Here is a 132,697-nt window from a genome sequence, read left to right as displayed (position 1 = left end):
AAGAAAAAAATTTTCCCCCATAATTTAAAAAAGATTTAAAAATAGGGCCCATAGAAAAAAAAATCAAACTCATTCTAATGAAAAAGACTTTTTGTCAATATTAAGTGAATTGACCCGCGGAGCATGCAGGCGGCAACTGAATATACTTAAATGACCGGTGCAGACCAGAATAAACCGGTGTATCTGTGCTGTCTGGTCATGGTCCAGATGGTTATGCTTAATTCAATCAATATATCTTTAAATTTTCCATAAAATGATGTATGTTTTTGTCCTACTGAAAAATGGACATGTGTATATGTACAATATCATTAATGTCAGGTAAAGGTTTGGAAATTTTAACTTCAAAATACTTTAATAAAGAATTAAAAACAAAACAGTTATATTTATTCCAGAAAAAACTCAGTGAAAACCAGTATTAACTGTATTCACAAGTATGAAAAATCAGAAAATTGGCGGCTTTTAATAGAGATTTATTGAGTGATGTCATTCTGAGTGATGTAAATATTTCTTCATCTTGCAATTTTTTTGACAGTACCAGGTAAACGTCGTATGATGAGTGGTTAGGTTAAACAATTAAAGACTTTCCATCATGTATTACATTGATCAGTGTTTATAGAATTGTGATTAATGAATATTTATTTCTGAAAAAAAAATTTCATGTTAAAAATAAGTAACTTCACCATCACAATATGTAACCCCTTAAGAGAATAAAAATTTCAGGTAAGTTATAAAATTTATGCCCATTGATAATACAGTAATTATAATTTCGAAAAGATCTTAAAGCTGCCTAATTAATTTGCCACTATTGTTTTTGTTATATATTTCAACAAAGATAATACTATAGTGTTCACAGGAAATGACCAGATCAGACCACTTCAATTCTATCTTTCTTTTGTTTTGTTAATGGTCATATGGTGTATATTTCTAGTGGACATTAAAGGCCCATTATGCATCAGAAATGCTTCTTTTTTCATTTCTTAAAATTGAGCTTTGTTAAATTAATGTGTTTCATTTGTTGCTTTTTTGCAATATTTTAGTAGAGTTAATACTGAATAAGTATTTTGTATTAAGGTCAAAATACTACTTTGTTTACATTTTGCTACCTTTATGACACATTTTAACTGCATGTTCAGCGCTAAACTTTCTTCAGTAATGTTAAACATCTAACATGTTCTGAATCCATTATTCAAACACAATTAAACACATGTTTGACATCTCTAAAGAATTAAAAATATTGATTTCTGAGGCATTATGTGCCTTTAAGTTGCTGTGATCAACTTACAGTCCAGATACTTTAAGTACATGTGCTGGAAAGTAGGCTTTAATTATCCCATGGTTATATGAGACTGGCTTTAATTATTCTATTGTTTATATTGGCCTGTGTTAAACGTAAACAAGGAACTGGGAAGTGGTCTAAGGAAACTCAAGTTTTGCCTACTTTATTTTTATACCTACTTTATTCGCCTACTTATTTCTGATAGTGTTTTTGACCTCTTCCTTCAAGAGCAGTAACTCCATGGCATTACTGTCTGTTAGCTGCATTTTCTTGATTTACTTATCATAACAAATTGACAAATTTATTATGAGGAAATGCTTTGCTTCAATCACTTGCTTCCTTAATTGTTAGTGTTTGCCAAGTAGGGATAGCTAATTTTGAAGGTCATGTTAATTTAAATCTTGATGAATGAGATTCTCTTTAATTTTTTTTCTGCTTGAGATATTTATATTGAAAGCTTGTGAAGACTAAAGCTTCATGGTTCATATCAGTAGTCATTTTGAGACAATTTAAAGATACTCAGTTTATAATTTGGCATTTTTAACAGTATAAATATGCCAGCAGTGACCTTAAATAAATGACTGAATTGTTAAGGTTGTTGACTCGTCCCTCACTTATAATACTGTGGGTTTGAATCCAATACTATTAGAGTATGAAATTTTTACATACATGTAAAATTTAAGTTATAATTTACTAATCTTTATATTAATTGGATGTCGGATTATACTTTAATGTTGAAATTATTGCACGCTCTGGATCTTCTACCATAATAATTCAAGCTTTAAAATGAAATAAAAAGAGGGGAAAGTTGCAACATGCAATAAATAGGTATGACTTTGCACCCAACCAGAAAAAGAAAAGAAACATAACTTAAAGAAATAATTAAATTTAAACTAAAATGTTCATTTTTATTAATTTCATCATATAAAACAATATGTGGTGTCTGATTATTAATGTTTGATCCACAGGGATGTCATTTAGGGAGGCTAAAATAACTGTCTTAAAATCATAAATTATAAATGTGTTTTGGGCAGTCTTAATATAAATATTGAAAACACTCTTTGTAGTATTTGATAAAACCAAAAATGACTACCTCAAATTCAAAACAGATTTCTTTCTGCGCGTCACTGTCTCAGAAATTTTCTATCGACAAATCTGGACTAAATATATATCAAACCTTTAAATCTGAATCAACAATTGTCACTCACCTCTGATTTTGAAAGTTAAGTGCATAAGATACAAATAGCCTTCACCAAGTTGGTGTCAATTTATATCAATAGAATTAATGTGAAACTTATTAAATACTCTTACGTCATACGAAACTTTCTATCAATGTACCAGTCTGCCTTGAATGACAAGTTTTCCTTTTATCTTTTTACCATTAAGATCATTATCTTGTGTAACTTGTTGTATCAGTTGCAACACTGCCTTAAATATTCTTTATACTTGATTAGAGTTACAGTACTTTGGTGTCGATTTAGATGTCACTAATATCTTGAATAAACCGCAAAACTAATTTAGTTGTATTGAAAATAAACTTTTTTAGTTTTTGTGGTTGTGTTTTGTCGTTTTTGGTAAAACATAATTTGTTTTACTTGTGGTTGACAAAAGATTGGATTATGTCATAAATTTTAAGGTAGTTGCTGTTATTTGATCTGTTTTTTGCACTTTTACCTCATAATGTAAAATGGAGCAGAAAGTTGTTGAATTTTACAAAGAATGAATTTTGTTGTCATCTGCTACTAATTACTTTGTTAACAAGTCAAACTTCCTGAAATCAAGATGGCTGCGCCCATAGTACATTCTGAATGCTTTGCTCTTCTTGTTGAAGTTTAATAACATCATGTCTCAACGAACATATAATTGAGCCGCGTCATGACAAAACCAACGTAATGCAAATGCGACCAGCATGGATCCAGACCAGCCTGCGCATCTGTGCAGTCTGATCAGGATCCCTGCTGTTCGCTTACAATTCCTTTTACATTAGTAGAGAAACTGATAGCGAACAGCATGGATCCTGATCAGACTGTGGGGATGAGCAGGCTGGTCTGGATCCATGCAGGTTGCAAACCCACTATGTTGGTTTTGTAGTGACGCGGCTCAATTATGTAGTTTTTCCTTCTCATCAGAAGGAATAATCATCTTTATACAACAATACATAATCCTGTAGATTACCTAGATTCTTGTGTTTTTGGTCAGATGGTTAAAGATTTATGCCATTAATAATGCTACAATTAAACCATCAACACCCTGTCTCTAATGAGTCCCATGACATTTTTAATCAGACAATGTTAAATGACTGATCCCAAAATTTATTGCAGGTAAATTTGTCATTTAGTTTTGACAATTTACAGTGCTCATCTAAGTTAAAGGAACTCCACTGTCAGTTCCAAAAGCCTAAAAACAAAATTTAAATTTCTTATATGAATCGGTTGGGGCACATGAAACAGAAAGATATGCAGAAGATAATTAAGATATACTCAGAAATAAATTGAAAATCGTATTTAGACCAGAGCTGCATCAGTACTAAGGGTGTAGTACTTAAGTACCAGTACCAGTACTTGGCAAATTATGCAGTACCATTACCAGTACCAGTACTAGATTTTAGCTCGGTACTGCAGTACCAGTACTTTTTTTGGTGAAGTAATTAAGTATCAGTACCATTACTTTTATATATTCATCAAAGTTTGAATAAATACAATGTCAAAACAAATAATTGCAAATATTATTCTGACAGCAAAGAAATAAAATCATAATTTACTTTAAAGTTAACATAACATATTTACAACTTTATAGTTTTAACATACTTTTTACAAACAATATTTACAACATATATTCATGTCATATCTAATTGTTTAGTAACCAGTCAACTGTATAAATACAATGCAATCATCTTTCATTTAAAACACAACAGTCTTTTGTTGCCTTTCACACCTTCACACCTCTGTTCAATTTAACAACTTTTTATAGTGCTAACAATATCACTTTTTTCACTTGAAATGGGATTATTTAGAACAGAAGAAATTAATAAGTGTTTATTTTGCTCTTTTACTAGTAAATACAAGGTAATAAAAGATTTTAATAAAGCTTTTTTAGGGTAAAGAGTTATTGAGTCTGTTTATCTTAATTTAATTTTTACTTACAGTCTTTGGTGCTTTTTATGATGAATACTATGTTAACATTTGAAGGAATATTGCAGCAAATTATCTTTAGATTTGATAACTTACTTTTTCACAAAAATAAAATATAGTTAATGTAATTTACAGCTTTTTTTATTAGAAAAGTTGATGTTATTTTTATAAGTTTTTATATTTTAAAAGTACTGGGTAATGCAGTAGCAGTACCACTTTTTAAGACAGTAATGCAGTACCAGTACCAGTAGTAGCAAAATTTTGTAAGAGTAATTCAGTATCAGTACCAGTACTTGCAAAATCACTGCAGTACGTACTGCAGTACCAGTACCAGTACCAGTAATGCAGCTCTGATTTAGACTGTGCTATTTTGTTAGCCGGATTTGACTGAAAAGCGTAATGCAAAGCTTTTCAATTTTAGGTAATATTTATTCACAATTAGAATAAAGGAATGAGCAAAAAAACTCAAAATTTGTATACAAGTTATTTACAAGTCTAGACCTTCGTCAAATGGATTAATATATCTCGAAAAATTATTTCTAGCCCCATTATGCCAAAAAAACCTCAGTGGTGTCTGTTTAAAGCCATAACAGCGATTTGGGCATAAATGTCACATTTCCCTGCTGACAAGCTACATGCAGTCAATTCCCAAAGCTTGTCTCTTCATAAAAATCAAAGAAAAGGAAACTGGGTTAAACACAAAGCAATGAAGACTGTAGATCTGTATGTATTTCACTTATTGAATTAGTTACAATAAATGTCAGACTGTTTCTTATACATTTAATCTTCAAGTAAAAATGGAAGTTCTTTGTATGCATTACAAATAGATTAAACAGAACTTAGAACTAAATGAAGTGTAAAACACAAAAAAGAAGAATGATGTTTTTTGAAGAAATTGGTTATCTTAAATATTCAAGGAAGGATTGTATGGTGGCTGATTTGTGCCATTCCTGTTTTTCGCCCCATAAAAAGTCGAGAATTAACAAGTTAAAATGGCAGGGCGCAGAGCAAAAACATGCTAATAAGCCGGTGCGTGGGGAAAGTTTCATAAATAAAATGTTACCTTGCGGGGTCACAGACTTGGCATGGAGCAAAAACATGCTTATAAGCAGGGCGGCAGGGCAAGTTTAAATACACAAAATAAGACTTTTCGCTTGATGCCAGGGTAGCGTGGGGCGAAAACACGATTGGCACAAATCAGCCACCATAGGATTGTCTTGTTTTTTTTGTTTGTTTTTTCCCCCCAACAAATTATTAATCAAAAGAATCCATGGTGTGTTACTTTAGATAGTTTAGAACGCTACTTTATTTAAGCCAGATACATTATTTATCCATGAAATAATCCCAAATGAATCAAATGATGAGAATAAATTTCTAGGATACACATAAATGAACACTTTGGAATTAGTTTGATGTTGTTGTCTTCAAAAATAAATTTTTGAATGTTTTTATGATGATCACTTTTTATATCCATTTTTATTCAAATTTGACACAGACATTATTTTCATTCATCTTAGGTATTTTTGAAAACATTTTAGTTTCATTAAAACAGAATTAATTGTTAAAGATATTTAATGACATCATCAAATCAAAGGACAGATAACTAATACCAGTGCACTGACCTGAGTTAACGCGTAAGATCTCCAAACTGATTATAAATACAATGGTGATATATAATATTTATTTTTGTATTTTTTGTCAAGAGTACATTAATACTTGGGATCAGTGGCACAGACTTTTACTAATCAGACTTAATTATGATGTTATCTTGAATATTCAAAAACCTCCTCTAATTTACACAGAAGTTTGTAAAGGCAGCTCTTATAATTACATTAAAGAAGGAAACCTGGGAAAATGATGTTAATATACAAAATTGTTTATAACAGCTCATGCAGGTGATTTTCATACAAAATCCTGAGGCTTTCAGGTTTATGTCAAGTTAAATAACACATTCTGAGGTGTGTTATACCTCTGTTTATAATTAAAACATCCTGGCTATTATAAGATGATGTTTTGTTCTGAATTTAAACATCAATAACAATTACGTCCTGTGAAATTTGATGCCATCAACTTAACTGAGTAGTATTTTTTACTTATAAGGAAGCAATTATTCTGCAAAAGCAATAAACTACAAAATGTATTAGCGTAAACAATTATGAAAGTAACAATTTAGAATATTTTAAGTTTTAAAATAATGCCACCAATATATTAGTTTTAAGAGCTATTTAAGTCCCCAGATATTCCACACAAAATTAAGCTATCCAACCACAACAGGCAAAATCATAATTAGGGGGCAGGGGACCTAAAAATGAAAAATTTTGTATTTCAGTGTGACCAGAAACACAATTCCAAATATTTCAAAATCTGTTTCACAGGCAGATAACCAGTTGCACAGCATTATTCAATGATATATGACATACATTGAAGAAAATAATAGTTTGCATGCATTGCTCCTTCAAAAAAATGACTGACAGCAATTTATATTTTACCCCCACCCAGCCAAAATCACACCTAAAATGTACCAATATAGGCAATCTTCATGAAGGTGCAGCATACTCCAGAATCCGCCCGATTCCTTTAAAAAATATCAGTAACACGCAGTGGCAAGCTATGGCATTTTCAGAAATGACAAAATAAAGTGTCTGTCATAAATCGTTTAGATTTTTCACAAAATTTATCTGAAATTTCTTACTTGTTTGGCGCCAACTGTCAAAAGCTTGATTTTTAACTTTTTTCACCTCCATTCGGACAGTCAGAAATACATACAAAGCTACCAAAAATGCTTAGTTTCGGGTAAAAAACCCAAAAAATATATCTCATTTCCTACACACAAACAAGAAAGAATTACAATGACAGAGAAATATCAGAAGTTATCAGTACCTTCAAAACACTATGTCTGAGTTATTAAAAAATTTGACCGGGGCCATCATTCGAATATGTCCCCTGCCCCTTAAAGATTTTTTATGTGATTCGCATTAAAGCGTTTCCTTTTATTTTCTTAAAATATGGAGTATTTTCGCATTAAACGTTAACTTCGAAAAGTGAATACTGCGGTTACTTTGTATTTAATCAAATATTTAAAAAAAGACCGTATTTCAGGGGGAAGTAACTAGTACAATGACCATGCCTGTTATATGATTTACTTAATATCAAGTGCCTGGAACCTGTGAGATGGTTATTTTTCTGTATTCCACCTTTATTTAAAATACCATAAAGTATTTTCAGAGTATTTAAAGTCTTTTGGAAGGAGATTATAGCAAGAAAAACAATATTACAGCCACAATTAATGTCCCAAAATGAATTTCACAGGAAACCAGACCCCATTCATTTCTTGCATACACCTAAAAGTGCAGTAAAGATACCACTGTTGACTTATATGACATTATGTACATTTTGTAACAATTAAAAAGTGCTCAATTAGGCATTATTATGTCAATTTGCACAATAAAAAACTGTTAAATCTGGATAAATGTGCACATTCTGTGAAGTATACAGTTTTTTGCCAAAATTCCAAATTTTTTATTTACCTCCCTTGACTTGACAGTCTACTTATCTACATAACTTGATAAATCCTACCAGTCACTTCAAATTTTGACTAACAAAAATGTAGAAGGAATGTTTATGGGCACATTTGGGTCAATTCCAACACATTTTTATAAATTTGGAAAATTTCCTTAAGGGGGCAGGGGACCTAAAAATGAAAAATTTTGTATTTCAGTGTGACCAGGAACACAATTCCAAAATATTTCAAAATCTGTTTCACAGGCAGATAACCAGTTGCACAGCATTATTCAATTTGATATATGACATACATTGAAGAAAATAAATAGTTTGCATGCATTGCTCCTTCAAAAAAATGACTGACAGGCAATTTATATTTACCCCCACCCAGCCAAAATCACACCTAAAATGTACCAATATAGGCAATCTTCATGAAGGTGCAGCATACTCCAGAATCCGCCCGATTCCTTTAAAAATATCAGTAACACGCAGTGCAAGCTATGGCATTTTCAGAAATGACAAATAAAGTGTCTGTCATACGTTTAGATTTTTCACAAAATTTATCTGAAATTTCTTACTTGTTTGGTGCCAACTGTCAAAGCTTGATTTTTAACTTTTTCACCTCCATTCAGACAGTCAGAAATACATACAAAGCTACCAAAATGCTTAGTTTCGGGTAAAAACCCAAAAATATATCTCATTTCCTACACACAAACAAGAAAGAATTACAATGACAGAGAAATATCAGAAGTTATCAGTACCTTCAAAACACCATGTCTGAGTTATTAAAAAATTTGACCGGGGCCATCATTCGAATATGTCCCCTGCCCCCTTATTACTAGTAGTTAGAATTATAATAATTTATAGTATAAATGCAATATTATGATATAAAGCAGAGAGAACAAGGTTATGAATAAAGGTTCAGATAAAGCTGTATGTGGCAACAGAATAAAAATAAGTTAGTATAAAGCACTGGCTACTAGATACAAGATAAGTATAAACAGATGCAAACAGAAAACTAAAAAAGTAAATGCAACAAAACTTTAATAAAAATGTGGAGCATAAGGCAACATTATCAGAGGTCAAAGAAAACTAAAAAAGTAAATGCAACAAGACTTTAATAAAAATGTGGAGCATAAGGGTCAAAGAAAACTAAAAAAGTAAATGCAACAAGACTTTAATAAATATGTGGAGCATAAGGCAACATTATCAGAGGTCAAAGAAGTGGCAACAAGATTTGAATTAGGCTATGACAACAAGATTAGGGTAAGACAATGACTATTTAAATAATGCTGTACGTGGCAACAAGGTGAAGAAACCGGCTGTGGCAGCAACCTTTAGGGGGCGTGAGGGATGTTGCACTTATTCATTATCCCTCATGTACATGAGACTCAATCAAACCGAGTTTCCAATCTTATATAATTTTGTTGTGATTAATGCTTCCGAGGGATCACTTTGTTTCCAGATTTTTATACTTCACAACAGCAGGTGTCAAGTGCCGTGTGGCAGCTGTAATAAGTTGCCCTGTACTTCACTTCAGTGTTGTTATATTTTTCTGGTCCTTCGGGATCATTGATGCCAGCACTATTAAGTGTTGAGAATTGAGTACCGCTCAAGCCGGTGCTAGGGGGCTTGAGGGATGTTGCACTTATTCATTATCCCACATGTACAGACTCAATTAAACCGAGTCTGCAATTCTTATATAATTTTGTTGTGATTTATGCTTCCGAGGGATCACTTTGTTTCCAGATTTTTATATAAAGTACACAGGCCAAAAGATTGGAAAGCTGTTGCAACAAGATAAGTATAAATTATGATAAAGTGGTTATCATGCAACAAGATTGGTAAAAAAATTGGCAATACAATTTAAAGATAAAACATTAATTAGCATGCCAACTATAAAATGTATTTAGCATAAGATGCTGATTTTATGTTTAACCTAACACAAAATGGTATTTGTACTGATTTAAAACAGTGTTAAAATTCCCTGCCTGGCAAGACTGTGTAAAGAGAAAATGACTATCTTCTAAAGTATCTTAAATGGGATTTTAATTGGTTCATAATGTCTAACACATGTTTGTATCTTGTAAAGAATAGTTTTGTTGTTGAATAGCCTGGGTCAAATTGTATGTTTTTAGTTGTCCATGTGTTATCATGATTTACAAGATAAACTTTTTTTTGTTCAGTTACAATGTCAGCTCTTGTCTTATATATTTTACAGGCTTCTATAAAGTGTTTGTAAATTGTAAAGTTGGTCTGTGACAAGATATTTGTGTATGCTGTTCTATTTTCTGTTATATCATTTTATGTCTAGACTTCTTATTAATAAACTCATTTGAAAAATCTGTTGAAAAGTTTAAATTGGTTCATATAGGGTATATATTAATGTCAATACTGTTTAATTTTTTGTACGTAATATAAGAAAGAAAAAAATGTGTTTTGAGCTTAGGGTCTGGCAGTACTTGATATGATATAGGTTATTTATACTTGGGAACCATACGCCACTTTTCATGGAATGGCACAAGAGTGTCACATTGACGGTTCCACTATAGTAACCCACCAAGTAAATACGTAACCACAGTTCTGCGAATCTTTTTAAATTCAAATTCTTGGCATTTTAGTGTTTAAATGTTGAATTCTGCTTAAGCTGGTGCTAAGGTGCGTGGATGGTAACTCATACTTTCCTGAAGTGAGTACCATCCATGATGTCATTTAAAGCACTGATTGGGTACCCTAAATTAGGGATTCTGTTTTTCTCTATAATTTTATGATTACATTAGGTTGATGCTCCTTCAGGACTATTTTTTATTAAAGACCATTCTTAAGAATGTAATTTTGTCTTCAAGTGTTAGAAATGCCTTTAATACAGGCATCCAGGGTCAGGTAGGTGTGTTGGCATTCAGGGGGGGACAGGGGGAGAGATTATTGATGATATTGGGGGTCTGATACCCTAGGCTTTAAAGCTCAATGATGTGTTGTATAATTAATACTTAATAAAGATAAATATTATTGTTATTCATTGAGTGTCTTGTCTCGAGATTTCTATCAAGATGTTAGACAAGATGAACGTTTGACCAGATTAATAGTCTAGATAATATTTTTACCAGAAGTGTTGTCAAATTTCCAAATATTGGACCACCTCTTGATAATAAACAAAAACCTTTATCATACACTTACTTAGATTTATTCCATTCCCCTTTGATGTAAAGCATTGATTGTCAATAAAAGCAAATGCTACAGTCTCAAAGAGACTGTGTTATCTTTAAATTACATATTCTAATATGTTGGTCTTGGAATAAAATGTTGGTCTTGGATATGTAAATTTATACTCTGTCTTTCATATAGATGAAAGTTTTGATGCAAAAAAAGCTTTTTATATGTATACAAGATGATGATGCATATTTGTTCAAATTTAGAAAATAGCCTTGCACATTAGTTGGTTAAAACTAATTTATCATTTTATGAAGGTTTGCTGGAAATATATCAAGGACACAGTAAAATTATATTTGTTGGAAATGTCAAGGACACAGTTAATTAGCATTCATTGAAATGTTGACACAGTAAATTTTCAGTTGTTGGAAATGTCAAGTACACAGTTAATTTATATGTGTTGGAAATGTCAAGGACACAGTAAATTTTCAGTTGTTGGAAATGTCAAGGACACAGTAAATTTGTATTTGTTGGAAATGTCAAGGACACAGTAAATTTGTATTTGTTGGAAATGTCAAGGACACAGTAAATTTATATTTGTTGGAAATGTCAAGGACACAGTAAATTTGTATTTGTTGGAAATGTCAAGGTGCAGTAAATTTGTATTTGTTGGAAATGTCAAGGACACAGTAAATTTATATTTGTTGGAAATGTCAAGGACACAGTAAATTTGTATTTGTTGGAAATGTCAAGGGCACAGTATTTTTTTATTTGTTGGAAATGTCAAGGGCACAGTAAATTTGCATTTATTGGAAATGTCAAGGTGCAGTAAAATTATTTTTGTTGGAAATGTCAAGGACACAATTAATTTGCATTGATTGGAAATGTCAAGGACACAGTTAATATGTATTTGTTGGAAATATCAATGGCATAGTAAATTTGTATTTCAGAAAATTTAAAGTTATTGAAAATGTCATGAACATTTTGTATTATATTTGTTTATTGAATACATACAAAAATTAGTAAATTTTAATTTGTTCAACAGTTTGAAACATCAAGGACACTTGTCATTTATATGTCATAAAATTGATTGGAAATGTTGTGGACTTTTTGAATTGACTTAAAATATACTAATGAGGCAGTTAAATGTTCTTGGAAATGTGGCTACAGACTGAATGCTTGATTGTTTAATAAACACTAATGATGCAGTAAAACTGTTATTAGAAATGCTATGTTTCTGTAATTGATGTTACTAAAAATAGCTGCTTTGACAGGACAAATTTATAACTTTAAACTTAAAAAAAATAGAGAGATTAATTAAGCTATTGGAGTCATGCATACTTTTTCAGACTCATACTTAATAGACCTAATTGAAAGTCAAAGATTTACTTTTCATAAAAATATTTGCATGCACTTGCCTTGATATCAGATAAATAAAGTTTACACAGTCAAAAAACCTACTAATCTGTTGATGTTGCCCAATCTTTATTTGATTTGACAAAAATTCCAAATGTTCCTGATAGTGGTGTCTAGCCATCAATAACCGAGTCTCGCCTTCATTAAGTCAGTGTTGACTTCTTATTGTACCCTCGCCACCCAGTGGGAACCCCATACCTTTGTTTCCAAATGTTTTCATAATTTATTTCCATTTGAACATGCTACAGTGTTGAAAGACAGTTGATAACATTTGGCACTGGTTTAAGGTAGTTGGATATCCCTTGATAGAAAATTTTAACAGTCACCCACTCAAGGACTTAATATAGGAATAAGACAAAAATGTCATGCATGTTTGCCAACCTGTATAAAACAATTTTGGTGAGGTTTTATGTTAAAATGCACCAACACAGTGTAGGTCATATAGGGACTTTCCAGTTTCACTGACCGTCAGGAAGTCACCTCGGATGGCCCTCTTTGCATTATTTCAGACTCAAACTTTATTAAATAGAACCACTGTATAATGTAAATCCATAAGCTGAAACCTACATCGGTGAAAGGCAATTGGTTAAAAGTCAACGGCATTAACCACTCTGCCTGGGACGACCCTTCACTTCTTCAAAATATTGTGAGCAGGTATTGCATACTTACCTTTTTGTTGGTGAGCATTGACAGAACAACAGTTGGTTAACTTGTGTTGTGTTTAACTACATACCCATCTATTACCAAAAGTTGCTAAGAATATGGATAGAAATAGCTATAGCAAAGAAAAAAAAAGAATGAAGCAAAGACTTTTCTTCATATATACCCATCTTCAGCTTTCTGAATACAGTCGACATTGTATTAAGAGACCACTCAAGGGACTGCCAAAAAGCGGTCTCTTAATAAAGTGGTCTCTCAATAGAATTCTGGAAAATCGAGACTTTTTTATAGTCATAGATATAATAACATCTTTTTTATAAAAACAGAAACTATATGTATTACAGTTTTATAATTACGCTCATAATACTGTCAACAGGCCATTTTGACCATGAAACAAAGCATATTGTCTTATATTTTTAATATGTTCATACACATCTCCTGCTGAACATACTTTAGAATCATCAGCTACAGCTCCAGATATTTTTTTATGCAATGAGTTTTAAACTTCTTGATTTTTTCAAAAATTAGTTTTTCACACACTACCCGATTTCAAGTTCAATAAGATTTTTAGAGATCTAGGATTTTTTTTGTCTTTTTTTGTCGAAGGGTCATATTTAATGAGGTACTACATGTATTTTATTAAAGCATCAGATGAGTACCTACACCATCAGCAATGAAAGGCTCGGTTCTGTAATGTTTAATCCACTACGTTTCACGATTTTATTTCGACTACAATCGATGACATTTGCTATTTACTCAGACTCAATTCCATGCACGATTTCCTCATACAATTTATCCGGTCTTATTAGTTGTCTGTCTTTTTTTCGCTCGATCCGACGTCATTTTCGATAAGGGAAGTCACTCTGATTACATGACAAAACTATGCAAATGCGGTGCTGTGATACGTTATTGCTCTGACAAAAATATGTCACATAAATAATACGATCGGAAAATCCGATTTTGAAACGATTGCAATTGTTATTCATTTCGTTTTTAAACGACAATTATTTGTGACCATTGACCATGAAAAATATTTGTTTGTTTGCTTGTACACATCTAACCTACTCGCTAATTACACAGGTCAGAATGCCCGCAGGGACGATTGTTTGTCACGGCCGTTTAATAGATACTTTAACACTTAATTTTGTACATTTGGGCCGACATTCAGTGGCCGTTGGCCGCGATATAGAATAGTCGTTTAATGGAATTAAATTAAATAGTAAAAATCATCGGGAGGGATTTTATGCGGCCGCTTAATAAAAAAGTCGCTTAATAAAGGTGGACGCAAGTACGATGCCGACTGTATATATTTTAACTTGAAACATCACACATTATAGTCTTTGGGAACAAAATTGTAGGTCATAACTGACCAAGATCTGTAGTTCTTAAGCTGCAATTTGTATATTCATTCCAAACTCTTAATAATTAAGTGTTTGACTTAAGAAATAAGCGACAAAATTTGCCTGTCTATATGATTATAAAAAAGTGCATACATTTTTGAAAATTGGAGTGATTTCATTGGTCAGCAAATGATGTTGAACACTATAATGTCATCATAATTCATGCGTATCTCTTATAACTGTGCTGTGGGTATATATTATATTTACATACAGGGTGTCCGGTAACCTTAAAAAACTTGAAATTTTCAGGCATAACTGCACAAATATGTTTCTCTTCAAAATATTATAAGAGCTTATTTTCACATGAGGAAATCTCATTACAATTTAGAATACCATGCATAATGCTTAAAATAAGAGAATTTGTGAAATTTAGGATTTTGTCATTAGAAAAGTGAATAAAAACACTTTAAGGATTAACTGATGATACTTGAAGATTAAGACTTTGTAAGTACAACTTAAATCAAAATCTCATTGGAAGAGTTAAGTTTTTTATATTTATAACTAAATTTAGAGTTATCTGCTCCTGTTTTAAGGGCTATACAGCAGCTGTTGATGTATGTCAGGTTTTAAGTTGTTTCCCCTCTCTGTATATAAACTGCCAACCGGTTTCTTCAGTTGATCACAAGCCTGTGTTATTACTGGATATAATTGTCTGAGAGCTTTAAACACTGCAATAAAACAAGTATTTTTTTGTATAATGGAATCATTATGTTGTTGTGAGAAATTTTGCGGAGTAATACAGGCTAAGGTAATACATCCATTATAACTTGAGATTTTCAAAGATCACTGACAAATTAGGGAGCTAAATTCACTGACATAAGGGAGCTAAATTCACTGACGTTGGGGAGCTAAATTCACTGACGTAAAGGAGCTAAATTCACTGACATAAAGGAGCTAAATTCACTGACATAAGAGAGCTAAATTCACTGACATAAAGGAGCTAAATTCATTGACATAAGGGAGCTAAATTAACTGAAATAAGAAAGCTAAATTCACTGACGTAAGGGAGCTAAATTCACTGACATAAGGGAGCTAAATTCACTGACATAAGGGAGCTAAATTCACTGACATAAGGGAGCTAAATTCACTGACATAAGGGAGCTAAATTCACTGACATAAAGGAGCTAAATTCACTGACATAAGGGAGCTAAATTCACTGACATAAAGGAGCTAAATTCACTGAAGTAAAGGAGCTAAATTCACTGACATAAGGGAGCTAAATTCACTGACATAAGGGAGCTAAATTCACTGACATAAAGGAGCTAATTCACTGACATAAAGGAGCTAAATTCACTGAAGTAAGGGACATAAATTCACTGACGTAAAGGAGCTAAATTCACTGACGTAAGGGAGCTAAATTCACTGACGTAAAGGAGCTAAATTCACTGACATAAAGGAGCTAAATTCACTGACATAAAGGAGCTAAATTCACTGAAGTAAAGGAGCTATATTCACTGACATAAAGGAGCTAAATTCACTGACATAAAGGAGCTAAATTCACTGACATAAGGGAGCTAAATTCACTGACGTAAGGGAGCTAAATTCACTGACGTAAAGGAGCTAAATTCACTGACATAAAGGAGCTAAATTCACTGACATAAAGGAGCTAAATTCACTGACATAAAGGAGCTAAATTCACTGACATAAAGGAGCTAAATTCACTGACATAACGGAGCTAAATTCACTGACGTAAGGGAGCTAAATTCACTGACATAAGGGAGCTAAATTCACTGACATAAAGGAGCTAAATTCACTGACATAAGGGAGCTAAATTCACTGACATAAAGGAGCTAAATTCACTGACATAAAGGAGCTAAATTCACTGACATAAAGGAGCTAAATTCACTGACATAAGGGAGCTAAATTCACTGACATAAGGGAGCTAAATTCACTGACGTAAGGGAGCTAAATTCACTGACGTTGGGGAGCTAAATTCACTGACGTAAAGGAGCTAAATTCATGACATAAGGGAGCTAAATTCACTGACGTAAAGGAGCTAAATTCACTGACATAAAGGAGCTAAATTCACTGCCATAAAGGAGCTAAATTCACTGACATAAAGGAGCTAAATTCACTGACGTAAAGGAGTTAAATTCACTGACATAAAGGAGCTAAATTCACTGAAGTAAGGGACATAAATTCACTGACATAAAGGAGCTAAATTCACTGACGTAAGGGAGCTAAATTCACTGACGTAAAGGAGCTAAATTCACTGACATAAAGGAGCTAAATTCACTGACATAAGGGAGCTAAATTCACTGACATAAAGGAGCTAAATTCACTGACATAAAGGAACTAAATTCACTGACCTAAGGGAGCTAAATTCACTGACATAAGGAGCTAAATTCACTGACATAAGGGAGCTAAATTCACTGACGTAAAGGAGCTAAATTCACTGACATAAGGGAGCAAAATTCACTGACATAAAGGAGCTAAATTCACTGACATAAGGGAGCTAAATTCACTGACATATTGAAGGAGCTAAATTCACTGACGTGAGGGCGCTAAATTCACTGACATAAGGGAGCTAAATTCACCAACATAAAGGAGCTAAATTCACTGACGTAAGGGAGCTAAATTCACTGACATAAGGGAGCTAAATTCACTGACATAAGGGAGCTAAATTCACTGACATAAAGGAGCTAAATTCACTGACATAAAGGAGCTAAATTCACTGAAGTAAGGGACATAAATTCACTGACGTAAAGGAGCTAAATTCACTGACAGAAAGGAGCTAAATCCACTGACGTAAAGGAGCTAAATTAACTGAAATAAGAAAGCTAAATTCACTGACGTAAGGGAGCTAAATTCACTGACATAAGGGACATAAATTCACTGACATAAGGGAACTAAATTCATTGATGTAAAGGAGCTAAATTCACTGACGTAAAGGAGCTAAATTCACTGACATATGGGAGCTAAATTTACAGACGTAATGGACCTAAATTCACCGACATAAGGGAGTTAAATTCACTGATGTAAGGGAGCTAAATTCACTGACATAAGGAACATAAATTTAGTGTTTTAAGGGACATAATGAACTGACGTTAGGGACATAAATTCACTGAAGTAAAGGAGCTAAATTCACCGACGTAAGGGAGCTAAATTCACTGACGGAAGGGACATAAATTCACTAACATAAGGGAGCTTAATTCACTGACATAATGGACATAAATTCATTGACGTAAGGGGAACAAATTTTTCTACCATCACTGACGTTGGAGAGCTAATTTGACTGACAAATCTCTGTTGTAAGGGAGCTTAATTGACTGACAAATCACTGACATAAAGGAGCTAAATTCACTGACAAATCACTGATGTCAGGGAGCTTAATTCACTGACGAAGAAGTTTAGATCATTGACAATAATTTAAGAACACTGACAAGGTTGTTTAAATCACTGACAATGTAGCTTAGATCACTGACAAGGTAGCTTAGATCACTGACAAGGTAGTAGATCACTGACAAGGTAGCTTAGATCACTGACAAGGTAGCTTAGATCACTGACAAGGAAGCAAAGACCATTGACATGGTAGCTTAGATCACTGACAAGGTAGCTTAGATCACTGACAAGGTAGCTTAGATCACTGACAATTAAGCTTAGATCACTGACAAAGACACATAGATCACTGACAAGGAAGCTTAGATCACTGACGAGGTAGCTTAGATCACTGAAGAGGTAGCTTAGATCACTGACAAGGTAGCTTAGATCACTGACAAGGTAGCTTAGATCACTGACAAGATAGCATACTAATCACTGACAAGGAAGCATACTGATCACTGACAAGGTAGCATACTGATCACTGACAAGGTAGCTTAGATCACTGACAAGGTAGCTTAGATCACTGACAAGGTAGCATACTGATCACTGACAAGGTAGCTTAGATCACTGACAAGGTAGCTTAAATCACTGACATGGTAGCTAAGCAGGGAAAGGGCAAGTGACCTTGATCAGTTGTCCACATTATAAGCCCCCCTATGATTTGAAGTATGACACTGCATGCTTGATGACTGGAGCACCTTAAACTTGATGGTTAACAATTTCATTTAATAGGAATGGCAAATTCTCTTGAAATGTTTTTTCCGGAAAAAGTAATTATTTGAGATAAAAGAGGGGTTATTAAACGTAACTTGTGTTTTCATATGGATTAATTGTGTTTGAGAAAGGCAGAGATTATTAATTTGTACGATTTAATCAAGCATATTAATTACGTTTTGAAAATTTGTTCCCAGTTACGATGTAATGATTCTCGGATGTTATTATGATATTTGTAACATTGTATTGTTGGCATTGAAGGTAGAAATTTCAATCAATACATAGAAAAGGTAATGTGAAGGGATATGAAGTAACAAATTCATTTAAATTAAAATACATGTACATGTAATATAGAAATTAAAATAGATACCAGTAAAAAAAATTGTACGGTACTTAAAAATGTACTAGAATTTTTAATATTAAAAATATCTCATATTTTTGCTTTAACTGTATGCATGGTAACTGAATGTGAAATGCTTTGTGATATTTTTATCCAAACATTTATCATAAAATTTCATGTATAATTGGGTGTCTGTAGCCAGGAGATCTACTCGGGGGTTTGTGTCACTTACGATGGTATTTGCCTCTCTGACCTACAGTCTCAGTCCCTTTAATTTAATTATTAAGTTCTTTGAAACCATGATATATGAGCCGTGTCATGACAAAACCAACATAGTGCGCTTGCGACCAGCATGGATCCAGACCAGCCTGCGCAATTGCGCGCAGTCTGATCAGGATCCATGCTGTTCGCTATCAGTTTCTCCACTTGTTATAGGGTTTGTAAGCGAACAGCATGGATCCTGATCAGACTGCGCGGATGCGCAGGCGTTTGGATCCATGCTGGTAGCAAACGCACTATGTTGGTTTTGTCATGACGCGGCTCATATGTTATGAAGCTTGTAGAAGGCACTTCCCCTTAAATTGTGCTTGCTTGTTTCTCATAATATAATGGCATTCTGAGAGAGACGGACCCCAAGTATTTCACATTGTCTCCTGGGAAAGCCTGAAAGGCACTGTGTGTCATGAATGTTGGAAATGTGTATTTAAAACTCTAAGAATCATGCAAATGTCACAGAATAGTTGTGTGCCTTATGGACTTAAAAACTGCTGAGTATTTTGACAAAAATTTATTAAAGCCATAAGAGTTATGGCCCCTCATTAAATTCAAATAAACATTTTTAGACCTTAGACTGTGTTGTATGCTATACACTACAAAAGTATAACACTTTGATAAGGGTCATGTTATTTAATAAGAATGTCTGTCATCATATGACTTTATGCTGTCTTGCTAAATTGTATCACAAATTTATTGGAGACTTGCAGAGTTATGCCCCTTATTTAAAAATATTTAGCATATTTTGAATCTGTCATTTGTAACTTTAAAGTAAAACTGCTATATTTATAGGCACCTCAAATTGTGTATGTGCTCTGTAAAACCAAACAAAACCTTGTAATTCTGACAAAACAGTGGAATGTTTGATATGCTATGGAAGCATTTCAAGTTTTGAACTATTATTTTAAGCATATTATTAAGTATAAACGCACAAAAAAGATCATTGATATCTGTATAACAATTTGTGTTAGGATTAAATGTAGTACATGCAGTTTCTCTGAGTTGCAACCATTGCAATATTGATGAGATATCACTGGTAATAAGTTGATTAGAAATTCAAAATTCATAGGATTTAACGCCAATTTAACAAGCATAGCAGCTGAATATTCCAGACTGACCCACTTCATTATTTATTGGTTTTGCGTTTTTGAGTTTTAACTGAAATTATTGCTTAAAATGAAAATATTATTTGAAATTATCTAATATTAATAATCTACTCGGGTGCCCATTTGTGTCTGAAATAAGACAGGGAAGGGCGTCAACATGATAAGTTGTCATATGACCTATACTGGTGTGACATAAACCCCCCCCCCACCCCCCAAAAAAAAAATTAAATAAAAAACAGGAACAACTGGAATGCTAATTTTCAACACAACAAAACCTTGATATTCTGATGTTTTATCAAGATAATTGCTCTGGAACCCAAAATAATGATCCTTTGCCACCAGTGAGTACAGAGCCAGGAGCCAGATCCGCACATTAACTTTTGGCTGGCAAACTTAAATTTTACCTCTTGATAGCCCAAATTAAGATCACCAGTAAATTGTGTTAACATAGAAGGGTGGAAGAAAATTTGGCCATTTTTGTAGCTTATAGATTTTTTTATATCAAATTTTGAACTACATGCATATATGAATATATAATGATTGAGATTTTTTAACATAAATGTAATATGATGTAGGTTACGAGTCAGATGATATTGTTACTGTTTAGAGGTCATCATAATTAATTATGTAGAAGTAATTTGTCTGACATTTTGCAGAAATCAAGTACGCTCAGTTTTGTCTGAAATGCCATATTAGCTGGTTAGAGTTGCCTGCCTTGGTTATTCTTTCACCGTTTTGTAATGAATATTGAATAATTTATGCCAAGTGCTGGAATTTTATTACTTTACATGTATACGGAATGGAGATTTAGTTATCATAATTAATATGTTTGTGAACCATTATTATCTGATGTCTTTTAAAAGTAAATGAATTTATATACAGTTCTACTATATATGGATTTTTCCAACTCTTTGGGGCTTTGCTTAATTGCCTTAAGTGACTACAGATCATGTGTGTCTGACATTTGGAATATGTCAGTCTTGACCCTTAATTGCTATATGAACTCTTATCCCTTGTGATTGAGCCTGCCTGCCTTTAAGGGTTGAGGCATCAGAATTGCAGCCACTGTTGTTATCCCTGTGTGATTATAAGAGGCGACTAGATGAGTCTGAATGACTGGTGTATTATGCATCTTTTAGCTCTAGCAGATGAGCTCGTTTTCACTGCTAGTGTTGCTTAAAGTTTGCAACACCTGAGGTAAACCAAAATCATCTTTCATGTTTCAGCGCCTTATGACCTTATTATAAATTGTGCTGGTGGGCCATAAAACTAAAGAAACAAGCTATGACTTATAATTCTATATTACTTTGGTCAGTTTACATTCTTTCATTAATTTTGAGGAAGCTGTGAGCTAGCTGGCACAACCCTCTAAGGTGGAATTATGTTAAATTATGACACCTTTAGTCTGAAATAATGCACTGTAGAGACCAGAGGATCACTTCTTCCACTTGTAGATCTTATAGTCTTCATGATTATAATGATCTGTTCATATCCAGCTAGCTTATGCAGGTGGCTTTAACTAAGGTGGCCGTTTGTGCCTGAAATATGATGCATATGAGGTCTTCATCCACCAGTAAAGCTTCAAAAACACCATATGACTTATACTGTGATGGTACAATGTAAACCCAATCAAAATATCAAACTTTGAAGTAATGAAATAAAAGAAAATCTATCCCCTTATTTCAAGGTCTTCTAACCAAAAAGAAAAATGTCTAAAACTTCGTCCAAATGATGAAAATTAATTATTAGACAGACTGGTTCTTTGATTAATCATTAATTATTGTCTGGTTATGGAGTAAGATTTGGTCATTAAATGGCTATAAATGAATGTCTTGTATTTATGTACACGCTACATTGTGTGCTGTTAAGGTATAACTAATTGAACATATATTTGTTCATAGTGATATGCACTGGTTGGTTGCCATAAAATAGATTAATGCCATTGAAATTTATTCTAAATTGTTGTGTTTTTTGTCTATTTCCAGCCATATCAAAAGAAGACACAATACATGAAAGTGACCAAGAGGTAAGTAATGAAATTAATAAAACAAAACACAAGCTAAATTTAAAGTGTATAAATTTTATATACTATATATTTGCTGCAAAAATTGTTCAATTTTAAAAAATGAACCATTCAAAATGCTTGTATGAAAGAAATAAGGTGGTATATTGCCTTAAAAGAGAACTATACATGCAGGAAATCATTGTTGAACGGTAACATTTCATTCTGCAATGTTTAATTCTGTTTATATACAATATTCATGTGTTTTAAATAAACAGAGACATTTCATGTTACAATTAAGTCTTTTGAGAATCGACCATAGAATTATGGAAACAATATTATTTTACTGTTTACAATTTTTAGCTCGACTATTCGAAGAATATGAGAGCTATTGTAGTCGCCCCGGCGTCGGCGTCCGCGTCAGCGTCCGCGTCGGCGTCTGCGTTGGTTAAAGTTTTTTGTAAAGTCAAATATCTCATTTATTACTTGAGATATTCAATTGAAACTTACAATACTTATTTATAGTAACAAGGTACATCAGATTGACAAGTTGGATAACTCTGCCTACAATATTGACAGAATTATGCCCCTTTTTAACTTAGAAATTTTTGGTTAAAGTTTTTTGTAAAGTCAAATATCTCAATTATTGCTTGAGATATTCAATTGAAACTTACAATACTTATTTATAGTAACAATGTACATCAGATTGACAAGTTGGATAACTCTGCCTACAATATTGACAGAATTATGCCCCTTTTTAACTTAGAAATTTTGGTTAAAGTTTTTTGTAAAGTCAAATATCTCAATTATTGCTTGAGATATTCAATTGAAACTTACAATACTTATTTACAGTAACAAGGTACATCAGATTGACAAGTTGGATAACTCTGCCTACAATATTGACAGAATTATGCCTCTTTGGAACTTAGAAATTTTGGTTAAAGTTTTTTTTGTAAAGTCAAATATCTCAATTATTGCTTGAGATATTCAATTGAAATTTAAAATGCTTTTTGATAGTAACAATGTACATCAGTTTGCAAAATTGCATAACTTTGCCTGCAATATTTGCAGAATTATTTTGCCCCTTTGAAACTTAGAAATTGTGGTTAAAGGTTAAAGGTATTCAAAGATATTTACTTGAAACTTTACACATGCACTTAGGGTCATAATTGGAGGGTCATAATTGTATGTCACTGACCAAGTTCCATAACTCTATCTTGCATTAAGGCTGATTCATATCCCCTTTTCTACTTAGTCTCTTGGTTAATGTTTACATACACGTTTTACATATCTCAATAACTATTAAAGATATTTATTTAAAACTTCACATATGCATTTAGGGTCATAATTGTAGGTCACTGACAAAGCTCCATAATTCTATCTTGCATTTAGGCTGATTTTTCTCCCCTTTTTCAACTTAGAAATTCATGGTAAAGTTTTGCTTGTAAGCTGTTATCTCAATAACTACTGAAGGGTTTGTGCCTTTTTTGGGACAATTTAATGCATTCATAATAATAAAGCAGTAATTTACTTGATAAAACATATTAATAACAAGCGTAAATTGTACCTTTTCTGTCAAATTTATGTATTCATAGGTAATTAGTATTATTATACTCAATAAAACACCCTTGTGACATTACCTTCCGAAAATTTAAGCCAATACTGTATAATTAAACTCTCTCTAAGGCCTATAACATGAATTTATAAAAAAAATTTAGCCCTTTTGTGAACTTAAAAAATTTAACATTATCAAAGCTCTTTTACTATCAAGCACTTAGAATAGTCGAGCGTGCTGTCCTACCGACAGCTCTTGTTATAAGAATATTTAATTAGATATTAAGTGAGTGAGATTGGAGCACAACACTAAATACCGTATTCAGGTATATACTGCACAAGGTGCTTGAATGATTAAATGCTAAAATCTTGCCTTTTTACTCAACAAAATGAACTTTAAAATGTCGATATTATTCGTCTTTAATCACAGCAATTTATATATGATAATGAATGAAAATGTAATAATTGGCAAAAAAAACAAAACGGTATGTTGTCTATTTTGTGATCATGATTTCTGCAAGCATCTAGAGGTTACTGCTCCATGCAGTCCAGGTGTAATGAGTTTAAAATCGAGTAGTAAAAGAGTAAAAAGTAGTTAAAGTGTAGGAAAATCTAAACAGTATAAGTAACAGTATTCTTGGTTATTCACTGGCTATTTTATATAGTAGCTGGTTTAATATGTTCATGCCACATTACAAATTATGTTGAAAGGAATTGTTTGTGGATTATCTACATCAATATACCAGTAATCACAGTTGTCCAGATGTATCTGCCAAAAAAATCTTAATATGAATCACACTACTTGACTCTAAAAATATTGTTTACCAAATTCCAACTAGCAGGCCTGTTTGTTAATATCAGCACCCCAGCGCTACCTTAAGAGCTATGGAATGTGAAAAATTAATTGTTAATGATTATAGGATGGAAGAGGAAATTATAATTGCCGCTGAAACAGCCATTATTGAAATTTTAAGTAAAGAGGCTACTGGAATAATAATTTACACAAATTGTTTCGCAGTTTTTAAAGCAGCCTTCAGCTTTTATTTTCTGTGTTAGAAAAAAAATTCTGTGTTGTTTCTAACTAAGTATTTCAGTTAATTTTATTTGGAAAAGTGTATCGTATCACTGCTATTAAGCTTCATTAAAACAAAGTCGAGAGAGCTATAATATAATGTGTCAGTAAAGTTTGTATCTAAAAATAGAAAATCAGGAAACAAATTGTTTGCTTTAGTAATTTAGATATAGAATGTGGACTGGTAGATTGGAGATATTGAAGAGTTTTCTGATTGTTTATGTATTTCATTATCGCCAAATTTCAGTTTTTCACCTTAATCTTTTTGATTCGAAAATTATTATTATGAAACGATTTATCTTAAAATAACATTATTCAACCTTTAGAAAAGCTGGAGGCTGCTTTAAAGTAGAAAGACAGGAGTCCTGTTGGTAGCCTTATAATAATTTGAGCCGCATCACAACAAAACCAACATAATGGGTTTGCGACCAGCATGGATCCAGAACAGCCTGCACATCCGCGCAGTCTGATCAGGATCCATGCTGTTCGCTAACAAACTCTCTTACAAATAGAGAAACTAATAGCAAACAGCATGGATCCTGATCAGACTGCGCGGATGCAAACGCATTACGTTGGTTTTGTCGTGACGCGGCTCAATTTTGTAGGTTTTTGAGAAAGCCTGTTGGTAGCTAATGATAATTACTACAAGGATATAAAGATGTTGCATGTAGTCTGTATTATAATAGAGCTTTCTTATAGACTGTGTAAAATTGCTACAACTATCATAACCTTTTAAGCACTAACCTAGGCATAATTTAATATATAAATGGTCATGAAGGACTGTGTAACAACTTTTAGAGGGTTAATGTACTGTTGTTTTTTATTTTGTCCATTAACATCATTCTGCAGGAAGCCATTTAAAGCTTGAGCCAGAGGGCAGGGCAATTCTAATAATTAGCCTGAAAGCTTTCACAGATGTTTATGCATAAAAAAAAGGTGCATTTATTACCTTATTTTTGTCTGTTTGATAATTTCAGGTTTCATAAACCCCTTCGTGTTGTTCCCACATTTTGTCATTGATACTGCCACACACCTCCCCAAATGTAGCACTACTTTTATTGTGTCTTTTATATTCAGAATTAAACATACATAATGGAACTAAATATTTAAAAAAATTGATCTTCATCTTATTCAAATAAAGGCAAGGTTTATAAACTTTTCTTTTTCCATTTTTCTCAAGAGTACAGATGAGCTTCTAACGAATGGCGAGTCAACGAAGACGGGATCTCTATCTCCGCCTGACCTTGCCCTACAAAGATGTTCACATAACGGTGACGATATTACCACAAATCACTCTTATAACAAACATATAGGTGGCTACCATACGCTAGGAAGACAGGGTACATATAGTGGAATTCCAGAGACTTTCTTGTCAAGTTTCAAAGGTTTGTACATTTTTATTTTTTTTAAAGCAGCACGCCTCCAGATTTTCATGAAAATTTTGAAAATGTTTTGAAAAGTAAAAAAATTGTAATGTGAACAAAGAAAATTAAATGTTAAAATTGCAAACAGTTTAATTTTCTTGAAATATTTTGATTCATCTTTGGGCATGCAGCTTTAATTACCATTAAGTCAGAGAAAAATATGCTGAATTTTTGTAATGCAATTTTTCAAGCTGTGACTTTAGAATAATCCATTTGAAGTATAAGGGATTTCAATATCAAAATACAAAAAGTGAGCTTCAGTCAATATAGATCCGGGACAGACAGCATGGACATGCTTGCTGGCCAGTGGCTCTATTTTGGCGTCAAAGGCTTTCAAACGTCGTAGCCTTTCAAAAGGGACACTTAAATGTCACTAGACACAACTAAATTGAAAATGTTAAGGACTTTGTGCGATAGAGCCTCTTATTTCTAGATGTCTCAAATTTACATCAGGAAGGAAGACTCCCATCCAGAAGTTCTCGCTGATTACCAAATGATCATTTTAGAAAAATATGGACTTAAAATAGTTACAACATGTTTCTATGAAAGTAAGCAAAGACAGAGGACGTATAATATTTGCATAAGAATATAATAACTTAACACAGGCTGTCAACCAATTCCTATATTCCTATAAAACTCCTATATTTTGGGTCGGAATCCTATATTTTAAAAAACCTCCTATTTTTCCTATATTCTCCTATATTTTGATTATTTTTCCTATATTTTTTGTGTGGCCTTGCGGCGGCGTCTGTGTCGTTGTCGGCGTCGTCGTCGGCGTCCCCTAAAGCTTGTCCGGAGCATAACTCAGTCACTATAACGTCTGATTGACTTCAAACTTGGTATGCATGCTTCTTTCAGTAACCCGAAGTGCAGTGCACAAGGACCGGTACTCTGTAGTTCTTATTTTTTGAGTTATTGCCCTTTGTTAGCTCGACTATTCGATAAGAATAAGTAGAGCTATTGTAGTCACCCGAGCGTCGGCGTCGGCGTTGGTGTCCGCGTCGGCGTAACCACTTATGTTAAAGTTTTTGTAATAGTTCAAATATTTTCAAAGTCCATTGACATATGGCTTTGAAACTTTGCACACTTGTTCACCATCATGACCCCAACCTGTAAACAGGAGGAGGTAACTGTATCAAGCATTTTGACAGAATTATGCCCCTTTTTCGACTTAGAATTTACGTTAAAGTTTTTGTAATAGTTCAAATATTTTCAAAGTCCATTGACATATGGCTTTGAAACTTTGCACACTTGTTCACCATCATGACCCCAATCTGTAAACAGGAGGAGGTAACTGTATCAAGCATTTTGACAGAATTATGCCCCTTTTTCGACTTAGAATTTACGTTAAAGTTTTTGTAATAGTTCAAATATTTTCAAAGTCCATTGACATATGGCTTTGAAACTTTGCACACTTGTTCACCATCATTACCCCAACCTGTAAACAGCAGGAGGTAATTGTATCAAGCATTTTTTTTTACTATCAAGCACTAAGAATAGTCGAGCGTTGCTGTCCTACCAACAGCTCTTGTTAATTTTCATACTTTAATTTTGTCCGGGCCATTTCTCTTCAACTTAAAAAGCTATGGACTTGAAACTTCATAGGATGATAGATCTCATTAAGAAGAAGTGCAGTGCACAAGAACCAGTACTCTGCACTTCCTAATTTTTGAGTTATTGCCCTTTGTTAATTTTCATACTTTATTTTTGTCCGGGCCATTTCTCCTAATGTATAAAAGCCATGGACTTGAAACTTCATAGGATGATTGGTCTCATTAAGAAGAAGTGCAGTGCACAAGAACTGGTACTGTGCATTTCTTATTAGCTCGACTATTCGATAAGAATAAGTAGAGCTATTGCAGTCACCCGAGCGTCGGCGTCAGCGTCGGCGTAACCACTTATGTTAAAGTTTTTGTAATAGTTCAAATATTTTCAAAGTCCATTGACATATGGCTTTGAAACTTTGCACACTTGTTCACCATCATGACCCCAACCTGTAGACAGGAGGAGGTAACTCTATCAAGCATTTTGACAGAATTATGCCCCTTTTTCGACTTAGAATTTACGTTAAAGTTTTTGTAATAGTTCAAATATTTTCAAAGTCCATTGACATATGGCTTTGAAACTTTGCACACTTGTTCAACATCATGACCCCAACCTGTAAACAGGAGGAGGTAACTCTATCAAGCATTTTGACAGAATTATGCCCCTTTTTCAACTTAGAATTTACGTTAAAGTTTTTGTAATAGTTCAAATATTTTCAAAGTCCATTGACATATGGCTTTGAAACTTTGCACACTTGTTCATCATCATGACCCCAACCTGTAGACAGGAGGAGGTAACTCTATCAAGCATTTTGACAGAATTATGCCCCTTTTTCGACTTAGAATTTACGTTAAAGTTTTTGTAATAGTTCAAATATTTTCAAAGTCCATTGACATATGGCTTTGAAACTTTGCACACTTGTTCAACATCATGACCCCAACCTGTAAACAGGAGGAGGTAACTCTATCAAGCATTTTGACAGAATTATGCCCCTTTTTCAACTTAGAATTTACGTTAAAGTTTTTGTAATAGTTCAAATATTTTCAAAGTCCATTGACATATGGCTTTGAAACTTTGCACACTTGTTCACCATCATGACCCCAACCTGTAAACAGGAGGAGGTAACTGTATCAGGCATTTTTTTTACTATCAAGCACTAAGAATAGTCGAGCGTTGCTGTCCTACCGACAGCTCTTGTTTTTTAATTATTGCCCTTTGTTTATTTTCATACTTTAATTTTGTCCGGGCCATTTCTCCTCAAGTATAAAAGCTATGGACTTGAAACTTCATAGGATGATAGATCTTATTAAGAAGAAGTGCAGTGCACAAGAATCGGTACTCTGCATTTCTAATTTTTTGAGTTATGGCCCTTTGTTAATTTTCATACTTATTTTTTGTCCAGGCCATTTCTCCTCAAGTATAAAAGCTATGGACTTGAAATTTCATAGGATGATAGATCTCATTAAGAAGAAGTGCAGTGCACAAGAATCGGTACTCTGCATTTCTAAATTTTTGAGTTATTGCCCTTTGTTGATTTTCTTACTTTATTTTTGTCCTGGTTATTTCTCCTCAAGTATGAAAGCTATGGACTTGAAACATCATAGAATGATAGATCTTATTGATAAGAAGTGCATTGTACAGAAACTGCCGCTCTGCACTTATTATTTTTTTAGTTATTGCCCTTTGTTATTTTTCATATTTCATTTTTGTCCTGGCCATTTCTCCTAAACTACATTGTTCACAAGGCAACACATCCGACTCGCAGAGTTCTAGTTTTAAAAATATATTGCCAAGGAATTCAAAGAGATTTAAATTTTGGTACTGCTTTTGGCATTTTGTATTTTACAGGTAAGAGAATGTGTATGCCTGCATCAGCATCACATTACTATGCTCAAGGCTGCTGTGCTCCACATAGCCATTTGCATGGTCACCATGAAAAGCAGTGCATCAGTATGTCAACTTTATTTCAGGTGACCATTCAGATGATGGTCATGCATTGCTGTAACTTTCTGCCGGGATGCTGATGCTGTGGTTCACTTATGCAGGCTGTCCGCTGCGTCCCTAAAATTCCTAAAAAAATCCTAATTTTTTTCAGTTGGCTAAAATTCCTAAAAAAGTGAAAAATTCAAAGGGAATTCCTAAAGATGCCCTATCTTTTCACTGATATTCCTAATTTTTTTTATCTTTTGTTATAAACATACTTATAACTTGTAACCCTGTCAAAATAATCATGGACATAACTAAGTCAACCATGTTTTGAACATGGTCAAAAATGATTTGGCCATGATATACCAACTCAAAATTGATGACATTGAAATGGTTTCGTTTTAACTAAAAGTTACTTTGACTATGTCAGTAACATTGCTATTTCATAATCAAAGCAGTTGTTGATAATCATATTGACAGCAAAAATACTACCATATCATGGTCCTGAAACTCAAATCATAACCATAAGAGTCCACTTATTCTGGAATATTTTGACACTGTTTTGCCAACTCCAGATATCTTGAATTTTATGTTTGTTCATTTTATCCAAATTTCTGAAGTGGTCCATTTATATCATATCATATTTAAAAATGATCATTATGAAGCTGTTGTAACACAATCTTAATTAAAAACATGTATAAATAGTTGTCAAAAATTAATGTACAATTTGTTTACTCACAACTCTTTTATTTAAATCTGCATAATTTCAAAACAACATTGTAAAGTACTGAATGGGTTAACGTAGACTTTGAAAAATTATTCTTTCCCACATACTTATTTATCCTTTTCGATGTCTTTGTAGGAGAGTTTGCTTATTTTGCCACAAAGTTATCAATTTCATTCAATTCTTGTTCTTTCATTCATCTGGTACAATTTAGGAAAAGGCAGACTCATGTAATTAATCACACTCAAAAATAATTTGGCAGTTCAGTAATATAAAGCTGACATTTCCAATTTCCATGTACAAATATTTTGCAATTATATGATCTAGATAAACTGCAATTGAATGGTCTGTGTGATGAACTTTTTTGATGTGCAATTCTTTGTGTTGATTATAGATGCTTCCCATTTATTCAAATGACTGTACTAATAATTAAGGCAAATGCCTTTTTACTTCCTACTTGTACAAAAAATTTCATTTGTCCATATTCAAAAGCTGCATTGTGCAAGAATTTCACTGTATAAGAATTCCTTTTAGACACTTGTGGTTATAACATTCCCAAAACATAGGTAGTCCACAGTCATGTTCTTTTTGACATGTTCAGCCAGTTTAAAAAATATGGTTTGAACATGATTTGACTATGACCATTTCCGCAGGGGAGGCAGTTGACCAGTGAGTCCACACTGGTAGCATTTTTGCTCCAACTAAACTAGAGCATTATTTGTGAGTTACTTTTGTGTCAAATATGCAAAGATTAGCCCTCATCATGGTCCTTTGGGACCTTAGTTTATTTAGTTATAAAATTGCAAATTTTAGCCCTAAAATTTCTATTATGTACCCTAACATTCCTAATTTTAGCCCTAAAATTTCTGAAATATTACCCTAAAATTCGCCCTAATTTTATGTCAGAAGGTGCTGGACAGCCTGCGAATGGTGTCCTTCACTTATACGGTAGACGTTTTATTGTAGAAACAGCATGTGTAAAAGTAAGAATAATTTACATTTATATAAGCATTGGTAAGTTAAACAATTTAAGTTGAAAACTCCTATTTTTTGCCTCAAAATTGTCCAAAAACTCCTATATTTCCTGCTAAAATATTCCTATATTCCTCCTTTATTTTGGATAAGACCTGGTTGACAGCCTGCTTAACAATAAAGTGACTTAATGATTAAGTCTACGTTTAAGCAATCTAATGAAATTAACTCAACAAATCCCAGCATTTTCTTACTACTTGCTTTGGTAAAAATAGCATTATTGATGATTGGTCGCAAAAAAAACAACTTTTAAACTTAAATTTAGAATACCACGGTTGTTCTTTAACAGGGTATGACTTAAAACTTATTTTGATTAAAGGACAGTATGTAAAACTATATACATGTATCTTAAATCATATTGACGAGCCAAGTAAAGATTCCATCCATGTTACATCCTGTCTATCAGATATTTCATTCTGTGCTAAATTTTTCTATATATGTCATACAATTACCATTTGAAGGATGGGTGATTAAGAAGTCATTAGCTTCTGACAATAGGGTGAGAGTATGATTAATAAGGAAAAGAAATGTGATTAATTTTATATTGGTCAGTTTATGCAAGTACTGGCTTCCTGACATCGTTGGTATGGCAATTAGTATTGTTGCTCTTAGTTGTATTTAGACCACTTTGGGTTTATATAGGATTCTTTGAGTTAGAAAAAAGAGTTTTTGATTAAAATGTTTTTAAAATTATGTTTAACCAGCCCACGTATGAGCTCAATGGGTTAGCCCGGGAGACTTGTAATTTCCACATTGTGGGTTTGACTCCTGGGCTGGCAAACTAAAATTACCAATCAGTCTTTTAGATGAGACTTTAAATTAAGGTTCAGTATTAGTCCAACTTATTAGACTTGTCAAAGAGACACCGAGATAATTTTGGACGGGCGCTGTCTTTTTCCAAGTCCAACCACGAACTGCATTTTTATGCACGGACGCTTCCCAATTAGAAGTTGTTGGGAGCGAAAACTAGAAAAGTTTCAAAGAAACGGTCTACATTACCTGAAAGAGAATCGTTTTTTTATGCAAGGTTCCAAATTATCATACTTCAAAGTCGAACAGAAGTCTAAATATTCCACTTTAATTTTTTTAATCGTTGAAAATTATTGAAAGCGGCCATATTGGAAAGCGGTGTCATGGTAAATTTGTAAACACTGGTAAAATCCATGGTGTAACACAGGTATCGGTGGCAATCGATTGTATTTGCCAAGCTTTATTATACAATTTGTTTATGTTATTTATATGAATTATTGCAGGAATAACTCTTTTATTCACACACAAATATTTCAGCATTAAAAAGAGAATGTGTAAAGGAAATTATGATAACCTTACTTAGAAATTAAATAGTTTATGATGTCCGATGTCAGATCATACTGCATTTAAGTCCGTTTAAATTGTCAAATTAGATATTATTAAGTTGGATTTTTTAACATCTGTGATCATTAGGTGAAATTTCTGAACTACCTTTTTATTTTATAACCCTGCCATGATTTCCCACATACGAAAATACAATGTAATTGTAGGTACATCTTAATGAATTATAATTATACTATACATGATGAAGCAAAGAAGAATTTCAATTTATATTACACTCCATATCAATTTCTAGTTTATTATCTTTAAAAGAAATTGAGGACGGTTGTGTATGGGAAGAAGTTCAAAACAACCAAAAATAACTTTAAAACTCTGAAAAAAAATCTTAAAATTTCTAACTATAAAATGGAATTTCAGACAGTCCTCAGTAAAATACCATTGTCGCACAGATTTGACGGGGTTTATGATAAAAACACAGCAAGCGGAAATTTAGTGACCGTTATTAAGATGTTGAATAGCATAACAATGTAAGACAGATGGGAGAAATGTTGGAACGACTGTCGCAAAAGGCACCAAAACCTCTGATACCCATTAAAAATTCCATGTTATCTAGTTCCCGTTGAACGGCACCTCGAATGTGTCACATTGAAAGATCCATGATTACCGCCGTATTATGTACACATCTGTGGATGTTGATTAAAAACTTCAACATTATTATGTTTAAGTGATCAATTCTGTTTAAACCGGCGAAAGGGAGCACTTGAACCTACCAGAGCCGTCTTTGGCACTCCTGTGTATTTATGTTTCTATTTTGCAGTTTCAGGCGTTTTTGGTGGGGTTTTTTAGAGGGTGGATACATGAATGTGGATAAGTTTTTTCTGTTTCTTTACATTTTTTCTGCTTGCTTGCCGAACCTTGTATTGATAATCATTATCTGTTTGTTACGGTTCGGTATACATGTATACAATATGATAAACAAGGTGAACAAGGAAAGGCGGCGTTCAATGAACGCAAACCCCACACGACCCAGGAACATGAACCATTGGCAAGGAGCCCAGGAGGATCCTAAATTAAAACGGGAGAGGGCGCAAGAGAGAGCAGGGGCAGGCTTATCACTAAAATGTACTTGAGAAGGAAATCAAAGAAAATTAATAAATGAATGATTAATAGGACCACTAAGTTAACGAGCACAGGGGAAGGGGATAGGAAATTCGGGGAGGGGGCGAAATAAAACTAGGGGCAAAGGGAAGAAACTTACCATAGACGAGAAAACAACAAGGGACACAAACAAAAGTGTCACCAAAACAGTATGAAACAACAAGACATACACCTTATACATTTATAAGTCTCTTAATCTGTTCATTTGAAAATTCTGATCTTCTCAATGACTTTTTTTTTAATATCCTCTACTTAAAATTTATTTCAATTAAAATATGTGACCCTTCCTTAATAGTTAGTTACACAGCATATGGCTGGATCACAATAAAATTCCTTTTTAGTAAATTAATAAAGTACGTCAAGAAGACATTTAACTTTATCAATAGGTTTAATTTGGTATTATATATCGGCAATCGGTGAAAAAGAGCTCTTGAAATATTATTTGTACAAATACTGAATAATTTGAAGTGTATTTCAAATAGTTTCCTTCAATATTTCTTTTACGTTCTTAATTATCATATAAATATGCATGTAAAAATGAAGTCATTATTTTATCCGAGAGTGACATTTGGCAGTCATTAGCAGTAAACAAGAAGGCAAAACCACCAATTGATAAATGTTGAGTATATGGATTAAAATATTTAAAAAATATTAAACGACAGTACTTGTACAGAGCCTATTTGCGACCATTGCATTTTAGGTTAAATACAATGATACTTTTCAATAGTATTTGATAATGCACATATTTATTAAAAAATTATGAATAGATTTATTTCCCCCGATATTTCGTTTAATTTAATCTTCATGCCTAACCCACACTTACCTGCTAGACACACTGGTAGCTACTACCAGCTTTCACGGAATCGATTTTTTACGATGACGTCATAACATGTCCGCCTAAGATATAGTAGACAGTACAAATTTGAAATAAATCGCATGTATGCGTTAAGACAGGTACAATCTACTATTTTTTCTAGGAGAAGTTTGTACTAAAATTTATATTCTATTGATCTTTAGAGGTAATTGAAGTTACTTTCAGGTTTAACCCATTACTTCATGAGCATTTTGTGAAAAATGGCTGTTTTCATTGAAAAGTCTCCCGTTACAAGTTCAAATTGCTATAATACTATAAAAACTGCTTCAACACTAATCAAACTTGGCACAAATGTTGACTGGACCATTGCCCTTGCAACAACATGCTCAGGCTTAAATTTCCTGTTACCATGGCAACGAGGGGACATCTCAAAATTGCCAAAAATCACTATTTTGCATTGATTTTTTCCATCATAATTGATTTCAAAGTGCTGCAACTTCTCAATGGATTGAGATAGAGTCAAATGCATTTCAGCGTTGGTTAGACGTTACCTTATGATCAATCTGGGTTCATTTATAGCCTCTCACAAGTCCAAAATTTTCTTGGCGATGAGGGGGACTCCGCCCCCCTTCAAACCCCCCAAACAGAAGGGGGCACATCCCCCTTCTGGCAACCCCCTGATGTATCTTTTGGTTGGGGGGCCGCGCCGAAAAAGTGGTCACTTTTTTTAACAACATTTCTCAAACAAAAACAAGTGTTAAGGGCCAAAATAATGCATTTTTTCACCATTTGAGACAACAAAAAGGGGGGGGTGAAAAAGGCGTTAAAAGGCGTGTATATGAAGTAATGGGTTAACAGAAAATGATGAAAATACTTGAAATTACTCTAAATTGCGTTTTTCCATGTTTAAAATGGCCTGTCATATAAATTTGAAGAAAAAATTGTTGTTTTGTAGATTTTTTTTTTTTTTTTCATTAACCCATTACTTCATGAGCATTTTGTGAAAAATGGCTGTTTTCATTGAAAAGTCTCCCGTTACAAGTTCAAATTGCTATAATACTATAAAAACTGCTTCAACACTAATCAAACTTGGCACAAATGTTGACTGGACCATTGCCCTTGCAACAACATGCTCAGGCTTAAATTTCCTGTTACCATGGCAACGAGGGGACATCTCAAAATTGCCAAAAATCACTATTTTGTGTTGATTTTTTCCATCATAATTGATTTCAAAGTGCTGCAACTTCTCAATGGATTGAGATAGAGTCAAATGCATTTCAGCGTTGGTTAGACGTTACCTTATGATCAATCTGGGGTCATTTATAGCCTCTCACAAGTCCAAAATTTTCTTGGAGATGAGGGGGACTCCGCCCCCCTTCAAACCCCCCAAACAGAAGGGGGCACATCCCCCTTCTGGCAACCCCCTGATGTATCTTTTGGTTGGGGGGCCGCGCCGAAAAAGTGGTCACTTTTTTTAACAACATTTCTCAAACAAAAACAAGTGTTAAGGGCCAAAATAATGCATTTTTTCACCATTTGAGACAACAAAAAGGGGGGGGGGGTGAAAAAGGCGTTAAAAGGCGTGTATATGAAGTAATGGGTTAAGCAGTAAAAATCAGTCCAAACTATCGATAGTGTTACCGGTAGATTTTCCGTGCGTAAAAATGACAGTTAAAATTAGGCGTAACGGTTTGACAGTAAGAAAAAAAAGTCTGTAAAATGGGTCAAACCGTTCACGCCAAATTAATTAGGCTAGGTTCAGTATATGAGTGCTGTAACACTTGGCATGCTAAAGAACCAAGAGAAATTTCTGAAATTGGGTCATCTTTCTGTATTTGTATCTTGCAGAAAGAGGTTGCATGGCAACATTAACAAAACATGAAAGGTAATTCAGGTTGAAATGTAACATAGACTATAAGAGGATATTTGCTTCATAAGATAGCTAAATTGAAACCTTGGTTTTATACTTATTGTAGAAAATAAATTAGCTTTATTGAAACATTTGATAACCTTTGATAAAATTGAACCATCTTACCTTAATGTGAGTACAGTTCTAAACTAAGCCTATCTATTACAAAATTGATTTCTGTATATTTAATGATTTGCAAACAGATATTATTGTTGTTGTTGTTTCTACAGTAGTGGACAAAGATATAGTAGCCTCTGACCTTTAACATGATAGGGGTGTTGACATGTTGAGCCCTTTGGGAAATAGCCAAAAAGCATTCACAGTTATAGAAACAGGACAGCCAGAGTTGAATGACCTTTTTTCCTGAATGGCATATTGTGCATTTGTGTTGTTGTATTTGGTTACATTGTAATTACTGAATTAGAAAAATGCCCAAACCTATTCCCTATGGAAACATAGAGAAAATAATAATGGTATTAATGACATTGTTTACTGGTTTACTATGTCAGAATTATTACAGATATACCACTGGGTCGATGTCTTTCATATTTGTCTGTTGTCCGACATAGAGTAGAAAAATCTTCAGCTGAGGTCATAGAGGTTTAATAATTGGTTTTGTGGTTATGAAAGAGAAAAATTGGCAATTTTCAGGAATTTATTGAAGCAATATAGCAATTTTCAGAAGGGTATTTTTTATTGCCACAGATTTTGATTTCGTAATATTTCTCATAATGGTAATCAATACATAATTTTTGTATTATGACATGAAATGATGCCGTTTCTTCTGCTGCAGTATTGAATATTGCTGAGAATTACATGTTTATATATAGGGAAGGTACATAAAAAAGATCTTAAGACAGAATTAAAGACTTTTATTGGCTAATTAAGCAGATTATTTACATAAACATTTATATCGAAGTTATTATTGGAAAATTGTACATAAATAGCAACATAAATTCCTTTACTTCAAGAGTAATAAATTATGTACTTTTCTTTGCTTGTTAGCATTTTTTCTTCAATAAATCCTTATTTTTATTTCTGAAACTTAATAATAGTTACCGTATCTAATGCAAAGCACATAATATATCTTATTATGTACAATAATATATTAATGTATCTTTATATAATTTTGATGAATAATTTAACACCCATTAATTTTGTGAAAGGACATTTCTAAGGTTGTAACAAACATACATTGAGGTTCAGGTCTTTAACTCAAGTGATATCATCTGACAAAATAATTTTTAAAAGGTTAATTTAAATCAAAAGCATGTGAAGATTACTTAAAGGCCTTTGAAATAACATCAAATACTTGTGGAACCTGGTCTTTAAGATATCATTAGATACATTATTTCCTTCTATAATACAGAAGCTGCAATTGCTTTTCATAATTGTTTTTTCAAAAAACCTATGAGTTTGTAACAATTCAAAGACATGTTGTTCATATGATGTGACATTTAATTAAAAAACAGAAATTCTAGATGAATTCCTCAGAGTATTGTAAATTAATGGTCCATAGGAGGTTACATGCTATCTTTGAAAGTGTGGTGTAGAAAATGACATGCAATTTTCTGAACAATTTTAGTCAAGCTGTGATAGCAATCTAGTTTTTGAAATGACATTTTTAAATTTAACCGTTACCATGCTATATATCATCTTACACTATAGACAAAACCATTCATCATTTTTTTGGGGGAAAAAATTTGAAATATAATCATATAACTACAGTGCAGATAGCATGCAATTATCAAAATCTGTGCTGGCTTAAATCTTGGTCTGCACTGGTCGCAGAGTTTATAGGATAGATCAGTTGTTTCAGTTTATGAGATATTAAAATAATGTTTATATGTATTAAAAGTATGTATTGACTTTTTAAAAATCTTTGTTAAAATCTTTTTAACACTAGAGGCTACAGTTTCAGTCCAAATATGATTGAAATTGGCCAGAAAGGTTATTTAGATAATTTCTAGCTCGAGTTTGTATATGTGACACCTAGGGTCAATAACTAGATCACAAAGCCCAAACAGAAAAAAACCTTTTTAGTACTCTACATCCAAAGGTCCTGGAAATTGGTCAGAAAGGGTTGTTTTGGTGATTTCTAGCTCAAGTTCAAACATAACATAATTTTTTATGCATACAACAGCATAATTATAAATAAACTTTCCATGTAAATTATTTGATAAGAAATCTGCATTATTTTTAAGACAGATTATCAACAAATTAAGATTACATTACTGTTTTCTATGTAAATTACTCAGCACATCATGGGTTCCCAAAAGATTGTTAAAGCAACTTGTATGCATAAACTTTGCCTTGTAGTTGCAGACATTGAATTGATTATGATCCTACTGGGAAATACTATACCAATATTTTTTTTAATTCCGAAGATGTGACAATATCAGTTGTATCAAAAACAAATGCTGATCCTCCTGAGCACAAGAAAGCTTTTATCTTGACTGGTTAGCTGTTTGTTAAAGGGACTCCACTGAGGTTTTTTTTTTTACCTAACATGACTTGAAAATATTTTTTTAGGGATTTATGTTCAGTTTGAAGTACTGGTCTAAACCAATAACTTGTGTGCAAAATTTCTGATCATTCGCTCATTTTGTTTTTCCAAAATTTATTATTCTAATTGTGAAGAAAGAGCCAGAATCAGGCTAAGAAAATAGCGACAAAATACAATTTTCAATTTATTTTTCAGTATATGTTTAAATATCTTTTGCATATATTACCCTGGTATTCTGTATTTAGTACCCCAATTGATCAATATTAGAAATTCAAATTTAATGTTTTTAGGCTAGGATTCAGAAAACGGGGATTTTTATCAAAAAGTGAGAATTTATTACAATTGTTGATCTTTTTCGTCTTTCTCTATATAAAATTTTCCCCCGAATAAATAGGGGGGGGGGGGAATTCTCAAAAATATGAGTGAATACCCCCATCCCCACTCCTAGAATTAACACTTGGCTTTTGGATGGTTTTGAATTTTTATCTCATCATAGTAGACAACAAGAAAAGCATTGATGCAAAGCATCAAAGGGCGTCCATGCAAGTAATGCAGCAAGTGAAGATGAACTTAGGTAGACATCTGATGACCAGATATTCTTATAAGCTTTTCAATGGTTATTGGTTTTTACCAGAATTGTTTAATATTTATGAATGGGCGGACGAAAGACATTGTTCATCATGAACTTTGGTAGGCATGCTAGAGATAAGAATATTATTTTTTTTCCACAGGAACTTGAAATTCTATCAATATTAACGATAATATCCAAAATATACCAAAGTGCAAATATGTTTCATTTTTCATATTTCATTTCCTGCAAAATTCTCCAGTTTGTTGTTTATAACTAAAGCGCTACACGAATGACCGTTTCGTTAAACTAAAACTACTTCTTTAAATAGATTTTTGGACTTTCACAATGTTAAGGTCATCATTCTATTTATAGGTAAAGCATTATACACAATAACCCACTGTGTGTACTACAAAGATGATTAATAAAAAACACCGAAGAGCGCGATTAATTGACAGATAAGATAATTTCATTTATATAATTATGTTTGTATTGCGAAATTCTCCAGTTCGCTAATCATTGTTCGCGACACTTCATTTTTGATAATCAAACACCCTCATACTAATCGGAATGAAAGGCTATTATGACCGACGAAAAGGCCCAAGAAGTTGCTGCTGCCCTGTCACAAAATCTGATTTCATTCCATAAGGGGCGTCGCGCTGACGGCGAGGACGCCAATTATTGGTTTTACAGTTCTTATTTTCCTTTCTCAATAATTCAGTGACCACAATATACATTTGTAATTTCTGTTCTCTAAATATGTTTTCTATGCAAATGTATTGTATTTTTTCCAAGAGAATGTCAAGCTGGAATATTTTAGTCTGTAGATATTAAGAAGTGTCAACGCACAGGAATTATAATAGAGTTGGAATATTTTTTAACTGGTTTCAATTACTATATAATATTATAGTGTGTAAACTTGAAGGCAAGAATTATGACAGATTCTCGGTAGATTACATGTACTAATTAATTTTGTCACCATTAAATACAACTGAATTTGATGGTATTATTAAATGCAAAGTAAAGGATTTTGAACATTTGAAGACAGATATTATAAAGGTTAGATTGGAAAAAAAAACTTTTTGTTTCAAACTTGGATTTTACTTAATGTTACAATTTTATAAATTTCTAACGAAAGGAGATATATTGATGTATTAAATCTGTTATTGCGTGAAATTCATTGAGAACTGTTCGAAAAGTTTGTGTGAACCATAATTATGGACCAGTTGCATTAAAAAAACGATTTCATAGGAAATACATATTGTGCATATAATTATATAATAATGTAGTAATATTGATACTTAGTTTATTTCATGGAAAATTTGATGCCTAAATTATTATACCTGTTTTGGGATTTTCAAAATTTAATGACAGACTTACTCACTATAAATAACATTATTGGTACAGTAATGCGAATTAAGAATTTTCCGGTTTTTTTATTTTATTTATTTTTTTAAAATTAAAAAAAAAAGAATTATGAGAATTTTTTATCTTATATGTTGATCCCTATTCTATGAATATTATATTGTATGAATATATACCATACTCATGTTATATTAATGTATACAAATGTTTTTATTGGAATATTCTGTTTTTATTTGACAAAGCTTTTTTTTCAGCCTTTACATCACATTCTGTTTAGCGTATAGTTAAACGGACATTGCACAATCTTTTGTTATTTTATAAACGTCATTTTTTTTCTGAAGAAGAGTAATTGTCAAAAGCTGAGAAAGTTTGTTTTTTTATTGAACTGATTATTTGTTAATAATTTTATGTAAGTCAGTTTGCTTTATTGCTTGATTATGATTTGAACATTTAATTTCAGTTACAGCAATTTTGTAACGTCAATTTTCATTGGATAATTGTGACGTTTATAAAATCCATATACATGGCTGCTGTCAATTGATAATATAATTTCTTTTTTTTTCTGAAAAAAAGGAATTGTGCCTATTGTGTAATAGTTATTTATTATAAAGATTTTTTGAGATTTATTATAATTATGGTACACTCGGGCCTAAAGAAAAAAGCCAAATTGATCTCTCGTCCATTGGTCAGTTTTATTAATCAGATCCTAATAGTCTGATTTCATAGAATTTAGGACAAGTGGCTCCAAGATTTATAACTTGGGGCACAGATGTGGTTGAAGCAAAACTACATTTTTTCTGGAGAATTACTGTGTTACTTCCTGTGTGAAAATAAAGCTAATTGAGCTACCTGATTTAGAGCTCTAATTAAATAACCAAATAAGAGAATGTTCTAAATGTGACGACTGGCATTTTTTGCAACTTGTTCGGATTTCTTTAAAGCAAATAACTCCTACGTACAAAACTTGATTTCCCTGTAGACTTGAACTGATTTTACCATTGTCTCTGTTTAAATGTTAATAAAATATTGGCATTTAGGGCTGCATCGCTCTATCTGTTCATGATTGTACTCTTATACTGTCTTCAATGTTTTTAAAGTAAATAATTTACCCGGGTGTAGATATTCCAAGGTTTTTGGCTCAAAATCCTTGGAAAAAAACCTCGGAGTATTGGAACGAGAAAATGCAAAACTTTGCTATTAAGAAAACCTTGGAAAAATAGGGAGAGGGTATAAAACCTTGTAAAAAATTTCCGAGTTTTTTTTTAAAAAAAAACCTCGTAAAAAGTAAGACCTCGGAGTATTGGAACGATTTCCAAGGATTTCAGAATAAAAACCTCGTAAAATAATTTCCGAGGATTTTTTTAGAAAACCTTGTAAAATGAGTGACCTCGGAGTATTGGAACAATTTCCAAGGATTTTTAAAGTCAGTTTCCGTGGTTTGTTTTCCAAGGTTTTCAAATGAAAACCTCGGAAAGTTTCTCAAAACTGGGAATACTGTAATATTTCCCTGAGGATTCTTACTAAAGCATCAAGATCATTTTCCAAGGTTTACTTGAGCAAAAACCTTGGAAATTTCTAGAATATCCATGGAAAATCAAAAATATTACAACCAATGAAATATTCTGAAAAGAGCAATTATATTGTCCTTTTAAAGAATTAATAAATTTCTTTATAACAATACTACAGAGCAAAAAATGATCACATGACTCACTGAAACATTTAATGTCAGAGTGAAGTAAATAGTTATGCACTACAAATGAAAATTTAAGTTAGTAGTCTTTAATGCTAAATATTACACTCAATGTTCAGTTATAATTTTTTTGGTACCCGGCAAATTTTTATGTATTCAAATATTAATCTATTGAAGTCCTGTTCAGTCTTCATGATTTTAAAGTGTCCCCAAGTTTTTCCCTCACCGTCACAGGGGTCACATGTGGAAAATGCTTGGATACAATTCCTGAAATAAATAAAGTTAATATTTAATTAAGTACAGCCATTGAAAGAAGTTAAAAAAAATACAATTATATAAAATCACTACTGTGCACTTCCCTCTCCATGTGGTCAGGCTCAACAACTTCAAACTTGCCTTTCAACATTGTATTTTTGACTCTTGAAGCCAGGATGGGCTTCTTCCCTCTGAGGGAGCTATCAAGCCCAGGATTATGGATTACCTGTGGTTATACTCGGGACAGTACAGTATATGTAGGCAATCAGAATTACATCATTTAATTTCTTTTTTATTTCATCAATAAAAAAAAAACTAATACGTTCCTTACGTTTCCATAGACAAAAATATAAGTTGATATATTGTTTTAAAAAAGATCAGCACTTGTGTATTAAAGGAAATATATCTTTTGAGTGATCCAAAACTACTTTAATGACAAGTTGTTTAGATAGCTATTGTTTAAAATGAAGGCTTTAATATTTTCAAAATGAACTTTTTCTGTAGTAACTTTAAATGTTTGTCTAATTTGTTTTGAAATAATGAATTTAATTTTTTTCATGTTGATTTTTTTTTTTATTCATCAGTATTTAGTGTCAAGATTTCAAGAAAAAACTTTTTTAGCAGTGTGACAATTCTGCAATGTTTAGAAAAAATAAGCAACAACTGTTACTATTATTTTAGATTATGTCATATGGATGTTTCCAACCTAAAGCACTCTAAAAATATTGCAAAAAATAACGCTTTTCATAAGGTGATTCTGATTGCCTACACTGACTGTATCTGTCTGCTCAAAGGGGCATGAAATGTGTTCCTGCAGCAATAAAGCTGAAGAGTCATTGATATTACATTTACAGCATTTCAAGTATCAATAAAAAAAATCAGTTCCAGAAACCATCATTCATTTAAATTTCAAATTGAAACTTTTCATATGGACCTAGTTTTAAAACAAAAGCATACTGTAATATATTCCTTGAAACCTTTTCTGGTCTACAGTTGGCTTCCTTTCACCTGATTTTGCAGGTGCCCATATCAATGACTTTCCAGTATATTTCCTCTGCTTTATAATATGATAAGAGACTGGATTGGCCATCTTCTTGTAGTTTGGAACACCTGCAAAACTTGCTTTCAAGCTGACTCTGTAACTAAAAATTTGTAGATTCAAATAATAGATGAAAGATGAAAAGTTTATGAATATTGCCATCATAGTTTTATGCATTCATCTTGTTAATACAATCATAGACAAACATAACAATTCATACTCATAAAATATCCTCTAAACAATTGTATTTAAACTAGCTTACAAAGGTTAAAAATATAGATCTAAAATATTTTGTATTTAATACTTATATTTGAAGGAAAAAACACAGTTTTTTTCTGCATAAATGTATCTAAAAGTCATTTACCTGAACCTTTTTACTATTAGTGTTTATCTTCCTGTCTCAGGTTCATTGATCTTTAGGTTCAATTACAACAACCAAACATTTCCTGAATTTCTTGTCACACTTAGATAAATGTTTTCTTTGAAAAATTCCATAATTGCTCCCTAACATTTAAAACAAGATATCTCTCCAAAATTGCTTAAATAAATCCATGTTTTGCACTATTTCCAACTATACCACTTGACCCATTAATGTCTGAGATTCAAATTTTTCAACAGTATGTCGGATAGGTTTATAATGTGAAAACAGGGGTGATTCCAAAATATCAAAGCCACCATCATTTTAATTTTACATTTTATTGAGGGTACAAATATATCAAATGATAAATAAATGTAAAAGTTTGAAAATTTTAATAAGTTTTTGAAAGAGAATCACTGTTGCAATGTCATTTTAGACTTATTGTTTTTTGGAATGTATAAAAAACCCAGACTCCCCCTGAATAATCACATGGAAACAATCTGGTCTTCCCAGAATGCCCAATGAGAAGATTGATCATGCTTAGATAGAGGAAACCACCTGGGGTGCCATTAGTTTTATCTGATCAGTGTGTTATATTCTGTGTGTGAAATCTTAGTGGATGCAGTATTTATTTATCCTAATTATAAGAAATTATCAAGCATACTGGTTATTATATTTCAGACATTTAATTGTACATAATTATAATTAAAGGACAATTAATAACTATGTATGTTTATTGTACACATAAATTAATGGCAGAGTAAATTGTAATCTGAATGTATGTCACAGATTTTTTTGTAGAATATACTATTTTATATGGCATAAAACATAGATTAAAGATTATATAGCATTCTTATTTCAGTGTTGCTTAAACCCTAAGTTAAGTCTATATATAGAAAGAAACTTTAGGAAAAATACTGATGCATTTGGAAACTAATAGACATAAATACTGATTGTTTCTTTCTGTATTATAGTTTTGCTCTTACACTATTCTTAAAAATGGAGAAGATATCTAGTAACAATAATTATAAATAATAAAAAAAAATGACAATTTTTTTTTTTTAAGTCTTTCTGATCATCAGTTATTTGAATAGTATTTCTTTTATTATCATTAGATGCAATACATTTATAGCCATTAATAAATGTATTTTATGTCAACAAGGAATTGATTTAACCCATTACTTCATATACACGCCTTTTAACGCCTTTTTCACCCCCCCCCCCCTTTTTGTTGTCTCAAATGATGAAAAAAATGCCTTATTTAGGCCCCCAACACTTGTTTTTGTTTGAGAAATGTTGTTAAAAAAAGTGACCTCTTTTTCGGCGCGGCCCCCCAACCAAAAGATACATCAGGGGGTTGCCAGAAGGGGGATGTGCCCCCTTCTGTTTGGGGGGTTTGAAGGGGGGCGGAGTCCCCCTCATCGCCAAGAAAATTTTGGACTTGTGAGAGGCTGTAAATGACCCCAGATTGATCATAAGGTAACGTGTAACCAACGCTGAAAAGCATTTGACTCTATCTCAATCCATTGAGAAGTTGCAGCACTTTGAAATCAATTTTGATTGAAAAAATCAACGCAAAATAGTGATTTTTGGCAATTTTGAGATGTCCCCTCGTTGCCATGGTAACAGAAAATTTAAGCCTGAGTATGTTGTTGCAAGGGCAATGGTCCAGTCAACATTTGTGCCAAGTTTGATTAGTGTTGAAGCAGTTTTTATAGTATTTATAGCAATTTGAACTTGTAACGGGAGACTTTTCAATGAAAACAGCCATTTTTCACAAAATGCTCATGAAGTAATGGGTTAATGAAAAAAATTAAAAAATCTACAAAACAACAATTTTCTTCAATTTATTTGACAGGCCATGTTTAAACATGAAAAAACGCGATTTAGGGTAATTTCAAGTATTTTCATCATTTTCTGTTAACCCATTACTTCATATACACGCCTTTTAAACGCCTTTTTCACCCCCCCCCTTTTTGTTGTCTCAAATGATGAAAAAATGCCTTATTTAGGCCCCAAACACTTGTTTTTGTTTGAGAAATGTTGTTAAAAAAAGTGACCTCTTTTTCGGCGCGGCCCCCCAACCAAAAGATACATCAGGGGGTTGCCAGAAGGGGGATGTGCCCCCTTCTGTTTGGGGGGGTTTGAAGGGGGGCGGAGTCCCCCTCATCGCCAAGAAAATTTTGAACTTGTGAGAGGCTGTAAATAACCCCAGATTGATCATAAGGTAACGTGTAACCAACGCTGAAAAGCATTTGACTCTATCTCAATCCATTGAGAAGTTGCAGCACTTTGAAATCAATTTTGATGGAAAAAATCAACGCAAAATAGTGATTTTTGGCAATTTTGAGATGTCCCCTCGTTGCCATGGTAACAGAAAATTTAAGCCTGAGTATGTTGTTGCAAGGGCAATGGTCCAGTCAACATTTGTGCCAAGTTTGATTAGTGTTGAAGCAGTTTTTATAGTATTATAGCAATTTGAACTTGTAACGGGAGACTTTTCAATGAAAACAGCCATTTTTCACAAAATGCTCATGAAGTAATGGGTTAATGAAAAAAATAAAAAAATCTACAAAACAACAATTTTTCTTCAAATTTATATGACAGGCCATGTTTAAACATGAAAAAACGCGATTTAGGGTAATTTCAAGTATTTTCATCATTTTCTGTTAACCCATTACTTCATATACACGCCTTTTAACGCCTTTTTCACCCCCCCCCCCTTTTTGTTGTCTCAAATGATGAAAAAAAATGCCTTATTTAGGCCCCAACACTTGTTTTTGTTTGAGAAATGTTGTTAAAAAAGTGACCTCTTTTTTCGGCGCGGCCCCCCAACCAAAAGATACATCAGGGGGTTGCCAGAAGGGGATGTGCCCCCTTCTGTTTGGGGGGGTTTGAAGGGGGGCGGAGTCCCCCTCATCGCCAAGAAAATTTTGGACTTGTTAGAGGCTGTAAATGACCCCAGATTGATCATAAGGTAACGTGTAACCAACGCTGAAAAGCATTTGACTCTATCTCAATCCATTGAGAAGTTGCAGCACTTTGAAATCAATTTTGATTGAAAAAATCAACGCAAAATAGTGATTTTTGGCAATTTTGAGATGTCCCCTCGTTGCCATGGTAACAGAAAATTTAAGCCTGAGTATGTTGTTGCAAGGGCAATGGTCCAGTCAACATTTGTGCCAAGTTTGATTAGTGTTGAAGCAGTTTTTTATAGTATTATAGCAATTTGAACTTGTAACGGGAGACTTTTCAATGAAAACAGCCATTTTTCACAAAATGCTCATGAAGTAATGGTTAATGAAAAAATAAAAAAATCTACAAAACAACAATTTTTCTTCAAATTTATATGACAAGCCATGTTTAAACATGAAAAAACGCGATTTAGGGTAATTTCAAGTATTTTCATCATTTTCTGTTAACCCATTACTTCATATACACGCCTTTTAACGCCTTTTTCACCCCCCCCCCCCCTTTTTGTTGTCTCAAATGATGAAAAAAATGCCTTATTTAGGCCCCCAACACTTGTTTTTGTTTGAGAAATGTTGTTAAAAAAAGTGACCTCTTTTTCGGCGCGGCCCCCCAACCAAAAGATACATCAGGGGGTTGCCAGAAGGGGGATGTGCCCCCTTCTGTTTGGGGGGGTTTGAAGGGGGGCGGAGTCCCCCTCATCGCCAAGAAAATTTTGGACTTGTTAGAGGCTGTAAATGACCCCAGATTGATCATAAGGTAACGTGTAACCAACGCTGAAAAGCATTTGACTCTATCTCAATCCATTGAGAAGTTGCAGCACTTTGAAATCAATTTTGATTGAAAAAATCAACGCAAAATAGTGATTTTTGGCAATTTTGAGATGTCCCCTCGTTGCCATGGTAACAGAAAATTTAAGCCTGAGTATGTTGTTGCAAGGGCAATGGTCCAGTCAACATTTGTGCCAAGTTTGATTAGTGTTGAAGCAGTTTTTATAGTATTATAGCAATTTGAACTTGTAACGGGAGACTTTTCAATGAAAACAGCCATTTTTCACAAAATGCTCATGAAGTAATGGGTTAAATATTCCATGTTTTCACACTTTAATTTTTTAATTGATTTTTCCCAAATAAATTGCTTCAGAAATTATTTAAAGAAAAAAATTATTGAGAAGGTAGTTGGCCATTGACAATGTCCATACTGAAAATTGATTTCCCTGGACCATGCTGTCTTGCATGGACTAACCATGGACAACTGTTTGCTCTGACCATGGATTAAATAAATATCCATGGGCAATCTACAGCCGGGTTGGTAGCTTGGTTTGAGTAAATCTGCCAGCTTTAACTGTTGATCATTGCTTTTGATGCCCTTGTTAAGTTAAATCATGATTACCATTATGGCTTAACATTTTCCGAGATGAAATTTAGTAAAGTACAAATTTCCGAGGTCATTTCCAAGCTAAATATTGGCAAAGTGTTTCCAACAAATTTACGTAAATTTTCTAAGTTCTTTTCCGAGCAAAAAAATGACAAAGTTCTTCATTTCCAAGCTTTTTCCAAGCTGATTTTTGGCAGAGTGTTTAAATTCCGAGATAGTTTCCAAGGTTTTCTTTATTTCCAAGGATTTTATACCAAAAACCTTGGATAAAGTTTCCAAGGTTTTAAGAAAAACCTCGGAATTAAAAAAAAAACTTGTAAAACTGGTTTATTTCCAAGGTTTTTGAAGCAGTTTCCATGGTTTTTTTCACAAACCTCGGAAAATCTACACCCGGGCTACTCGAAAGAAAGACATAATTAAGGTCTGACTTGTGCACTTTAAAAATGTATTTATTGTTATGTTAAGTTCATTGCTTAAGAAAACAATAGCTTTGCCCATGATGCAGTTTGAACCGTCATGTTTAGCAGTCGTACATTATTTGTGTGATATATTTGCCACCCGGCCTCACTGCCGCATTAATATTTTATATGTCTATTGAGCTTAGACAAAATGTATTTAGATAACCAATAATATGAAGGTAAAAAAATTATTCCAGTTTCTAGCATATACTTGTACATGGGCATTCAGAATGCAAGTAGAACTTTTTTGTAACTGATTTGTACTTGAATATCTGACAGTGGCCGCAGGTTTACAGTGTCCATAGTCTTATGTCAGTGAATGATTGTTTGTCGTTGTGACATTTGACAAATCATTTAAAAAAAAAATTACTATGGTTAATATAATTGGTGGCACTTTTTTTTTATTGGATCATGTGACTGTTTGTTAATGGGGCAATGCTAGATTTTATGGAATATTTGCAGATTTTGTAAGAGTTAATTACAATTAATACAGTAAAATCTTATAGAGCCGTCACACCTGCACTGCAGCCAATTTGTACAATTTGTAGCCGTCAGCTGAAGTTAGCTTGTGTATTTTCCTTCTTTAGATGCATTGTGTATAACAGTAATCTGTGATATGCAGCCAACATATGTGTATATCGGTCATAAGATATTAATATATCTATTTTCAGCTAATAGCCACGCTACTGTAAAGCGGCATCATTCGGCCGGTGATATGTTAGATGACGCCCAGTTTAATGGGACAGATGATCAAAGATCGGGCCGACCTAGATCCGAGGGCCACGCATATCATCAAACATTTGCTCAGAAGCGGGCTTCCAGTTACGGGGTACCATTAACTTTTGTTTTCAATTGTATATTGTATGAAAACATTAAAGGTACATTTTAATACCTCAAAACAAATAAATTTTAACTTCTTTAGAAAGGGCAAGCATGATTTTATAACGTTTATAATAATGGTTTTGAGGCATTGTTAGAATGATGCTTGTTACCTGAAGACCGTTAGTAATTTGACTCTTAGTCTACATGAATATAATATTTCATTTATCATGTATCTAAAATAAGAACAGTTTACAGCTAAAAAGAGTCATTTTTCATTGACATGCGACACACGCCTATAGTGTAACGCTAACAGACTTAAGAGTGTTTCAATGCTATGTTTGTATTTAACACTTTGATGTGATATGATTTTATTGAATGAGTTTATCAAAAAAACCTGTGCCAATTTTGCATGGCCGTGCATATATTTTGACATGACGTCATTAGTGTTATACAAACATAGTGTAAAGTCACACTAAATGATGGTGTTTTAATATAGGCATGTCAATAAAAAAAAAAATTCCCTTTAAACTGTCTTTATTATGGGTATGTGATAAATAGAATATTAAATTTGTGTAAGCTCAGAGGCTCACGTAATATAATTTTATTCAACTAGTTTAATAAATTCAGTATTGAACTAACACTAATTCAATTTCCTCTATTTATCACACTTTTGATGTGCCTAGGTTATGTGATGAATACATATGATACAGAAATTCTGTCAATATTCAGGGTAATGGTTCATATGTGTAATTAAATTTAAGGGATAAACTTATTTTATGTTGTTGAAATTTCAGGGTAATGGTCCATTTGGTAGGGCAGAATCATATCAAAAGCTGGAGCAGCTTGGAGAAGGTTCATATGCAACTGTATATAAGGGCATCAGCAGGTCAGTATTGCTTGCCAAGGGGAACGGTGGCCTAGTGGTTAAGGTGTCTGCCTCTCAACCCAGAGATCATGGGTTCGAGCCCTAATCAGGTCATGACCATGTTTCTTCATATGACACCAGTACTGGTTGGTAAAAAGTAAAACAAACATACAAAGTTGACATTCTGATTCAATCAAATATCTAGAAAATTTGAGATAATGCTGACATGAATCATGATAAATTGACAATAATTTCATCAAATAGTTGTGCTTGCCTATAGTAAGGCTTCTTGTATAATGAGCTAAAATTAACATTTGAGTACTGTGATATAAAGATGAACCATGTAAAACAGTGTTTGAAAATAATGCACATGGAGGGACCTGAGCTCTTGTTTATCACTAGTAAAGCTGAATGGTTGTCAACATAAAACTTAAAACAGCCAATAAAACAAAAACCAAATCTGTAGACATAAAGTGTTTTTAGACATAAAATCCAAATGTTCCAGACATGATTTAAAACTTGCAAGTTCTTGAAGGAGAAATATTAACATAAGAAAGACAAGAATACTCTGGAGAGATGATACAGTTTTATTATGGCTCTTGCATTTTAGCCATGCAAATTCCTTCCACAAATTGTCTCCCCTGCAAATTGTCTCCCCTGATATGGTCTCAAAGTTTCAATCTAATTTTCATTTTATTAGCTTGTGTAGTTAAACAAATTAAGCCTAACACCACTGCCAAATTTGTGAAATGGACAGGCCTGGCTTTAAATTTAGAACGTTTTACGCTGCACATGCTAGAATGGAAAAAAATATTCAATTTTTTGGGGTGGTGGGGGAAGATATTTGTTTGAAATTATATTCACATTTGAAAAGGGGGTTTAGGGTTTATAAATTCAAAATTATTTTTGCAAAAAAGAAAAGAAAATATTTTTTTTAGTTTTAAGCTCGATTGTGCAACAAGTTCTTTCAACTTATATTAATCACTTTTTGGTCTGCTAACCAGAATGGTGTCATATGAAGAAACATGGTCGTGACCTATGTAGGGCTAAGTTGGGCTTGAATCCATGATCCCAGGGTTGAGGCAGACACCTTTATCACTAGGCCACAACTCCCCTCTTTTTTCTCTCCATCGATGCCATATGTTATCCCCCCACCCACCCATGGTAGCATAGGCCTGTCCGTTTTTCTGCTAAATATTTCTTGTTTTACACTATGGTTTAAAAGTATAAGTGACTAGGAAATAACACAATCAGAAAACAAAACCTTGTAGAAGGAGTATATTACATGCATTATTGATTAGCGTTTTGTCTGTTGTGATAAATAAAATCCCCCAAGAAAAAACGGAAATGTTTGCCAACCAGACAATTTTGTATGAAATCTGTCCCCGCAATGAATACAATAAAATATATGAAAACATAAAATATGATTAAGTCAGCAGATTTCTGATAATTAAGAGATGAAAAGTCAAGCTAAGGATTTGTCTAAATTAAGAAATCAATAACTCAGAAGCTTGTTCTGTGTATATACTTACAATAATAAATTAACATGTTTGTTAATTTCACAATATTTTACTTTTAAATACATTAAATATATTTTCAAATTTTCATGAAAAAAAGCATGAATCTGGAGGCATGCTGCTTTAAATCATTATGGCATAATATAGTGACTAACCTACGCTCTTTACTTATTGCCTATAGTACAACATCAATACTTGCAGAGATTCTATGGTTGAGGGGTTAGAGTCGATGACTTCAAATCCAGTTACCTCTCTGGCGTGGGTTCGATCCCCGGGAGATGCTTTGGTAGTTTAGCGCGGAGGAAGGTAGTCTAGTACTGATGTAACTCTCCAGGAATGATGGTTAGGAAACTACCCGCCTATATGACTGAAATACTGTTGGGAAAAGGCGTAAAATGAAACAAACAACAAAACTTGCAGAGATATTTAGATATTTGATATTTTATGTAACAATTTTTTTCCCTAAGAAAAAAAGCGTGAATTAAGAATAATGATTATAATTTTATTATTTTACAGTTTAACAGACCAGGTTGTAGCGTTGAAAGAAATCCGAATTCAACCCGAAGAGGGTGTTCCATTTACTGCAATCAGGGAAGGTAACTCATGATTTACTTATTTCAAAATTGTTTCCTGGTGAAAATTGCTATCAGACTAGGGTAAATATACAAATGTTTCATTTAGCTTAGTTGTAGATTGCTCTATTTCACAAGTGACCACACCACTGGTTAAGAAATCATGTGGTATTTAAGTTATTCGGTCACTTGCGGAGAATTTGGTATTTACTGTTTAAATATCCAGGAAAGCATGTGTAAGATGTACTAAGTACTCAGATGTGACCAAATATATGTAGTAATCAGCATCACTAAAACATAACATAACAAAAACAAATATATATTCAAATGAGATGTATATTTTATGGATATTCAGAAAATATTCAGTGCAAATAATTCAAATTTGTATAACACTGTTTTATATAAGAAGCTGTTTCATATGTTTCATCATCCTTGGTAACCCAGGATATTTACTGTATACATGTAGTATATACGGAATGTTTACGGTGGGTCCCAACGTTGATATTTCATGATATAAAAAAAAATTTCAAAAATGCCAATGAAAGCATTTTCATTCATGACATGATTATGTTTCAGATTCAGGATCAGTTTTGTCATGTTAGTGCAGTAATGGGTTAACTCTCCTATTAAATTATATAATTAGTTAACCTGTTACTGCACTAAGGTGATGAGTTGTTCATTTTACCATGAAAGAGATTTTTGTACATACTGAATAGTCAGGTTACCAAGAGTTACCTTTAAGACTATTGGATCATATTAATTAATGCTTAGCTATAAACCTGTCTGAACTTGAATTTTTGTAAAAGATTGCCCCACTTTGAATATGGAACAGTACATTTAAAAAATTAAGGGATTTCAGGATAAGCTGGCATACTGTATAAGCGGATATTTCCACGAGTCGAAAAGTTTTCGAATTTAGAATTCCAGACATTTCACATGAGGAAATATTAGCGAATTATGCAAAGGTAGAATTTAATGATGGGTTGTTTGATATCTAGGCTAGAGAAAATTTTTAGCGATTTTCGTCAATTTGCGAAATTCACTTACACTTCCACGTCGTTAACGTTATTAACCACTTATACAGTATCCATGCTTCCTGATCATGATCAGCACTTTTCAGGATCCAGTCAATACTTAATTTGAAATCTTTCCCTAAAAATGATAAATGGTTTTACCCAGATTGAAAGATGGATGAGTCCATGTAGGATTATATAGGGTTGTAACGTTTCAGTTTCAAAACAAGCGTTGATGATACGATGGTATTTTGTTTGGAGGATTTATGCATTAAAACTTGGCTTTTAGTTTAAGTCGTAAATCCGTCTTAGGTGTCCGACTGCTGGAAATATTCCTCAGAAAACTGTAATGATTTATTAAATTTTCTCTGCCTTAGAAATTTCATAAATCATAATGAAATATTACAGAATTATGATTCTAAATATAGAACACATAGACTGTATTATGTCTGAGCCAGAACTTAAACTTAAAACTACACGTTCAGGCCGCCCTCAGTTTTTGTGACTATTTCTGAAAAGCTTCCAGATTTATGAAAATATGTTCAAGTTTAGTTTCAAGCAGTTTACCACCCAGTTGATACTTAACTTTATAAATTGTAATTTTAATTATGGTGCACATTTTAAACTCATTATGTTTTGTTTTTTGTGCTGCTAGAAAGTGTATAAATAGCAGTAACTTTTGTTAGAAAACTTGGTATCTTAGGATATTGATAGTATTTTTTTGTCTTATATAAAATGATCTTGAAAAATGTTAAAAATATTTCAATGTTGTTATATAAATAACACATAGGTTTGTGAGTAACAGTAGAAATATCATTCCTAGGAAAATATTGTTTGGTAACTTTGCAGTTTACTCACAAACCTATGTGTTATTAATTTTATTACTGCGGACAAATACTTTATTGGGACACAGTTTATATAGGTTATTTTTCAGATTTTTACTGCAAAACAGTAAATTGTTACCTATGTAACAGTACAGATTTTTAGTCTTATTTACAGTAAGAATAACTTCCATTGGCCTATTGGAAATTAAAATTGCAAAACTAGCGAGGGGTATAATATATAAATAACACATGGGTTTGAGGGTAACAGTAAAAATATCATTCCTCGTAAAATACTGTTACCCGAGGCGTAGCCGAGGGTAACAGTATTTTACGAGGGATGATATTTTTACTGTTACTTACAAACCCATGTGTTATTTATTTTATTACTCCGAACAAAAATACTGTGATGATCTGAAATTGTCAACTAAATCTAACTGTAACAAAAATAAACCAAGAGTAACAATAACTAAACTGTCCTTACCTTTTAAGCTTTAAGTGTACTTAAGGCCTACTTGAGAAGTTTTCTTTCTCTTTTATTCTTTAAGCAAGTGATGATATCTACAAATCATAAACATACAATAAGCTAGGTTTTATTTAGAAAACAAATCACTAACCCATTTACACGGTTATGATCTGTGAAATCTGATCCTTCTGTTTCCAGAATATTCTTAGCATCGTTTTTGACAAAATAACGATGATATCCTATGTCTGTCCACCATATCTGTAATGTTTCACGGATTAAAATTGTTAAATAATCCTTTGTTGCATGCTTAAATCGTCTGCATGTTCCAGGATGACACATAATTATTTACATTGCAATTACTTCGGTTGAAAACGGATGTTCACTTTTTGACTATTCAACAAAAAGATATTTTATACACGAAAAGCACACCAGGTTGCGAACAACTAAATTTTATGGGTGTCATAGTTACTCGAGAGAAGAAATTGATGTCCTATCGGGGTTTAACGTCGAAAATAAGAATGAATCGAGAGAAAAATGGCGGCCATTTTATTTCATTTTATTTAGAAAATAGACCACATGACCAGATTTTATACTGTTAAAAAATACTGTTACCTATGTAACAGTACAAAATTCTTAGTCACGTGGTACACTTGCATTAACAGTAAAAATAACTCCCAGGGGCCTATGGGAAATTAGCATTACGAAAAAAGTGAGGGGTAATAATATGGTTTATTATGATTGTGAAATATTTATAGAATAATAGAATTGCTTAGATATATACAAGTATTGTAATAAATCTTTTAACAAGATAGTATTTGATATTAAGCATTTTAAACATAAATTAATTATAGCAATACAATGCATGATAATTTAAAATGCAAGACCCATATTCATCTACTTTGGAGGTCTTGTGTGAAGGTCTATTATTTCTTAACACGATAATTGTTTTCCAAGTGACCTGCCTGTTGCCACCTATACTGATTCAGGTCCTTAAGTTAATATCTGCAATTTTATACAGAAAAATGGACTGTATAACCAAAGGAAAATTACAAATTCAAAGAAGTACATTAGTTTGTAATACACATCAAGTCAAAGCTTAATTAACTTGCTGAAAAATAAGTGATAAGCCTTTGGCCAGGCCAGCCTGCACATCCATGCAGTCTGACCAGACTCTATTATTACTGGTAGTCGATCAACTTAAAAGTTTTCATCTTGATATCCCCTTATTCATAATGGTCAGTTCCAAAAATGATTGCTGGTCAAGTCCATTTAAGAAAAATCAGCATAGGGTAGGGGTTTGTTTAAACATATTTATTCAATATATTTACATTATCATGATTATGTATGGTGAACAATACTTACACAATACATTTTGGGATTGGTCAGAAAGCTATGAAAGCTTGATATGAGTGTCCTCTCCCAGGGGTTAATGTTGTTTGATTTGATGATGAATATTGGCCCCATGCAAAGACAAGTTAGTACTGCATCTTTTTGGATTAGCATGATTTGTAAATGCCTATTTTAAAAGTTTGTGCACATGTTAGAATAAAACGTTTTTTTTTGTATTTCAGCCTCTCTACTGAAAGGTCTTAAACATGCGAACATTGTTACATTACATGATATCATCCACACGAAAGAAACCCTCACATTTGTCTTTGAATTTGTAGTAAGTAGACAATTCTAGTATAACAAGTATACATATGTACTCTATTAGAGTTTTCAAAGAAGCAGGGAAGTAGAAGTTACGATAATAGCATGAACATGTACAGGGTGCTTTTTAATATAATACAATAAGCTTGTACTGATTAGGAATTTTATATTAATTGGATGTGAGCAGAATAATTTCAAACCAATATGCATGAATATGAAAGAAAATTATTACATCAGTTTTCCCAAGGACAATCCTTTGTTACTAGACAGGAATAATTATATGTTAATACTGTTTTTGTTTGTTGTTTTATTTCAGAATACAGATTTAAGCCAGTATTTGGAGAAGCATCCAGGAGGCTTAAATACATTTAATGTAAAAGTAAGTTCTATTATTTCTCAGTTATTGTCGGTGGAATCTCTTTAAGTTATTGTCATGAGAATGTCTCTCAGATATTGTCAGGAGAATGTCTCTTAGATATTGTCAGGAGAATGCCTCTCAGATATTGTTAGGAGAATGTTTCTAAGATATTGTCAGGAGAATGTCTCTAAGATATTGTTAGGAGAATGTCTCTAAGATATTGTCAGGAGAATGTCTCTCAGATATTGTCAGGAGAATGTCTCTCAGATATTGTCAGGAGAATGTCTCTAAGATATTGTCAGGAGAATGTCTCTAAGATATTGTCATGAGAATGTCTCTCAGATATTGTCACGAGAATGTCTCTCAGATATTGTCAGGAGAATGTCTCTCAGATATTGTCAGGAGAATGTCTCTAAGATATTGTCAGGAGAATGTCTCTAAGATATTGTCAGGAGAATGTCTCTCAGATATTGTCAGGAGAATGTCTCTCAGATATTGTCAGGAGAATGTCTCTCAGATATTGTCAGGAGAATGTCTCTCAGATATTGTCAGGAGAATGTCTCTCAGATATTGTCAGGAGAATGTCTCTAAGATATTGTCAGGAGAATGTCTCTAAGATATTGTCACGAGAATGTCTCTAAGATATTGTCAGGAGAATGTCTCTCAGATATTGTCAGGAGAATGTCTCTCAGATATTGTCAGGAGAATGTCTCTCAGATATTGTTAGGAGAATGTTTCTAAGATATTGTTAGGAGAATGTCTCTAAGATATTGTCAGGAGAATGTCTCTAAGATATTGTCAGGAGAATGTCTGTAAGATATTGTCATGAGAATGTCTCTAAGATATTGTCAGGAGAATGTCTCTAAGATATTGTCAGGAGAATGTCTCTAAGATATTGTCAGGAGAATGTCTCTAAGATATTGTCAGGAGAATGTCTCTCAGATATTGTCAGGAGAATGTCTCTCAGATATTGTTAGGAGAATGTTTCTAAGATATTGTCAGGAGAATGTCTCTCAGATATTGTCAGGAGAATGTCTCTCAGATATTGTCAGGAGAATGTCTCTCAGATATTGTCAGGAGAATGTCTCTCAGATATTGTTAGGAGAATGTTTCTAAGATATTGTTAGGAGAATGTCTCTAAGATATTGTCAGGAGAATGTCTCTAAGATATTGTCAGGAGAATGTCTGTAAGATATTGTCATGAGAATGTCTCTAAGATATTGTTAGGAGAATGTCTCTAAGATATTGTCAGGAGAATGTCTCTAAGATATTGTCAGGAGAATGTCTCTAAGATATTGTCAGGAGAATGTCTCTCAGATATTGTCAGGAGAATGTCTCTCAGATATTGTTAGGAGAATGTTTCTAAGATATTGTTTGGAGAATGTCTCTAGATATTGTCAGGAGAATGTCTCTCAGATATTGTCAGGAGAATGTCTCTCAGATATTGTCAGGAGAATGTCTCTCAGATATTGTTAGGAGAATGTTTCTAAGATATTGTCAGGAGAATATCTCTCAGATATTGTAAGGAGAATGTCTTTAAGTTATTGTCATGAGAATGTCTCTCAGATATTGTCAGGAGAATGTCTGTAAGATATTGTTAGGAGTATGTCTCTAAGATATTGTAAGGAGAATGTCTCTAAGATATTGTTAGGAGAAAGTTTCTAAGATATTGTTTGGAGAATGTCTCTAGATATTGTCAGGAGAATGTCTCTCAGATATTGTCAGGAGAATGTCTCTCAGATATTGTCAGGAGAATGTTTCTAAGATATTGTCAGGAGAATATCTCTAAGATATTGTTAGGAGAATGTCTCTCAGATATTGTAAGGAGAATGTCTTTAAGTTATTGTCATGAGAATGTCTCTCAGATATTGTCAGGAGAATGTCTGTAAGAAATTGTTAGGAGAATATCTCTAAGATATTGTCAGGATAATGTCTCTCAGATATTGTCAGGAGAATGTCTCTCAGATATTGTTAGGAGAATGTTTCTAAGATTTTGTCAGGAGAATGTAAGATATTGTTAGGAGAATGTCTCTAAGATATTGTCAGGAGAATGTCTCTCAGATATTGTCAGGAGAATGTCTCTCAGATATTGTCAGGAGAATTTCTCTCAGATATTGTTAGGAGAATGTCTCTAAGATATTGTCAGGAGAATGTCTCTAAGATATTGTCAGGAGAATGTTTCTAAGATATTGTCAGGAGAATATCTCTAAGATATTGTTAGGAGAATGTCTCTCAGATATTGTAAGGAGAATGTCTTTAAGTTATTGTCATGAGAATGTCTCTCAGATATTGTCAGGAGAATGTCTGTAAGAAATTGTTAGGAGAATATCTCTAAGATATTGTCAGGATAATGTCTCTCAGATATTGTCAGGAGAATGTCTCTCAGATATTGTTAGGAGAATGTTTCTAAGATATTGTCAGGAGAATGTAAGATATTGTTAGGAGAATGTCTCTAAGATATTGTCAGGAGAATGTCTCTCAGATATTGTCAGGAGAATGTCTCTCAGATATTGTCAGGAGAATTTCTCTCAGATATTGTTAGGAGAATGTCTCTAAGATATTGTCAGGAGAATGTCTCTAAGATATTGTCAGGAGAATGTTTCTAAGATATTGTCAGGAGAATGTCTCTAAGGTATTGTTAGGAGAATGTCTCTAAGGTATTGTTAGGAGAATGTCTCTCAGATATTGTCAGGAGAATGTCTCTCAGATATTGTCAGGAGAATATCTCTCACATATTGTTAGGAGAATGTCTCTAAGATATTGTCAGGAGAATGTCTCTCAGACATTGTTAGGAGAATGTTTCTAAGATATTGTTAGGAGAATGTCTCTCAGATATTGTCAGGAAAATGTTTCTAAGATATTGTCGGGTGATTTCTCTCAGGTATTGTCAGGTGAATATCTCTCGGATATTATCAGCAGAATGTCTCTCATATATATTGTCAGGAAAATGTCTCTAAGATATTGTCAGGAAAATGTGTCTAAGATATTGTCAGGAGAATGTCTCACATATTATCAGGAGAATGTCTCTAACATATTGTAAGGAGAATGTCTCTAAGATATTGTCAGGAGAATGTCTCTCATATATTGTCAGGAAAATGTCTCTAAGATATTGTCAGGAAAATGTCTCTAAGATATTGTCAGGAGAATGTCTCAGATATTGTCAGGAGAATGTCTCTAAGATATTGTAAGGAGAATGTCTCTTAGATATTGTCAGGAGAATGTCTGTTAGATTCTGTCAGGAGAATGTGTAAGATATTGTCAGGAGAATGTCTCACATATTGTCAGGAGAATGTCTCTAAGATATTGTAAGTAAAATGTCTCTAAGATATTGTCAGGAGAATGTCTAAGATATTGTCAGGTGAATGTCTTAGATATTGTCAGGAGAATTTCTCTAAGATTTGTCAGGAGAATGTCTCTAAGATATTTTCAGGAGAATATCTCTAAGATGTTGTCAGAAGAGTTACTTTCCCATATTATCACAAGAATGTCTCTAAGACATTGCCAGGAGAATGTATTTAAGAGATTTAAGAGATTGTCAGGAAAATGTATAATATAATTATTATATTGTCAGAAATACATCTCAACTTTTGTCAGGGGAATGTGTCTTAGATGTTTTCAGAAGAAATGCAATGTCTAATTTATTGACAGATGTGGCACTTGCATAAAGATTTTTTTGGAGTGGAGGGGGGTGTATTTTAGACATTTACATTGTTTCTTCAGCATATACAGCTTCCCAATTTAATCATAACGCTATCTGCTAGTGTGAAAGCAATCTTAATACTTTACAGTTTATCAGCTTTTCAAACACTGTTTCAGTCCCCTAAGGTACTTTTTTGAAAGAATATTGTTTAAACTGTCTGACACAGTGAATATGAACTTGTAGCCTAGGTACATTTTCATGTATTGATGTTCTACATTAAGTATTGATGTTCTACATTAAAATCAATTTTACTCAATTGCAGCTAGTGGCATGTTCGTTTAAACTTTTCATCCCTAAGTTTTAATTATGAACTTGCTCTTCTTTGAATTTGGAGGAGTCCATTATAATTTGAAGGGGTTTCAGTGTCAAATATCTGAAATTGAGCAGACGACAGGACAAAATTTGATCACTCCTCATGGTTTTGCAGGGTAGTGTGACTGATACTGATTTATACTGGTCAAGGCCTAGGCAAATGGCTATCACTGATAGAATTTGTGTGTGTGTATTTGAGTTAATTTATACTCGCCACCGTTTTCCCATATGGGCTAGTCCTCCAGAAGAGTATTAGTCATTTTAGATTTTGGAGGATAGTGCCAAGATATATTTACAGAAAGATGCCCCGATTCTAGAAGCTTCTCCTAGTTCCTTTCCAAGTGTTTGATTACTCATACGGGACCTTGATTTAAAGTCTCATCTGAAAGACTGTTAGTAATTTTGGGAATTGAACCTGCAATGTTGAGATAATAAGTCTCGCACTCTACCTGATTGAGCTATTTGGGCTTGCATTCTGCTAGAATTCCAAGATTCTATACTTATACTATGAAGTATATAGTTACAATTTATATGATTATTTGTTATGGAAGTCACAATTACATCTTTGACAATTTATCTGTCTCCACTGATTAGAAGAAATTGCAGGAATAGTAGTTGTTCACTTGCAGGGAAATTGAATATTACAGCTTACATATATAGAAAAATTACTTAGGTGGATCTGCTGTCAAGATATGGCCAAAACCATGTGTTGATATGGGCTTAAAACAAAGTTAATAATAAATTGTATGTAATTTACCAAGTATGAAATTATGAAGTAGCCTCTATATAAACATGTTTTATTGTTGTATTTCAGTTATTTTTGTTTCAACTTCTCAGAGGTTTAGCATATTGTCATCACAGGAGGATTTTACATAGGTAAGTTGCCACTTTTTGCTTTACATAGGTAAGTAGCCACTTTTTGCTTTACATGGGTAAGTTGCCACTTTTTGCATTTCTTAAGTAAAGTTGCCACTTGTCAATTTTGCTCTTTTGGAAGAGCTTCAATATGTTATTGAGTGTGTCAGACAACTGGAGTTATCTCCCATTGTTTAATGCATTATTCACAGTGTTGTAAATAAATCTGCATACCATACTCTTGTATTTAAATTACATTATGTTCATTTAATATGTAAATGAAGTAATTCAGTTGTATAACAGTGGTAATAGTAGAGTTACAGCTTGACTACTTAAAGAATAGGGAGTGCTGTTGTACTCACACAGATGTCAGTGTCACATTTTGATTATGTTTTTGCATGCAAGTTGATCTCTTCATAACTACTAAAATGAATGGGTTTAAACATTTATTATACATTTGTGAGCATAGAAGGAGCTCACTGACCAAGGCCCACAACTCATAACATGGATTTTGACAGAATTATGGCTCTTTTTGAACTTGAAAAGTTCTACATTATCTGGTCTTTTGTTTTACTATTACGGTATGCAATGGGAATAGTCAACCACCCTGGTCTACCTTTAGATCTTGATTATTGCCATATATGCATAATATGTGATAATTTATTTAATTTAGAAACTGTGACAAAGTGGTTATTATAAGCTTGGAGATCTTTAGTTTGAATCAAGTTGATGTGGGTTAGAAGTTACTGTTTTGTCACATTGATTTAGCTGGTGCTTAAAATTGATTTATCTGAGTTGATTTTAATTTGTTAAAACTTCTATCGTAGTGAAGTTTTGTTTGACTTATAATATACCATTTGTAATAATATAAAAAAATCCTGTATGCTACTGCTTTGGTCTTTATTTTATGAATTTGACATTGGTTTGCATAAAAACTTGTAACATTCAATTAGAAAACAATAATTTGAAAAGTTTATGATTATTTTAATTACAGGGATCTCAAACCCCAAAATCTTCTAATAAGTGAAGCGGGCGAGCTGAAGTTAGCTGACTTTGGTAAGATTTTGTTACCTTTCATAAACTAGAATCACATTTTGTTATCTCAAGTGACAGTTTTGTTTGTCCCTGTGTGTTCAATAAAGTATCATTTAAATCTTTCTTGTTTTCAAATAAACATCAAATATTATAAAACCTCAACTGGAGATATTGGTAATTCAATACAAGTATAAAACCTTTCAAATGTTATTACATTTAAGTAAATTTCTTGAAGATAAGGCAATAAAATAATGCGAAATATTGCTGTGAATAGGGGCATCCATGGCTGAGCGGTTAAGATCTTTGACTTTAAACCACTTGCCCCTCACTGTTATGGGTTCCAATCTTGCCATAGACTCTGGATTCTTCATTATGAGGAAGCTATCAAGCTAAGTTACAGAACTGTGGGGTGGTTTCTTCCTCAAGTTGAAGTTGTTGCAGAAATCAACATGGAAGACGGCACCTTGAAAAAAAAAAAAAAAAAGGGTCCCCTTTTTCTCACCAGTAAAGCTAGAAAGTTGCCATATGACTTTAAAAGTGTTTATGCAACTTATAACCCAAAGAATAAAATAAGAATATTGCTTTGAAACTAAAAGTCTAAGTTGCTGTACAAAATCAGTGGTTTCCTTGGAAGTCAGTGGATGCTATGAAATTCACTCTTTGCTATGGAAAGTTCATGTTTGCTTTGGAATTCACTGGTTGCTGTGCTATGGAAGTCACTGGTTACTATAGAAATTTAATGTTGGCTATGGAATTCACCGGTTGCTATGCAAAAAGTCAATGTTTGCTATAGAAGTCACTGGTTACTATGGAAATTTACAACAATTTGCTATGAAAAGTCAATAGCTGCTTAGTGATAGTAGTGTTTTAATAAGTAAAACATGTTTATTTTTGTCGTAATATAATTTTCATAGATCAATATTTCATGGTTTTAGGTTTAGCACGAGCCAAATCAATTCCTAGTCATACATATTCCCACGAAGTAGTCACGTTATGGTATAGACCACCAGATGTCCTCCTTGGTTCTACAAACTATTCAACATCCCTAGATATGTGGTAAGTTTCCAACCAAACAAAACAATTAAAATTGTGTTTTTATGGCTTTATTAAATGTAATATAGGACATAGATATAAGGTAAATGTTAATAGTAAAACTGTAAAAACTTTAACACAATTTGATTCTTATTTAGGTTTTATTAAGAATATACAGGAGGAAAGAATCGGGACATTTTTCGTCAGCATATCAAAAAATTAACTATCCGAAGTTTGACACATAGAACTCCTGCTGTATATTTGATAGGGAGTAGATTGTGTATATTTAATGTTTGTATTTTTGATAATTGTTAATTATTCAGAAACATTTGTATATTTTCACGGGAGTAGATTTTATATTAACAGAAGTATTTGTATATTTTCTATGGTGCATGCTTCATACTAACACAGTTATTTGTATATTTTTAGGGGAGAACATTGTATATTTACCAAAATATTTGTATATTTTTATTATGTATATGATGATTTAAATAAATATTTGTATATTTTCTATGTTGTATGATTTATTCGAACATTTATATATTTTCTGTAGTGTATGATTTGTTCAAATATTTGTATATTTTTATGGCATATGATTTATTCAGATATTTGTATATTTATATGGTGTATGTTTTATTCAGATATTTGTATATTTTCGAGGGAGTAGGTTGTATATTTGCCAAAACATTTGTATATTTATATGGTGTATGATTAATTCACATATTTGTATATTTTTCAGGGGTGTAGGTTGTATATTTACAGAGATGTTAGCGGGTATGGCCACATTCCCTGGCATGAAAGATGCCTACGATCAGCTGGACCAGATTTTCAGAGTATGTATAAAAAAAACATGGTAGCTAAGCTGTATTGTATAGTTTAGCTCTTACCCTTATGGAACTTGAAGTTTTAGCTTTTGCTACCGAAAATTTATAAAGTCAATCAGGTAAAAGTACAGAGCCTGGTCAGACTGCATAGATGTACAGGCTGGCCTGGTTCTATACTGGTGGCAAAGGCTTGTCTCTTCAAGTACCAGCAGGCACTTTACTTGTGTCATCACACAAATTTACGATAATCATACGTAGTTTACGTAGTAAATTATGATAGAAAATTGTCACTAATTGAAATACTGTTCATTTTTTACTATCAAGCACTAAAAGTAGACAAGAAAACTTTTTGTGTGACAGAATTTTTTTTAAATGTTAATGTGGATGTTTGTATTTCGTCAACCACTAAATTTATTTGCGTGAAACTTCACATATGTTTGCCATCATAATGGTACATGTAGTAACTTGTCTGAAGGAATCTTCCCTTGTGTGAATCTTGTTTTACTATTTTGCTATTAAGCACTGAGAATACATGAATGCCCTGTCCTATGGGCAGGTCTTGTTAGGAAAGTGAGCTTAAAACAGAGTTCTTAGCTTGACTATAAAAAAGAAAAGGGGTCAGTCCTTTGTACTCCCCCACATGTAAGGGTTGCACTTTTGCTAAGTTTTTGTGTGCAAGTTGGTATCTCCTAAAGTACTGAAGGGAATGTTTTGAAACTTCACTTCAATGGCCAAAGGGTAAAATTCTAACCTATATTTGAAAAAATTTAGCCCTTTTTTTGAACTCAGAAAAAACTAAGTTATCCAGGCTCGTGTTTTACTAGCAAGGACACAATAGTCCTACAGACAGCTCTTATTCTTATTTATTGTATGTAACATTACAAACTTCAGTCAGATTATATATTGATGATGTACAGATAATTGTTATAATATTTGACTTTGTTTTACAGATACTGGGAACCTGATTATATATTAATGATGTACTGATAATTGTTGTAATTTTGTGTCTTTGTTTTACAGATACTGGGAACCCCTTCTGAGAAAACCTGGTCTGGAGTCTCTAAATTTCCACAGTATGATGACAGTAAGTGGTTTGTCTTATTAAAAGAACTCCACTGAGGTTTATAAGCCTAAAAACATAAAATTTTAATTTTTCACATAGATAAACATGAGCACTTAAAACAGAAATATAAATAAAATATAGCCAAGAAATATACAAGAAATACATTGAAAATCATATGTTTGTGCTATTCTCAGTCCGATTTGGGTGAAAAGCATTTAAACGCTTTTCAATTTTGGGTCATTTTTCACTATTATAATAATTATTCTGGAAAAAAACGAAGGGAGCTAATGACCTGAAATTTTGCACATACCTTATTAGTATAGATCTACATCAAATGGAGAAATAATCTCAAAAAATTATTTCCAGTCCCGTCATGTCAAAAAACCTCAATGGAGTCCCTTTAATATTTACAGTCAAAATAGGTCATAACAAGTTCTATACTAATTGAAGAATTTTAATCAAGCCAACCAATGAAAATATAGAATTAAACCGAAAGTTCCAATCAAAATAACTCTAACAAACAATGTAAGGTAAATAAGCCTAAAGTGCATTTAAAGGGCAACAACTTACAATTAAATGATTACCTAAATGTAGCCCTATCACACATGTAATTTGCTAATAGGATTCCAATAATCATCTAATTAACTAATATTTTATTACTGGAGTGGTCCTATTTTAAGTAATTTTCTTATATATGGTTTTTCTTGATATTTCTAAGAGGATATTTTTTCGTTTGAATGAAATATGGAATATATTTTCAGGAAACATGATAAAATGCCACATATTTTTACGAGCCAGGACGGCGAGTGAAAATATACGGCATTATATCATGTTGAGAGAAAATATATACCATATTTCACGAAAAACGAAAAAATAAATGGTTAAGATACCCTTGTTTGCTAAGCAACTGCAATTGTACAGCGCGCAGTAATATAATAATTGTCTTGTTTTGCACATGATATTTAGTGCTACATTGTGGCGTCACGTAAACAACTCTTTAAACATCTGTACAGCTTAATGACTGAATTAAAGATATTGGTGTTCGGATTTAATTTCTTAGTTAGACCATTTTCTATCATTCTAGATAGTTTTCACAACAAAATTCAACAAAAATTTGTTTTGAATTTTCAGATTTTTCAAACAAAATGGCGAAAGAAGTCCCTTTTGACTCTGCCCACTTTCATATCTATATTTCATATTTATTTTTTAAAAACATGAAATATATTTGACTAATATAGCACCATATTTCATGGGTAAAATTAAATAATGTCATCTATTTGTGTTTCAATTAAAACATTTCTAATACATTTTTTCAGGAAAATTTGTCAATTATACTAAACAGAGTCTTTCCACAATAGTTCCAAAACTTGCCTATCTGCCACATGCAGAAGATCTGGTCAATGATTTCCTACAGGTAAGAATGGTCGCCATACAGTGATTTTTTTCTTTTTCAAACCAACCTGTCATGTTCTGAAGGGGAAAATATAACATGATAAGTCAGAAAAGGGGGAAAACCTGAAATCATATTCCAACAACTGAGAATGGAATTTAACAACACCCAAACTTTTTATAAAATTTCCAATTTCAGTTCAATTTAATATGCATAGTACATAACAAGAGGCTATCTATAAGGACAGTGTTCTGTTTTTCAGTCAATTGAATTTATCATCTAGCTGATATAAGTCAGCTGCTGTCAAGTCATGGTTCTGGGGAAGAATGTGCACAGCGCATTTTTGGGGAAATATTTAGCATTTTAAGTGGAAAATATACCTATTTTGGGCTTGGGAAACAGCCTTTATTCGGTTGTAAAATATAGGGGAAAGATCGCTGCCATTAGTTTTTACTTACAATGTCTAATGCAGGAAGACCCTTCTTTATCTTGTGCCACTCAGTTTAAACAACATTTATATATGGATAAATTATTTATATGAAACATTTTGGAACTTTTGGAGTGTGACATTTTTTTGGAAATTTTTAGAAGGGAGACTACTGATCTTTTACTACTGCTTTTAAATGAAGTTCTCAGTAGTTGTCCCCCTTGGTACTAGATCTAAATCTATACTTTTTTGATTGGCAGTTGTGATAAAGTCTGTTCACAACAACCTGGACTGCTCGAGTAAGGACAGCCTGCAATTCTAAATTTGAAGGTGGACATGTGTGTAACATTTATATAGTTTAGGGTAATAACGAGAGAAAACATTCCACCAAATTATATACATCTTAATATAGTATGCTTTTATTTTAAACCAATCTATGATGTTTTTTGGTCAGATCATCAATATCAATATTATTTTTTATTTATTTCAGATGGATCCAAGACAAAGAATCTCAGCTAAAGCCGCCATGTGGCATGATTATTTTTGTGATTTACCGACAAAAATTCATGATTTACCTGAAGGTATTGACTGTTATATTACTTTACTTTTAATGATTTATAAATCTGTAATAATAATTTTTGATTTTTTTTATTGTTAAAAGTCTGTATGATTGTTTAATGATTGATTTCAAATATTTTCTAGTCCGGCTATAGAATTTTTAACCAGTTGACACTTTTCTTTTTAAACAGAATTCATTAATTATGTATAACAATAATCAGTATTCAGCATACATATTTAATGTGAAATTAATAGGCAAAGTTGTGCCAGCACTTTCTAATAGACATGTTTATTAATGTTGGTTGAAACATATCTATTTAAGCTTAATTGCGAAACAAGTTCTTGCAGCATATATTAATCACTTTTGAGTCTGCTTTCTGGAACCAACCAGTACTGGTGTCATATGAAGAAACATGGTTGTAGCCCGATTAAGGTTAAACCCATTATCCCAGGATTGAGAGACAGACACCTTAACCACTAGGCCACCACTTCATTTAAATATTGTTAATGACAACCAATAATTTTATCAATAACAATAACTTATTATACTGTCACTGATTATACATGTACAATAATGCATAAGACAAGTTTATATCCACCAATACAGCTGTAAAGTTGTTATAATACCACTGATTGTGGCTATGTTACTTTAAAGGCACATTATGCCTCAAAAGCAAATAAATTTTTACTTATTAAAAAAGGGCAAACATGAATTTGATAATGTTGAAATGATAGTTTTAGAGAATGTAAGATGATTGTTACCTGTTGGAAGTAGCCATAAATGAGAAATTATTTGTTATAAAAGTAGAAAAATGTAAACAAAGTGGTATTATGACTTCCATACAAAATACTAGTTCACTATAATAGTGTATAAGTGTTTGTATTGCCAAAAAGCAACATAAGAAAAAGATGGTTCAGGTAATTTGCCATGAGTAACCTTTTGGATACTAGAAAAGTACACCAAAATAAAAAAAAGCTTTTGAGAAATAAAATCAAAGCATTTCTGAGGCATACTTGGCCTTTAAGTTCCACTAAAAAGAAAGAAAAAACAAAAGGTATTATTTTATAATATAAAAGATTTATAATACATAGATTGTTTTGTTTTGATTTTTCAGTCGCCTCTATATTTAACATTCCTGGTTTAAGTTTGTACCCAGAAATGGATGACATGATCACCCAGTCAATGTCCCCTGCCAAGCCTACACGACGTTCCAGAATTAGAACTACACTAAAAGTGTAATAAATATACTATAGTGCACTGTGTTTTATATATAATTGATGCATATTTGATGCATTTTATCTTGGGCTTTATCAAAGACAATATTCAACAGTAGTGTTCTTCAGTGCTTGAATGAAGTCATGTGTAGCAAGTGCTTTTTATGACAGGAATTGAAATTTGGAATTATCTTGCCATGGTGTACTGATGGATAAACAATATGTTCCAATATTTCACATATGTAGCAGTTTGAATACAAGGAATATACGAATGCAGAATTTTATATCAGCAGACCAAAATAATAACCAAACAGAAAAAACATTGATCATTTTCTATTTTAGGTATGTTAAGTGATATAGAACAATCACTGAATTTAAATAATTGAAACCAGTCATGTAATGCTGTGATGTAGTTTGAAGTTTCAAAATCAAATATTTTACTGCAGAACGGTTTCCTAAGATTTCAGAGGATATAGAATCATTCTTTAAGTTATTTAAAATTTGAAGACCAGTCAATAAATGCTGTGATGTCATTGGTTAAAATTCAGATTCAGGGCAGGGATAGCCAATCAAATGATTGGAGTTATAGACTGGTTATTTTAAATTTTTAAATTTAGTTTTGTTGTAATTGGGGATAACTTCTTGCTAGAATTCCATTTAAATCTGAATAGAAACGCACCTGAAAATTGGAGAAGAAATGTTAAAACATGTTGTTGCTTTTTTTGTCAGGAATACCGGTATGTACGTTTTTAAAATGATATATGCAAAGATGGAATCAAAAGAAGAGGAAATGGATTAAAAAAAAATAATTTTTAATCAATAATGACATAATATTTGTTGTTCAAATTTCATAATGAAATATTTTATGTTTTCCCAAGTTTTTATATATAAATATCATTAATTATGCAAAGAATAGCAATATGGCATATGTGAAAGACTTGGCTTCTTGGCTTCTGTTATGTCAAGAAAGGATTTGTCAGTTTCAAATGAAAATACACTTATCTACTTGATAGTCCCATATCAAGTCTCAAGTCTTGATGAGAGACTCGAAACTTGTCCCAATACTTTCTTGTGTGGCAAACAACCATATTGTTTCCATTTAACGCCCCGGGGCTTACATATTTATCAAATTGGGGCGATAATTAGAACTAAAAAAATGTGCTTTAAAATATGTGTATTAAAGATACAATTCAATTATAAAAATCATAAATCATTATTTTGATCTTTTATCATTAAAATATTTGGAGTTTTTAGATTGTTTCATTATGGATTATAAATTTATAGGGTAAGATTTATTTCTTCTACAAAATGTGGTTAGGGACGCTTATTAGAGGGGGTGCTAAATGGAAACAATATGGTATATGAGATGTTATAGTAATTATTGTTTGATAAGATTTAAGAGTACTTTAAGTATTCAGTGATCATATCCATTTAAAAATAAATCCTTCAAAATATATTTCCTCCATCAGTTCAATATTTGTGTTGATTTTATATTTAAATGGTATTTGATTTGTATAATAAACATTTTCTCATTGGTCGGTTTAAATTCAGAAAAAAAATTAACCAATCAAAAGTAAATGGTATTTAATGTGTATATTAAAACCATTCTCATTGGTCGGTTTAAAATTCAAAAAATAAATTTTTAACCAATCAAAAGGCTATGATCTAAAACAAGTGATATATCCAAATCCAATAAGCTGTAAATCTTTTTGTTAAAAGATATTTGTAATTTTACATTATAACATTGTATTTTACAAAATGTCAAGATTTTTTCAATTCCTATTGTGATATTGAAATGTTACATGTTGCGTTACATAATAACAGAATTCATGTTTGTAATAAATAATGAACCAAAAAGGTTAATACATACAATGTATGTAACACTATATATTCAGGAATGATCAGGAATTTATACATTCCATTATGAAACCTTAGAGATTTTTTTTTAGAAATTCAACTGGTTTATTTGTGTTTGAACCCAAGCAAATGCATAGATCCTTAACTTTAGTATTACTTATTATCAAATAAGTGGATGCAGTAAAAGTTTCTCAAGAACATATTTGTTAACAAAAGAGCACAATTGTTCATGTTTGTGGTTAAATCTATTGTTATACAAATAAAAGGTCAGAGTAGGGATCTATCATTAGATAAGAAAAAAGTTGTGTGCTTCTGAACTATTACAAAATGTTACTACATTATCACACATTGTATTCATTTAATAGGGCACTTTTTATTTAAGAAAGATTTTCTTTAGTTTTCTTTAGGAAAAAATGAAAATTTCAAAGAATAAGGTCATCAAGTTTGTTTTTTTAAGTTGCAAGTGAAAAAAAACACAGTTTTAAGAAATGCATTGTTTTTGATAAGTTGAAAGGTAAACACATAGCATTGGTATTTTGTATTATATTCATTTTATATTTTGACACAAAGAAAATATTGTTTTTACAGAAGATATTGATGTAACTTTAAAGGGACTCCACTGAGGTTTTTTGACATGACGGGACTGGAAATATTTTTCCAAGATTTATACACCTCTTGATAATGGTCTGAACCAATAAATTATGTGCAAATGTTAAGATCATTCCACCAGCCAGTTTTTGTGTGTTTATTTTTTCAGAATAATTATTTTTATTGAACAAAATGACCCAAAATTGAAAAGCGTAACAATTCTTTTCACACAAACCAGTCTAAGAATTGCACAAATATTGATGTTCAATTCAATTCTGAGTATATTTTTCTTCTTTTTTTTTAATCAAGAGCAGATTTTTCCATTGTAAATACTACACTTGATCTATGTTAAGAATCTCAAAGTTTTGTTTTTAGGGTTTTTAACCTCAGTCGAGCTCCTTTAACTTTTGTAGCTACTATCATGATAATAAAATGGCTGAAGTTTTCCAAATCATATCATGGTATCAGGATATGTTGTCATATATACAAAACAGTATTAAGCACAATGTTCGTTTTAAATTACAAATGAGCGGCGTCATGACAAAACCAACATAATGCGTTTGCGACCAGCATGGATCCAGACCAGCCTGTGCATCCACACAGTCTGATCAGGATCCATGCTGTTTGCTATCAGTTTCTCTATTTGTTATAGGGTTTGTAAGCTAACAGTATGGATCCTGATCAGACTGCGCAGATGCGCAGGCTGGTCTGGATCCATGCTGTTTGCAAAAGCACTATGTTAGTTTTGTCATGACGCGGCTCATTAATCTAAATCTAATAATCACATATTCTTTCTCTGCAGTACTTCTTAGAATTTCAATGATTTTTACCTTTACATACACAGTTATGACTTTTGCACTGTAAGTGACTTTTTCTTGTCAAACTTAGACATATTTACTGACCATTCCATTGGATTTTTTTTTTCATTGAAATGTCTTGTTTTTTTTGTTTGTTTTTTTTTTTCCATTTGATATTTACTGGTATTTAAGGTATTTGAATTATAGTTTTAACCATCAGTTTAGTTCAGAATTTTGTTTGCTTTTGCTACCACTGTTTGGAATATGTTTTAGCTTGGCTTCTCACCTGCATACACATTTTTATTATTGCCTATGTATTTCACAAAACCATTTTTCTTATTGGTCTGAAAGAAATATAATGTTAGGGCTTTATCTCAAACAACATAAATAAAATGTTTTTAATGTTGTCTTAAGTTATTTTACAATACATTTTGAAGTTTTATGCATTTACTGTGTAACAGAACCAGTTTCATTATCACTAGTAAAAAAGCACCAAACACCAAATATATATTTTAGACAGTTTATTCAAGCACCAAAATGTGACATTGGTAACTACATGTATTTATTGTCACAGTGTTTCAGTTTGTCACATACATGCTAGTCATTTAGTTTAAAGTGAATCTGTTCAGAATTGACTCATATTTGACACGTATTCCATTAGTATTTCAAATATTTATTCAAAACAATAGATATATATCATATCAATATTCTTATAAAAATTTCCTGACAAAAAAACAGGTTTATAAAAATTTATAATTGATTCTGTATGAACAGTTAATTTTAAATGGTTAAAAAAATGATAGTTTGATCTTTAAGAATTTATTATCTGCTATATATAGATATGTCATATCAGATCATGTAGATATGTCATATCGGATCGTGAAGATATGTCATATCGGATTATGTAAATATGTCATATCAGATCATGTAGATATGTCATATCAGATAATGTAGATATGTCATATTGGATCATGTAGATATGTCATATCAGATAATGTAGATGTGTCATATTGGATCATGTAGATATGTCATATCGGATAATGTAAATATGTCATATTGGATCATGTAGATATGTCATATCGGATCATGTAGATATGTCATATCGGATTATGTATCTCACACTTAACCAACAACTTCCATGTATAATTCTTTCATGGTTTATTGTAATGTATGATACTAAATACTGTCACCATGATTATTTATAGTAATATAGACCTTTCATTAAGGACCATTTCACTTTCAATTTCTGGGACATCTGAGACAAGAGATATCAGAATTTTCCGAGCATACCTGGATGATTTAGACATTATGCATGTATGTTTGTTTTGTTTTTATAGCGTTATTTTTTCTGTTCATCACCTATGCTTTTTTGCCATGACTTTTAACCAGAATTTTGGGCTTTCATTTTATGTAACTTCTTTTACTCTTACATTATCCAGTTGTTGTTATAGTATAAGACAGTTGAAACTGTATAAGTAAGTCAATAATTGTTTTAGTTAATTATAGGAATAAATATTCTCTACAAACATATTTGGGATGCATTTCGTTAGCTAACTATTCAAAGAAAAGTTGGGCTATCTTACTTGTTCTTTAGGCCATGATGTTGGCTATGGTTTTATACTTTACATCAAACATAACTATATGGTCATACTTGTGGATCTCTCTACTGGCATGATTTATGACAGAATTATATCCCTTTGTAAACTTTAAAATTCCTGAAAAATATTCTGCCTGAAAAGTCTGTCTCCAGAACCACATTGAAGATAGGCCTTTAAAACTTCACTGATGTCTGTTAGATTGTACCTGTAAGTCCCGACCAAGACGTATAACTATGATATTGCGGCATGGCCAAATGATTAACATGTCTGACTAGTAATCTAAGAATCTTTAGCCACCTGGGTCCATCATGCCAGAGGCAAGCCTTTGTTTCCTTTAAGCAAGAAACTTTACTCTCATCAGTACTGGTTGGTTCCAGGAAAGGTTCAAAGAGTATATCTATAAGCTTAGAGCTTCCTACACAATCAAACTAAAATAAAATCTGTTTAAGATAATACCTACAACTCTAGCATGGATTTGTACTGAATGATAAGCTTGTGTGAAGTTATAAAATTTCTGATTTGCATTTGTTTTTACTATCAGACACTGAAAATAGTGAAACACACTCAGCTAGATGTTCATTTCAGACTTATATATGATGTTAATGCTTCCATATTTGATTTCACTCTCTCTTTTATGTTAAATTGTTTAATGCTATGATCAAATTTTACTGAAAGTTTATAACAAAATGAAAATGTTAATATTTATTTTATAACAGATTAAATAGGAATTTAGTACACATGCCAATGTGGAGCGTCTGTGGCCGAGTGGTTAAGGTCATTTACTTCAAACCACTTGCCCCTTACCGCTGTGGGTTCAAATCCCGACAGGGACTTTGGATTCCTTCATGAGAGGAAGCTATCCAGCTAGCTTACGGACTGTTTGTGGTTCTACTTAGGTACCCGTTCGTGCCTCAAATAATGCACAGAAGGGCACCTGAGGTCTTCCTCCACAAGAAATGCTGGAATGTTGCCATATGACTTATAATGTGTCAGTGTGACGTAAAACCCAATTAAACAAACAATTATACAAACAAACACTGATTTGTTACATGATTTGCATATTAATTATTACGTAAATTAGCTGTTATAGACCAGTTACACTTATCCTAGACCAGTTACACTTATCCTCGATGATTTGATTGGTTAATTCTGTGTCAGATATGTGAATCTCGCCAATGAAATTATTCCATTGTAAATCTCACTACTATTCTATGTTTCACAGTCTCACTAAATCTGATTGGTTAATACTTGGATTGAATTTGAAACTATCAAATAGAAATTAGGATTGTTTGGCTTTAGACACAGCTTTTAAATAATGTTGGAATCAGGATACCAGACTGAATTAAGAAAATACACTGACCCAGAGACATATCTATATCTCTGATGTCTCTGATTGGTCAGTTTTCTAAGTAATCAGGATCACAATCTTGGACACAGCTGCTGTTAATTTACATACATATATGAGCCGCGTTACGACAAAACCAACGTAATGCGTTTTTTTTTTCAACGAGCATGGATCCAGACCAGCTTGCTCATCCGCTTACAAACCCTATTACAAGTAGTGAAACTGATATGCAACAGCATGGATCCTGATCAGACTGCGAGGACGCGCAGGCTGGTCTGGATCCATGCTGGTCGCAACCCATTATGTTGGTTTTGTCGTGACACAGCTCATATGTACTTTCATGTTTAAAAGGGGCTCCACTGAGATTTTTTTTGTGATGACAGGACTGGAAATGTTTTTCTGAGATTTGTGAACCATTTGATGTTGGTCTGAACCAATAACTAGTGTGTAAATTTTCAGATCATTTGCTCATCCCATTTTCCCAGAATGAACATTTTCATTGTGTAAAATGGCCCAAAAATGAAGAGTTTTGCAACACTGTCCACTCAAATCAGGATGAAAGTCGCACCAAAAATTGATGTTCAATTTAATTCAAAATATATCTCTTTATTTACCTTTGCTAAATTGTTTTCACTTTAAGAGCTTTACTTTATCTATGTAAGAATTTCAAATTTTATGTTTTTAGGCTTTTTGACCTCAGTGAAGCTCCTTTAAAGCTTTTTTAAAGTAACAAATGAGCCGGGTCATGACAAAACCAACATTATGGGTTTGCGACCAGCATGGATCCAGATCTGATCAGGATCCATGCTGTACGCTTACAAACCCTATAACAAGCAGAGAAACTAATAACAACAGCATGGATCCTGATCAGACTGCGTGGATGCGCAGGCTGGTCTGGATCCATGCTGGTTGCAAACCCATTATGTTGGTTTTGTCATGACGCGGCTCAAATATATTCAAGATATTACCCAAAGGAACAAAGAATCAACTATTCTTTTAAATCACTTTTAAAAATGTTTTTATTTTCTCCATTTTGAGATTCATGTTTTTATTGATGTACATTTTTCTGTGTTTATGTTCAAACCTAATATATGTTTTATGCAAAGAATTTCCATGTTCAACTATTTGTTTTTTCTTAGTCAAAACAGCAGCAGTATAGAAAGATTGAAGATTTCATTTGTATTCTGTTATTTATTTATTTTTTTTAAAATAAAAAAATTAAGAATATAATATTTTTCTCGGTCTGCTAAGATTTTGAAAAATGTAGCACATTTTTTTACCTTCATTTACTGTTACAGCGTTTTAGTACCCTGTGTTTTTTTTTCTCTCAAAATATGCATTTGCCCAATAATTTTCACATTAAAGAAAAAATTTAAAAATTATGAAAGGAAAAAAAACACTTCTGAACAACTTGATTGTTTAACTGCAATGGAACCTAGTTGAGTTTATTCTTCAATAAAACACTAATTTTATATGAAAAAGATAACAAAAACATAAATATTTATATTAAATTAATAAAAAGTTGCATGAAATGGGCCTTTAACATCAAATATGCTAAATGGATAGCTATGAGTTAAAATGGCTCTGAATGTATGGGCCTTTAATAAGTATTATTGAATGATATGTTAACATTCTGAGATACATTTAGTTATAGGTTAGAATACCAAGAAATGTTTTATTCTGTCTTTCTTTTACTGCTGTCAGAGATCTGTGATTTTTCATTTTAATGAAATAAAAACCATGATTTTAATTTTTTTATATTTCACTCAAAACTCAAGTGAGTTATATATACATTATATTATATACATAATATGTGCATTTATTTTAACATTTTTCTACATTTCTTGCTTCATTTATAAATTATATGTCTTTTTCTTCTTATTCTAAAGGTTTATTCACTTTATTGTATTGACTATGATACAGAGTTATTTCTGTCTGTCTGTCTGTCTGTATGTATGTATGTACCTGTATTTAATTGTCTATAAAGCAGCATGCCTCCAGATTCTTTCAAATTTTCATGAAAACTTTAAAAATGTATTAAAAAGTAAAATATTGCGAAGTGAACAAAGAAAATAAATTACACAATTGCAACAGCACTAACAACCACATAAATTACCAAAAGGAGTTCAAAATATGTAAATTAGCCCTTACTGTGTTAGTAACACGGTACAATTATGATGAAAAATACTGCAAATTCGCTCATTAATCTCAAATGATATGGAAATTATTTCTTTTTTATGAATTGTTTCAATTTTCAATTTTTCTTAAAATCTCCGTACATTTTTCTCAAGTTTGATTTTTTTAAATACTTCAGCTCATCTTGTGGCATGCAGCTTTAAAATGGACTTCACAAAACTTTTTTCTTGTTTGTGAAAGTCAAATTATAGAGGTAGAGACTTCAAAGGAGAGATTTGTAGAGCTTGAGAGTTCAACAGATAAGATGATAGAGGGTTTTGGAAATATGCAAGGTTATTCTTGAAATGTGAAGTGCTCTACTTCAAAGCATCTACATTTGTATTTTAACAAGGATCTGAGTTAAAATATTTGTCTGATTTTTCTGTCATATACTTTTATATCAAATTCTCTAAGTTGAAGAAAATTATAAATGCATTATACTGTTAGAGTATATTTTGATTTGTTTTAAATCCATGTATCTGGTATAATGATTTAAGGGCTTGAAAAGTAACAGAGCTTAGTGTCTTATTAAAGGGACTTCACTGAGGTTTTTTGACATAACGGAACTGGAAATAATTTTCCAAGATTTATTTACCTTTGATGAATGTCTGAGTGCAATTATTCAGATCCTTCCCAAAACCTGTTTTTTTCCAGAATGCTAATTTTGTCCAAAATGACTCAATAATGAAAAGCGCTGCAATGCTGCTCATTTGTCCACAATGACCAAATAATGAAAAGCAATGTAACACTTTCCAATCTAATTTGGTTAAGAATCGCTCAAATAAATCTATGTACAAATATTCAATTCTTAGTATATTTCTTTATTTTCCCTTGCAAATTTTTCCATTTTAATTGTTTCATTTGATCTTTGTGAGGATTTCAAATTTTTTTAGGCTTATACCTCAGTGGAGCTCCTTTAATGTATTTTCAAACAATTTTTTTTTAAATATAATATGTGATATTTTAAAACGAAGATTTAGTCTCTCATGCTTCTTATCTGTAAAGTACCGTAAAATTCCTATTAAAAACCTAGGGGCCTAAACATTTTCCAAAAGGCGGCCTTTTATTAAAACACAATGTTTTCTAAATCCAGATTTTTTTCCCTATATCAAAGTATCTTGGGGGGCCTTTTAAGGTGAGGGGTGTTTATTAGGAATTTTACAGTATAATGGGTCATTTTTATATTATAGTGAGAAAAGATTGTTTTGATAAGTAAAAGAAAATATGCAAAACTGATATCCTGATAGAAATAGAATATTAAAGGAACTCCACTGAGATTTTTTTGACAGGACAGGACTGGAACATTTTTAATTCAATTTTGGCTGGAATAGCACCAAAAATACGATTTTCAATTTATTTCTGAGAATATTTCTCAATTTTCTTTTGCATATCATTCTGTTTTAAGTGCCCCAGCTGATCTAAGTAAGAAATTAAAATTTTATGTTTTTAGGGCTTAAGACCTCAGTGGAGTTCCTTTAAGTGAAAAAGCAATTAACATTCCTAACATGTGTTTTCTTCAAAAAGTTCAACGTATATGAATAGGGATTTTAGTTCAAATCACTAAGTTTACTAGGACATACCAGGGGCATTCATATACTTTTAGAATAAAAAAGAAGTACAATATACAATTTAAAGCAAGACAGTTTTATAATAGTTTATAATCAGAATAAAAAAACACAAAAAACCCTCCCATACTGCTTAGGAATACAATGGTGTTTCTTTTAACTGCAAGAATTTTTGCTCTTAAATAGAGAAAATCGGAATCCCTAAAGAAAGCCCAGCACAACAAGTTGGGTCTATTCAAAGTCTTTTTTGCATTTTCTCCCTCATCGTATCTTTTACTAGTAATTAAATTTTCAGTGGAAGCAGAGCTTGTATTAAGTGCTAGACGGACAATGTCTCAAAACTGTAAAATGTACCTATAATTACTGTTGTAGTCTATGTAAAGCTTTCATATGTGTTGCTTGTCTTTTTATGAAAACAAAACAAAAGTTTTTATTTTATTTTTTTGTCCTCTATGTACAAAAATATTTGCGACTTTGTGCAATTGAATGAAATATACATGATTTTGAAAAAAAGAAAAGTGGTTGCTTTTTTATTACTTATTTTTTTGCAATAATTTGATTCATGTTATATGTACATGTCACGGTTCAGAATTGATCACTAATTAGGGGAGATAGTGTGTAAATGGCCGGATAGCTCAGTCGGTAGAGCCGCGGTACATTCCGAGCGTCCTGGTCAGGCTGCACAATTGTCTCAACCTGTGATATTTGGCGCCCAACATGGGGCTACGACTGCAAATAGCTCAGAGTTTAATTCACATTGCTCTGTAACCCTGGAGCCCGATCAGGCTGCACATTTTACTTACCGTGTGATATTTGACGCCCAACATGGGGATGTGACTGCAAATAGCTCAGAGTTTAATTCACATTGCTCTGTGACCCTGGAGCCCCGGTCAAGCTGCACATTTTTCTCACCCTGTGATATAGGTGGCGCGATAGCTCAGTTGGTTAGACCACTGACTGTCACTCCTAAGGTTCCGGGTTCGATCCTGGGTAACACCCTTGGGATTTTTCAGAAACACTTTCAGTGTTTCCCACCTAACAACTTCAAGAGGTGTACTGGTAAGAAATCCAGGTAATCCTCGCATGTATCAGTGCTATTCACTGGGCATGTAAAAGAACCAAGGAATCTGTTCAATAAGAGCTAGGGACTGGTTCCCGGATTCTCTTGTATCTCATAGCTGTCTCTAGAGTCTGCTGAGGTAAGGACCCTACTGGAAATAAGTGCTTGCACTTTCGTAGGTTATCTTTGGCCACCCGGTCCAAAGAAAATCATCATTATCATATTTGGCGCCCAACATGGGGCTGTGACTGCAAATAGCTCGGAGTTTAATTCACATTGCTCTGTAACCCTGGAGTTCCGGCCAGACTGCACATTTTCTCACCCTTTGACACACATGTCTGGTTTATAATTTGAAATTTGTCTGTTGCTATGTGGCCAATTTGTTACAATAAAACTTACTGATGGAATCCAACCTATTGGAGCTGATACTTGTAAACATGTGTTTTAGTCACGAGCCGTTGACAGTAAGTACATGCATTGGCAAGAAAAAAAATGAAATTGGTTAGTACTTGTGAACTTTAACCAATATCACTCCGTACAATCAATTTTGCAGACAACCGTTCAACCGTTGACAGCCGCACTAGTATATACATGTCGGTGTAAAATACACAATTGACGGACGGTATATATTAATCTATTTTTAACATATCCCAACTATGTTCGAGTAAATCAATGTTATGGATTCATAGTCAACATCCAAAAGAGCTTGCGAACACATTTCTGACCCTGTGCAAGCTTTACTTTACGTGAATATTGACTGTAAATAACCACACTTTCCGATGAGATGCGGCATTTCTTTGGAAAAGGTCACAAAAACTTACTTTTTCTCATAATAAATCATTTTAAGATACGATTCGTAAACATCAACATTTTGTCATTAAATATTCCAAGCCATACCTTCAAAAATGCTTTTCTTTTGTTATAGGGTATTTAAATTCGAATATTTTCAAAATTTGAGTAACCTCATCAGCTGTTCGCATCTTTTTAATGATAACATCGACTACCACTCATCAGCAAGAATGAAGAATGACTACCGCCGAAAACCGTTCAACGGGCTTTTGAATATAATTCAGATGTAATTTTTACTAGTGCAATTCATATGCAAACTTATTTTAATTACTAGAGCACTTCAGATGCGTTCACGTTTTTACTAGTGCATTTCAGATAGAAACTTATGTTTACTAGTCCACTTTAGATGCGAACTTAGGTTTATTAGTGCACTTCAGATGTAATTTTACTGGTGCAATTCAGATGCGAACTTGGTTTTACTAGTACACTTTAGGTGCGTTTTTACTAGAGCATTTCAACTTATTTTTACTAGGGTTCTTTTGGATGCGAACTTTGTTGTATAAGTCAACTTTAGATGCGAACCCAGTTGTACTTGTGCACTTCAGATGCAAAATCAGTTTCACCAATGCACTGCAAATGCAAACTTAGTTTACTAGTGAACTTCCGATGCGAACTCAGTTAAACCAATGCACTTCAGATGCAAACTTAATGTTACTAGCGCACTTCAGATGCGGTTTTTACTTGACAATGTGTACTTCAGATGCAAACTTAATTTTACTAGTGCACTTCAGATGCAATTTGTGCTAGCTCACTTCAGATGCTAACTCATTTAAATACTAGTGCAGTTCAGATGCGAACTTAATTTTACTAGCGCACTTCAGATGCGGTTTTTACTTGACTTAGTGCGCTTCAGATGCGAACTAAATTTTACTAGTGCACTTCAGATGCTGTTTTTACTTGACAAAGTGCCCTTCAGATGCAAACTTAATTTTACTAGTGCATACAATAGTATGTACATGTAGAATGGGAACCAGGGATTAAAAGTACACGTTGTTCGCGAAGTCATTTAGAAAGTCCTAAATGTCTTTCTTACGTCATAAAACTGTGAAATAGGATTAAATTATACGTTTTAGATAATATTATAACACAAACAGAAACAGTCAAGTTATTTTATATATAATCTGATTATTAAATGCACCTTTTAAAGGCATTAAAAGTTCAAACATGTAATTAACTGTAAAATAAATCACACACATAAAAACACTCGGTAAATAAATAGGTATCATGTTTTTTACTTTACACTGCATTTCAAATGTAAATACTAGTAATAAACTGAATAGGAAAAGCGGAGTGACTGCTGTGCATTCATTCACTATTCGACGAAAATGCAGCACTCCGTGTAGCTTTTAGTGTGCAGAAATTTTAGGGCATGCAACATTACGTAGCACTACCTGGCCACCATTATCTAAAGTAAATTGCTTTACAAGAAGTCATTGACATGTAAACTCCAATCTTAAATCCATCGTTATCTTTGAGTACATTTATTAGATATATTTATATCGTAAACCTGGCGGGCATTTATACCAAATTAGGTCAAATATTTTACATCTCCACAAATATTCATTATTTTAAATCAGACATTGATCACTTGAAATATGTCCAGATTTTTATTCACGGACAGAGCGCGTCATCTGTTATATCAAGACCGGAAGCTATCCAACTAGCATACGGACGCTCTGTCACTCTACTCTGGTGCCCACTCGTGCCTTGCATAGTCTATACAAAGTCCCACAATGAATGTCATCCTAAATCATATATGGTGGCTTACTCATACATTTTACATTTTAAAACTTTATTGAACATAACATTTTCAAATCCATCCTTCTAAAACTGTCCCAAAAATGTAACTTTTTCATAAAATACGTTTCGAAAAGCACTCAATGCTTGTCATCTAATTATCTTTGGTTGCATTTCTTAATTCTATTTCATTTCCATTTTTATCTTCAACAATCAATTTCAGTATATTACCCCGTGAAAATGGATAATCAGATATTTCGTTGTCGGCATTATCACATGCGTTGTTTTTCGCGACATCCAGGGTCTCAAACCACTCACTAACTACCTCCGTTTTCTCTAAAAACCCTCCTGGTCCTGCCATAAATTCAGCAACCCAACGGAATCCATTTATAACTTCACTTTTCCCTTCTTCACTTGACGCATTTTTCTCCAACTCATTCTTAGCTTTATCGGTTGTCCAACAAAATTCATTAATTATTTGTTTTTCACTAACCGTATTATCTAACGGTTGTTCCTCTTCAGTAACATCTTTAGTGTGGCTTGATTTTTTACGAACTCTATGCGTTGTTTTCACACTTTCCTTTTTATGTACTATATGCTTTTCTTCTTCAGGAACATCTTTAGCTTCAGTGGACGTTCTTCGAATTCTATGAGTTGATTTAACATGATCAGTTTTACTCAATGTGTGTTTTCCTTCATCATGGACATCTTTAGTTTCAGTGGACGTTCTTCGAATTCTGTGAGTTGATTTAACATGATCTGTTTTATTCAATGTGTGTTTTCCCTCATGATGGATATCTTTAGTTTCAGGAGACGTTCTATGTGTCGGTTTACTTATCCCCTTTTTATGATGCAGAATATGATGTTCGTCTTCATGTACATCTTTAGTTTCACTGGATGTCCTACGAGTTCTATGATTTGTTTTGGTACTTCCTTCTTTATGTGACATATTTCTTTGTATATAATATCGATATGTATAAATATATCCCCGTTCTTGTCCTTGGAATCTATCAAACTTGAATCCTAAATAACCACTTTCCAGTTGATTTGAAATAATAATTTACTATATTTCTTATTTATCTTTACTTTCCATAACTTATAATACTTCTTTGTTCTTATTTCAAATTCATTATAAGTTTATAATACTATTACTGCCCGAAATATGCCTCCTTTTTAACACTTCCTTTTTATATTATCTATATAGACCTTTATTACATTACAACCCAAGTATTTATCGGTATAAATGTGCGATTGATAAGTCTTTTTTCCAAAATACTGTAAACCTTCGCTGTGTAATCTTAATATACCCTGATAAACCAACTGTTGCCGATAATTTACTTGTATTAAATTTCGTTTTATTTTCGTTCGGATTTTAATTTATCGCGAGCAATTTTATCTGACAAAACATTAGCGTGATATTTGAAAAGACGCATTTATCCTCTTTTGTTAACAGATCAATAGAAAATGAAGTTTCTAATGAAGGGTATGCAATTGGTATTTTGAATTTGACACTTGTTTGTTAAATTCTGAACCTATACCGACGTTTTATATACAAGAAAAACACATAAACATGTAACGGTATTTGTGAAATACATAGAGCATAACATGATTTTCGAAACTTAACTTATTTGCTATGCTTAAATGAAAAGTACCACCTCTATAATATGTTGATTATTATAAAACAATGTAGTATATTTGTGTGATAATAGCCTTACCTGGATTAATTAACAATACTTCAACACTGCTAGATGAGCTCTATAAAACTATTGAATGTTCTTATGGTTAAAACTTAACATAAATTCAAGGTATCATGATTGTTCAAATGCTAGAAAATGGTATTGTACCAATAGCTTATGACGATGGGAATAAAATGAAATCATTTAAAAAATTATAATAAAATAAACAAAAATCATAAACTTGATAAACACTATACGTTAACAAACAGTATGATTCGGCCGGTAAAAATACGTTGAGCTTTAAAACTGACTGTTAAACTTTAATCTTTAGACTTGAGTAATGCGTTTTAAATTCGTGTATTTGTTTGCATGGAATTATAATGCAATTACTTATTGACATGGTATTGAAGTTTATCCAATTTCCATCTATAAGATTCAATTCAAAGAGCATACTATGAGATAAATTGAATAAAAAATGCTAATGTAAATTGTTAAAGTGACATATGAACATGTACTATATTTATCTACAGTATACGGCAATGTTTATCGTTTAACAACCAATGAACACAAGTTTCATGTATAGTCATTGATAAGCTTTGCATTTGTCATTCTATTTAGGTTCTATTGTGCTAAATAAGCTTTTCTTAACCAGTTCTGCAACTCCAAAATGGGTAAGGTATATTACCTTTTATTTGTCTGTCCAGCCTAATCAGTACTTTCAAAACGGCAGTATAACTGTTTTTCTTTCGACGTGAGTAATGCGTTTTAAATGAGTGTATTTGTTTGAATAGAATTGTAATGCAATTTTATATTGACATAGTATTAAATTTTGTCCCATTTTCATCAATTTGATTCATATGGAGCAAATTAGGAAACATTTCATCGGTTAAAAATTAGACATTCGTTATCACGCCTGGTAAACCATAGAGTTACCTCTTTTGGAGGTATACGGTAAATCGCTCTATCGCTACTCCCGAGCTAATGCATGTCGCTAAAATTAGATGTGGACAAAGGTTAAGGTTGTCATTATTATATATTTTGAAATCTTCAAATTTCATCAAACGGCCATTCAGATTAAAAAACAAATACGTTTCAAGTAGTTAGAAGGCCTAGACGTCAAATAAAATTTAAACCAAAACAAAAGTTATTTATCAAAAAACTATATGATCTAAAAATCTCTTCACCGAAAACATTTTACATTCTTTGCCCATATCATTTTAGGTCCCCTTTGAAACCATAGAGCTATCTCCTTGGCGACATGACTAACTCCTTCACGACAGAACCGTCTCCGAGAAAAAAAAATCCTATACTTTCTTTATTAACTGATGTATTGATCTGATTTCAATCTCATTTTATTTCTAGACCTTATATCTTCTTGAGAATGATGTATTTGTTTTTAATCTGAATCGCTGTTTAGATGAAAATTTGAGGAAAAATAATCTGTTTCATGATGAAACGATCCATTTCAACACTTAATTCGTTACTTAGGAAAATCCGCAACAACTGTAAGTTTTCTGGAAATCTTAATTTACATGGCATAGTAGTTCTCCGAATTTCAATATTTGGTGTCGAGTTTACTAAATATATAAAAAAAAATGATTAAAACACTTAACACCTGATTTTAGTGACATGCACTAGCTCGGAAGAAGCGATAGAGCGATTTACAGTAAACCTCCGAAAAAGTTAGCCCTATCCTCTACCAGTAGTGGTTATGCTATAGGATAAAGAACTTAACCGTCTTTCTGTTGTATCATTAGATAAACATACCATGCTTAATGTTTCTGAAAAGAAATTTGCAAAAGTTTACGGGATACATCAATCAAAGTTCAAGTTATTTTCAAAGTTTTTTTGCACAGAATTGTGATTATCCTATGTTTTAATTATAATGGCAATTATTGATTGACATTTCCGTAAAGTAATCGATTTAAAAAATTGGAGAATCGTATACTATTGTATGGTATCACTTTTAATCACGTATTTCTGGTCAAATGACAGTATTCAGACAATTTTATACTTTTCCCCTTCAAACTGATTTTGTTTTGACCAGCGATAATCCATTCAGTTTAAGAATGATATTCCCAAAACCCAGTATCAATCTTGGTTTATTGTAGAATGGTATTGTTCGCCACCATGTTTTGCACTAGACATGCAAATGAAATTGTCAATTGAAATGGGAATATATTTATCTTTACTGTTCATCAACTCTTGATGGATATTTCATTAGATTTTGGAAGTTTACTCAGCTCTAACTTATCACACTGTCTCTCAAATTGATCAAGTTATATTCAGAAACTTTCTCAATTCTGATTTATTCATTTTGGTGATGAATAAATTGAAAAGCTAATTGTGAAAGATATTTATATAACGTTTCTAACAAATGATTGATCGTAGTTTAAGCTCTTGTCATTTTGTTTACATAGAAAGTGTTGTCTGCTACTACATTATTTGTCCAACGGTAATTGTCCAGAACATAAAAATGTCAAACATGAAATAAATTGCCTGCTGTTATAAACAAACTTAACAATGTTATGATTTACTGTTTAAAGGCATATTATGCCAATACATTTTCCTTCTTTAGGAAGGGCCAACACAAGTTTAAATAGCGAAAAAAGGGCATTTTGGATGCTTATCACCTGAAGAAAGTAGTAAGGAATCTGAAATTTTATGTTATAAAGTAGCTTAGGTGTTCATTGACCGCTGTACACTGGCCTATTTTTAGATCATATTTCAAAATACTCTGGAAGTTTTTATAGCGATTAAAGAGCATTTTGGATGCTCATCACCTTGAAGAAAGTAGCTAGGAATGTGAAAATTTATGTTATAAAGTAGCACCGCTGTACTTTGACCTGATTTTAGATCATATTTCAAAATACTCTGGAAATTGCATTGTGCTTCAAAATTAACCCTTTATTGGCATGTATGGCGTCTATACCCGACAGCTTAAGCTGCTTTATGTGCCATAAGGGGAGGATAAATTCTCATTAAGCATATATGATGTATAAGTTTATATTTATGTGTTGAGTATAGAAATAAATGTAAATGCACAAAGTGTACTACATGTACAATAATATACATGTAGGTATAAAAATCCATATGCACGTATTCCCCATAATAAACATTAAATTTGTAATAAAAGGGTGCAGCCCGATAACAAAGGGTTTAGTTAAAAATATTTTTGTACAATGTAATTTTGTACAAGTTTTTATCAGTTTATTATTTGTTTGGGTCGTCAGACCAAACAAATAATGGTAGCGAAATTTCAGACCCTGATGCTGTTAATTGCAAATGCCGAAAGAAGTGCGCTTTTTTGAAGTGGTTACTTCCCTTTATGTGTACACTAACGCCGAAAAATTCAGGGGAGATCACTGCGTAAAGATTGTCAAATTACAGGCGCATTAATTTTCAAGCAAAATAGTTCCCGAATGGTCGAAGATTTCTAATATTGTTTTATTCTGTATAGATATACATGCTTATAGTAAGCTCCATGATTATTTACATATGTGTTAAACAACATGTTTAGCGTCAAAATAATAAGATTTAAAATGATATGGTTTTCTTCAGGCCGTTTATTTCACCGTGGCCGAGGGGTTTGCACGCTTGCTTAGGAATCGAGAGGTCTTGAGTGAGGCAACTCAATTTTTTTTAAGTCAAATAAACATTGAATTGAATATCAGTGTTGCAATAAGTCTTATAGCCAATTTACTACAGTTAAAACACTGGAAAGCATTGGTGGCTCTATACAAAAACAAATTGGTTTATAATCTCACAACCTTCACCTTTCTGACATTCTGAGACCCAAACAAATTCAGCGCCTTCTGTGCTTTGATTAAATATGTTACTTGTAGTGATCAATGGTAAGTTTTATTCTTTACGACAGCATGTTTCAAGTGCCGTGGGGCAGCTGTCAAAAGTTGATACGTACATTATTTCCGGTGCTAGGGGGAATGTGAGATGTTGCACGTTAACATTGTCTCCCGTGAACAGACTTGATCAACCCAAGTCCTCCATGTTCATATACAATTGTTGCTAGGGATCACACCTTTTCCAGAATTATATATGACGTACAAACCAAGCCAACATATTCGATATTACATTATTAATACATAATGTGATCCTCGCGAATATTTACAAAAACAAATGTATTTTATAACACAAGTTAACTAGCTAATGCAAACATTTTCTTTTTGCTTTTCTAGATATTACTTATTTGTATATATGTATAATGTACCTTCTTTATGGATTGTAAATAATTAAATATATTTATTGAGCAATTGTAATTGCTGAACGAAATAAAGGACACACTAGAATTAATTACCCGGTTCAAGATATCTTAAAATGACAATACTGCGTTTAAGAAAAAGATTTGATAGGTCCTTACATTAGCATTATCTAATCAATTAATCTCAAGTAAGCAATAAAATGTAAAACAATCTCTCAATATCAAAGTACTTTAATTACATCAAAAGCAATAAACCGATAAGCCTCTTAGATTACAGAGACAATTTAATCAATTGAAAGAGACACATTGATATAAAAAAACAGCACTTCACATTTTTTATCTGTGTGAATATGTGCAAAGTAATCACTAGTTCTCTGATCAAAACATGCAATTTCTTTATTGACCTGAACAGACTTTCTAAAAGGATTACTTCTATGCAATACATTAATTAGTTTTCTGCTGTAAATATTTTGTTTAAATGATATTTTGCAAACTTGTCAAACGATGACGGTTTCACTAGTTGAAAGTTTATTCAATATAAATAATTAATCATTACACATTAATTAAGACAATAAATATAGTTAATACGATTATAATAATCAATTTGGTTTACCATTGAATAAGCAAACAGTATTTTGATTCAAAGTATAGAAATAGAAATAGGCTGGCTACCGGTTACATTACATATTCATGACGTCCTTGGCCGAGAAAATATAAGATAGAGGAAATGTAGAATATTAATGATCAAGCGATATATCAAGCGATGTATCTGGTATATCATACTCATATTTGTTATTTAAATGTTTGTTTCTATTGTCTACAATGCAACATGAGAAAAACATCATAATAACAAAATGTTACACGTCACTTTACAAGGTTTTCAATATTGTGATTTAAATGCACATAAGATGAAACTAGGGTCTGGTAAAATCTAATTAAAGTACTTGTAACATCTACTTAAGAATAGTAATAAAACGACACTAACTATAGAAAATGGGTCTGACAGAAGGCCGGGTTGCATTTGTATACCAATTAAACATCATGAGGTTGTGATGTTACTAAAATTTTCTACCATTGGTCATTGATGTTGAAAATTTAACTAAGTCGGTAAACAGGAAGTGGATGAGTGACAGACTTGAAATCAAATCCCGTGGTATTTATATACCAAATATCAAGAGGATGTGATTAGTAGTTGCTGAGAAAACTGTTACAAAACTATTTTCCCCGCCCGCCTGCCGCCCGACATTCACCATAATATAGCTCGGGTTTGCACCTGTGTAACCCGGCTAAAAATCAATTAGTTTTATGCTATCAGTACAAATCCAATAATACTTATCACATGTTCTTTTAATTTCAAATTCAAAATTTATGTTCATCAAAATGTAATGTTTACTAAATTATTGTGTTAACAATATGCATTCAAAAAAGCTTTGAAAAGAGAATATTGGATTTGTTTACAAATGAAATGAAATTACTGTTGCTTTTGTCAATGAAACACAAACAAAATATTCATTTATCTGTGTTGTGTTTCTCCTGAAAGTATTGGAATTCAATTAACTATATCAATAACATGATTTTGCTAGGGTATCTTATACTGTATATCCATATATTCAATTAATATTTTATTTTTGAAAGGGATTGTTTTGTTTAACCACGGATGTTAAATGACAATTGTCAATTAAGGTCCGTAGTTTTACTATAAAATTTCATAACGGCTAATGGATAGTAGCGATCCCTGTTGCTTTTGTATAATTGCCTTAAGAATTAAACTGTCAAGTTTTGAGTTTGAAGGAAAACAATATACGTTGATATGGGAGACAATGAATGGACGTTGGGGTTGACTGTCGAATTCTTCTGTTGTAAATGATTGATTAATCGAATCACATTGTCTGTTGATAATGAATACCTCAGCCAATATGTGAAATGCAATCGCCATAAATATTATCCTAGAATTAGCATGAGAAATAACAAAGTGATAAATTCAAACCTTATTTGGATACATAGAATTGATTAAAGAAATAAACACTTTAGTGTTGGAGTTTATTGTCCATGTATTTTTCATTTCCTTATTATAAGGAAGCGCATGTAATTGTCCTTTATCTGTTTACATTTATATGACAAAATAGGGGTGCCGATAATCCTGATATAGAAGCGTAGTACATGTATTTATCGTCGTAATCTTTAACAACCTGGTTCAGAACATTTTTGTTTGCTTTCAGTATTTCAAAGCGTAGTGTGTTCGCTTCCTGAGTATTGAGAATCTTCTTATTTACTGAGTCTTCTCGGGAGAGTCATATGGCCTGTCACTATCGCAAAAATGCTGGTGTCCTATTTAAATCTCCATTTACGTATAAATTATTTAACTGCTGTGCATGTAAATCTATCCACTATCAAATAAGAACTATAAAGCCCTGTGTTGTATGGCATGAAAACGATATAGGGACAATACAATGGGCTCATATAACTTACCAAAGACATCCAAAATAGCCCACTAGCATTATAAAAGTTTAATTTTGTGTGAGCATTTCTATGCTTACTCGTTTATAACGTGACATATTCATTACTCTTTCAACATTATCCCCTTACTTTATATGATCATATTCCATTTGCATACGGTCGGAATAATATTTTCTATAGTGAATAGCCGTTTCCTTTTGAAAGTTTCATTTAACGTGAAATATTAATAAAACAATTGACTGGAATTCAAGTGCTTTGAATTAATAAAAAGTGCCAATTAAATGTAGTAATGCATATCCATTGTAATAGAAAATTAATTTTTGATGGAACTTATTGATTTCAGATTCTACCAGTAACTGAATATGTATTATTTTGTAAGAATCTATAATAGGTTGTTCATACATGTATACAGACCATTGCATAAAAAGCATTTTGCTTATTGAATCACTATATTTGTCAACCAAGATTGTATTCAACGTTTTAGCTAAAACTTAAACTGAACATTATATTTCTTTTTAAGATTGTATTTCATTGTACAATAGTAGAAATAATAGATAACAGAATTTGTCGACATTTTGTTTTTGTTTTATTCAAATTACGTTGCAAAGCGTAATCACTTATAATACAAATTATGGTTTTCTGAATGTAACTTTTTCTAATTCCAGTGTGTAAAACGCAAACCGATCGGACCTTATTTTATATAAAAAATAATACGCAATTCAAATTGCATGTTTATGTAATAGTTTGACACACCGACACAAAGTGAAAAGCCATAAGTCATTTTATCTGCAATATACATCGCGTTTGTCATACATTATCCTTATAACTTCTGCCGAAAACTTTAAGAAAGAAGCAAAAAAAAACTTGACACTAATTAAAAACTAATTAAAACAAGCAAACACACAAAAGCTTATATAGCTACAGTCGCCCTTACGTCGTCGCTCATTTACTGCCATTCACATCGTTTATATTTTGTCCTTTTATGGGCTTATAGCTGTTACATTAACATATGTTATATATTATAATTTATATTATTAGTTTTTTAGGATAAAAATTAAATGTTACATTTGTAAACAGATCGGGCACTGAATCCGCTCAAGATTTTTGCACCATTGTTTTCTTTTAAAAGATTAAGAACAATTACTTGTTAAATGCGCATTTAAGCTGTGTACATAAAGAAAATGGAAATAATTAATCTCATTAACTATTAAAACTTATTGCTGGTATATGTGAGTGCCGTACTTAAATTAATTAACCGTCCCGTAACACCGTACAACGATACGTCATTCCATCAGATATGCTTCATCTAAGAATCATTAAACAAACTTAAAGAATGCAGATTAGACGATATTACGGAACTATGGCCTGGTTAAATCAAAGCAAAGTACTGGTAAAAACACAATGACTATAGGAAATCGATTTAACAAAAAAATAATTTATTGAATAGTAAGACAGTTGTAAGAAATTAAAGCATGAAGGTCGGCAGAAATACCTTTTAATTGCTTCACTTTATTGAGCATCTTCAAATGCATTAAATATGCATTTTATGGACATTTACGACATTAATGTATAAAAAATCAAACTTAAAATTTTTCTTTTTTATGTGTTGTATATTACAATGAGATGGCTAATTGATTGCTTAAAATGTTTAACCATGAAACAACGCATCGTCCCATTGGAAGTATTCGTAATTTAATACAATTAATGAATTATCACATTTTAAATGTTTACCGAGCAATCTTTCTTTATTGACGGCAACATTTGTCCAAAGATAGCCATCGGCTAGAAGAATAACAACAATACTTGTTGGTGACCTGTATGCAAAGTAATAAGCGTGGACAACTGATTGGCAGAAAAAAAGGTATCCATAATAGTATATTTGTTTAAGTGAACATTGTCTCATACTGACCATAGTGAACTGTAAAGCTGATATAACTGTGTTCACATAGAATTTGTTCACTTCTCAAAAAGCAGATTAGATCTGCTGCGCTGTCAGTTCGAAGAATAAAAAGTGAACAAATCATCAGTTGAACCATTAATTAATTATTAAAAAAACCCCACCTTATATTGGAAAATAATTTTACAGAAATACACGATTCGACATGTATGTAATTAGGCTTATTATTTAACAAGAGTCTCATCCAAATATACACATATTTGTATTACATAAACATAGAAAAACTTACAATACATGTTTACAATTTGTATGTTTTAATTAAATAAAATTGCATTGACTTTTAGAAATCTATATACCAAGCTAAAATACATTTGTTCTAAGCTACAACAAACACCACAACCAATAAATCTCTTGATGTAAAGTCATGTTTGCAGAGGTCCTTTTCAACTGAACACATTCTGATGGGGAGGTTTCAGAAAAAAGTTTAAAAAAACCAATTAACAATGCAATCGGTCGATTCGAAGCAATTCTTATTTGATATCTATTTTAGGCAGAACGTTCAATCTTGCCTTAAGATTTGCATTTCTCACTGATTAAGCATCCGGGTACAAGGATACAAATATCGTGTCACATTGTGAATACATGACTGTCCGTACATTAATTGAAATAGTCTACATGTATATAAGTTTTTGTCTCTTTAAATACTTTGTATGTAAATATATCCTTTAATATAGAGTTCATAAGAGATAACAATTGATGTCATTCATCTAAAAATCTGAAAAAACTAAGCTGCTGTATCATTTAGGTTTACACAAAACTGACAATCTGCATGATAAATGTTTCTGAAAATAAAAGAAATTTGCAAACGTTCAAAAGAGGCATCGATCAAGTTCAAGTTAGATTATCCTATGTTTTAATTATAATTGCAATTATTGATTGACATGACCGGAAAAAAATCGATTAAAAAAATCGAGAATTGCATAATTAGATACTTTTCCGCTTCAAATTGATTCCGTTTTGACCAGCGATAATCCATTCAGTTTTTAAAACGATATTCCCCAAACCCAGTATCAATCTTGGCTTATTGTAGAATTGCATTTAGACTTAAAGTCACGTGGGTTTGCCATCATGTCTTGCACTATACATGCAAACGAAATTGTCAGTTGAATTGGGGATATTTTTACTTAACTGTTGTTCATCAGCTCTTGATATTTATTTACTCAGCTTTAACTTATCACACTGTCTCTGAAATATTGATCAAGTTATATTCAGAAACTTTCTCAATTCCGATTTTATTCTTTTTTGGTGATGCATAAATTGAAAAGCTAATTGTGAAAGATATTTACATAACGTTTCTAACAAATGATTGGTCGTTGTTTAAGCTCTTGTCATTTTGTTTACATAGCAAGTGTTGTATGCTACTACATTATTTGTCCAAGGGTAATTGTCCAGAACATAAAAAATGTCAAACATGAAATAAATTGCCTGCTTTTTTAACCAAACTTAACCATGTTATGATTTACTGTTTAAATGCTTATTATGCCAATATACATTTTCCTTCTTAAGAAAGGGCCAACACAAGTTATATAACGACTGAAGAGCATTTCTGATGCTTATCACCGGAAATGTGAAATTATATGTTATAAAAGTAGCTTAGGTGTTCATTGACCGCTGTCGGTGACCTATTTTTAGATCATATTTCAAAACACTCTGGAAATGGAACGAAGGTAAATTATCATCACTGTGCTTCAAAATTAACCATTATTGACATGACTGGTAAGATGCCTGGGGTCTATACTCGACAGCTTAAGCTGCTTTATGTGCCATAAGGGGCGAATGAATTCTCATAAGTATATACTACTGCAATACATGATGTATAAAATTGTATTCAGGTGTTGAATATAGAAATAAATGTAAATGCACAAAGTGTACTACAAGTACAATAATATACTTCATGTACAATATTATACATGTAGATATACAAATTTATATGCATATTAATCATTCATAAGCATATATTTTCCATGGTAAACTAACATTAAATTTGTAAAAAAAAGGGATTAAAACCCCAAATAAAAAAAAGGGTTTTTAGTTAAAAAATGTAATTTTTAGAATTTTTTTAATCGGTTTTTTAAAATTTATATTACTTGAAGTGATAAATTGGTTATTTTTTATACTTCACGACAGAATGTTTCAAGTGCCGTGGGCAGCTGTCAAGTCAGTTGATACGTACATTATTTCCGGGTGCTGGGGAATGTGAGATGTTGCACGTTAAACATTGTCTCCCATGAATAGACTTATCAACCCTAGTCCTTCATGTTCATAAATACTATTGTTTGCTAGGGATCACACCTTTTTCCAGAATTATATATAACGTACAAACCAAGCCAACATATTCGATATTACATTATTAATACATAATGTGATCCTTGCGAATATTTACAAGAAAAAAATTTATTTTATGACACAAGTTTAACTAGCTAATGCAAACATTTTCTTTTTGCTTTTCTAGATAATTATGTATACTGTACCTTCTTTATGATTTTAAAATATATTCATTGAGCCAATGGTACAGCTGAACGAAATAAAGGCCGCACTAGAATTGATTACCCGATTCAAGATATCTTGAAATGACAATACTGCGTTTAAGAAAAACGTTTTAATAGACCCTTAAGCTTACACTAGCATAATCTAATCAATTAATCTCAAGTAAGCAATAAAACATAAAACAATCTCTCAATATCAAAGTACTTTAATTACATCAAAAGCAATAAACCGATAAGCCTCTTAGAGTACAGAGACAATTTAATCAATTGAAAGAGACACATTGATCTGGAAAAAAAACAGCACTTCACATTTTATATCTGTGTGAATATGTGCAAAGTAATCACTAGTTCTCTGATCAAAACATGCAATTTCTTTATTGACCTGAACAGACTTTCTAAAAGGATTACTCCTATGCAATACATCAATTAGTTTTCTGCTGTAAATATTTTGTTTAAATAATCTTTTGCAAACTTGTCAAACGATGACGGTTTCACTAGCTGAAAGTTTATTCAATATTAATCAATACATATCAATTAAGACAAAAAATATAGTTAATACGATAATGATAATCTATTTGATTTTCCCCCTTAAATGGGCCCAAACCCAAATTTCTTAAAAATTCAAATTTTTTGGGAAATGGGCCCCTGGTTTCCCGGTTACATTACAAAAATTCGGGGAACCCCCCCCGGGCCCCGAAAAAATTTTAAGTAGAAAAAAAGTAGGATATAAATGTTTCAAGATTTTAATATCCAAAACCAAGGGAAGAAATTTCCCTGGGGCTGGTATACCATATCAAATTTGGGTTTTTAAAAATGTTTTTTTTAAATTTTTGTCTACAAAAAAAACATAAAGAAGCCCATTAAAAGTTTTTCAATATTATTAAAATAAAGAAAAAGATAAAATTTCCCGGAACTATTTTGGGTAAAATCAAATTTAAAAGAAATTTGGGTAAACATTTTATTTTAAGAATAGTAATAAAAACGACACTTAACTATAGAAAATGGGTCAAAGACAGAAGGCCGGGTTGCATTTGTATACCAAACATGAGGCTGTGATGTTACTAAACTTTTTCTACCATTTATGTTGAAAATTTAACTAAGTCGGTAAACAGGAAGTGGATGTGTGACCGACTTTAAATCAAATCCCGTGGTATGGAACCATGTGATAATGCTGTATACATCAAGAGGATGTGATAAAGTAGTTGCTGAGAAAACTGTTACAAAAATATTTGTCCCGCCCGCCTGCCGCCCGACATTCACTAAACTATAACCGGGTTTGCACCTGTGCAACCCGGCTCGAAATAAATTAGTTTAATTTTTAAACAGAAAGCTGTCGGTACAAATCCAATAATACTTATCACATGTTCATTTAATTTCAAATTCAAAATTTTATGTTCATCAAAATGTAATGTTTACCAAATGATTGTGTTTACAATATGCATTCAATAAAGTCTTGAAAAGAGAATATTGGTATTGGATTTGTTTTCAAATGAAATGAAATTGCTGTTGCTTTTGTCAATGAAACTCAAACAAAACATTCATTTATTTGTGTTGTGTTTCTCCTGAAAGTATTGGAATTCAATTAACGATATCAATAACATGATTTTTGCTAGGATATCTTATGCTTTATATCTATATATTCAATTAATATTTTATTTTGAAAGGGATTGTTTTGTTTTACAACGGATGTTTATTGACAATTGTCAATTAGGGACCGTGGTTTTACTGTACAATTTCATAACGGCTAATGGATCGTGACGATCCCTGTTGCTTTTCTATAATCGCATTGAAATCAAAACTGTCAAGTCTTGAGTTTGAAGGAAAATAAAGTACAGCCAATAGTCAACAAAATACGTTGATGTTTGAGACAATAAACGAACTTGGGGGGCGAATTCTTCTGTTGTAAATGATTGATTAATCGGATCATATTTTCATTGTTTGTTGAAAATAAATACCCCAAACCGAAATGTTAAATGCCAACTACATAAATGCGTATATTAGCCTAGAATACGCATGGGCTATACAAAATTTAAAAAATACAAACCTTATTGAGATAAAAGAAATTAAAAAAAAACCATGTTATTTGCACTTATAAGTAAGGTTTTGGAGTTTATGGTTCATGTATCTTTTATTTCTTAATTATAATGAGGCACATGTTACTGTTTTCAAATTAAACGTATAACTTTTTTTATCATGGCTAACTTTATGTGTCATATTTGATATTGAGACTGCCATTCGGGATATAAAAGTATGAGTATATTTTGTATGAAAAAGATATCATGACCAAACAATGGTCTCATATAACTTACCAACGACATCCAAAAGAAACCTACTTGCATTATTAAAGTTTAAGTTTTAAGTGAATATTTCTATGCATACTCGTATATAACGTGACATATTCATTTCTTTAAAACATTATCCCCTTACTTTATATAACCATATTCCATTTGCATGCAGTCGGAATAATATTTTTCTATCACGAATAGCCGTTTCCTTTTGAAAGATATAACATTGAAATATTGATAAAACTATTGTCTGGAATTCAAGTGCGTTGAATTAATCAAAAGTGGCAGTTAATTGTAGTAATGCATATCCATTGCACTAGAAAATTAATTTTTGATGAACCTCATTGATTTCAGATTCTACCAGTGGTTGAATATGTATTATTTTGTAAGAATTTAGAATAGGTTGTTCATACAATTATACAGACCATTGCAAAAAAAAAGCATTTGCTCCTTATTGAATATCAGACAGGATTATCTAGCGTTTACACCGGTGCTAGAAAAACCTGTCTTACATCCCAATGTAGGACAAGTCGCGTGCTTTAAATGACGTCATTGCCGCGCGTCTTTTATGAATTGAATTGCGTTCTTCGGATGATGTCAGAATGAAGTTGTAAGTTCATACGTTATTATAAGAAAAAGTGCGTAATGAGAATATCAGTTTTCGTTTCGTAGTTTCTTTTCTAAACATAATTGATATGTAATATGCAAGAAAAAGAATCAAACACCGGCTGTCGGTACAGACGGGAATATCTAGCTCAGCGGGAAAACCCACAAAAGCCCCCGTTAACGAACCGCCGTAAAAAAAGTTTAAACCCCCAAACTAGGGATTTCGGTCTTTTTACCGACAGCCCAGCCAGGTTAACGATTGTTATATTGTCAACCAAAGATTGTGTTTCAAACGCGGTTTTTCTATTGTTTATTTTGATTGTATTGTACCATAATAAACAACTTATTATAATTACCAGGGGCCGCTTCTATGTTCCGTTTGGCTCATTTTCTTATTTTACAATCACGTTTATTTTTGTCTTTTTCCCCTTATGGGGCTTAAAAACTATTACATTTAACAAATATTACAATGTATTTCAATTTATATAGTTACCAATTTAAAATTAAATAAAATAAAATGGGGATTTTCGTAACACAAGAATCGGACACTTTCCCCGCTCAATTTTAATCACTTTTCTTTGAAAGGATTAAGAAACAATTACTTTTTAAATGTCAATTTAAAGCATGTGGTTCGTAAAGGAAATGGGGAAATAATTAATTTCTTAACTATTAAAACTTTATTAGCTGGTAATGTTGAGTGCCCTACAAATTTTTTAACCCTTTCCATAAACCGTACAAAAATAGTCACCCCAAAACAAAATTGCTTCTCAAAAGTCTTTAAAACAAATTTAAAAAAATGCCAAATTAGCGTTTAATTAGGGGAAACTATGGTCGGGTTTAAAAATAAAAAGTACGGGAAAATAAACAAAATTTAAACTATGGGAAAATAAAATTGAACAAAAACCCATAAATTTTCCCCAATTTTTAAGCCCAGTTTTTAAAAAAAAAACCCCATTTTTGGTGGGACAGTAAAAACCTTTTTTTTAATTTTTTTGGTTTCCCGTAAATTTTTTTTTTTTTAGGGCCCCATTTTTTTCCGGGAAATGAAATTAAAAAAATGCTTTTTTTGGGAAACTTTAAACGGATTTTTTGGGTTAAAAAAATAATTTTAAAGTTTTTTTAAAGGGCAAACAAACAAAAAAAACAAAAATTCCTTTTCAAAAAATTTAACTTTTTTTTAGATAAAACTTTTTTTAAAAAATTTTGCCCCAATTTAAAAACAGGGAAAAATTTACATTTTTTGTTTTTTCCCCAAAAAATAGAAAATTTAGATTAAAAACGGGGGAATAAACATTTACTATTAATGGTATTTTTTTTTAAATTTTAAACAAAATACTTTATATATAAATATTGTAGTAATATGTTTTTTTTATATTTTTGTTTTCACTTTTAAAAGTTTTTACTTTCCCATTTAAGCGTTACAAAGGTCAATATTTATTTTTGTTTTTAAAATTTAAAAAATTTTAAAACCTTTGCAAAATGCTTTTCGTCTCTTTGGGAAAATTTTTTCCAAAATTTAAACCCAAAAATCATTAAATTTATCACTTTTTTTACAATTTTTAAACCAAAACTTGTTTTAAATTGAGGGCAATATTGCCCCAAAAATACCCATGGGTTAAAAGAAATAAAAACAATACTTTCTGGTGACCTGAAATGCAAATTTAATAACCCGGGACAACTGTTTGGGGCCCGAAACAATTTACGAAAAAGGTACCAATTTTTGGCAAATAAAAAATTTGTTAATTAAAAACCCATTACCCTTCTTATTGTTTTGTTTAAACTTGGGAAAAAAAAAGGGGTTTGGGAATTCAATTTAGGGAATAAAATTAAAAAAATTTTAAATTGACAGTTGCACCATATTGACCCTTCATGAATAAATTTTGTACAGCGTTTAAATTTTGGGTTCACAAAAAGATTTTTTCATCGCAAAAGGGACAATTTTTTTTGCAAAAAATTAAATAAAAAACGGCCCTATTATAACTATTTCACCCCGGGCCCTTTTTTTCCCCATTTTTTAAAATGATTTTAAAAAAAAATTTCTAAACCCCAATTTGCTTTTTGTACTTGAAGTGACACTATGCCCCCCAAAAAAGAACAAATAAGAATCCTTAATGAAAGCTTAACACGGAAAAAAGTTGAAAATGTTGCAGCTCGGTTTGATTGAGCCTGTTCATGGACGGTACTTTCAAGTGCAAACCCACCGTCCACGCCCCCTAGCAAAGGCTTTAAGCAGAAATTCAACATTTAACATGAACTGGTACAATTTTGATTTTGAAACATCGGCAGATGTGTTTCATATGGCGGTTTTTTATGGAACCTTCAATGTTGACAAGTAAGTGCCATTCCACGAAAAACGGTTTTATGGTCCCAAGTAAAATCAAAGCACAGAAGGCGCTGAATTTGTTTGGGTCTCCAGAATGTAAGAAAGGTGCAGGTTGTGAGATTATATGTATAGTGCCACCAATGCTTTCCAGCGTTTTAATTGTAGTAAATTGGCTATAAGACTAATTGCAACACTGATATTCAATCCAATGTTTATTTGACTTTAACAATTTGAAAAAAAAAGAGTTACCTTTACTGAGATTTGAACTCCAGACCTCTCGCTTCCTAAGCGAGCCAGAAAACCCTTCAGCCACGTTGAATTTATATGTGAAACGGGCTGAAGAAAACCATATTATTCTAAATTAGGGCTTGTAACGACTTTAACTGTTGTTTAAACACAGATGTAAATAATCCTGGAGCTTACTATAAGCATTTATATTTATAAAGAATCAAAGGGCTGCGAGTTCTGTGGTATTTTCTGATCTTTGCAATCTAAATCGTACTGTATATCTGTATGCATTTTCCTGTATAGGTTTATTTTTATGTATTATAATTCATTTTGCAACGCACCAGAGTTTGATACATACGGAATTCTGCATAACTAGAGTTGCATCAAAAAAATCATTTTATGTTCATTTTTTACGGACAGTCACACTTTATCCTTGCATATCATGGCTACTTCCTAAAAAAACACTTAAAAAAGAATTTAACAAAAAAAAAAGTTTCCTCGACTGGGATTCGAACTCGAGACCTCTCACTCACTAAGCGAGCGCGTTACCACTGTACCACGGAGAAGTTATACATAGTAGTTCAAGTCATTCTAAATTTAGAACTTCCATTGCATTTCGGGTTTGTAATCCTTATTAATTTCGAGGTATTTTGTTCAGGGTAAACCTGTTGTTTAAAACTGAAGTAAATATTTTAGCGAAAATCCTCTCGCCCAAACAGTCCGACACATGTAGAATCTATATATTCCACTACTCGGTTTGTGTAGTATTCGGTAATAAATAGTATTTTCATTGATAAAATCATATTCATCCGCGTAATTTGTGATTGTGCATTTATTGACAATTCTACATAAGCCAACGCTATTGTTTTAACCTTAAATGCGTTGTAATTTGTTGGATTCTTGTAACTAAATAAACTATTTCTTTTTTTAAATCGCTAGTTTTAAGCTGTTTTCTGAGAACTACTTGTTGTTAGGTTGTGTCGTAAACTTCTGTGTCAGAGATTGAATGTCCGCTTTTGTATTTAGTTATTTTCGATCAGAAAAAATACAATAAAACAATATTAGAAAATCTTCGACCATTCGGGAATTATTTTGCTTGAAAATTGATGCGCCTGTCTTTGACCATCTTTACGCAATTGATTCCTCCCCTGAATTTTTTTCGGCTTTAGTGAAACAAAAAAAAGGGAAAGGGTAACCCTTAAAAAAAAAGGGGGAAACTATTTTCGGCATTTGAAATTAAACCCAACATTAGACTTAAAATTTTCCGCTCCCCATTATTTTTTTTGGGCCCTGACAAACCCAAACAAAAAAAAAAAATGCGATTTTGCCCTAAACGAAAAAACAATGGGGGGGAAAAAAAAAATTTGGAATTTTAAAAGGGGGTCAAAAGGTTATGAAGGCCTGCTTATCACAGAAAAAAGACGTAAAAAAGAAAAATTTTAAAAAGGGAAAGGCCCAAACTTTATCTTAATGGTGTTTTTTCCCTACCCCAGTATTCAAGAAAAGAGAAAACCGGGAAACCCCCAACAAAAAAATTTAGCGATTAAAAAAAAACCCAAAAATTTCCCAAAATAAAAAACAAAAATAGTCGTGCTGAACGATCTTTTAAGGATCGGAAATATAACATTCTCTGATTGAATGTACGGGGGGGGACATTTTACAGCTTTCACGCGGCACAAACCAACGCCCCCTAGCACCGGCTTTAATCAGAATACAACTGTTATAGGTGATTGGATAGGTGAAAGTCAAAATAAATTTGCATATTACCATAATTCCTTTTTATTTTATAAATTTTATTTTGCATTAACGGTAGATAAACTCATGTGGCCCAAGGAAATTTCTATAAATATCCATACGTCATACAAGTAAAAAGAGTTGGATAGTCCCTTTATATTTCAGGCAGCAGATTTATATTTTATCTTAGAATTTTCCAATATCATCTGTTGGTCAATTACCAAATGATTATAACAGTCAATCCTCAGTTTCAGGTCAACTTAACATTAAAAGAAAATAAACACATTCTTATATTAAATAATAGGTTTAAATTTTGCCTAGGTTTTGTTCAGGGTGCTGTATTCTTTGTCATAGACTTAAACGGATAAATAACCCTCCATCGTTGACTAATTCCCCTATCTTTTTAAAGAGTTCTACGGAATGTTTTATTTTCTTCTGCTTCTCTTTGTTTTGATTTATAACATTGCTTAACCTATGCATTCATACTATAAATGCCAGCCAGTACGTTTCTTGTTCTTGGACAAAGGTGTGTGACGTGTCAAAAAAGCATCTGATAATTATTACAATAAATTTTAGCAGATGGAAAATAGTGTATCAATGATTTGAAAAATATTGCCGTACCATACATACTGCTTTAGACATTTCAAACGAATCATATAATTATGACGACTGTGATAATTTGATATGCTGTATTCTTTTGTCAATGCCATATCTCAGATGATGTATCTTGCTTTCGGTATATTTTCCCTTTTCAGGGGGTTTCTTTTTTTAAACTTTTAATTTTTTTTTTAAAAAATTATTTTTTAAACCTCTCCCCTTCATTTGGGCTTTTAGCCAAAAAACCAAAACTTAAATAAAATTACTTTTTTTGTTCTAAGCATCGGAATACATTTTTTGGGTTTATCAAATTGTAAAATACAGGACTCCCCTTTAAACTTTAAAAAAAAAAGCCCTACATGTATATTATTTATTTCTCTTTAAAAAAATTTTTGTTAGTCAATTGACCCTTTTATTTTTAGAGCCCAAATAAGATTTTAAACAATTGAAATTAAATTTTTCAAAATTTTAAACATCGGGAAAAAGAATTTTAGCAGTTCTTCGGTTGTAAAAATTTAAATTTTAAACATAGAAACCGACAGAAAGAAAGGGAAAAAATTTTTCTAAAAAATAAACAAAATTTTTGAAAAACTTTCCCCACAGGGAAAACATAAATTAAAATTTTCATTTTAAACTTTCAAGTTTTTGGGAAATAAATTAATGTTTTACCCAAATTTTTTATTTTAGATCCCAAAATCTTTTCCCCTAAAAGAATTCAAATTTTTTAGAACTTCGAGAGTTTTAAATTACAATTTTTTGGATCCCAGTTTTTTAAAGGGTATTTCGGGTTTTCAATAATTTAAATACTTTTTCCGTTTCAAATTAAATTCTTTTTTTCCCAAAAAATTTTAAATTTAAAAAACCAAGTATCAGCCTTTTGCTGATTGAAAAATTTGGGAAATTTAAGTCTAAAATCACGTCCCTTCCACCAAGTCTTCCCATTATAAATGCAAAACGAAATTTGGGTAAAAAATTAAAAAGGGGAAATTTTTTTAACTTAACTGTTTTATAAACTTTTTTAAATGGAAATTTCCCATTAGTTTTTTGGAAGTTTCTCAGCTTTCACTTATCCCCCACTGTCCTCTAAAAAATTCAAATTTATTTTTCCCAAAATTTTTCTCAATTCTGTTCCCTTTAAATTTTGGGTGGTAAAAAAATTTGAAAACCCTGATTTTTTTAAAGATTTAAAATTTTACCGTTTTCAAAAAAAAATGTTTTGATCGTATTTTTAAAGCTCTTTTTCCTTTTTGTTTACATAAAAAAAAGGTGTTTTTCTGTAAAAACTTTAATTTTGTCCAACAAAAAAATTGCCCCAAAAACATAAAAAGGCCCAAAAAATGAAATAAATTGGCCTGCTTAAAAAACCCAAAAAATTAAAAAAAAATGTTTTTTTAAAAAATTTTTAAAAATTTGGAAAAAAATTGCAAAAAAGAAAATTTTCCTTCTTTGGGGGAAAAGGGCGAACCCCAAGTTTTTAATGCGAATAAATGAGTATTTTGGATGCTTATCACGTGAAGAAAGCAGCTAGGAATGTGACATTATGTGTTATAAATGTAGCTAAGGTGTTCATTGACCGCTGTACCGTGGCCTATTTTTAGATCATGTTTCAAAAAACTCTGGAAATTGCACGAAGGTAAATTACCACCACTGTGCTTCAAAATTAACACTTTATTGACATGAGTGGTGAGATGTCCGAGGTCTATTCTCGACAGCTTAAGCTGCTTTATGTGTCCTAAGGGCGGGATAAATTCTCATTAAGCATATATGATGTATAAGTTTATATTTATGTGTTGAAGTATAGAAATAAATATAAATGCACAAAGTGTACTACATGTACAATAATATACAAGTATGTATAAAAATCCATATGCACGTATTCCCCATAATAAACATTAAATTTGTAATAAAAGGGTGCAACCCGATAACAAAGGGTTTAGTTAAAAATATTTTTGTACAATGTAATTTTGTACAAGTTTTTACCGGTTAATTAAATATGTTACTTGTAGTGATCAATGGTTAGTTTTATACTTCACGGCAGCAGGTTTCAAGTGCCGTGGGCAGCTGTCAAAAGTTGATACGTACATTATTTCCGGTGCTAGGGGGAATGTGAGATGTTGCACGTTAACTTTGTCTCCCACGAATAGACTTGATCAACCCAAGTCCTCCATGTTCATATACTATTGTTGCTAGGGATCACACCTTTTCCAGAATTATCTATGACGTACAAACCAAGCCAACATATTCGATATTACATTATTAATACATAATGTGATCCTTGCGAATATTTACAAGAAAAAAATTTATTTTATGACACAAGTTAACTAGCTAATGCAAACATTTTCTTTTTGCTTTTCTAGATATTACTAATTTGTATATATGTATACTTACCTTCTTTATGGATTGTGAATAATTAAATATATTTATTGAGCAAATGGTACCGCTGAACGAAATAAAGGCCGCACTAGAATTGATTACCCGGTTCAAGATATCTTGAAATGACAATACTTCGTTTAAGAAAAAAAAGTTTTAATAGAACCTTACACTAGCATTATCTAATCAATTAATCTCAAGTAAGCAATAAAACGTAAAACAATCTCTCAATATCAAAGTACTTTAATTACATCAAAAGCAAAATACCGATAAGCCTCTTAGAGTACAGAGAGAGATAAATCAATTGAAAGAGATACATTGATATAAAAAGCACTTAAAATGTTTTTTATCTGTGTGAATATTTGCAAAGTAATCACTTGTTTTCTGATCAAAACATGCAGTTTTTTTTATACCTGCACAGAATTTCTAAAAAGATTACTTCTATGCAATACATAAATTAGTTTTCTGCTGTAAATATTTTGTTTATATAATCTTTTGCAAAGTTGTCAAACGTTGACGGTTTCACTAGCTGAAAGTTTATTCAATATTAATAATACATCAATACATATCAATTAAGACAAAAACATAGTTAATTATACGATAATCATAATCTATATGATTAACCATACAATAATCAAACAGTATTTTGAATCAATGTATAGAAATAGAAATAGGCTGGCTACCGGTTACATTACATATTCATGACCTCCTTGACCGAGAAAATATATGATAGAGAAAATGTAGGATATAAATGATCAAGCGATATATCATCCATACAAAGGAAGTAAATTTCTGTGCACTAGACTATATATGGTATACCATACTCATATTTGTTATAAAAATGTTTGTTTCTATTGTCTACAATACAACATGAGAAGACATTACATGATTTTCCATATTGTGATTTAAATGCAGATAAGATGAAATTACGGAACTAGGGTCTGGTAAAATCTAATTAAAGTACTTGTAACATCTACTTAAGAATAGTAATAAAACGACACTAACTATAGAAAATGGGTCAAAGACAGAAGGCCGGGTTGCATTTGTATACCAAACATGAGGCTGTGATGTTACTAAAATTTTTCTACCATTTATGTTGAAAATTTAATTAAGTCGGTAAAAGGAAGTGGATGTGTGACCGACTTGAAATCAAATCCCGTGGTATGGAACCATGTGATAATGCTGTATACTTAATATCAAGTAGTTGCTGAGAAAACTGATACAAAAATATTTGTCCCGCCCGCCTGCCGCCCGACATTCACCATACTATAATTCAGGTTTGCACTTGTGCAACCCGGCTAGAAATCAATTAGTTTTATTTTCAAACAGAAAGCTATCGGTACAAATCCAATTATACGTATCATATGTTCTTTTAATTTCAAATTCAAAATTTTATGTTTATCAAAATGCAATGTTTATTAAATTACATTGTTAACAATATGCATTCAATAAAGTTTTGAAAAGAGAATATTGGATTCGTTTTCAAATGAAATGAAATTACTGTTGCTTTTGTTAATGAAACTCAAACAAAACATTCATTTATTTGTGTTGTGTTTCTCCTGAAAGTATTGGAATTAAATTAACGATATCAATAACATGCTTTATATCCATATTTTCAATTAATAGTTTATTTTGAAAGGGATTGTTCTGTTTTACTACGGATGTTTATTGACAATTGTCAATTAAGGTCCGTTGTTTTACTATACAATTTCATAACGGCTAATGGATCGTGACGATCCCTGTTGCTTTTCTATAATCGCATTGAAATCAAAACTGTCAAGTTTTGAGTTTGAAGGAAAATAAAGTACAGCCAAAAGTCAACAAAATACGTTGATGTTTGAGACAATAAACGAACTTGGGGGGCGAATTCTTCTGTTGTAAATGATTGATTAATCAAATCTCATTTTCATTGTTTGTTGAAAATAAATACCCCAAACCGAAATGTTAAATGCCATCTACATAAATACGTATATTAGCCTAGAATTAGCATGGGAAATACAAAATTGATAAAAACAAACCTTATTGGGATAAATAAGATTGATAAAAGAAATAAAGCAAAAAACATGGTATTTGCACTTATAAGTAAGGTTTATGGTTCATGTATCTTTCATTTCTTAATTGTAATGAGGTCCATGTTACTGTTTTCAAATAAATCGTATAATTTTTTTATAATGACTTCCTTTTTGTGTCATATTTGATATTGAGACTGGCATTTGGGATATAAAAATAATATATTTTCACATAAAGTAGTGTCACATAGATCTAAGCAAAGATTAGCGATGTTTTAAGATATGTCTGTAAGTGTTCATAACTAGTAATAACAGACTTTGTGCTTCTATACGATTCAAATATCGCAATGTCAAGGGTAAATAATGCAGACAAAGTAAGCCCCAGCGAAGTTCAATCGCAACTTTTCGCCTGTAATTAGCATGTATATATAACACGAGAAGTGGCGACATCAATTAAGCTTGCTATAACCATTTACATTCACATAAAAATTGTTTATACTACGTGTACCTTTTTGTTACTTATGTGAAAAAGTTTGTATATAATTAGTATGAAAGCGTCTATGTACTTGGATAATATAGCTCGAATTCGACATTCCTTTATCTGTTAACATTAATATTGACAAAATAGGGGTACCGATAATTCTGATATAGAAGCATACTTTTTATCGTCTAAATCTTTTACAACCGACTTCAATTTTATTTTTTGAATTCAGCATTTCAAAACGTAATAGCGTAAAGTGTTCGCTTCGTGAGTATAGAGAACCTTCTAATTTACTGAGTCTTCTCAGAAGACTCACGGTCATATTGCATATCACTCTCTCATAAATGTTGGTCCCCAACAAAAACCTTCGTTTACGTATAGATTATACATCTACTGCGGATGTATATTTATCAACTCTCAAGCCCTAGGTTGCATGGCATCACAGCATGAACAAGATATAATGGCCATACAATGATCTCATATAACTTACCAAAGACATTCAAAAGAAACCCGCTTGCATTATTAAAGTTTAATTTTTATGTGAACATTTCTATGCATGCTCGTCTATAACCTGACATATTTATTTCTTTTAAACATTATCTTCTTACTTTATATGATCATATTCCATTTGCATACAGTCGGAATAATATCTTCTATAATGAATATCCTTTTCCTTTTGAAAGTTATAACATCGAACGAGAAATATTGATAAAACCATTAGAATTCAAGTGCTTTGAATTAATCAAAAGTTGCAAATAAATGTAGTAATGCATATCCATTGCAATAGAAAATTAATTTTTGATGGAACTCATTGATTTCAGATTCTACCAGTGGTTGAAAATGTATTATTTTGTAAGAATTTACAATAGGTTGTTCTTACATGTATGTAGACCATTGCATATAAAGCATTTTGCTTATTAAATCACTATATTTGTCAACCAAGATTGTGTTTAACGTTTTAGCTTAAACAATTATATTTTATTTTTAAATTGTCATTTCATTGTAAATAGAATAGTAGATATAGTAGATAATAAAATTTGTCGACATTTGGTTTTGTTTTATTCAAATTACGTTGGAAAGCGTAATCAATAATAAAAAAAATTACATGGTTTTCAGAATGTAACTTTTTCTAATTCCAGTGTGTAAAACGCAAACCGATCGGACTTTATTTTATATAATTAATGATACACAATTCAATTCGCATGTTTTATGTAATAGTTTGACACACCGACACAAAGTGAAAAGCCATAAGTCATTTTATTTGCAATATACATCGCGTTTGTCATACATAATCCTTATCCCTACTGCCAACCACTTTTAGAAAGAAACAAAAAAAACTTTGATGCTAATTAAAAGACAAATTAAAACAAACACCGTCGCTCATTTTCTGCCATTAAATCGTTTATATTTTGTCTTTCTTCTTATGGGCTTATAACTGTTACATAAACATATTATTATTTCATTATTATATTATTTATGTTATTACGTTTATTAGATTACAAATTAATGTTAAATTTGTAAACAGATGGGACACTTTCCCCGCTCAAGATATAATCACTTTTGTTTGTAAAGATTAGGAACAATTACTTGTTAAATGCTCTTTAGAGCAGTGTCCATAAAGGAAATGGAAATAATTAATCTCATTAACTATTAAAACTTATTGCTGGTATATGTGAGTGCCGTACTTCAATTAATTATCCGTTCCATTAAACCGTAAAACGATACGTCACTCTATCAGATATGCTTCATCTAAGAATCATTAAACAAACTTAAAGAATGCAGATTAGACGATATTGCGGAACCATGGCCTGCTTAAATCAAAGCAAAGTACTGGTAAAAACACAATCAATTGAACAAAACGATAAGTTTTCGCATAGTAAGACAATTGTTAGAAATAAAAGCATGTTGGTTGAAAGAACACCTTAAAATTGCTTCGTAAGTTTTATTGAGAATCTTCAAATGCATTAAATATGCATTTTACGGACATTTATGACATTTTTGGTAAAGATAAGTTGATAGTATTTGAAGTTAAATGAATGAAAAATTAAACTTGGCAAACGACATAAAAACAAAATTCCTTTCAAAGGAGACTTGTTTTAGATAAAGTTGTTATAAAATTGTCCAGTGGTATCATGATAAGATACACTTTTGTTTTTGCTAAAAATAGTAACATTAGATTAATACAAGAAATCAACATATTACTATTAATGGTATTCTTTTTGAATTAAACATATACGTATATATGATTATTGTATGTAACATGATTATTTATATTGTGTTTTCACTCTTAAGTTCTTACATTCATTAAGTGTTACGAGTCTAAATATTTATTTTGTGTTATTAGGCTAGAAAGGTTTAACTATGCAACAACGCATCGTCTCATTGGAAGTTTTCGTAATTTAACACAATCATTGATTTATCACATGTTACAATGTTTACAAAGCAATCTGTCTTTATTGATGGCAAGATTTGTCCAAAGATATCCATCGTCAAGAAATACAACAATACTTTCTGGTGACCTGTATGCACAGTAATAAGCATTTGCAACTGATTGGCAGAAACGAATTATCGAATAAAGGTACCATAATTGTGTATTTGTTTAAGTGAACATTATCTCATATTGTTTGTTTGAAGACATAAAAGTGTTTGACTGATCAGATTGATGATAAAATAAGTTAATTCAGCTTTTACTGTTGCACAGTATTGTCCAAAATTAATTGTTCAACTGACTATAGCAATTATTCTTCGCAGAAGACAAACGTTTTGCAATTTCATTATTATAACGACTGTCTATCATAATTAGTTAACCTCGGATGTTGTTTGCACTATTGATTGGTTTTATAAAAAAATGCAATACCCCAAAATGCATATGTACTTAAAGTGACATTATGCCAATCCAAAAATTTATAGTGATTGGATAGGCGAAAGTCTAAATGAATTTACATTTTGCCATAACTTTTTTCATTTTATAAATTTTATTTTCCACGAACGATAAATAACTCACGTAAATGTCGAATTCAGTTGAAGCATGTGCTATGGAACGTGTACAGTAGATTGTAGTTTCCAGAACCGCCTTGAGGAGAATTAATCAAACCGAACCAGCAACATTTTTAATTTCGTTTTGTGAGTTCTGCATGGATTCTTTTTCATTTTTTTGTCTTCTATATTATGTCATATTAATTAAAGAAATGTGAGGCTCTGCTTAGTCTCTACATATCTGGTCTATAATTATATTGGTCTATGGCTCGATCAAAAGAATAAATCATTAATTAATGAAGTTTTACCTACTGGATATTTCCGTCGCCCGGTGTCATATGAGCGTTTAATAGCTTCCGTCTTCAGCGTGATTTAAGTTTGATTTTTCCTAAGCTTGGCTAATTCATATCATCTATCTTCTATCCCATTAATTGATTTCAGTGTACTAATTGGGATAACTACGGCGATGAAAATTAAGTTTAATGCAGTTAAAGTTTTATTTTGACAAATCTCGAGTAAGCATTCAACATCCTCAAATCATGTCTCCGTCTTGTTTTCAAGATTTTAATTCTTAAAAGCAAATGTAAACTTGTACCTGTTAACCTGTCAATATTTTCCTATACTATATCCAAATGTTGATATTGTTCTTGTTTTCTTTCTTGGATTTTGTGAACATAAATTGCAAATCTTTTAATGCTGACGATTGAATATTGCATGAGCCGGTGATAGAGAACATCTAAAGTGTTGCGCATTTCATTATCTCAATCAAATTTACAAATTTCTTCTTTTTTATTTTTGTTTACATTGCCCTTAATGGACCTTAGTCTGTTCAGATATTTTGTAAAAGGTGATGTTTGCGGATAAATAAACTTCCATCGTTGAGTAATTACCTCCGGTATGTGTCCGTTTGATAATCCAATGTAATGGCTTATTTTCTTTTGCTTCTATTTGTTCTGATATATAAGATTGCTTAACATATGCATTCATATCACAAATACCAGCTTGGGCTAAGGTGTGCGACGTTTCATAGGAGAATCTGATAACAATTTGCATAATATTTAAGTGATTTGAAAAATCATGATTTGGATAATGTTGCTTTACCATGCAAATAACATGCATGTATTGGTATAAGGCATTTCAAACGAATCATGTAATTATGACGAATATGTTAATTTGAGGTGTTGTATTCGTTTGTACATTTCATCCCAGCTTAAGTACGAAAGACCGGGGACATTTCAACTTCATGAATTCCCGATTTCATCTTCATGTATTCCCGATTCCGGCTTTATGAATTCAACTTCACGAATTCACGATTTCAACTTCATGACTGTTGCAAACGTAAATTCACAAAGTTTGAATTTTGACTTCAGGAAGATGAAATCGGGAATTGGTGAAGTTGAAATGTCCCCATCTGTCTCTCGACCTTTTGGCATTGAGTTCTTTTTAAACTGGGCTTTTATTCAACATGAATATTTTATCAGTATCGTTAATTGGTATTTAAGTCAAGAGGAATTTTAGCTACCAAGCTAAAATACATTACGCATGTGCCCCAAGCAACCACAAACATCATTTCCAATGCAATTTCATCCGACGAAATCTTGTTTGAAAGTCATGTTTGCAGAGGTCCTCTTCAACTGAACTCTATCTATTTTGGACGTTTTCGAAAAGAGTTTCAAGAACCAATTAACAATGCAATCGGCCGATTTCCGGCAATTCTTCTTATTTGATATCTATTTTAGGCAGAACGTTCATTAATATTGCCTGTGGATTTGCACGTTCTCACTGAGTAAGCATCTGGAATACGAATATCGTGTCACATTATGAACACATATCTGTTGGTACTATAATTGAAATAGTTTATATTAGTTATTGTCTTTTTAAGTATTTTATGTCAATAGATCCTTTATAAGAGAGTCCACAAGATATAACAATTGCATTAATTCCATTTATTTAAAAATCTGAAAGAACTTAGCTGTTATATTATTTCGATTTACAAGTAACTGTCAATCTGCATGATAAATATTTCTGAAAATAAAAAAAAATGCACTCGTTCACAAGAGACATCGATCAAGATTTATAAATTCTAGAGGTGTATACAATTGTTTGGTATCAGTTTTAATCACGTATGTCTGGTTCAGATAATTTGATACTTGTCCGCTTCAAACTGTTTCTGTTTTTACCAGCGATAATCCATTCAGTTTTAGAATGGTATTCCCAAAACCCAGTACCAATCTTGGCTTACTGTAGAATTGCATTTAGTCTTAAAGTCACGTGGGTTCGCTACTTGTGTTTTACACGAAATTGTCAATTAATCCTTTACCTCTTATATACGCGAAACAACGCACTTTCGACCCCCGCCCCCCACTCTTTAAGGCCTCAAATAGTGAAAAAATGTCCTGTTTGGGCCCCAAACACATGTTTTCATTTGAAAAATGTTGTTAAAAAGTGACTACATTTTCGGCACGGCCCCAACCAAAAGATACATCAGGGGGTTACCAGAAGGGGGATGTGCCCCCTTCTGTTTGGGGGGTTTGAAGGGGGCGTCAGTCGCCATCATCGCCAGGAAAATTTTCGACTTGGGAGAGGTTAAAAATGACCCCATATCGATCATAAGGTAACCAACGCTGAAAAGCATTTGACTCCATCTCAATCCGTTGAGAAGTTGCAGCACTTTGAAATCAATTTTGATGGAAAACATCAACACAAAATAGTGATTTTAGGCAATTTGAGATGTCCCCTGGTTGCCATGGTAACAGGAAATTTAAGCCTGAGCATGTTGTTACAAAGGCAATGATCCAGTCAACATTTGTGCCAATTTTGATTACTTTTGAAGCAGCTTTTATAGTTTTTTAGCAATTTGAACTTGTCACGGGAGACTTTTCAATGAAAACAGCCATTTTTCACAAAATGCTCATGAAGTAATAGTTAAATTGGGAATAGTTTTAACTTTACTTTTCATCAACTCTTGATAGATATTTCATCAGTTTTTGAAAGTTTACTCAGCTCTTACTTATCACACTGTCTCTCAATTATTGATCAAATTATATTCAGAAACTTTCTCAATTCTGATTTATTCATTTTGGCGATGAATAAATTGAAAAGCTAATTGTAAAAGATATTTACATAATGTTTCTAACAGATGATTGATCGTTGTTTAAGCTCTTGTCATTGTGTTTACATAGCAAGTTTTGTCTGCTACTACATTATTTGTCCAAGGGTGATTGTCCAGAACATAAAAAATGTCAAACATGAAATAAATTGCCTGCTTTTATAAACAAACTTAACCATGTTATGATTTACTATTTATAGGCATATTATGCCAATATACATTTCCTTCTCTTTAGAAAGAGCTAACACAAGTTTTATAGCAATTAAAGATCATTTTGGATACTTATCACCTGAAGAAAGTAGCTAGGACAGTGTAATTATATACTATAAAAGTAGCTTCGGTTGACCGCTGTACATTGACCTGTTTTTGGGTCATATTTCAAAATACTCTTGAAATTGCACGGATGTTAATTATCACCAATGTGCTTAAAAATTAACCATTTATTGGCATGACTGGTAAGATGTCTGGGGTCTATACTCGACAGCTTCAGCTGCTTTATGTGCCATGAGGGGCGGATGAATTCTCATTAAGCATATACTGCAGCAATAAATGATGCATAAAATTGTATTTATGTGTTGGGTATTGAAATAAATGAAAATGCACAAAGTGTACTACTTGTACAATAATATACTACATGTACAATAATATACATATAGGTATAATCATTCATAAATATATTTTTCCATGGTAAACTTGCATAACATTTGTAGCAAAAGGGTGCAACTTGATAACAAACGGTTTAGTTGAAACTGTTTGTGTACAATGTAATTTTGTATAAGTTTTTATCTGTTTATTAAATATGTTATTTACTTGTGGTGATCAATGGTTAGTTTTATAGTTCACCATTTCACGACAGCAGGCTTCAAGTGTCGTGTGGCAGCTTTTAAATTGATACTTACATCATTGCTAGTGACAGGGAGAATGTGAGATGCTGCACGTTTAAATTATCTCCCATGAACAGACTTGATCAAACCAAGTCCTCAATGTTCATATACTATTGTTGCTTTCATTGATCCTAGGGATCTCGCCTTTTTCAGAATTTTATATGACGTACAAACCAAGCCAACAGATGCGATGTGACCTTGTTAATACATTTCTAAAAACGTTCCTAGCTTTCTTCTCAATCCTCTTTGCATTTGATCGTTATTATATGTTTGATTGAAATAAATTATTGTTTAAACTAATACATCTACCTGTGATCCTCGAGAATATCTGCAAGAAAAAATTGTATATTATAACACTAGTTAACTAGAAAATGCAAACATTTCCTTTTTGCTTTTCTAGATATTACTAATTTGTATTATATACAAGATCTTCTTTATGGATTGTAAATAATTATATAAATTTATTTAGCAAATGCTTTGCTGAAAGAAATAGAGGGGCGTCCGTGGCCGAGTGGTTAAGGTCGTTGACTTCAAACCACTTGCCCCTCTGTGGGTTCGAAACCCGACAGGGACTTTGGATTCTTTCATGTGAGGAAGCTATCCAGCTAGCTTACGGAACGTCGGTGGTTCTACTCAGGTACCCGATCGTGCCTGAAATAATGCACGGAAGGGCACCTGAGGTATTCCTCCACAAGTAAAGCTGGAACGTCGCGATATGATCTATGCTGTGTCGATGTGACGTGAAACCCAAAACAAACAAACAAACAAACAAAAAATAGAAAGAAAGAGAGGCCGCACTAAAATTGATTACCCAGTTCAAGATATCTTGAAATGATAATACTACGTTTAAGAATAAAGATTTAATAGATCATTACACAAGCACAATCTTATCAATTAATCTCAAGTTAGAAATAAAATGTAAAACAAGATCTCAATATCAAAGTACTTTAATTACATCAAAAATAAAATACTGATAAGTACAAAGAGAATTTAAATCAATTAAAAGAGACACATTGATATAATACAAACACTTCACATTTTTATCTGGGTGAATTTTTGCATAGTAATCATTAGTTCTCTGATCAAAACATGCAATTTTAATACCTGTACAGAATTTCTAAAAGGATTACTTTCATGTAATTAATTTTCTGCTGTAAATATTTTGTTAAAATGATCTTTTGCAAACTTGTCAAACGATGACGGTTTCACTAACTGAAAGTTTATTCAATATTAATAATACATACATATCAATTAAGACAAAAAATATAGTTAATACGATAATGATACTCTATTTTATTTACCCTTGAATAAGCATACAGTATTTTTGAATCAAAGTATAGAAATAGAAAGGCTGGCTACCGGTTAAATTACATATTCATGACCTCATTGACCGAGAAAATATAAGATAAAGAAAATGTAGGATACAACTGATCAAGCGAAATATCGTCCATACAAAGGAAGTAAATTTCTGTGCACTAGACTATATCTGGTATACTATACTCATATTTGTTATTAAAATGTTTGTTTCTGTTGTCTACAATACAACATGAGAAGAACATCATAATACCAAAATGTTACACGTCACTTTACAAGATTTTCAATATTGTGATTAAAATGCAGATAAGATGAAATTACGGAACTAGGGTCTTGTAAAATCTAATTAAAGTAACATCTACTTAAGTATAGTAATAAAACGACACCAACTATAGAAAATGGGTCAAAGACAGAAGGCCGGGTTGCATTTGTATACCAAACATCATGAGGCTGTGATGTTACTAAAATTTTCTACCATTGGCCATTGATGTTGAAAATTTAACTAAGTCGGTAAACAGGAAGTGGATGAGTGACAGACTTGAAATCAAATCCCGTGGTATGGAACCATGTGATAATGCTGTATACCAAATATCAAGAGGATATGATAAGTAGTTGCTGAGAAAACTATTACAAAAATATTTTCCCCGCCAGCCTGCCGCGCGACATTCACCATACTATAACCCGGGTTTGCACCTGTGCAACCCGGCTAAAAATCAATAAACAGAAAGCTATCAGCGCAAATCCAATAATACTTATCATATGGTCTTTTAAATTTTATGTTCATCAAAATGTAATGTTCACTAAATGATTGTGTTAACAATATGCATTCAAGTTTTGAAAAGAGAAAATTGGATATGTTTTCAAACGAAATGAAATTACTGTTGTTTTTTGACAATGAAACTTTAACAAAACATTCATTTATCTGTTTCGTGTTTCTCCTGAAAGTATTGTAATTCAATTAATGGTATCAATAACATGATTTCCTAGTTATTTTTACGCTTTATATCGATATATTCAATGAATATTTTATTTTGAAAGGGATTGTTTTGTTTTACCACAGATGTTTATTGACAATTGTCAATTAAGGTCCGTTGTTTTACTATACAATTTCATAACGGCTAATGGATCGTGACGATCCCTGTTGCTTTTCTATAATCGCATTGAAATCAAAACTGTCAAGTTTTGAGTTTGAAGGAAAATAAAGTACAGGCAGCAGTCAACAAAATACGTTGATGTTTGAGACAAAAACGAACGTGGGGGCCGAATTCTTCTGTTGTAAATGATTTATTAATCGGATCATATTTTCATTGTTTGTTGAAAATAAATACCCCAAACCGAAATGTTAAATGCCAACTACATAAATACATATATACGTATATTAGCCTAGAATAAGCATGGGAAATACAAAATTGATAAATACAAACCTCATTGAGATAAAAGAAATTAAAAAAGACATGTTATTTGCACTTATAAGTAAGGTGTTGGAGTTTATGGTTCATGTATCATTTATTTTCATGTTACTTTTTTCAAATTAAACGTATAACTTTTTTATCATGGCTAACTTTATGTGTCATATTTGATATTGATACTGCCATTTGGGATATAAAAATAATATATTTTCACATTAAGTAGTGTCACATAGATCTTAGCAAAGATTAGCGATGTTTTAAGATATGTCTGTAAGTGTTCATATCTAGTAATTTGCCACATGAGAGAAAGGAACATCCCTGTCAGACTTTGTGCTTCTATACGATTCAAATATCGCAATGTCAGGGGTAAATAATGCAGACAAAATCCCAGCAAAGTTTAATCGCAACTTTTCGACTGTAATTAGCATGTATATATAACACGATAAGTGCCGACATCAATTAAGCTTGCTATAACCATTTACATTCACATCTAGATTGTTTATACTACGTGTACCTTTTTGTTAACTATGTGGAAACGTTTGTTATAATTATGTGAAAGTATCTTTGTACAGGGATAATACAGATCGAATTCGACAATCCTTAATCAGTTAACATTAATATTTATTTAACAAAATTGAGGTGCCGATAATTCTGATATAGAAGCACATGTCTTATCTTCTAAATCTTTTACAACCTGGTTCATTACATATTTTTTTGCATTCAGTATTTCAAAACGTAGAAGCGTAGAGTGTTCGCTTCGTGAGTATAGATAATCTTCTTATGTATTGAGTGTTCTCGGGAGGGTCATATGGCATGCAAATGCTGGTCTCCAACCTAAATCTCCGTTTACGTATAGATTATACATCTACTGCGGATGTACATTTATCAACTCTCAAGAAAGAACAGCAAAACTCTAGGTTGCATGGCATCACTGCATGAAAGAGATATCACGGCCATACAATGGTCTCATATAATATACCAAAGACATTCAAAAGAACTCCACTTGCATTATTACATGTATTAAAGTTTAATTTTTATGTGAACATTTCTATGCATACTCGTATATAACATGACATATTCATTTCTTTTAAACATTATCCCCTTACTTTATATGATCATATTCCATTTGCATACGGTCGGAATAATATTTTCTATAATGAATAGCCGTTTCCTTTTGAAAGATATAACATTGAATGTGAAATATTGATAAAACAATTGGCTGAAATTCAAGTGCTTTGAATTAATCAAAAGTGGCAATTAAATGTAGTAATGCATATCCATTGCAATAGAAAATTAATTTTTGATGGAACTTATTGATTTTAGATTCTACCAGTGGTTGAATATGTATTATTTTGTAAGAAATTATAAAAGGTTGTTCATACATGTGTACAGAACATTGCATAAAAAGCATTTCCCTTATTAAATCACTATATTTGTCAACCAAGATTGTGTCAAACGGTAACGTTTTAGCTAAAACCTAAACTGAACATTATATTTCTTTCTAAGATTGTCATTTACTTGTAAATAGAATAGTAGAAATAGTAGATAATAGAATATTTGTTGACATTTTGTTTTTGTTTTATTCAAATTACGTACAAAGCGTAATCACATATTCATAAACAAAACATAGTTTCCAAAATGTATTTTTTTTTCTAATTCAGAGGTATAAAACGCAAACCGATCGGATTTTATTTTGTATAACGGATGCTACACAATTCAATTGACATGTTTTATGTAATAATTTATGACACAACGGTAAAGAGTGATAAACCATAATTCGTTTAAATTTGCAACATAGAACGTGTTTATCATGCATAATCATTAATCGTACTACCAAAACAATTTAGACACTATAGAAAAAGAAAATAATAAAAAGGAAACAGAACAAAAAACCACAAACACAACAAAAAGCCAAAACAAACAAACTTGTACAGTTACAGTCGCTGCTTTTGAGCTACTTACATAGTTTATTTTTTATTACTTTTTTGTCATTTTTCGTATTGGCGTATACCTGTTACATAAACATATACCATTTGATATAAAGTTACGTTTTTAAATTAGATAAAATGAAATGTTTGATTTGTAATCATATCGGGCACTATTCCGCTCATTTTTTGCACCTTTCTTTTTATAGATTAAGAACAATACCTGTTAAATGCTCATTTAAGCAGTGACCATAAAGGAAATGGAAATAATTAATCTCATTAACAATTAAAACTTATTGCTGGTATATGTGAGTGTCGTACTTCAATTAATTAACCGTTCCATAATACCGTACAATGATACGTCACTCCATCAGATATGCTTCATCTAAGAATCATTAAACAAACATAAAGAATGCAGATTAGACGATATTACGGAACTATGGTCTGGTTAAATCAAAGCAAAGTACTGGAAAAAACACAATGACTATACGATAAATTTTCGCGTAGTAAGCCAAAGCATGTTGGTTGAAAGAACACCTTAAAATTGCTTCGTAAGTTTTATTGAGTATCTTCAAATGCATTAAATATGCATTTTAAGGACATTTACGACATTTTTGGTTAAGATAAGTTGATAGTATTTGAAGTTAAATGAATGAAAAATTAAACTTGGCAAACGACATAAAAACAAAATTCCTTTTAAAGAATACTTGTTTTAGATAAAGCTATTATAAAATTGTCCAGTGGTATCATGATAAGATTCACTTTTGTTTTTGCTATAAATAGTAACATTAGATAAATACAAGATCAAAGAAATCACCATATTACTATTAATGGTATTCTTTTAAATTAAAGATATACGTATATATGATTATTGTATGTAATATGTTTATTTATATTGTGTTTTCACTCTTAAGTTCTTACATTCATTAAGTGTTACGAGTCTGAATATTTATTTTGTGTTATAAGGCTAGAAAGGTTTAACCATGCAACAACGCATCGTCTCATTGGAAGTTTTCGTAATTTAACACAATTAATGATTTATCACATTTTACAATGTTTACCAAGCAATCTGTCTTTATTGATGGCAATATTTGTCCAAAGATATCCATCGTTAAGAAATACAACAATACTTTCTGGTGACCTGTATGCAAAGTAATAAGCGTGGACAACTGATTGGCAGAAACGAATTATCGAATAAAGGTACCAATAATAATGTATTTGCTTAAGTGAACATTATCTCTTATTGTTTGTTTGAACTTGGAAGACAAAAGAGGGTTTGAATTATCAGATTTATGATAAAATTAATAAGTTTGACTTGACAGTTGCACCATATTGAGTCCTCATGATGAATTGTACAGCTGCTTAATCTGTGTTCCACATAGCAATTGTTCATCGCAGAAGACAATATTTTTGCAAAGGAATTAATATAATGACTGTCTATTATAACTAGTCATCCTCGGACCTTGTTTGCATTATTGAATGATTTTAGAAAAAATTCTAAACCCCAAATTGCATTTGTACTTGAAGTGACACTATGCCCAACCAAAAAGAGAAAATAAGAATCCTTAAAGAAAGCCTAACACGGAAAAGTTGAAAATGTTGCAGGCTCGGTTTGATTGAGCCTGTTCATGGACGGTACTGTCAAGTGCAAACCACCGTCCACGCCCCCTAGCAAAGGCTTAAGCAGAATTCAACATTTAACATGAACTGGTACAATTTTGAATTTTGAAACATCGGCAGATGTGTTCATATGGCGATTATTATGGAACCTTCAATGTGACACGTAAGTGCCATTCCACGAAAAACGGCATTTGGTCCCCAAGTAAAAAAATGCGAGTGCCCTAAACGAGAAAACAATGGGCGGAACTAAATAAAATGGAATTTTGAAAGGGGGTCAGAGGTTATGAAGCCTGCATATCACAGATAAGACGTCAAAAGACAAATTTAAAAAGCAGGCCACATATCCTAATGGTGATTTATCAGTATTCAAGTGAGGAATACCGGAACCACCCAACAAGAAAATAGTCGAATAGAAAAAACTAAATTACCATAAGCACAACAAATATGTCGTGCTGAACGATCTTTAAGGATCGGAAATATAACATCTCTGATTGAATTTACGGGGCGACTTTTTACAGCTTTCACGCGGCACAAACAACGCTGAAGTGGCGATAAAATAGAGAAAATAAGAATCCCTAAAGAAAGCCCCCAACACGGCAAAATTGAAAATGTTGCAAGCTCGGATTGATTGAGCCTGTTCATGGACGGTACTGTCAAGTGCAAACCACCGTCCACGCTCCCATGCACCGGCTTAAGCAGAATTCAAGGTTTATAGTGATTGGATAGGTGAAAGTCAAAATGAATTTGCATATTACCATAATTCCTTTTTATTTTATAAATTTTATTTTGCATTAACGATAGATAACTCATGTGGCCCAAGGAAATTTCTATAAATATCCATCGAAAATTACCTTTAACGTCATACACGTAAAAAGAGTTGGGTAGTCTTTATATTTCAGGCAGCAGATTTATATTTTATCTTAGACATTTTCCAATAGCATCTGTTGGTCAATTACAATTATAACAGTCAATCCCCAGTTCAGGTCAACTTAAACATTAAAAGAAAATAAGCATATTCTTATATTAAATAATAAGTTACAATTTTGCCTAGGTTTTGTACAGGGTGCTGTATTCTTTGTCCTGGACTTAAACGGATAAATAAACCCCAATTGTTGACTAATTACCCCTTTTATATTTGTCTGTTTAAGAGTTATATGCAATGCTTTATTTTCTTCAGCTTCTCTTTGTTTTGATTAACATATGCATGCATACAAAAAAAATGCCAGCCAGTACGTTTCTTGTTCTTGGACAAAGATGTGTGACGTGTCAAAAGAGCATCTGAAAATTATGTACCTAAATTTTATCAGATGGAAAATAGTGTATCATGATTTGACAAATATTTAAGAGATTTCAAACGAATCATATAATTATGACGACTGTGATACATGTAATTTGAGGTGCTGTATTCTTTTGTCAATTTCATATCTCATTTCCATTGGGTACTTTTTAGACTGTTAATATCTTTTCTTAACATTAATTTGTTTATCCGTAGCTTCTATTGGCTTTTTAGCCAAGGAGAAATCTAGCTACCAAAACTTAATTACATTACTTATTTATTCTAAGCAACCACAAACACCACTGCCAATGTAATCTCATTCTAAATTAGATTGTTTTAAAATCATGTTTGCAGAGGCCCTTTTCAAATGAACACTATCTATTTGGGACGTTTCGGAAAAAAGTTTATAAACCAATTAACAATGCAATCGGTCGTTTTCCGGTAATTCTTATTTGATATCTATTTTTGGCATACCGTTAATTAATATTGGCTGTAGATTTGCACGTTCCCACTGAGTAAGCATCCGGAATACGATTGCGGTATCATATTGTGAATACAGGACTGTCCTTACTTTAATTGAAATAGTCTATATTAGTTATTGTCTCTCTTAATATATAACATATTTATGACCCTTCATTATCGAGTCCATAATATGTATTTAACAATTGCATTAATTTCATTTACATGAAGTACATGTATATAAAGCTACATATCTGTTGCAAAAATATTGTTTGAATTTTAAAACAATCATTGCTGAACAGTTGACACTCTGCATTTTGTATCGAAACATTCTACTAATTGAACGTGCAAGTATTAAACATTTTTAGTTACAACTTGTTCGAAAATTGACAATAACATTACTGAAACAATATTTTTCACCATAGGTGTATAAAAGATGAATTTGTTATAACTTTCTTTTTGCAGTCCATGACGTTCTACGTTTTCATCATGGATTAAAAATCATTGGACCTGCAGTCCTATCACGTTTATTCAAAATAGGATTACCATGAATAACACTCATAAATAATTCAAGGAATAATGAGTTCTATATTGATATCTAAGTTATGTTATTCAATAAAGCGTAAAGAGTGGTTGTTATTTGAATATCATAATAGTGTTTGCTGGTACAATACCGGTCACCACTCACCAGACCTCAAACAATTTCATGCACCAAAGAAAGTACTAAAACATAGGTTATGTCACATTTTGTACTTACGTTATAAAATGTAAAGGGTATCTGAAAACAAATCAATTACTCAAATACATTCTGGTGAAAGTAAATATACTTACATGTGTATTACGAGGTTGCGTCAATATTGAAAATGCAGTTTGGTCAATAACCTTAACAAAAGAGAAAATATTTATATTTTCCATTTCAATCCTTCTCTACAGAAAAACAAAGTTTTAGATGTTTATACATTTTTAAATGCTTCAACATACACATTTCAATAATTGAAATGAAATAAAAAATGGTCAACCAAAGTAAATTTCTACTCTTGTAGCGATGACCTGAAAGATGCTTTTTTCAGTCTGGGAAAGAGGAAATATCACAGGGTGCCAAGTCTGAGACTTAATACGGTGGATCTTAAAGGACAGTCACTCGTTCTTTCAGAAACAATCAAGTAAGTAGCTCATTCGTGTGCAGGACCGTTGTCACGCAACAAATAAGGCTCTTATACAAGTCAATGGACAAAATTCATTCCAGTGTTTATTAAGTATTCTAGACACGACATCTCTATAATTTGTTTGTGATATAACGGTCTCTAGTAACAGACATTTTGGACAACAGCAACACGCGTATAAAAAATGTACATAACTTTCTTGACACTTATCAATCGCTTGGCAAAACATGACCGAACAATATTTTGGTGGCCCAATTGTTACACTTGCAAACTGGCGTACAATAGTGCAACCAGTCATAATATTAGAAAAACGGTAACTGTCACATTTAAGAATATTTTCAAGACTTCGTTTAGCTCACTTAACTCGTTCTTTCTTTCCTCTGGTCAGATGTTAGCAAATGGGGATATTTATCCAGTAGTTACTCGCCTAATCTTCAACAGCTACTTCAGAGAATCTTCTGAGTTGACTTTTTGATATCCATGCGATATGGTCTACCTGTGAAAGTGAATGTCTGGCATCTTTGGAGCGTTTTCTACCCGACAAGCATCTTTCATTGAATCTCACCTTTTTCTGAATTTGTGTTCTACCAGACATGCATCTTTAATTGAATCGCGCCCATTTTGTGAATTTATGCATCCATTTTGAAACTGTCGCATTAGAATCATTATAAAAATTTATAATTATAGTTTTGCTCCAGGTTTTATCATCCATGTTTTACGTGAAGTTTCTTGTGTTTCTTATCCGGTTAACTTCACACAGGCTTTGGTATCATTTGAAAACAATACTTTAAGGCATAGCATAGTTTACAAAAACACAAGAATCACGAGAAAATTAGAAAATATACTCCTTATTGCATGACGTATGGACCGACAATGATATAACAAAAATTACACGTGTATAGTTGATATTGAATATATCTAATTTTGTAAAGTCCATAAGAAGGCAAACACGTCCGAATATTTCTTAACTTGTTTGTATTGTCTGGTGTTTACGCCGAATGCAATACTTTTTGGTTATTTCACCTAAATGACTTTCCCGGAAAGCTTACAAGTAATAATCTTTTTTTTTCGCAAGTGACAAAGTGAGCGAAATCAAAACATGTACTAATTTGTACTTGGTCACTTATGTCTCAGACATAATTTTCCGCACTTTTCATATTATTTAATTGCATTCATACGTTGCAATAGAACATTAAGTCCGTCCCATTTATCTAATCAAAACAATTATCTTTAAAAGCAAAATGAGCAATTTAACCGCATGGAAATATATTTTCTCCTTACTTATACATTCACTTTTCTAAACAGGAAATGCATTGCAAATGAAAGTTTCTAAGAAAGGCAAAGCACATATGAGGCTGTCCTAAATAACCAGAAATGTCAAAATAAACAAAACTACGGCAATGATGATGATTAAGTTAGATAACGGTATTCCCGATAACGCGAATGAATTCTTCAGCAAGTATATTGATACGAACTGTGATATAGAAATTTATAGTCTAGAAATATCCATTTTATAGAGTGTCTTGACGGAAGTTACTGTATTAGAAATTTCCGATATACATTGTTATACGGTTATTTTCTATAAACATGTCAACAACCTGTATAGAAATGTAAATAAATTCAATAGATTATCTAATGCTTTATACATGCATAAACCTGCCATTTCATTATTCTATAAATTCTTTAACTATAGTAAACCACGTGACAGACGCCGTTCAGATGATGACGTCAGACAAGATTCTGTAATGTTATATTTTAGGTACGATCTTCCTTGTAGGATGAATTGCTTTGGAGCTCTTTTAATTATAAAAGAACAGTAATTCGCGATCGTTTGTTAATTTGCTTTTAGCACCCTCTACAAACAAGTTTCAATCAATTTATAACTTATAAAGTTATATATACTTGCCTTTGTTTAATTTTAACGTCATTGATTTAAATATGTTGGAAAACCAAATGGTCACCATGTTGTATGTTTATCACTTCTTTTTTATTTCAAATTGTTTTATGTTATTTATATTCAGTTTCTCGGATTAAAATTCAAGAACTAATGGTTTTTATAGGAATGAAATCTTGTGGAATTTGTCAAGACATTTACATGTTCTATAACTATAGGCGATTACGACAACCTTCTGTGGTATAGTACAAAGGTAGATTAACTGACCAACAATAACACCTCTCACAGTATGCATCGAAAAATAGGTGAACAAGAAAAATGTATGAAACACATATGTTTAAAAGATGCCATTCGACAAAAATGTGCTTTGATATAATTGCATGTTAATAAATCAAACATTTAGCACGACAGCTTAATAATATTGACACTAATGCGCAATTTTCTTTCATCGTGTTTATATATTAGCAATGAAAATACGTTTCAATGGCTGATAATGTCTACCAATATGTTATTTATCACTTAATTTATAGGTTGGATGTCTTGAAATGCAAGTGCAAATTAGCAATTATGTTTAAAATATGTATGTAGTGTTTATTAATTACATTGTCGCACGTGCTGATAGGTAAGACCATAGCATCTACGTGTTATAACACGGCATGGGCGCAATTTTTTGAAACAACAATCTTTACAAACGTAACATCTATATGCCACGTGAACTTTGACTATGGCACGAAATGTTATCATCACAGCATAGTTTTACTTTCATTAAAGGTGTTGTTCTCGTTTCTGGACATATTTCGCGAAGCAAATTTAAATTTCCCTTTGGTTGTATAAATGTTTAGTCAGGTTGGAGTGGTTAGTTGATTTGAAGTATTTGATACACAGAAATGAGTTTGGTTTCTGAAATATGATAACAGTCAGCTATGAAATGAAATTTTTGAATTAATCAATTTATCAATAAGTTTATTTTATTGTTATTTTAAATTTATACTTACGCTAATAAACGAAATATAAAAAAGAGTTCATCAATATAAAAAATATTTTACAATTACAAAGATTCGTGCAATTAATAAACAAGACAATAAAGTGACAACCGATGCAACATTAATCTAAGCTGTATATTTCTTATACTGCAAATTGCCGCTCCTAAATTGCCCATAAAATGTTAATGACCGTATGGCATCCGCAGACTAAATTGTGTCATTATTGATTACTGTGTAATAAAACATTTACATTGAGTACACACACAGTTTTCGAAAGCTTTAGTATCGTATTCTTATCTTAACGTCTATATCTGAGATGTTTTGCTGTGATTTTTTTCTTTCTTTCTTTTTTAAACAATTATTTAATAATATTAATACTTAGCAGATGCTGCTAAATGAGGTCTAAAATAAGAACTATGCCGGGAAAGATTTACGTTCATCTCAAAATGGGCAAAAAGACATAGCGGTATTTCAGTTAAATTGCAGGTCTATAAAATCATTCGGGACACAACATGACTCACATGAACTGCAAGTATATACTTAAGAATTATACATATTTTTTGTCTATTTAAACGATACATGACATCAACATGAAGTATATTATTTACACTATTACCTCTGGCTGGCATTCTCAATGAAAACAATCCGACCAGAACATCTTTGTCTCTTACTACCATACTTTGAAAATATCAGGGAGCTGTTGAAATGTACCATTTTACCAAGTTCACTATGCTTTGATTGTTACTATCACTAACTAGAACTGTCTTGGACAGTTTTGACATAGTTATCATAAAATAGACGCAGTGTTGAATACAATATATAAATGTCCTGACATTTTTTAAATAAAATCTTACCAATGAAGCATGGTCATTAATTTTCATTACATAGCAAAGTAATTGGACTTTCAGATTAAAGTATGCACTACCCTTGGTCCTAATATAATCGAAAGTTAATAGTCTTTACCAAAAGAATAGAGCCAGGTCTGACAATACATTCGGCCAGATTTTATACTATTGGTATCTCACTTTTTGCTTATGATTATATAAGTCCCAGACTTTGCATGGACTGTTCCAAAATAAAACATGAGCAAAGCTATTGCCCTATGAAGAATACATAACACGAAGTGTGGTATCATTAATGCTTCTGCCGATGTATAAAAAGCGGCAATAATAGAGGAAAATAGTATCATAAAAAGGAAGTCCAAAAGAGCAAAATTGAAAATGCTACATGCTAGGTTTCATAGACAGTACAGGAAAGTATGCAATCTATTGCCACGCAAATTTTAACTTTAGAAGCAACTTTAGATGTGTATATACGACGGACATTATGGAACCTTTTCATGTTACCCATAAAAACGAAAAATATGGTCCTCAATTTAAAGAATGTATGTGCAATAATTGAAAAAAGCATTGACCGGTACCAAAGGGAGGAGATATTATGACGCCTGCATATAACAGAAAACCTGTAAAAGACAAATTTAAAAAGACGGCTAAATATCTTGAGAGTAAATATACAGTATTTAAGTCAGGAATACTAAAACAACCCAAATAGAGAAAGCCAAATAGAAAAACATAACAGTACCACAAACACAGCAATAATGACATGTTGAACGATCTTCAAGAATTGGAAATATAACATCTCTGATGGTATTATGTACAGCTAACTTTTTACGGCCTCCACACGGCACTAACAACGCTGATGTGGCGATATAATATAGAAAACTAAAATCTTTAAAGAAAGTCCAAAACGGCAAAATTGAAAATGTTGCAGGCTTAGTAAAAGCTGGGAAAAAAACACAAAATACCTATTTTTACAATAAAACAATTGTAAACATATTTCAATTTTGAATAAGAACGTAGTTTTAAAGTATATTCTTTATCCATTGGCGGATTTTTTTGTCGAAAATGGAAAACAAAAAATAGGCATAGAAATATAAGAGCATGTAACTGTATGCACTGTGTTCTTTTATCAAAGCGTGTGACATTTGCATGTGCATGCATTTTTGATGCCGTTTGATATAAATGAAGGAAAATATTAAGTTAAATTGACATTCCAAATGAATACTGTATGTCAACAGATGAAACATATTTGAAAGATATTTCATATATAAAACATGCAAGTAAAGCTTAAGATGAAATAAATAAATAAATAAATAATCATATAAATAGAATTAATGGTATGCGTTAGACATATATAAAATAGCTTATAGACCAGATAAATAATACCTTATACCACGTTATCAGAGAACTCAAATTCTTGTTCAACTTATTCTGAAATTTGAATGAGAGTAACTAGCCAATGAGACAAAGAGACAAGGATATAAATAAAATTTAGTTTAAAATATAAACCAATCGTATTGGAATTTTCACCTATAATATGAAAGTCACCGAGGCATACAACAAATCACGTGACATGACTGATTGCCAATACATATAACAGACAAGAGTCTATAACCTGATATTAGAAATTTCCCGGTTGTGGTTTGAAGTATAGTGTAAAATTCTGTTGCTACTGGAATGCTCTCCTGTTAGTAATAGTAAGTTAATAGTTTGTTTTGTTACGTGTACTGTAAAGTGATGTTATTAGAGTTATTGACAATTGGCCAGAATGTTAGTGTAAAAAGTTGTTAATATTCATTTTCATTTAAAAAAAACATTTTTTTATCTAAATATACAAAGTTGACTATATAAAAAATGCAGGTCTTTGATATGTCTATACATAATATTCATTATTTGAAAAAGCGTTTAAAATCTTAAGTGAGCAAGATGTTGAAATATTTATTTTAATAACTTAAATGCTTGTGTTTTTGCTGATATCTCGTTATTATTTAAATTAACTAATTAATTAGAACAATAGTTCTTGTTATATTTTTTAAAAAATGAACAGTCTGTAGGTAATAATTTGAAATATAAACTTAAAATTAAAAGATAGATACAGTATTTCTAGTAATATCGTTGTCTATATTCAGAATTACGCACATTGCTGTAACGGAATTTTATTGCATTATCTATAGGTAAATAAATATAATATGTTTGCTTATGAAGCCAAGAAATTGATTGCTATTTGTAATGTTTAAAGAAAATACTTCTTTACTTTAACGTATATTATAGTTCCTATGCCATAAAGAAAACTTAAGTGTTCATTTAATTGATCAAATGAAATATTTGATATCATTGTTGCGTTGACTATTCTTCTAAATATCAAATTTGTCTAAATACACGCATTGTAGGTGGCAGAATTCAAAACACCATTAAAGATATACTATGGTCATCCTTGAGTAAAATTATTCAATCACAGAAATTTATTAAAACCAATGAAATTCTTTTTGAATATGTTTAATTTGAATAAAATAATCAATAAACTATGTATGAGAAGCTGCGTTCCCTATTACGTGACAAGTAAATTTGGTCCTTTCTTCAAAACACTGTCAGTTTTATTAATGACACTTTATATTCACATTGTGACCACCTATAGTGTATAGATGACATATCTACCTTGTGTCAAGTCAAAACGTGTTTATTTTATATATTCAAAGAGACTGTGTAGCAATGATCAATATTTTCTAATATCAAATTTGAGCATAGGTAGCATATATCAGCAAATGAGTCATTGCTATAATTCAGATTTGCATTTGTCTTTAAATGAATTTTTAAAAAACCCAATCAAAAAGCAATCAGGGCTTTAATGGTAATGCTAAATACATTCTTGTTTTGTATTTTGATCTTTGAGATAATACGTTACATTATACTATTTTCTTCAGTTAAACCCGCTTATAAACTTTAAATACGCCTCATTCATGAAAGGTACCGCAATAAAATGTAAATAATTGATTTCATATATTTATGCAAGTATGCAAACTATTTTTCCGCTCTACTATTCTGGAGACTGTACAATTTTGCTACTTTTCAAAATACATTGAATTATCAAATATCTCCTCCGATTTATGTTTTTCTAAATTTAATATATCAGCACAGATTAATTCACAACTTATGTTACTGCAAGCATTTGTTCTTTAATACATGCATTCAAAATCGATTTTTTAAAAATCAAATACCCGTTTCGCACTGATAAAAGAAATCCCTAAAATTTCGCTTAAAAGTGTCCACCAAATTGATATGTTTAGACATGATGTGTGCATATTTTATAATCTTGGTGCAATCTGATGTTGAATATTCTCACGTTCAAAGAAATCAATATTATCCGGAATGTTTTGTGAATATCAATATTCGCAGACCAACCTTCAAGAAATTATTGGCATATTGGTGACGTTAAATTATATGTACATTTCTTAGAGCAGCACTTAATAATGATATATAAACATGCTTGTATATGTTTTATCAATTTATACCTGCATGTTGTAATATGAAAGTACTCTCGTCGATTGCATGTTATACTTATATGATAATGTAATGGTCATGATAAAGTCATTTAAAGAAGTTTAGATTCTGATTCAATGCAACTGAGATATCACTGAATGATTATAAAATATATAAAATAAAAGATTTATCAATCAGATGGCCAATTTCTCTTAAAATTGTTATAATCAGTGTACTAAATAGAGGATATTTGTTTGTTTTGCATGTAAGATTAAATATAATATTCACTGATGTGAATCAGATGCACATTCTGTTAACAGCGTTAGCCAACGAAGGTGAAAAATATAATAGTGGCTTTTTACAATGAAATATATTGAATTTATATGTAAATAAATATTTGCTTTATTTACACGTTTTTTTATAGTTTTTAAAAGTATTTTTTTTAATAAATTGATATCTTGCGCGTACTATCTTCTATTCTCTTTGGGTCTAAATCACGCATTGACGTCAAATCAAACAATTTGAAAATA

The 132,697-nt window shown here is 31.9% G+C and overlaps 1 protein-coding gene across 1 annotated transcript; it reads left to right on the top strand.

The window, feature by feature from the left end:
* The first annotated feature begins 18,601 nt into the window (after positions 1–18,601).
* On the top strand, positions 18,602–72,804 carry LOC132748975 (cyclin-dependent kinase 14-like). Its single transcript, XM_060738639.1, has 16 exons — positions 18,602–18,859; positions 22,274–22,314; positions 26,097–26,301; positions 50,017–50,174; positions 50,962–51,053; positions 53,066–53,145; positions 56,993–57,087; positions 57,388–57,450; positions 62,256–62,317; positions 63,291–63,352; positions 64,267–64,387; positions 65,103–65,196; positions 66,208–66,271; positions 67,567–67,664; positions 68,558–68,648; positions 69,741–72,804. The coding sequence occupies exons 4-16, from the start codon at positions 50,061–50,063 to the stop codon at positions 69,863–69,865; spliced, it is 1,161 nt and encodes a 386-aa protein (XP_060594622.1). The 5' UTR covers positions 18,602–18,859; positions 22,274–22,314; positions 26,097–26,301; positions 50,017–50,060; the 3' UTR covers positions 69,866–72,804.
* Positions 72,805–132,697: the final 59,893 nt, after the last annotated feature.

Source organism: Ruditapes philippinarum, unplaced genomic scaffold (assembly GCF_026571515.1).
Source record: "Ruditapes philippinarum isolate M1 unplaced genomic scaffold, ASM2657151v2 ctg3281_1_1_1_1, whole genome shotgun sequence".
In the NCBI taxonomy this organism is placed as follows: Eukaryota; Metazoa; Mollusca; class Bivalvia; order Venerida; family Veneridae; genus Ruditapes; species Ruditapes philippinarum.
The sequence above is the reverse complement of the archived record's forward strand: the minus strand, read 5'-3'. Positions and strand labels throughout refer to the sequence as shown.

Coding starts and splice junctions, on each gene's coding strand:
- LOC132748975 (XM_060738639.1), top strand. CDS start 50,061: ATGTTAGATGACGCCCAGTTTAATGGGACAGATGATCAAAGATCGGGC. Junction 51,054..53,065: donor GTATATAAGGGCATCAGCAG/GTCAGTATTGCT, acceptor ATTATTTTACAG/TTTAACAGACCAGGTTGTAG. Junction 64,388..65,102: donor TCAACATCCCTAGATATGTG/GTAAGTTTCCAA, acceptor TATATTTTTCAG/GGGTGTAGGTTGTATATTTA.